The 139,298-nt window shown below is 48.4% G+C and overlaps 2 protein-coding genes and 1 long non-coding RNA gene across 4 annotated transcripts in view; 2 read left to right on the forward strand and 1 right to left on the reverse strand.

Moving 5' to 3' along the window:
- Positions 1 to 287, reverse strand: part of NDUFB8 (NADH:ubiquinone oxidoreductase subunit B8) — a 4,869-nt gene extending 4,582 nt beyond the window's left edge. Inside the window, exon 1 of the mRNA XM_005285545.4 lies at positions 127 to 287. Within this exon, the coding sequence (XP_005285602.1) occupies positions 127 to 223 (97 nt within the window). The 5' untranslated portion in view covers positions 224 to 287. The remainder of the gene's footprint in view (positions 1 to 126) is intronic.
- Positions 288 to 20,881: 20,594 nt separating this feature from the next.
- Positions 20,882 to 80,394, forward strand: HIF1AN (hypoxia inducible factor 1 subunit alpha inhibitor). 2 transcript variants are annotated; one of them, XM_042850184.2, is made up of 8 exons: positions 20,882 to 21,112; positions 24,629 to 24,879; positions 26,453 to 26,601; positions 27,627 to 27,772; positions 29,692 to 29,798; positions 30,248 to 30,311; positions 30,766 to 30,876; positions 77,223 to 80,394. In XM_042850184.2, the coding sequence occupies exons 1-8, from the start codon at positions 20,933 to 20,935 to the stop codon at positions 77,325 to 77,327; spliced, it is 1,113 nt and encodes a 370-aa protein (XP_042706118.1). In that variant the 5' UTR covers positions 20,882 to 20,932; the 3' UTR covers positions 77,328 to 80,394. The 2 variants fall into 2 exon arrangements, with proteins under 2 accessions (XP_042706118.1, XP_005285601.1); XM_005285544.4 differs by lacking the exon at positions 77,223 to 80,394 and adding an exon at positions 32,218 to 38,170 and having other exon boundaries at positions 20,883 to 21,112.
- Positions 80,395 to 82,660: 2,266 nt separating this feature from the next.
- Positions 82,661 to 121,590, forward strand: LOC122173680 (uncharacterized). The gene is made up of 3 exons (XR_010589166.1): positions 82,661 to 83,203; positions 106,202 to 106,464; positions 117,515 to 121,590. It is a non-coding gene; the product is annotated as an uncharacterized LOC122173680 (long non-coding RNA).
- The last annotated feature ends 17,708 nt before the right edge of the window (positions 121,591 to 139,298 follow it).

The following is a 139,298-nucleotide window of genomic DNA, read 5'->3' on the forward strand; positions in this document are numbered from 1 at the left end:
AGCCACCCTCGCTCCACTGAGCCCGGCGCCGCAGACTCCCAAGGACACGGTCCCCCTCAGGCCTGCCCCGCCCCGGGGCTGCGCTGCCCCGTCACCCGCGGCACAGGACGCCGCACGCTCGCTGACCTGCTCGGGCCCCCAGCGGTGCTGTCCGCCCCCCCGCCGCGCGTAGCAGGGTCGCCGCCCGCAGCCAGCGGGCACCGCGCACCCCCAACATCGCCATCAGCTCCCCTCCGCCCACACTGCGCAGGCGCTAAAAGGACGGCGGCCAGGCAGGGTCAATGGAGCGGAGGGGCGGACTTGGAGTTACGAGACAGGACGAGCCGGAGGGGAGGGGCTGGAGCGAAGTCGGGGGCGGGGAGAGTAGAGGGGTTTGGGAAGTGGGGCTTAGGGGGGCGAGAGGCATTTGGAGAGGTGGGAGGGTTAGAGGGATTGACAAGGGTTGGGGAGGTAGGGGGATCAGGGAGGTTAGGGGTTTGGGGAGGTGGGGGTTGAGGGGTTTGGAGAGGTGGGGGGCTCAGGGAGGTTAGAGGGGTTTGGGGAAGTGGGGGATAAGAGGCAGGTGACGGGTTTGGAGAGGTGGAGGAGTTAGATGGGTTTGGGAAGATGGGGGGCTCAGAGAGGTTTGGGGAGGGAAGTTGGAGGGGTTTGGAGAGGTGGGGGGTTAGCAGCGTTAGGATGGTGGGGTTTGGGCGACAGGATGGGTTAGGCATGTGGGAGGTCAGGGGCCCAATGGAAGGGATGGGTTAGGTTAGAGAGGTGATGGGGTGGGGCAGGAAACTCAGGTGATCTGAGGTGAGATTGGGATTTAGGTGAGGGGTTAAAGAGGTGGGGGCCTCCGAGAGGGGATTAAAGCGGCCTGGGTGAACTGATGGCTCTTGGGGTGCTGGCTGCACTGCAGCCCTTTCCTGCCCTGGGCTGTTCCTGGTTGGCAGGCATCTTGCAGCTCTGTCCCCCTAGCCTGGTAGTGATGCCTCTCCCTCTCCTTTTGCCCTTCTCCAGGGGCTGGAGCACTTCATTGTCCAATTGTTCTCCCAAACGGCACTCTACAAACCTAATCCTGTGTGGTATAGGGGACGGGCTATTTTATTGGCAGCTCTACAGAGCCAGAGAGAGAATCATACCAATGAAAGGTACCTGTTTCCAGGAAGGTCATATGGAAAACTAGACCAGCCCTAACCAGTGTGGTTACCTGGATTATTGCCAGTTTTGGGATAGCTCTTCCACGATGCAAACTGCAAAAACCTTCCCTGCTTTCCTGGTACAGCTCTGTCCTGCAGCATTACAGGAGCGGCCATGCTTTCTTACCTCTCTTCTGTGTTCTCATTCCCTGTCTCACATCCATGTTGCAGTATTATAAGATGCTTTCACATTCCTCTAGTTGCACCAGCTCCCCACCATAGCATTACAGGAGCTTTCCTGTTTTCCCATTTCCCCTTTGCCATGCTCTCCAGCTCATACTTATCCAGCTACTTTACAGGACTTCCCCTGCTTTCTCTTTCTTCCATCCCCTTGGCTCAGAGCTGCAACCTGTCATTACAAGAGTTCACCCACCATTATCTTGTTAGGGAAGGGAAGCCAAGTACCTAGACAAAAACATAGTAATGTTATCAGTCTGATTTGGTAGCACTCCACACTTGCTTTGCCCAGAGGTGACTATGTCAGGTACAATGCAGCCATGGATTGGGCCTGTGGTACTGATAAGAGTTTAGCCTTCAATCCACAATTAATTGTGCATTGGTCAGCACCCACTGAGTCTGCTCACATGCTGCTGCTGGTTAGACCAGGCTTCTGGTTCAGTGGAATGGTTCACATGTGTAAGTCTTTGTGGGATCAGAGCCTTAGTCTGAAATGGGTTTGGGCAACACTGTCTTTTTGTTTTGATTTGTTTATGAGCTTCTCCCAAAAGTTCATAGTTGTCTGTATCAGTGTTATCAGTTTATGCCAAAATTGCTTTCCTTTAATAGTGAATCTCACAAATAGATAGAAATGCCTTAGACCCTAGTCTACGCTACAAAGTTTTGCTGGAATATCTCATATCGATTTGGTGAGTGAAATAAGCTGCCTCAGCAAGAGTCCTTTTATGCCTGTATAAGTGCACATAACTAGGGCTTTTGCTGCATAGAAATATTACACAAAAATCACACATCTAACTGACATTGCAATGCTGGCAAAGTGACTAGTATAAACCTGGCCTTAGATTCTCATTTGACAAGTATAGCAAAGGGAAAGAAATTAGGTGTCAACCCTTTTGTTTCTCAGGGGAAACCTGCCCATTCTGTCACTCAAGGACGCAACATACACACTCTTGCAACTTGAGAGAATTTCATTTTCAGCTTGTGCCTACCCATCAAAAACCTACTCTCAAGAAGCAAAATCTCACATCTAAAAATATTATTTAATCAACTATTGTTATTATAATATTGACTTAAAAGCTAATACATGAAAAGGGCATGGATGTGATATTTCTCTCTGGATGTCATCATCTGAAATGTGTTAATGAGAATTTATTACAGATATTATCTTTCGAATAGAGGGCAGCATCTTATGAAAAAAAAGGATCAATACTAAATAAGATCAATTCTGCAGTTGGCTCCATTATGCAAATTGCCTTTTCTGTATCAATATCAATATTATTAAAGTTAATACAGGAATGTAATTGTCTTATCTTGGTAGAGCCAGGAAAATATGAACAGCTGAAACAGTATGTTAATTTACTGATGTTATTTTTCAAATGTAGGCCATATATTATTGTAGATAAGATCGATATTAACATTAACGGATTCTACAGTTTACTTCATTATGTAAACTCGGTGGTAGTTGAACTCATTTTCCTTCAGTTATTCACATCAGCCATAACGGGTAAATGTCTCTATAACGATCTACATTATAAACCTTTGCAGATCAAAACTTATCACAGATAATTTGTCATTAAACTCATTTGTTCTAATAACAACATTAATTATAAACCTACTAATTTAATGAAGACAGTGATAAACTGCGTAGATGTATCTGAAATACAGTGCAAGTGTGTGGATGGGGGTGGGGAGGTTGGAATTTGAACCTATGTACATTTTTTTCAAAATGTCTTGTCTTGTTTAGATGTTGGTAGCTGAGCCCTGCCAAGTCCTTTGTAGTTAACAAACAAACATGCAGTGAAGTTACTAAGCCCTGGTCTACACTACAGGGTTAGGTCGAATTTAGCCACGTTAGGTTGATTTTATAATGAATGTGTCTACACAAGCAACCCCGTTCCGTCGACCTAAAGGGCTCTTAAAATCGATTTCTGTACTCCTCCCTGGCTAGGGAGTAGCGCTAAAATCGACCTTGCTGGGTCGCAAGTGTGGATGCAAGTCAACATTATTGGCCTCCGGGAGCTATCCCAGAGTGCTCCAATGTGACTGCTCTGGACAGCACTTTCAACTCCGATGCACTAGCCAGGTACACAGGAAAAGCCCTGGGAACTTTTGAATTTCATTTCCTGTTTGGTCAGCGTGGCGAGCTCAGCAGCACAGGTGACCATGCAGTCCCCAGAATTGCAAATGAGCTCCAGCATGGAGCGAACGGAAGACACTGGATCTAATTGCTGTATGGGGAGAAGAATCTGTGCAGGCAGAATTCTGATCAAAAAGACGAAATGCTAATATATATGCCAAAATCGCACAGGACACGATGGACAGAGGCTACAACAGGGACACACAGGAGAGCCATGTGAAAGTCAAGGAGCTCAGGCAAACCTATCAAAAGACAAAGGAGGCAAACGGTCGCTCTGGGTCAGAGCCCCATATGTAAGCAGAGTCAGGATGAGCTCTACCCTGACATCTGGTAGTGAATTATGGCGAGTGTGGAAAAGAACTCCAGGGGCTGATCTTGTTTGCATAGGCACACCCACACCCACACCCTGGCATGAAACAACAGCAACTCAAAGTGGTTACTTTGGCTGGTGTGGGATCCCCAGTTTCTCTGTTATTGGGGCAGGAAGAATAAAGTTTTGTTACCCTGATTCTGTGAATCAAGGCCAGTGGAACTGTTGTATGACAGAAGGACTGAGGGAGTCCTTCACCATTACCTAAGTAGCACTTGCTTGACAAGGGGCATGGGTTACAAAACCCAGTGAATGGAGAGAGGCGGGGACAGGTATTTGTACCTGATGGGATGGGCCCCCTCTCTGAGGGGTTGAAACACCAATTGCACTACCTCCTCTCTCCACTGTTGAATATCAGAGCTAAATTTGATTCCATTAGAAGTCTAGTTACCGACTGCTGAGCTGAATTCACTTTGGGCCAATGGTGCACTAGCACTGGGGCTCCCCTACTACTATGAGCTGAAATTGCTAAGAGCTGAAATCACAAAAGAGCTGAGATCGCTGAGGCTGTGTTAGCTAGTGGGGGAGCCTGAAGCTATATTGCTAAGCGGCTGGTGGAGCAGTGAGCAGAGTGGAGCCTTGCGAGCGGAGCGGAGCGGAGCGGAGCGGCTGGAGGAGCAGCTAGCAGAGCGGAGCCTTGTGGGAGCGGCCCAAGGGACGGCTGAAGTGGAGCAGAGCAGAGCTGAGCGGCTCACAGGTCGGTGAGCAGAGTGGAGCAGCTGCCAGAGTAGTTCGTGGGACGGCGGGAGCAGCTCACGGGGGCAGCTGGTGGAGTGGAGCGGCTTGTGGTGAAGGCTGCGGCGGAACCCCGTCGGCCTTGGATCACGTAAGGTGCCCCTTAACACCCTGCGTGCCCCCCCCCCCCGAACTCTGGGGCTGCACTGACCAGGGACAGAGACTTTGGGGGGTTGTTGGACTTTTGGGACTTTGGTGAACCTTGGGTTGCTGGTTTCAAGAACCCAAGGGAAAGGACACAGCCCAACTTGCTGGGGTGGGTTTTTTGCTCATGGTTTGTGTTATGGATACTGTTTGTGGTGTTTTTTCCAATTTAATGCTGATGTCATTTACCTCATGTTATTAAACATTTTCTGTTACACTCAGACTCCGTGCTTGCGAGAGGGGAAGTATTGCCTTTTAGGGGCGCCCAGGGGGTGGTATGTAATTGTCCCAGGTCACTGGGTGGGGGCTCGAGCCGGTTTTGCATTGTGTTATTGAAACGGAACCCCTAGATACAGAACCTGGCCCTTGTTGCTGCCAACTTAGATGGGCAGAAGGGTTACACATACATGCCACTTCAGTGATCAGCTGCATGGCATTCTAGGGGGGGACCCTACCACTACCTCACCACTGTCTGTGGACACCTGCAAGGGGTGAGTCTCATGCAACACAGAGGAGGATTTTATGGATGAGGAAGAGGAGGAGGAGAATGCACAGCAGGCAAGCGGTGAATCCCTTCTCCCCTGCAGCCAGGACCTTTTCATCACCCTGGACCCAATATCCTCCCAAGGCGGGATCCTCGACCCTGAAGGCAGAGAAGGCCCCTCTGGTGAGTGCACATTTGTAGCTACAGTACAGGGTTTAAATAGTGTTTACTGTTTGATTTGCCCTGAAGACTTGGGATGCATTCATGGCCAGTACAGCTACTGGAAAAGTCTGTTAACGTGTCTGGGGATGGAGCGGGAATCCTCCAGGGACATCTCCATGAAGCTCTCCTGGAGGTACTCTGAAAACCTTTGCAGAAGGTTTCTTGGGAGGGCTGCCTTGTTTCGTCCTCCACGGTAGGACACTTTACCACGCCAAGCCAGTAACAAGCAGTCTGGAATCATTGCAGCACAAAGCATGGCAGCTTTGTCCTGGGTTTTGGTCGCATTCAAACAACATTCAGTCTATATCTTTCTGTGTTAGCCTCAGGAGAGTGATATCATTCATGGTCACCTGGTTGAAATAGGAGAATTTTTGTAAGGGAACAGTAAAAGGACCCCGTTCATGCTGGGCTGTTTGCACTTGGCTAAAAGGGATCATCCCTGAGAATAGCCATGCAGCAGTGGGGAGGTAACCATGCGGAGGGGCGGGAGGAGGATGTGTGCTGCACATCCACCCGAAAACCACAGCCCCTCCTTTTAAATGGCAAACCCAACCGGCATTGCTTGCTATGGGAAAGAAGGGCACTGCAGTTTGAAAACATTCCCACATGTTATCAAGGCATTAGAAGCCAAACCCGCTTACCATGGTTGCTTGGAAACGAATTCTGTTGCCCAGCTGTGTGTGATGTGTCACCATACCGGCTGGCGCTCAATATAAGAGGCAAAATGCGACCTTGTACCTAAAGCACATGTGCTGTCTGCTGTGAATTGCTTGATTCACTGTGAAAGAGTCTCCTTTTTGTTTTCAGAAATGGATCATCTTAAATTTTACTCTCCCTTTTTATCCCCCCGCAGGTGCAAATGTTTCTATGCTCCCCCTATCATCTCTGTCCCTGAGGTTATCGCCAATTAGAAGGTGAAAAAACGCACTCACGATGACATGTTTTCCGAGCTCATGCAGTCCTCCTGCACTGATAGGGCACAGTTGAATGCATGGAGGCATTCAGTGGCAGAGTCCAGGAAAGCATTAAGTGACCTCAATGAGATGAGGCAGGATGCAATGTTGAGGCTAATGGGGGAGCAAACCGACATGCTCAGGCGTCTGGTGGAGCTGCAGGAAAGCCAACAAGAGCACAGACCGCTGCTACATCCACTATACAACCGCCTGCCCTCCTCTCCAAGTATTTAGGCTCCTAGCTTCCATTTATCTCAATGAAGGTTAGGAGTCTAAATATCTTTGGATTCTGGACCTAAGTTATTTAGTACAGTTGTTAACTTAGGGCCCAATCCTGCACCACTGAAATCAGCTGAAGTTTTGCCATTGACTTCAGTGTGAGCTAGATCAAACCCTATGTCCCAGTTCTAAAAACGCTATGGCCCAGATCCTCAGAGATAGATGCCTTACTCCCACTGAAATCCTTGGGAGCTAGGCATCTAAATACCTTAAAGGATACTTTACTTTAAATATACATGAGTAGTTGCAGTGATTTAAGAGGGACTATGACAGACTGACAATATCCTGCATAAACCTTACGGAATTAAGATAAATTCTATTGAATGAAGTTAAACCTCATTGAATTAGGTTTAATACCTTTGGGGTCCATTGTATTAAAATTGCAATTGTGTATGAATAACTCCTCTAGGAGGAGGGGGATGCTAATGTAATTCTCCAGTTATCCTCTTTTGAAACTGAAGAGGTTTGCATAAACTAGTTCAAACTGTATTCTCCAGGGGCCAACACACAAAGAAATAATTTTTAGATAAGTGGCCTGGTTTTAAATGGGCTCAGGGCCTTCTTCCAGGTCCAGCAAATGGACAGGAACCCTGGGCCACAAAGGGCCCCAATCCTGAGAGATTTCAGAGTAGCAGCCGTGTTAGTCTGTATCCGCAAAAAGAAGAACAGGAGTACTTGTGGCACCTTAGAGACTAACAAATTTATTAGAGCATAAGCTTTCGTGGACTACAGCCCACTTCTTCGGATGCATATAGAATGGAACATATATTGAGGAGATATATATACACACATACAGAGAGCATAAACAGGTGGGAGTTGTCTTACCAACTCTGAGAGGCCAATTAATTAAGAGAAAAAAAACTTTTGAAGTGATAATCAAGATAGCCCAGTACAGACAGTTTGATAAGAAGTGTGAGCATACTTACAAGGGGAGATAGAATCAATGTTTGTAATGGCTCAGCCATTCCCAGTCCTTATTCAAACCGGAGTTGATTGTGTCTAGTTTGCATATCAATTCTAGCTCAGCAGTCTCTCGTTGGAGTCTGTTTTTCAAGCTTTTCTGTTGTAATATAGCCACCCGCAGGTCTGTCACTGAATGACCAGACAGGTTAAAGTGTTCTCCCACTGGTTTTTGAGTATTTTGATTCCTGATGTCAGATTTGTGTCCATTAATTCTTTTGCATAGAGACTGTCTGGTTTGGCCAATGTACATGGCAGAGGGGCATTGCTGGCACATGATGGCATATATCACATTGGTAGATGTGCAGGTGAACGAGCCCCTGATGGTATGGCTGATGTGATTAGGTCCTATGATGTTGTCACTTGAATAGATATGTGGACAGAGTTGGCATCGGGGTTTGTTACAAGGATAGGTTCCTGGGTTAGTGGTTTTGTTCAGTGATGTGTGGTTGCTGGTGAGTATTTGCTTTAGGTTGGGGGGTTGTCTGTAAGCGAGGACAGGTCTGTCTCCCAAGATCTGTGAGAGTAAAGGATCATCTTTCAGGATAGGTTGTAGATCTCTGATGATGCGCTGGAGAGGTTTTAGTTGGGGGCTGAAGGTGACAGCTAGTGGTGTTCTGTTATTTTCTTTGTTGGGCCTGTCTTGTAGGAGGTGACTTCTGGGTACTCGTCTGGCTCTGTCAATCTGTTTTTTCACTTCAGCAGGTGGGTATTGTAGTTTTAAGAATGCTTGATAGAGATCTTGTAGGTGCTTGTCTCTATCCGAGGGATTGGAGCAAATGCGGTTATATCTTAGAGCTTGGCTGTAGACAATGGATCGTGTGGTGTGTCTTGGATGGAAGCTGGAGGCATGTAGGTAAGTGTAGCGGTCAGTAGGTTTCCGGTATAGGGTGGTATTTATGTGACCATCGCTTATTAGCACAGTAGTGTCCAGGAAATGGACCGCTTGTGTGGATTGATCTAGGCTGAGGTTGATGGTGGGATGGAAATTATTGAAATCATGGTGAAATTCCTCAAGGGCTTCTTTTTCATGGGTCCAGATGATGAAGATGTCATCAATGTAGCGCAAGTAGAGTAGGGGCGTTAGGGGACGAGAGCTAAGGAAGCGTTGTTCTAAGTCAGCCATAAAAATGTTGGCATATTGTGGGGCCATGCGGGTACCCATAGCAGTGCCGCTGACTTGAAGGTATATATTGTCCCCAAATGTGAAATAGTTGTGGGTGAGGACAAAATCACAAAGTTCAGCCACCAGGTTAGCTGTGACATTATCAGGGATACTGTTCCTGATAGCTGGTAGTCCATCTTTGTGTGGAATATTGGTGTAGAGGGCTTCTACAACCATAGTGGCCAGGATGGTGTTTTCTGGAAGATCACCGATGGATTGTAGTTTCCTCAGGAAGTCAGTGGTGTCTCGAAGATAGCTGGGAGTGCTGGTAGCGTAGGGTCTGAGGAGAGAGTCTACATAACCAGACAAGCCTGATGTTAGGGTGCCAATGCCTGAGATGATGGGGCGTCCAGGATATCCAGGTTTATGGATCTTGGGTAGCAAATAGAATACCCCTGGTCGGGGTTCTAGGCATGTGTCTGTACAGATTTGTTCCTGTGCTTTGTCAGGGAGTTTTTTTAGCAGATGGTGTAGTTTCTTTAGGTAATCCTCAGTGGGATCAGAGGATAATGGCCTGTAGAATGTGGTATTAGAGAGCTGTCTAGCAGCCTCTTGGTCATATTCCAATTTATTCATGATGACGAATTATTACTCTTAGCCCAGCAGAAGAGTCTGTCCTATCTCGGGGCCTCTCCTTTTGTCCCTCCAGACCCATGAATATGATACAGTTCTGCGGTGACCTAGAATCCTACTTTCGACGTCTCCGACTCAAAGAATATTTCCAACATACCTCTGAACAGCATACTAACCCACAGAATCCTCTCTACCAGCACTACAAAAAAAAGGATTCTGCGTGGACTCCTCCGGACGGTCGAAACAACAGACTAGATTTCTACATAGATTGCTTCCGTCACCGTGCAAAGGCTGAAATTGTGGAAAAGCAACATCACTTGCCACATAACCTCAGCAATGCTGAACACAACGCCATCTACAGCCTCAGAAACAACCCTGACATCATAATCAAAAAGGCTGACAAAGGAGGTGCTGTCGTCATCATGAATAAATTGGAATATGACCAAGAGGCTGCTAGACAGCTCTCTAACACCACATTCTACAGGCCATTATCCTCTGATCCCACTGAGGATTACCTAAAGAAACTACACCATCTGCTAAAAAAACTCCCTGACAAAGCACAGGAACAAATCTGTACAGACACATGCCTAGAACCCCGACCAGGGGTATTCTATTTGCTACCCAAGATCCATAAACCTGGATATCCTGGACGCCCCATCATCTCAGGCATTGGCACCCTAACATCAGGCTTGTCTGGTTATGTAGACTCTCTCCTCAGATCCTACGCTACCAGCACTCCCAGCTATCTTCGAGACACCACTGACTTCCTGAGGAAACTACAATCCATCGGTGATCTTCCAGAAAACACCATCCTGGCCACTATGGACGTAGAAGCCCTCTACACCAATATTCCACACAAAGATGGACTACAAGCTATCAGGAACAGTATCCCTGATAATGTCACAGCTAACCTGGTGGCTGAACTTTGTGATTTTGTCCTCACCCACAACTATTTCACATTTGGGGACAATATATACCTTCAAGTCAGCGGCACTGCTATGGGTACCCGCATGGCCCCACAATATGCCAACATTTTTATGGCTGACTTAGAACAACGCTTCCTTAGCTCTCGTCCCCTAACGCCCCTACTCTACTTGCGCTACATTGATGACATCTTCATCATCTGGACCCATGAAAAAGAAGCCCTTGAGGAATTTCACCATGATTTCAATAATTTCCATCCCACCATCAACCTCAGCCTAGATCAATCCACACAAGCGGTCCATTTCCTGGACACTACTGTGCTAATAAGCGATGGTCACATAAATACCACCCTATACCGGAAACCTACTGACCGCTACACTTACCTACATGCCTCCAGCTTCCATCCAAGACACACCACACGATCCATTGTCTACAGCCAAGCTCTAAGATATAACCGCATTTGCTCCAATCCCTCGGATAGAGACAAGCACCTACAAGATCTCTATCAAGCATTCTTAAAACTACAATACCCACCTGCTGAAGTGAAAAAACAGATTGACAGAGCCAGACGAGTACCCAGAAGTCACCTCCTACAAGACAGGCCCAACAAAGAAAATAACAGAACACCACTAGCTGTCACCTTCAGCCCCCAACTAAAACCTCTCAGGCGCATCATCAAGGATCTACAACCTATCCTGAAGGATGATCCATCACTCTCACAGATCTTGGGAGACAGGCCAGTCCTTGCTTACAGACAGCCCCCAAACCTGAAGCAAATACTCACCAGCAGCCACATACCATACAACAAAACCACTAACCCAGGAACCTATCCTTGCAACAAAGCCCGTTGCCAACTCTGTCCACATATCTATGCAGGGGACACCATCATAGGACCTAACCACATCAGCCACACTATCAGAGGCTCGTTCACCTGCACATCTACCAATGTGATATATGCCATCATGTGCCAGCAATGCCCCTCTGCCATGTACATTGGCCAAACCAGACAGTCTCTATGTAAAAGAATAAATGGACACAAATCAGACGTCAAGAATTATAACATTCAAAAAACAGTTGGAGAACACTTCAATCTCCGTGGTCACTCGATTGCAGACCTAAAAGTCACAATATTACAACAAAAAAACTTCAAAAACAGATTCCAAAGAGAGACTGCTGAATTGGAATTAATTTGCAAATTGGACACCTTTAAATTAGGCTTGAATAAAGACTGGGAGTGGGCCATTACACAAAGTAAAACTATTTCCCCATGTTTATTTCCCCCCACCCTACAGTTCCTCACATCTTCTTGTCAACTGCTGGAAATGGGCCATTTTCATTACCACTATAAACAGTTCTTTTTCTCTCCTGATAATAGCTCACCTTAACTGATCACTCTTGTTATAGTGTGTATGGTAACACCCATTGTTTCATGTTCTCTGTGTATAGCTATCTATCTATCTATCTATCTTCCTACTTTATTTTCCATTGCATGCATCCGATGAAGTGGGCTGTAGCCCACGAAAGCTTATGCTCAAATAAATTTGTTAGTCTCTAAGGTGCCACAAGTATTCCTGATCTTTATTCTTGTAGAGAATGAGTAGCTAATTAATTTGCAAATTGGACACCTTTAAAGAAATTAATGACACTTTAGATTTTAGGATTGAGATATGGCCATGTACTTCTTTGTGTTTGTTTCAGGACGTGTGATTGGCAGGTTTCCCCAGAGCATTGCTGACATCAGAACTGAATAAATTCCAAAATATTTCCATTTATTAACAGAGTGTTGCCAACACTTAGAATCAACAAAGAGGAATTCAAAACTAAAAACTAGGGCTGCCAATTAATCACCGTTAACTCATGTGATTAACTCAAAAAAATTAATTGTGATTTAAAAAATTAATTGCCATTAATCACTGTTTTAATCGCACTGTTTAACAATAGAATACCAACTGAAATTTATTAAATATTTTTGGATGTTTTTCTACATTTTCAAATATATTTGTTGGGGTATGTATTGGGTTAGTAACCCCGCTCCTGCCCTGAAGGGCCTAAAACAGCCCTGGGAGCGGGCTGTGGCAGGGAACCAGTAAGAATAGGCTGACTGGGGGAAGTAGCCACAGGTGGGGCCACACTCCAATCAGGCCACAGCTGGCTCTATAAAAGGGCTGCTAGGCAGTCTCTCTTTAGCTTGTGAGAGAGAAGGGCCTGGCTTTCTGAAAGCAATAGGGTGCCTGAGAGGAGCAGGGCTGGAGAAAGGCTAGAGGGGCTGGGGAGCTCCAGCAGGGCACCTCCCCAGGCTGCAGGACTTGAGAAGGGCCTAAGGAAGGCACTGGGGCTGCAGAGGTGCAGTCCAGGGATTAGGTAAGGGCAGCAGGTCCAAACCCCTCTTGCCTATGATGAGTGGTGTTTACACTGCAGTCTGCCCCAGGGAATGGGGGCTAGTTGATGACTGGCAGTGGCCATAGACTGATGTGAGGTGGGGGTAGAGGGTTGGGGATTCCCTGGAGAGGGGAAACCCAAACATTTGTGGGGGTACTGCTGGGGCAGAGGGTGCTCCAGAGCTGGAAACAAAGCTAATTCCCAGGATAACCAGCAGGAGATGCCACCAGTGAGTCGTCGTGTTGCTACAGGGTACGTAAGGGTTAAGTAAAGACCTGGGTAACTGCTATCATGGTAATAGGGAGTAAGGCACAGGCAAGCACTATTTCTTTGCTTGATAGATTTGCTTTGCCATCCTTTCCCTTCTGCTTGTTAAGAATAGATAAGTGTTGCAGCTGCATAAGGAATATGGTTGTCTGAAGGATAACACTTCTTCACACAAAGGGTATCTTCCCTCTCTCAGCTACATAAACTAGCTCGGGGTCATGGCGCCTTTCTCCCTCCCCTATGAACTGCTGATTAAGGGAACTTGTGGCTACAATTACTGCAAAGAAATGTATCTTCAAGGTAAAAATGTCTGTATAATATGCTTAATGCTGTAAATGGGTGGGTATAATTAAATTCAGTATATAGCTATTAATATTCATTATGTGGGCATTATATTATTAAATAAAGGGTTTGGGGGTATTGTATTAAATGTGGGTCTCTACATATTAACTTAAATAAGAGTGTGATATGATTAATTTGGGGCTTACTCAACAATTGGGTCGAGGGGAACAAGTACTGCAATAAAGAAGTCCGTTTACTCAATCTGCCTCTGGGTTCTCCTGCTCCTTCTTTCCATCATTAACAATATTGATTTCAATTATAGCACAGAATGTAAAGTGTACAGTGTTCACTTTATATGGTTATTTTTAGTGCAAATATTTGCACTCTAAAAATGATTGTGACTGGCGTCCCAGTGGGGACCACCTCAGGTTACCTAGTTATGGTGAACTGTATGGAATGGGGCAGACAAACTGCAAAGCTGGTGGATAATTCAATATTTAGATTTACCAAGCCATCATAAAACAGCTTCTTTATTACGTTACTGTTTACTTAAAAGTACAAACAACACTGCTCCCTTGAAGTAACCCAGCCTCAGGCCTCCATCCAAGTACCCAAGTCAAATATGATAAAGATTTCTGGATCTTATTTCATCATACAAAAGAAAAGGTTCCAACAATCCCAAAGGATTGGACACATTACTTCCCAAATTAACGATCTTACCCGAATACACGCTACAGCCAATTCTTACTAACTAAACTAAAATTTAATAAAGAAAAGGGAGAGAGTATGGTTAAAAGATCAATATACATGCAGACATGAGTTCAATTCTTGAGGTTCAGATTCATGGCAGACATGGTGAGGTTTGTAGTTGCAGAGAGTTCTTTTAGAATTTAGTTCATACGTTGTAGTCCATGTCCAATACCCTATTCAGAGTGTACCAGCTTAACTAGGATCTCACTTTATGACTCAAATTTCCCCTGATAAAGGTTAAGCAGAGCTGAGATAAAGGATCCTTGGGTCCTGATCCTGTCTATACAATTTCAGGTCCTCTTTGACAAGCTGGAGTCCCTCGGGGAACAATAGGCCCTTATTTACTAAGCATTGTTGTTAATTATTCACACAAATTAACATAAGGCAGTCTATCACTGGTACTTAACTATACAAATTAATATAAGACAATCACCTGTTCCTCCACCATTCACTGATGATTTGCTATACATTTCAAAGAGATGAATATATAGAGAGATCCCATGTTTACAATTCATTTAAATGTTAGGATGTTAAATGTTAGGGAAATAAAAACAACCCAGGAAACTACAGACCAGTTAGTTTAACTTCTGTGCCAGGGAAGTTAATGGAGCAAGTAATTAAGGAAATCATCTGCAAACACTTGGAAGGTGGTAAGGTGATAGGGAACAGCCAGCATGGATTTGTGAAGAACAAATCATGTCAAACCAATCTGATAGCTTTCTTTGATAGGATAACGAGCCTTGTGGATAAGGGTGACCTAGACTTTAGTAAGGCATTTGATACGGTCTTGCATGATATTCTTATCGATAAACTAGGCAAATACAATTTAGATGGGGCTACTATAAGGTGGGTGCATAACTGGCTGGATAACCGTACTCAGAGAGTTGTTATTAATGGTTCCCAATCCTGCTGGAAAGGCATAACGAGTGGGGTACCGCAGGGGTCTGTTTTGGGACCGGCGCTGTTCAATATCTTCATCAACGACTTAGATATTGGCATAGAAAGTACGCTTATTAAGTTTGCGGATGATACCAAACTGGGAGGGATTGCAACTGCTTTGGAGGACAGGGTCATAATTCAAAATGATCTGGACAAATTGGAGAAATGGGCTGAGGTAAACAGGATGAAGTTTAACAAAGACAAATGCAAAGTGCTCCACTTAGGAAGGAAAAATCAGTTTCACACATACAGAATGGGAAGAGACTGTCTAGGAAGGAGTACGGCAGAAAGGGATCTAGGGGTTATAGTGGACCACAAGCTAAATATGAGTCAACAGTGTGATGCTGTTGCAAAAAAAGCAAACATGATTCTGGGATGTATTAACAGGTGTGTTGTGAGCAAGACACGAGAAGTCATCCTTCCGCTCTACTCTGCTCTGGTTAGGCCTCAGCTGGAGCATTGTGTCCAGTTCTGGGCACCGCATTTTAAAAAAGATGTGGAGAAATTGGAAAGGGTCCAGAGAAGAGCAACAAGAATGATTAAAGGTCTTGAGAACATGACCTATGAAGGAAGGCTGAAAGAATTGGGTTTGTTTAGTTTGGAAAAGAGAAGATTGAGAGGGGACATGATAGCAGTTTTCAGGTATTTAAAAGGGTGTCATAAGGAGGAGGGAGAAAACTTGTTCACCTTAGCCTCTAAGGATAGAACCAGAAGCAATGGGTTTAAACTGCAGCAAGGGAGGTCTAGGTTGGACATTAGGAAAAAGTTCCTAACTGTCAGGGTGGTTAAACACTGGAATAAATTGCCTAGGGAGGTTGTGGAATCTCCATCTCTGGAGATATTTAAGAGTAGGTTAGATACATGTCTATCAGGGATGGTCTAGATGGTATTTGGTCCTGCCATGATGGCAGGGGACTGGACTCGATGACCTCTCGAGGTCCCTTCCAGTCCTAGAATCTATGAATCTATGTTCTTTTGATCTTTGAATTATCAGAATACAGCACAGACAGGGACTGTTGATTACATTGTTGACCCTAATCATATATATGTAAATACACAAACATTATCTCCCCACATGTCTTTAAGGGTTGAATTTGAGTAATTTATTTTGCAGGATGTTTAACCCTTTCAGGCCATGCGTCACAATGATAAACAAAAGAAGCAGTATTTTTCAATTAACTTCATACAAGACAAAGCCCTGGCTGGGATGATTTAGTTGGGGTTGGTCATGCTGTGAGCAGGGGGTTGGAGTAGATGACCTCCTGAGGTCTCTTCCAACCCTAATATTCTATGATTCTATGAAGTACTGTAATGCAGTCCCTTTATCGTGAAAGTGCAACTTACATATGTAGCTCTCTTTTTTGGTTTTGTTTTTGTTACATAAATGTGCTCAAAAACAAAACAATGTAAAACTTTAGAGCCTCCAAGTCCCATTCAGTTCTACCTCTTGTTCAGCCAATTGTTAAGACAAACAAGCTTGTTTACGTTTATGGGAGATAATGCTGCTCTCTTCTTATTTACAATATCACATGAAAGTGAGTACCAAGTGTTCACATGGTACTTTTGTAGCCGACATTGCAAGATATTTATGTGCCAGATGCGCTAAACATTCATATGCCCCTTCATGCTTCGGTCACCATTCCAGAGGACATGGTTCCATGCTGATCAAGCTTGTTTAAAAAAATGTGTTAATTAAATTTTGACTGAACTCCTTGGGGGAGAATAGTATGTCTCCTGCTCTGTTTTACCCACATTCTGCCATGTATTTCATATTATAGCAGTCTCGGATGATGACCCAGCACACATTTTTCATTTTAAGAACACTTTTGTAGTAGGAAGAGGGCCTGAAACATTAGCCCAGGCCTCAGGTCTCATACCAGACCTCTGATACATGGGCTTATGTTTCAGACCCTCTTCCTACTACATCTGATGACAACTTTCACTGCAGATTTGACAAAACACAAAGAAGGTACCAACATGAGATTTCTAAAGATAGCTACAGCATTTGACCCAAGGTTTAAAAATCTGAAGTGCCTTCCAAACTCTGAGGGATGAGGTGTGGAGCATGCCTTCAGAAGTCTTAAAAGAGCAACACTCTGATGCGAAAACTAAAGACCCGAACCACCAAAAAAGAAAATCCAGCTTCTGCTGGTGGCATCTGACTCAGATGATGAAAGTGAACATGCATCGGTCTGCACTGCTTTGGATTGTTATCGAGAGAACACGTCATCAGCATGGACTTGTCCTCTGGAATGTCGATTGAAGCATGAAGGGACAAATGAATCTTTAGTGCATCTGGCACATAAATATCTTGCGATGCCGGCTACAACAGTGCTATGCGAACACCTGTTCTCACTTTATCTCAGCATTATCTCCTGCAAATGTAAACAAACTTGTTTGTCTGAGTGAATGGACTTGTAGGCTCTAAAGTTTTACTTTGTTTTATTTTTGAAAGCAGTTATTTTTTTGTACATAATTCTACATTTGTAAGTTCAGCTTTCATGATAGAGATTGCACTACAATACTTGTATGAAGTGAATTGAAAAATACTATTTCTTTTTTTTACAATAATAATTTGTAATAAAAATAAATATAAAGTGAGCACTGCACACTTTGTATTCTGTGTTTTAATTGAAATCACTATATTTGAAAATGTAGAAAACATCCAAAAATATTTAAAGAAATGGTATTCTATTATTGTTTAACAGTGCGATTAATTGTGATTAATTTTTTTAATCGCTTGACAGACCTACTAAAAACATTAACTCATATTAAATGGTTCTGAATTCCAGCTTCATTTGGGAAGAATTTCCAAACAGCAAGGATGGGATGAACTTCAATGCAGTGACTCTAGAATGCTTGTATTAGTGGCATTAAAAAAAGGGCAGGGGGGAAAAGGGCCCGTATGAAAATGTTGTTTCTATTTCTGTAGCTCCTCTGATCCTTTGAATAATAATAATAAAAAAAAATCCCAGTGCTTTTCTAGTGGGCAAGGAAGTGCCAGCCCTTATGATTTTATCAAACATCTTGTGATATTATCTGGTATTTTTCATAAAGCCTCAGCTCGTGAAGTCCTGTGATTATGTGAGAATCTTGGCTTTCATGCTTTTTAAAAAAAGCAAGTTTCTAGCATTCATAGTGGTGGAAGAAGGTTGAAAACATGACCTCTAAATTCTCAAAACACAGATGGCAAATCAAAAGAAGCTGAAAGCTAACTATGTTTAAATTCTCATGGTTTTTGAATCAACTGTGATTTTTTGGGGCTTAACTCATGATTTTTAAACACATGGGGTTGGCCAGACTGCAAGTAACATGCAACATTTTAATACTGTGAAACCTGTGCGTGGAGCCATCCTATCCAGCCCAAAGAAACCTCAGCCCTAGGTCCTGGTTCTGCTGAAGCACTCAAGTATGTGCTTAACTTGACTTCGGTGGTATTGAAGCATGCACTTTGTAGAACATGGACAGAGTTATGTCTTTGAAGGTTTTGCACCCATTTCCTGAAGGTATTCCCACCCAATTCCCGCAGAAATCAATAGGAGTTTAATGCTCGCTGGAAGGTGAATTTGGAAGAGACGGGAGACTTTGCTTCGCTCTGGACTCGTGCCCGCAATGCTATGCGACGACTGGAGAAGCGTATCAGCTGCCACTGGACATAGTGCAAGGAACGCCAGGAGCTGGGAGTCCTGGTGCCACAGATCACACTATCATCACTCCGAGGGCTAGAACCATGCTGGAGAGGACCCTGAAGGATGCTATCCGCTGCCAATACATGGGAAAACCTGAAACGGAAGCCAGACCAGGGCAAGGCGTTTGAGATGACATGCAAGTGGGATGCCAGCAGCCACTTCCTCCCTGGGGGCAGCTTCACCCGATTGCCGACTGGAGCTTCAGCCACAGAGCCCAGCTCAACTGCATACCACTGAACGGAGCCATCCGCCACGGGAATTGGGACAAGCGTTGCAGGAAGTGCAGCTACGCCACATCCTGTGTAGCTGCAAGCCCCATTTGAGAGCTTGGCAGCTGCGACACAACACCATCGAAGATCGCCTGGCCAGAGCCATCCCGCCACCCGTGGGGAAGGTTGCCGTAAACTCCACCATCCCCGGAACCGACAGCCAACTGCGACCCGACATCATCATCACCAGCGAGGACCGGAACATGATCATCATGGTGGACATCACAGTGCCGTTCTAGAACACGATCCCAGCCTTCCTCGATGCCCGTGCTTGAAAGGTAGAGTAATATGCCCTTCTGGCCAAAACCTTGAGAGCTAAGGGTTACCAGGTCCAGGCACACGCACTGATCGTCAGAGTCTTAGGCGCATGGGACCCCAGTAACGAGCGACTACTGAGAGAATGCGGAATCAGTCAGCACTACACTCGGCTGGTGCGGCAACTCATGGTGTTGGATGCCATCAAGTGGTCGAGGGACATCTACATAGAACACATCACTGGACATTGGCAATACCAGGAAGGATGAGCTGGAGTGCGGATGAAAAGCGCAGTCAGGAAAGTAACATACAATCCATGAGGTAAGTATTTTCTAAATAGACAACCAACCTAGTAGCGGATTTAGAGTTAGTGGGGCCCTGTGTGCAGCTTCATATTTGGGCCCCCTGCTCAGGACCCAGCCAAGAAAAAGAACATTCTCTCTTATCTTCCCCCCCCCCCCCACCCCATTTTTAATTCTTTTTTTTTTTCTCCATCCTCCTCCTATATGATAAGTAATAGGAAGTAAATGAATGGGGCAGGGGTTGGGGTGCAAGGGGGATGTGGGCGTCGGACCCTGAGAGGGAGTTTGGGTACTGGGTGTGAGCTCTGGGCTGGGGCAGGGGGTTGGGGTGTGGGAGGGGGTGAGGGCTCTGGGAGGAAGTTTGGGTGCAGGCTCTGGGAGGAAGTTTGGGTGCAGGCTCTGGGCTAGGGCAGGAGGTTGGGGTATGGGAAAGGTCAGGGGGGCGGTGCGGCTCCCAAAGCGACCGGCACACCCCTCTGGCAGTGGCTTCTAGGCAGAGGGGCAGTGGGGTCTCTGAGCGCCGCTGCCCGCAGGCGCTGCTCCCATTGGCCGCAGTTCCCGGCCAATGGGAGCTGCCGAGTCGGGGCAGGGGGCAATGCGCGGAGAGGCACACACACACAGAGACCCCCCGGTGGCCATAGGGACATGCTGGCTGCTTCCGGGAACGGCGTGGAGGGAAGGAGGCAACGCGGGCAGGGAGCCACCTTAGCCCTGCTGCTGGCATGTCCCTGGGTGCCCCTTGTGGGGAGGGGGACAGCGGGTCTCCTGCTGTACCACCGGCCGGGACTCAGGGGCAGGTTGTCAGATGAGATTTGTCTTGCGTTTTGGGGGGCCCCTGTCATTGTGGGCCCCATGCCACTGCACTGTTTCTTTCATGGTAAATCTGCCTCTGAACCAACCTAATTCTCAATTACTGAGGGACAATCTCTACTCATTGATTATATTTTGCTTTCCACAACCAAATCTCCATACAACTTTTCATGAGTGATGTACCAGAGTATTCAGATTCTAATATGTAAACTGTATTGTTAAATCTATTCATCTATATTTGGGTTATTGCTGATTCTGTACTCTATGTATCATCTGACTTTTAAATATTAACTTTGTGGATAATCTAAGCACTATACCCAGATGTACAGATACTCTTTTCCCAATCTATGTATTATATATTTTTTTAACATTAGCTTTAATACATTTTTTAAATATCTTTGGGGATCTGGGCCTTCCTCAATTGGCGCCTTATATTATCGAATACAATCCTGAGGTACCTAACCCTCTCCCTGCTGCCTTCTCATTTTGTACCGCTGGGGGCGCTCTAGCATCTCCCCAGGGCAATTCTCCCTCCCGTGCTGCTGCGGGCGCCGCTCCCTCTCGTTGTCCCTTCTTTGGAGCCCCTCGGGCTTCTCCTCTCTATGGCTTTTTTCTGTTTCCGGCCTCACTATGGAGCGGAAGGCGGGTGTTTCCGGTTCCGGGTTCCATCCCCGGTGTAGGCGACGATGGCGGCGGCCTCCTCCTCGTCCGCGGAGACGGGGGGCTCCGGGGCCCGGGAGGAGGCCGAGGAGACGGCGGGGCCCGGCTGGAGCGAGTCGCAGTTCCGCCGTTACACCTTCCGGACGCAGCCCATCCCCCGGCTCAGCTACAGCGACCCCCGCGCCGAGGAGCTGATCGAGAACGAGGTGCCCGGGCTGCCAGTCTGACAAGGGGCATTTAGGGGGTGAGGTGGGGAGCGCTGGGTGTGGGGAGGGTCCTGGGGGGGCAAGATGGACCGTGGGGCTGCTGAGCCTCTGTCCCACCAGCCTGGGGCATCGCTCACACTGTGATGCTGTGTCAGGCTACACACCTCTGACGGGTACTGCACGTACACAGACATCAACAGGCAGGGACACACCCAGCTGAGTTACATGAATGCTTCTCCCAGACGCTCATGACCAACAACACAGAGGCTCCAGCCAATTCCCCTCAGCTCCCCAGCCTAGGACCTCAGAGCTGTACGGTCTTGCCCTGGTCAGAAGCCTGGCTGGTATAAATTCATTACCCAGTTTGTCCCTCCTTCGATGTGGAGAGGGCACACACTAGCCTTTGTAAACTGAGCAGAGATTTACCAAGTGCTTCAACCAAAACACACTGTTTTAGGTAAAATATGACACAGATTTATTAATGATAGAAATATAGATTTTAAGTTATTATAAATAGCTAGCATAGAGATCAAAGTTGGTCACCTAAAAAATTAAATAAATTTGCAGTCTAAGTTCTATAAACTAAACAGAATTTGACTCAAGGAGTGCCTCACCCTGACATATAGTGTAGTTCCTCAGTTCACAGCCTGGGATTCTCCTCCAGCCAGAGTTGCCAACTTTGTGATTTGCTGTGTGTGTGTGAGAGTTGTAAACAAACACACACACTATGCCTCAGGCCCTGCTCCCACTCCACCCCTTACCCCAAGCTCCCACCCCACCTCTTCCTGCCCCTTCTCTACCCCATCCTGCCTCTTCTTTCCCCATTCTGCCCCCTACCCCAAGTGCACCCTCCTCCTCCTCCCTCTCCTGCATGCCGCTGAACAACTGATTGCCATGGGCAGGAGGTGCTGTGAGAGCGGGGGAGGAGTTGCTCAGTGGGGCTGTCGGTGGGTGCTGAGCTCCCACTATTTTTGTCCTGTGGGTGTTCTGGGGCTGGAGCACCCCCGGAGTCGGTGCCTATGCCTCCAGCCCAGGACCACCCTCCCCAGTTCAAAATCTTTGTCTTCTAGATGTTTTTTCCGGGTGTTGAGTTGTGGGGGGAGTGAGGCCAAATGATGATGTCACTTCCCCTCTTTTATAGTTTCTTCAAGCTTGCTGGAAAGATCTTTTGCTATGATATGGGTCAAGCAGTCTCCATTGTATATGTGGTTTCTCTGAGATGGTTGTTGGGGAAAGTGGATTCTCTTCAATGGGCCATCAACACTTCTGGCTACTCCATTGTTGTATCTAAAAAGCTGGTTGTGGGTCTTCCCAATCTCGGAGCATATTTCAGTAACACACACAGAGCAAAACTTCATAACCTCACATATGATAGTACATATAATCCAACAGAATGTTAATGTTCAGCAGATCAAGCCTTTCAAAATGATACCTCACAAGGCATGCTTTGTACAAAACATATCATTATATGACAATACTGAATATGGGGGTTAAGGGTGCTACTTTGAGGTACAGAGTGCAAGGGGGGGGTCACTAGGTAGTGCTGGGGGTGTGTGGGGACAAGGCCCTGGGGGTGATGGGTGGGAGGCTGGGGTGATTTGGGGGGTGGTGATGTGTATTTGACAAGGAGTATGTGTTTGTGTGTGGGAGATCATGTGCACTGGGGGTTCCTGGTGAGCAGGTGTGAGCACCCACTGCCTCACTCTGGATGGGTTTAGCAGCCCAGGGATCTATGTGCTGTGGTTAAAGGGGTCATGGAGGAAGTCTCCAAAGGCTGTGAGCACCTAGCAAGAGAGTGGGATTTCTGAAGGTGGTATATGTGATAGAACTAGGAGTAAAGGAGAGAAGATTAGAGAGGAAATGTAGGTTAGGTATGGGGAAAGCTTTCTGAAGGAGAGAGAATTGGGCTGTGGGATCACCTCCCAAGAGAAGCCACTTGAGTCATTGCTATGTACGAGAGCATACACTGTAAGCACTGCTTTAATTTCTTGTGTTGTAAGCAGCAACATTAATATTGAAAGTAACTAAATTATCATTTACTTCTCACATTGGCTGTTTCCCTTTTTTCTCAATTTGGACATTGAAAAATTAATGTTTGTTTTCCCGTTTTGATTATAGTCAGCCTTTCTGTCAGTTGCTGCCCTGTTTCAGTTGCGAAAGCTTCAGGGAAAGTTAGATCTTTGTTCTGGAATGTAAATAATGAAAACTTTATTTTGTAAAGTAATGTTTTTACAAACTTGGACTTTGATGCCAAATTTGGGTATTGTCACAGTACTGTAGCGACCAATCCTATACTCGTTGTCATGGTTCAAAGTAGATGGGATTTAGTAAGGCTTCCCCATCTTTAATGTCTATGAAATGAGTGACTTGTGGTTTCATGGAAGCAAATCCATAAGAAGGGAAGTGGGCATGCAAGTTTCGGGGCTCGTCTACACTTCCACTTATGTTGATATAACTTATGTCGCTCAGAGTCTGAAAAAGCTACCTCCCTCTCCCCCCGAGTGACGTATGTTATACCTATCTAAGCACCGGTGTGGACAGAGCTTTGTTGATGAAGATGTTCTCCCGCCGACATAGCTATGGCCTCTTGCAGAGGTGGCGTTATACTGATGGGAGAATGTCTTCACCAGACGCGCTACAGCGGTGCAGCTGCATCAGTGCAGCTGTGCCGATGTAGCGCTTCTAGTGTAGACTAGCCCTTAGAAACATGGCGTTTCTTAGGAAGTTTGGGAAGTATGTGTGGAAAGAAGTATGGAAAAGTCTGGGGTATCTTCAAGTAACTGTTTATGGTGTAGGGGAGATAGATGGAATTTCCCTCTAGGGAGGATTCTGACTACACCTGTGTCCATCTAGGAAATGGGATAATCTCTGCTATCTCTTTGCCTGTGCCTCAGCCTGATCTTTCTGTTGGAGGAGGATGAGACAGAGACTGGTTCCTTTCAGATTTCAGCACTGCTCCTTAACTTACCAAGAGAGCTTCTAAGGATCAATACAAATATTTCTACCTACTTTCCTGGAACAGAGCACTCTTCTTCAGCATCATTCCTAGACCCACCAGTCCAGGAATCAAACCCAAGACCACTATAAGGTGGTGTGGAGTATTCATATCCTATCTCATACTCTGTGTTATGGGGGTGTCTTATCCTTAGTACTAGCTGCTGTCCAAGTCAGAATATTGGACTAGAAAGACCATGTGGTATAACCAAATACTGTAATTTCTGTATCCTTCCCTGACATGCTTCTATGGCTTGTTTATAGAGTTGATTAGTGGCATCTGGCATTCCTTTGTGAGCGTGTCATTAGAAAGTGGTGGCTAGTTCCTAATTTTTTTTGTATTTTTGGGAGTCTGTTTATTTGGGACTTTCTTCCTCCTTCTTCCCAGACCCTGTTGCCTGATTTTTCTCCTCCTCCTTCCTACTGCTTCAGAAGAGAAACTGTATGGTTGTGATAATGAGTTATTTATCTCACAGTTTCTCCAGAAATCCTTGAACCAATGTGCTTTCTTTTGCTATCTAGGAGCCAGTGGTCCTGACAGATACAAACTTGGTGTATCCCGCCCTGAAGTGGAACCTGGACTACCTCCAGGAGAACATTGGCAGTGGTGACTTCTCAGTGTATAGCGCCAGCACATACAAGTTTTTGTACTATGATGAGAAGAAAATGGCCAATTTCAAGAACTTCAAGCCCAAGTCGAACAGGGAAGAGATGAAATTTAGTGAGTTTGTGGAGAGACTCCAGGAAATACAGCAGCAAGGGAGTGGTGAGAGGTAGGTGATACTTGGAAAGCTCTCCAGTTGTACAGGTTTAATTGGGTGATAGGTTGAGGTTTAGGCATTGAAAATGATTTGAGAGTGCATTTGGACCTGCTTTTTTTCATCTTCACAATGATTTCTCCTCCTCAGATTCAGTGTTGGAGGAGGGTGGTCTCAGGTGTGCTAGGGTTGGTCATCCACTTGTTAAATGTAGACAGACATCTTTGAAACACTTGTCACAGAATTTTTCAGTGTTTGCCTGATTGGACTTTCACATTCTTTGGCGGGAATAAAGTGCTGGTGAAAGATGCTTTGCTTGGCAGCACAGAAGGCTAAAGGCCATGATCCCTAGAAAAGTCACCCACTGGCAATCCAACTTTTCCCATGCTGCCCCACCAATGTATGCCAGCTCTGACTTGGCAGATCGGAATGGTGTTCAGTCGCTATTGTACATTGCATGGCCTCTCTTCTGAGACTGCTAACAACGATGCAAATTAGTGGCAGTTGTGCTGGCAATATTTATGCTTATCCACTAGCAACTAGACTTATCCCAGCAGCTGCTTTCAACAGGCCACCAAGCAGTCACTGGATGGTAACAACTTCTGGATGCTATTAACCTTGGCCGAGTTTGAACCAGCTATATACTGCCCAATGGCTCTGTATCCCATTACCAGTTTTCAGAGCCATTCAGTTCCCCCTCAGGTTCTGGCATACCATCTGAAAGGGAAAAACCTATCACAGAACTTAAGCAGCTTTGCTGGTGAATATGGGTATAGGGTGTCTAATGCATGTACTGCTGAGATTGCAGTGACAGAGGCTCAGATAGTGTGGTCCCCTACAACTAAAGGCACCTTGGTGTCTGACCAGCTGAGATCTGAGGTTGATGCGCTATATTCCGTCACAGACATTCTCCCACTGAAACTCTTAATCAGAGAGGTCCCTCTGGTGGTTAGTGACTGAAAGTAAGTGGAAGAGTAAATTTGAGGGATATTGATTAACTTTGCTTGATTGTACAGTCGCTTGCTTGATGATAGATTGGGATTTAAGCTTCCTTCTCCTGCTGCACTTGCTGGTTAGTGTTTCTTCTAGCCATTCCTCTGAGATCTCAGAATTTTGTTTTGGATTGCTCCAAAGTCCCACTCATACCAAAATCCTTACTCAACCGATTACTGTTTGACCTAAATTAGATTTAATTTCCTCCTATGGTGGGAAATTCTGCAGGTGAAGTTTGATCCCTCAGGTTTTTGGAACTTTTCCTTTCCACGGACACCTACATTTCTTGTAGTTTTCCTTGCCACTGTTGTTGGTGACAGAGTAGAATTTCTGAAAGAACTAGAGCTCCCTTTTCTGCACAGAGAGCTGAGTGGGACATGTAATTCTCCAGGCAGTTTCTGAGGTTAACTTGTGATATTGGTCTTCTCTTCACACGTTCCACATACATGAAATCTACCTGTCGCTGTTAGTGTGGAGAGGCTGTGTATGTGTGTGGGGGGGAAGACAGGGAAAGACATCTCTGTAAGGGTGGATGAGAAGATGCCTGTGTATCCATATGTATGCTTAACACTAATTTTTCCCCTGGGAAATACAGGTTGTATCTGCAGCAGACTCTGAATGATACGGTTGGAAGGAAGATTGTGGTGGATTTCCTGGGCTTTAACTGGAACTGGATTAACAAGCAGCAAGGGAAGCGTGGCTGGGGGCAACTGACTTCCAACTTGCTGCTTATCGGCATGGAAGGTAAGCAACCAGTGTTGATTCTGAAGGGATTGAGGGAGACTTGGCTAATTCTGGTGAATTTCAACTTTGGGGGTCACTTTCAGCTGAATTTACCACTTGTTTGCAGAGTGTCTCTGAAGCAGCACAGGTAGCTTTAAGGGGGACTCCTTGTACACACAATCTATAATTTGTCTTATGTGGAGAGTGGGTCAGGAGAGTATTCCTCTGCTTGTGGTTGCTGGAAGATAAATTTCTGTGCATCTAATTACTCCCTGAAGTGTCAACTCTGATACAGCCAAGAGTTGTGCAGTGTGTTTTGAACTAATAGTTGACGTAGCCACCCCTGTTTCTTACTTGAGCACTTTACAGAAGCAATATCTCAGAGTGGTGTCCAGGGTTTGTTTTAAGGGCTAATTGACTCTGAAGAATCAGTCTTGTTACTTTGACCAGCAGTGAGATAGTTATCAGAGAAAGGGGAGGGACAGTCATGTTATGAAGACCTGCTGTGCAGGAACTCTCATTTGGCATCTCATGGGAGTGGAAAGAAATTTGTGAGCAAAGGATGCAAATGTACCACTATCTTCCCCTCCCATAGAAACAGCCCCTCAAGGCCCTTTTTAGAGAGGGCTGTTTCTATGCCATATTTTCATCTTACTTCCTCCAGACATCAAGGTTCTTAAATTATTGGGTTTTTTTAAAACAAGTTCTTTCCCACTCTTGTACTCAAACAGCTGAACAGGTTTTCTTAAAACTTTCCATAAATGTTACCTTCAGGCTGAGACCAAATTGGAAAAAGTCATCCTGAAAAGTGAGAGTTGGGAGCAACTGAGAATGGGGGTTAAAATGGAAACCGTTCTGTAACTTTAAGTTGCTAGCCCTACTGTAATGCCTGGTTTGTAAAGTGCTTTAGGATCCTTTCCTCCATATAGTTCTATGGACATGTATGGCAGTTTGTTGTTGGTGTTGCCCCAGTGAGGCCTATAACCCGTTCCTTTGCCCGAGCCTTTAAAGTATATGTGAGAGATTATCAGTCTTTCTTTGTGCAGGGAATGTGACACCAGCTCACTATGATGAGCAGCAGAACTTCTTCGCTCAGATTAAGGGCTACAAGCGGTGTATCCTGTTCCCTCCAGATCAGTTTGAATGCCTCTACCCTTACCCTGTGCACCATCCATGTGACAGGCAGAGCCAGGTGAGAATAAGATCTATAGTAAACTGGATTTACAGTAACTCTTCACTTAAAGTCGTCCCAGTTAACGTTGTTACGTTGCTGATCAGTTAGGGAACATGCGCGTTTAAAGTTGTACAATGCTCCCTGCTTTGTCCACTGCTTGCAGGAAGAGCAGCCCGTTGCAGCTAGCTGGTGGGGGCTTGTAACCAGGGTGGACTGGCAGCCCACCTATCAGCTCCCCGCTCCCCTAAGTCCCCTGTGCTGCAGCCGCCCAGCAGGCTAGCAATCGGCAGTTCAGCTGTCCCTCCTCCCACTGCCATGTGCTGCTCCTGCCCTCTGTCTTGGAGCTGCTCCCAGAGACTCCTGCTTGCTGTGAAGGGGGAGGGGGGCGCTAATGTCAGGGTGTCCCCCTGTCCACTGTACCCAACTTACCCCTTCTCCATATAGAGCAGGGAGAGGACACAGACGGAGAGAGACAGAGAGAGCTTGGTGTCTCAACTTCCTGATCCACTTAAAAAGACAATGCACTTAAGAGTGGGTCAGCTTACTTAAAGGGGCAGTGTTCATCTCTCTCTCTCTCCCACAGTCAAGGTGTGTGTCTGTCTGCTATGCTGTCTCCCCTCCCTCCTGTTCATGCTTCCTTGATGAGAGGCTATGTTAACAACAATGTGTTATCCCCTGAGGGCTCAGCCGAGTGCTAGTTCATCATTTAGCAGCAAGGCATTCCCTGGGAAATATCCCTCCCTCTTACACCCTCTAACTTCACCACTCAACCAAGCTTCACAATCATCATAGCTGTGAACAGTATTAAATTGTTTGTTTAAAACGTATACTGTGTGTGTATCTATATAATATATAGTTTTTTGTCTGGTGAAAAAAATGTCCCTGGAACCTAACCCCCCCATTTACATTAATTCTTATGGGGAAATTGGATTCGCTTAACATAGTTTCGCTTAAAGTCGCATTTTTCAGGAACATAACTACAATGTTAAGCAAGGAGTTACTGTATTCCCTACTACGCACCAAAAAAGCACATGCATAAAAATCACTAGCTCCATGTGGGATATGCCAGTATCAGTAAAGTGTACCAGTCCCTGTCCTGGTGCTGAGCCATTAGAGTACCCACACTAGTTGTTACCTTTGGTATCAATATGTGTTGTTGGAAAATGGGCCTCTGTTGTGCATCAGAGTTATTAATTAGACTTCTTTAGTGTCACTGTGAGGCCATATGTTTTAGTGGTTGGAGCCGACAGAGCTCTAGTTCTGAGTAGGACACGTCAGTCTCAGTGCCTCAGTTTCCCCAGCTTCTGTTTAGCACACTGGTGTTACGAAGCTGAACGTTGGCGGTACCTTGAGATGCTGTAGAAATGCCAAGTGTTGTTCACTGTGCTTTGGGTGTTTGAGTGATGCATTTATCAGCCACAGAACATAACTCTTCTGGAATGGTACCAGTATTATTATTTTGTTTGCTTTGGTCCAAAGAAGTTTTTCTTTGTCATAAGCATTTCCTACTGAAGGGAAATAGCAGGGATATTGCTTCCTCTCTTGTACCTTTCCCTCCTCCCCTCTTTCTCTTAATGATTTAACAAGACACACATTCCAAGAGATCAGAGGGTAGCCGTATTAGTCTGTATCCACAAAAACAACAAGGAGTCCGATGGCACCTTAAAGACTAACAGTTATCTGTTAGTCTTCAGTTATCTGTTAGTCTTAAGGTGCCACCGGACTCCTTGTTATATTCCAGGAGAGCTACTTGATGCAGATGTGCCTTGGGCTGTGCTGCAGGAATTGGAAGTGTGTGGTACTGGTACGCTGTATAGGAATGTAGCTGCTGCATAGGACAGATCTGCAATAGAGGCTGCTGTTGGAGCAGAGTGCACTCCTGAATTTCCAGCCTTTGTCTGATCAGTGCTGCATCCTTGTCTCTCTTGATCTGCTAGGTGGACTTTGACAATCCTGACTATGAGAAGTTTCCCAATTTCCAGAACGTGGTTGGCTATGAGACAGTGGTAGGCCCGGGTGATGTGCTCTACATCCCTATGTACTGGTAAGGAGGATCCAATGAGCTGGGAGAAGTGGGGGAGGGATTTAGACAGAAAGGGTGGTCTTTTAGTTAAAGCATTGCACTGGGATTCAGGAGATCTCCACTCCTATTTCTGGCCAAGCTACAGAATTGTAGTGAGATCTTGGACAAGTCTTAACCACTCCGTGCCTCAGTTTCCCATCTGTGAAATGAGAGTAATAATATCTGCTACCTCTGAATGTTGAGGATAAATCTGTTAATGTGCATGAGGCATTTGCATACTACAGTGAGTTGTGCTCTAGCAATACACATTTAAATAACTAAGGGGAGTTGTTCAAGGGATTGTGCTGGTGTCTGAGTGACATGCCAAGGTGCCTCTCCTGCACTCTGGCCTGCATCCAACAGGTCTGTCTGTGTAGCTCATTTTTTTTTTTTTAATAGTAACCCTCCCATTTTGTATGGTTTCCATGCAGGTGGCATCACATTGAGTCTCTGCTGAATGGGGGAACCACCATCACTGTGAACTTCTGGTACAAGGTAAGCACATGTCCATCTGCACTCCTGTGGTAGCCCATTATTCAGTAGGATTCCCACTGTCTCGGTGGCACCCCAGCATGAAGACAGGATGTCAGACTTTGCCAAGCATGGATAACTTTACTGCCTGAATCATAGACATGTAGGGCTGGAGTGGACCTCAAGGGGTTATCCAGTCGTCCGTTTCCCCCCCCCCCCCCTTGCCCCCCTGTGCTGAGGCAGGATTAAGTATGCCTAGATTGGACTGTCTCTGAAGTGTATTCTTCTAACCTTTTCTTAATCTTGGATATAAGGACTTGTCACTAGCAAAAAGCTGGTTTCTTCCCCTGGGGCATGGGGGTATTGCAGTTGAATAGCCAGGGTGCTTGGGTGTGAGTTGCATTGTTTGCTAAGATTCGGGTAAGGCTGAGGCATTTCAGGAAGGACACAATGAGGTGTTCTTTCTCTTTACTTTCAGGGTGCACCCACCCCAAAGAGAATTGAGTATCCCTTAAAGGCTCATCAGAAAGTGGCGATAATGAGGAACATTGAGAAGATGCTGGGAGAGGCCCTGGGAAACCCACAAGAGGTAAAGTAAAAGCTAGAGATGCTGTCACCGCCATTGAAATGTTGAAGTGTGGACTGCAGAACTCTGGATCCCAGCAAACCATCTGAGGCTGCCTGTGATATTAATGGGGATGGGTGACACAGCACTAGTGGCAATTCTTCATCTTCCACCCTTATAGTCCTTGGGGCCACAAAAGGCTGAGATCCTCAAATTATAGTGCTTGGGCTGATGAGTACAACCCCATAGCATACTGTAAAAATTGGGAAATAGCGCAAGCTATGGGGTGCAGAGACTATTTGGTTGTGGATGCTGGCAGAAAAGCATGCTGGTCAGAGGGACTAATGACAACATTAAGTGTGATATTTCAGGAGCAGGGAGAGTGATAAATAAATGCTCCATAATCAGTTTTTTAGTGAGATACACTTTTTTTTTTTTTTCTGTAGCTCTGGCCGATTGAGAGAGAGTTGACCTCAGAACTGACTCATTTTGAATACCATCTTGCTCACCCCCCCCCTTTGAGTTCCAATATGATTTTTACCAGCTGGCATCTCATGACCCAGTGGATTAAATTGGGAATCAGAATCTGGTTTTGAAGGGCTGTTATCTCTTCGGTGGAGGTTGAAATACTGGGTGCTGAATACAAATGTTTTCATGACCACTGATTAGTGCAAGAACATTTCGGTCTCTGTATAATGTCAACAAATGTTCTTTATCCGATTTGCCTGCTATCTGGATGATTCCAAGAAAAATGCCTTTCATGAGAGATTCCTTCCCTAGCTAGTCACAGGGAATGCTGAGGAATAGGAGCAGCCTCAACTGCAGGCCAAACCTTAGGATTGAGGGACAAGTACTGTCTTGGCTTTCTATAATGCTTGTGATTTTAAGTGACCCCCAGAGTACCTTACTGGTGATACAGAGGAAATGCTCCTCCACTCCAAAATAAAGCAGTCCCTGTTCAGTGTGGCATAAGATTAGAACAGGAAGTGAAGAAAACTGTATCCAGTTGAAACTGCAGGTGGGATTTTGTGTAGGAAAGTTGCCACTACTGGCCCGGACACTGTGTTTAACTCTTGTGGAAGATGCTAGGGGATCTTTAATAACCATAAGCAATCAAGACTCATTTGACATCTCCTCTGAATCATACCAGGAGATTGGTTCACTGCTAAACGGACAGAATAACCAGCTCCACTTCTGCCCAATCTGTGTTCCTCTGAGATCCCCTTCTCTGGCCTGGCCCGGCCTGGCCCGGCTTAGCTTGTGGGAGTTGATGGGATAACAGCTTGAGGTAGTCAGACGGCAGGCTGTGCTGCCCTTGTTGCCGTGCACTTGCCATGGCTAACAATATGTTTTTGCCTTGAACAGGTGGGTCCCCTGTTGAACATGATGATTAAGGGTCGGTATGACTAGTCCCTGGCCACCTGGGTGACTGACGGTGGAGCTGCTTCGTTCACGAGTAACGGAAGATACTGAGCGCTAGTATTGCACGCAGCACTTGAGACTGATGGGTTCCTGGCCCATCTCTGTCCCGTTCCACAACAATTAAGGGGACTACTGGAACTGCAAAACCATTAGCCCACCTCCTTCCTCCTTCCCTCACTGTCATCCAACTGAATCTCCCAAGAAAGAACCTGCACTTAGTGAGCAAGAATCCAGCTTCCAATAAGTGTGTGTTTCCCCTGTCTGCCGAGACGAGGAATGTGGCGTCTGGCACTCGAATGCTTTCCTTCTTTGGATTTTAATTTAAAGTGTTGAAAGAACAGTTTGGAAGGGAGCCAGGAGTGGTCTTGTTTCCTCAGGCCCAGTGGCTGGGTTTCTGTGATGGTGCTGGCAGTGGACGCAGTACCCCTGAAATCTGGGACAGTCAATCTGGATAGCAGGAAGCCTTAGGTTCCATGATCCTGTTGTGTTAGAGGTCTTGTCCTTGCTGGGTCCTGGCACCGTTGGACAGCAGGAATGAGCGTGTGATGACTTGTTTGAGGAGAAACTGGAAAGATGGTTTGGAAACCCCCCAGCCCCCTGCCAAGATGCAGTGCTCAGGGTATTGGGAGCTTGGTACCTAGCAGGGTGATCAAGTTGAATCCATACAGTGTGTGTGTGTGCACACAACGCCACCCTTTGAGTCCTGCCTCTGTCAGATGGGTCACAGGAAACCTCCTCTCTCCCATTCACAGCAGAGCTCTTTGAGGAGCGAAGGTCTCCCTCTTTTCTCTAAAGCTGCAGCTTGGTTAGAAGTGGATGTAACATGGTGAGGGAGACAGAGATTACGAGGGCACTCCCCAAGTCTCCCACGATGAAGCCATGTCAAAATTGATCTCCTGGGGCCCTGAGACTGATGAATGCCCAGTTAAAATAAACTTCCCTTTTCTCCACCGGGGGGTGCCGGCTTCCTGTACAAAACACAGAAAGTGCCCTTTACTGATTAACTCTGTGTGTTATGTTGTGAGGCTGTTGTGTTGCTCCCTTCCTTGTATGGTCACGTGAGGAGGTGGGGAGACTCTGTTTCATACCTGTGTTCATTTTGTTTGAATCCTTTGTGTTCTAATACTTGGCACAGAAGTTTTCAGAATGAGAAGAGAGAGGCTACAGGAGCAGCAGAACTTCCTTTTAGAGTCCTGGCAATCACCCTGAAAAACCAGCATGTCTTCCTAGTCCTTTTTCCTGCAGAGCCTTCCAAACTCACATGGAGCCTTGCCTTGCCTTGCACTGTTCTGCTGTTCCTGGGTGGGAAACTTGTGTACTGAACACGATTGTAATTGATCATCAAGATTAGCAAAGCTGGCTTGGATTCCATCTAATTCACCCTGCTGACCAGTGAAGGCTGTTCTCTTCACTATGTTTCCTAGTCCTTTGTCTCCTTGCCTGTTTAGGGCTGATTGTGACGTTTGGATTTCTGTGAAGTGTGTAGCCCAGGGAGGAGATGTCGTTTGGGAAACAGAATATCCATGGCTTGCCGTGTCCCATCTTGTGCTGGGACGACTCTTGTACCGTTTACTGTGAACTTCTCTTATGCAGGAATAGAAGAAAGACTCAGCAAAACTGAGTTGTTGGACAGCATCTGGATGGAGCTTCAGTGTCTAGCTGTTGACCATCGCTATTTGTGGCTCTGGTACCAAGAGAGGTGCTATGGGACAAAGCAGGAGTCTTGTTACCAAACACCCCTGTGTCCCTGACTTAGCAGTACGTAACCAAGGTCAAAGAGAGCAGCAGGAGATAAACTTCCTCTCCGGAGCACTGTCTAGATCAGAATGAAGGTCACTCAGCTGGATGCGTGTCAACGCTCAGCCTTGGGGGAAGGACCCTCTTCTGCCTCTGGCTGAAAGTGAAGCCTTTCCAAGAGTTGTTGGTGTGTGCAGTGTCTCTGCCCTTGGTTGGAAGACACTCAGCTGGAATCTCACCTGCGTGCCAGTGTTGGGAGCACAGCAGTCTCAGCCAGTGTTCTGAGCAGCTCGTTCCAAGGGGCTCATGAAGGGAGAGGATGGTATATCTGGAACCTTGGGACCTGTTTTTCTTTATTTGCCAAAGGTCTAACTTTGAAGTGTCAGAACAGTTTTTGCTGCACTTGACTGGCATGAAAGCTCAGTTTACAATGCACTGATGGACTCTTTTTTTTTTTTTTTTTTTTTCCCCCTCTCCTTTTCCACCCTCTGCTTTCAGTGCCCATGCCATGGTCTTGGGAAGCTGTGTATGTATGTGTGTGAGAGAAACACATGGTACCTTCTGAAATGTAGTTCTTAAATACAACCAATGTTGAACAACAGAAGTGTGTGGCTTTTATTCTATATGAGTGCTGCTCTCTAAAGGAGAACGCCCCCAGGGAGGCATCTAATCAGGACTCCTGTGGGAAGCAACATGGATCTGTCCACCCAGGCCGGTTGCAGATGGAGGTTAGAACTCAGGACTCTTTCACTTCAAATTGTTTGAATGAATTCAGCGCAGGTGAAACTGCCTGATTGACAGCCCTAGCCTCTGACATCCTTTATCCCCAGAGCAGGTGTATCAGGAGTAATAGCAGTGCAAGCTGTGAACACGCCCCTCAAGCAACCTTCCCTTGATCTGAAGGAACCATGCCTCTAAAAGTGAGAAGGGAGTCTAGTATATGGCTGATTCAGTCCTTGACCTCTGAAAGCAGCGTCAAGTATAAATTGGTCCCCTTTGATTTATGGCCTTCAATATAGATTCTTGTCCTTTGGCAACAAGCATGAGAACTTTTCCCAGAGACCACCCAGTCACTGTCAGGTAGTCATGACTGTCAGTCAGCACCAGCATGTGCTGGAGATGCAGGCACTGCATAGAGATGAAAAGCTGCATATCCCATTATCAGTCCCCTGAGCCATCTCATCCCCATTGGTGCAATCAGCCAATTCCTCACTTTATTTGGTAAGCAGCAGATCTGCATCTGGAGGTCCAGGTTAGTATTTGTCTGTGGGAGCTTGCCTGCACATGCTTCAGGTGTGCATCAATGCCTATGGGTGTTGCCTCATGTCTGTTACACTTCCAGGAAATGAGTGCATACAGGCCTGGTAGCTCATTATGAACTGTTGTGTGTATTCAGCCATCAGCGAAACCTCAATGGGTGGGAATTAATTTCGGTAACTACTGTGCAGGTGTAGTAAGCTGGGGAAGGGCTGGGTGGGTAAGATCAGGGCACTTCATGAAGGTATCTTGGGAACTTCCCTAACCCAATGTTCTGATTGGATTTTTGTGTTTAACCTGTAAAACACAACTGCAGAATGGGGGTGGTGAGTGTGTGATTGCTCTCAGGTCTCTTGGTATCTCTGTTTGAATGAGTGGAAATGGCAAATATGAGGTAGTGGGAGTGGAGGAGGTGGTGGAGAGCTGGGCAGCTGGGTGACAGAGGTACTGGCAGTGGGTTACTTGGTCTGAGGAGCTCTAGCACAGTGCGGTCAGGTTATGGGTATGTGTGGGAGTGCCTGTCTTGACCCTGTCTAGTGTCTGTGCTGTGAGCATGCTTTTTATGTGAGTAACTTACTTTGGTGACAGGCCACAGTTCAGAAATGTCCACTTTCCCTTTGGTGGCCGCTTCCATCCACTGAACACAAAGCACCTTACAAACAAGCCTCGCAACAGACCCGAGAGGGAGGAATTAGTCAATTTTTTCCAGATGTGGAAACTGAGGCACAAAGGTGAAGTGACTTGTGCGGGGTGTGTGTGTGTCTCAGAGCTCTGAGGAAAAACACCCCTGATCTGACTCCTGTGTGTTTAATTTACATCCTTTTCTGGTCTCTTCTCTGGTTTGCTTTTTGTCTTCACCTCCTCCCCCGCTCTTTTGAAGGCAGATTCTCCTAGGGAAGCAGAAGGCCTCCTTTTTGCCGTAGGGTTCCAGGCTGTATGTGCTTTCATGGCTGAACAGTGTCCTGTAGAAAGGTGGCAGGTTGCTACTGTCTTCATACAGATGAACTTCCCTGTGGCTGGCTGCTTTAAGGGGCATCAAGGGAGCAGGGAAGTCAGGCAGTAGCTTTCAAGGCATGGTATGCAGTCCATGATCATGCTGCTTTCCCAGCTCCCATAGTTGCAGCTTTCTGTTTCACAGCTTAGTGTGTTGCCCTGAGCCATTTATTAAGCCTCACAACTATCATGTGAGGTAGGAAATACTGTGTTTTCCTTCCACAGGGCTTTCCTTTAGTCTTCACCTTTATATTCCTACATCTCTGCTTCCCCCTCTGACTCCTTCACCTCCTTTTTGTAAGGCGGTTTCTGGTGCATTTCAATGGCTATTGGAGCTCACCTCCCTCCAGTTGAAGAGCTTGGCTTCTACCACCATGGTGTCTTGTGAGGTTGAAAGTCAGCGGGAAGCTTCCCTCTGAGGAGGCGAGCCATCACCACCTCCATTGTGCATTGTTTTGCTCTGCTGCTGCATGGGATGGGCTCTGAGATGAGCAAGCCAAGGAAGAAGGAGGCAAAGCTCTCGCTGTGGTGAACGCATGCAAAGTAAGTTCTAATTACTGCCTTGCAAGTCAAATATTTGTTGCGAGCAGAGGATTAATTGGTGGGGGAGGGAGCGGAAGTGGAGGCTCTCGGAGTGTAAGTGGAACAGATGCCCGGACGCCTTGGGGAAACGCAGCTTTCCTCTACAAATCAGAGCTTTAAATTACAAGGCTTTTACCAACGAGAACAGTTGTGGGAAGTCGTCTGCTCTCATTTGCGTAATGGCTTCTGTCACTGGTGATTAGACACAGGATGAAGGAAAAGAAATTTGACAATTAGGAATGAGTGATCATTAATCAGAATCTTTGTTAGGAGAATGCGAGAAGGGAGGAAAAATATCCCACAAACAATGGAAGCTGCCAACTTGGCCAGGCATTCCACAGCAAGGTAGCCTTCAGGCATGCAACTGGGAGTGTCAGTGTTGCTCTACAGCACCTCCTCTGCCCAGGTGAGGAGTAGCATTGAGGGGCTGTGAAGGGGACCACAGGCCTACTTCTGGTTGGCCAAAAAACGTTCCGGGAATCACCATGCATGAAATCTTTCCCTTTGGTCAGTGCTTCCCAGCTGACTGCTCTGTAAGGAAGAGATCACATCACCAATCCATCTCCCTGCCACATTCAGCCACGTGGGCTCAGTTCTTAGGGCCCTGCTGCAAACCTCCAGCAATAGGTGTGTGGACAGCTTAGCCTTGCAGAGAATTTTTCCTGAAGCCTCACTCAGATCAGTGGCTCACAAGGCAGAGAAGGGCCAGAGAGGTCTTGACTGACACATGTAAGATTAGGATGGGCAAAGTGAATGCTGCACACACTCCCTCCCTGACAATGTTGCAGCATATGAGAACAAGGAGGCGGCTGATGGTTGCATGACAGGCAAATCAAGAAGGGAGTGGTACCCACACAGCCTGTAGCCTCTCTCTCTCATTCACTAGCACAGGACATCATCCGGTCACATAGCATCAATGGTTAATTTGACCAGTGCTCACTAAACTGCCCACTTGTCTGCATCTCCAGCAACCATCTCCTTGGATGCTGCCCCTTCTTTCATGGAATGCCCTCTCTGAACTGATACATCAGGTTGCTGCACTCTCCTTCAGATCTCTCCTCTGGACTCACTTCTTTAATGCCAAGAAGAAATTAGCCGGCAACTAATGGGTATGTGGAGTGGCATTGGGGTATAGCTAATAGGTGCATATTTTTAAAAGCATATTATATCCTCTTGTATATTGTGATTGTCTTCCTCCTCTTTGTATGCTCTTTGTCTTGGATTGTAATTTCTGCTGGGTCTTCCTCTCTGTGTGGTGTGGGTGCTACCGAAGTACAAGTAATATCTGAAGTTCTGGATGCTGAAAAATAAAGGCTTTCAAAGCTCATGCTTCAGTATGTCAGCTGACTGCTGCATGGCTCAGGAAGGAATTCTCTCTATCCTTATAGCAGTACACAATTAGCTGTGAGCTTCAGGGGTGATGGACTCTTTCCTTTGAATCACTGGTTATTGGCAGAAGCAAGATACCAGACTGACATGATAGACCCGTTCTGTGATCTGGTGTTCCAAAGAGCAAACAGTAGATAGGACCAGTATGTAGGAAAGGAATAGCTTAAACCAGAGTGTGAACAAGTTTATAGGATCACCTTTGAGTTGGAATGTTCACAAGATGCCAGGAAGCATGGATCCATAATAAAGTTAAAGGGACATCATTAACTGGTAATCTAGCCAGTTTAAAAAAAAGGAGTTTTGTGTTTTCCATCTGCCCCCAAGTTCCCCAGCCAATTTTTGTCTTTTACAGTCACATTTTCCTGTTCTTAAAACTTTTCTTTCCCTGTTGCTGTGGGACAGACATTCAAAAACTTGAGAAAAGATAAAATGTACTATGCACAAAGTACTGTCAAATACATAGGGAATAAACTGATTTTTTCCCTTTGAGCTCTAAGTTCTAACAAGCCTAGATATTACCTGCACCATCAGTAGATAAACCAATTTCATACATAAATATAGTAGTAAATATTGATGATATGGTGGCATCCAAAGATCCCAGCAGGGGTTGTGGTCCTATTTTGCTGAGTGCTGTACAAACACATGACACAATCTTTGCCCTGAAGGGCTTTGAGGGTGTTGCATTAATCTAAATGGATCCTTTGAAATGCATAAAAACAACGAGGAGTCCGGTGGCACCTTAAAGACTAACAGATTTATTTGGGCATATGCTTTTGTGGTAAAAAAACCACTTCTTCAGATGCATGAAGTGAGTTTTTTTACCCACGAAAGCTTATGCCCAAATAAATCTGTTGGTCTTTAAGGTGTCACTGGACTCCTCGTTGTTTTTGTGGATACAGACTAACATGGCTACCCCCTGATATTTGAAATGTATGTTTTCGTAATCCTACACAGTGATAAAAGTACAGTGCTTATGGCAGGGGCTGTAGCCCATCTAAACCAGTTTAATCTCCAAAAAAACAATCTTTAACCACTTGCTCCCTGTTCGGAGCCAAGCTGCCACCCAGGCTTCTCGTCTCCCTGTTCCCTGCCGGGTTTCTCGCCTCCTGGAGTGGGGAGCTGGACAGGGGCAGCATGGAGCCCTGCCAAGAGCCAATGTAAATAACACAGTGTCTACAAAGACACTAAACGTTGTCCTAACTACACCCACAAGAGGCGTAGGGCTTATGTCAAGGTGGAGTTATGATGTCTGTGTAGTAGGGCACTTACATTGGCAGGAGCAAGGCTTGTAGAGTAGACACTGACATAATTAGGTCAACGTAACTGCCTTACATCAACCTAACTGTGTAGTGTAGAGCAGGCCTGTGTGTACAGCACCTCACACAATGGAGCCCCAATCCAATTTTGATTGTGGCTCTGGATGTATAATGATATAAATAATTGCTGTGACTGTTAATACAATTCTCTCTGAAATTGCCCAAGGGCTGTAGCTGTACAGTCCCTCCTACACACTCCTCAGTCACCACCATTCATGGTAATGGCGCATCTAGTTTTCATCAGAATATAAGAATGGCCGTACTGGGTCAGATCCATGGCCCATCTAGTCCAGTGTCCTGTCTTCTGACAGTGGCCAATGTCAGATACTTCAAAGGGAACAAACAGAACAGGGCAATCATCAAGTGATCCGTTCCTGTTGTCCAGTCCCAGCATCTGGCAGTCAGAGGCCTAGGGCCACCCAGAGTATGGGGTTGCATCTCTGACCATCTTGGCTAATGGCCATTGATGAACCTATCCTCCATGAACTTATCTCATTCTTTATTGAAGCCAGTTATAGTCTTGGCCTTCACAACAGCCTGTGGGCAAAACAAAATGCAGACAGGTCTTTTTTCATGCACCAAAGTTAGCACTGTTCTAAGAAGCCTCTGCCCTTCCCTTCTGCCTTTGGAGGATCCAGGCCTAGTCCTGGGTGTGTGTGATAACTCCTACCACTTATATGGCAACCATCAGCAGAAGATCTCCAAGTTCCGGATAGCCATTTATTAAGCATCACAACCACACTGTGAGGTAGGTAATGTTATGCAAAATTGGGCCAGGTATTAAGCTTAGGGAGGACTAATGACCCACCAGAGTTTGGCAGAAAGCAGCACGTGTATTATACTGATAGCTAAGCTCAAAAGAAGGGGTGTGTGTGGGGGGGCACATTCACACTCGCATACTCACACTCTCAGGACAGGCACGGCACTGGAGATGTCAGGATCCTTCAAGGTAAGTGTCCCACAGCATAGCGATGGACAATGTGATTAAGGTAAGTCTTCCCGAGGCACGATGGAATGCAACGCAGCGAACCACTGGCCAGGCAGTCCAGGTGAAGGGCCATCATGGGAGGTACAATCTTGTGAGTGCACTCCTGAGCATATGGCCCCTTCCCCTTTTAAGGACCTGCTCCTCATGGCCTGCGACTAGAGATGACTTGGCCATGTCTGGTTGGTCATACTCCACCTCGGGCAGTGTCCATGCATTGGGCATGTGATCGCTGCCTAATCAGAGTCCCAGACACCTTGTCTACCTCGGAGCTCTTCTGATCTTCTAGCTGCTCAAGCACCCCGTTCCTCCCACAAGCATTCCAGGAGGGTGGGGGAGGGGGAGGGGGAGGGGGGAAAGCCACTTCACAGGTATTTAAAGAGGGAAAGGAGACAAAAGGGGTGGGGGGGGAAGGTGTAACAGACCTTTTGAACATACAGGTTATACAGAGCATAGTTATACAGAGCATACAGATCACTGCTGCTCCTACAACAGGTAAGTAGAACAGTGATTGCCTCTTGCCACAGGGAACTCAAGCAACTTGCCAAAGGCATCATGGCAACTCACTAGCAGAGCTGGGACTGGAACACATGCCTGTGAGGTAGGGTGACCAGATAGTAAGTGTGAAAAATTGGGACACTTTTTTGTGGGGGAAGGAGTTATAATTGCCTATAAAAGACAAAGACTCTAATGGTGGGAGGTCTAGTCATCCTAGCCTGAGGTCTCCTGTCCTTTTCCATACCATTGAAATACAAATACATTAGAAGCAAGAGGAAGACCAAGGACAGAGTAGGCCCGTTACTCAATTGTGGGGAGAGGGGGAGAGAGACAATAACAGAAAATGTGGAAATGGCAGAGTGCTTAAAGACTTCTTTGTTTCACTTTTCACCAAGAAGGTTGGTGGCAATTGGCTATCTAACATAGTGAATACCAGTGAAAATGAGGTAGGATCAGAGTATAAAATAGGGAAATAAGTCAAAAATTACTTAGACAAGTTAGATGTCTTCAAATCATCAGGGCCTGATGAAATGCATCTTAGAATATTTAAGGAGCTGACTGAGGAGCTATCTGAGCCATTAGCAATTATCTTTGAAAAGTCATGGAAGATGGGAGACATTCCAGAAGACTGGAAAAGGGGCAAATATAGTGCCCATCTAGAAAAAAGGAAATGACAACCTGGGGAATTACAGACCAGTCAGCTTAACTTCCCTGCCCAGAAAAATAATGGAGCAAATAATTAAGCAATCAATTTGCAAACACCTAGAAGATAATAAGGTGATAACAGTCTACATGGATTTGTCAAGAACAAATTATGTCAAACCAACCTGATAGCTTTCTTTGACAGGATAACAAGCCTTATGGATAGCGGGGAAGTGGTAGATGTGGTATATCTTGACTTTAGTAAGGCTTTTGATACTGTCTCGCATGACCGTCTCATAAACAAACTAGGGAAATACAACCTAGATGGAGTTATTACAAGGCGGGTGCATAACTGGTTGGAAAATCGTTCTCAGAGAGTAGTTATCAGTGGTTCACAGTCATGCTGGAAGGGCATAACGAGTGGGGTCCCCCAGGGATCAGTTCTGGGTCCAGTTCTGTTCAATATCTTCATCAATGATTTAGATAATGGCAGAGAGAATATACTTATAAAATTTTTGGACGATACCAAGCTGGGAGGGGTTGCAAGTGCTTTGGAGGATAGGATTAAAATTCAGAATGATCTGGAGAAATGGTCTGAAGTAAATAGGATGAAATTTAATAAGGACAAATGCAAAGTATTCCACTTAGGAAGGAACAATCAGTTGCACACATACAAAATGGGAAATGACTGCGTAGGGAGGAGTACTGCAGAAAGGGATCTGGGAGTCATGGTCGATCACAAGCTAAATATGAGTCAACAGTAACGCTATTGCAAAAAAAGCAAACATCATTCTGAGATGTATTAGCAGGAGTATTGTAAGCAAGAGACAAGAAGTAATTCTTCCGCTCTACTCTGTGCTGATTAGGCCTCAACTGGAATATTCTGTCCAGTTTTGGGTGCCACATTTCAGGAAAGAAGTGGATAAATTGGAGAAAGTCCAGAGAAGAGCAACAAAAATGATTAAAGGTCTAGAAAACATGACCTATGAGGGAAGATTGAAAAATTGGGTTTGTTTAGTCTGGAGAAGAGAAGACTGAGAGGGAACATAACAGTTTTCAAGTACATGAAAGGATGTTAAGAGGAGGAGGGAGAAAAATTGTTCTTAATCGCTCAGGGTAGTACAAGAAGCAATGGGCTTAAATTGCAGCAAGGACTGTTTAGGTTGGACATTAGGAAAAACTTCCTAACTGTCAGAGTGGTTAAGCACTGGAATAAATTGCCTAGGGAGGTTGTGGAATCTCCATCATTAGGGATTTTTAAGAGCAGGTTGGACAAACACCTGTCAGGGATGGTCTAGAATAATACTTAGTCCTGCCTTGAGTGCAGGGGACTGGACTAGAAGACCTCTCAAGGTCCCTTCCAGTTCTATGATTCTGTGGCCCCATAGTACAATAGAGAAGTGTCAGGGGTCCCTCCCATTTAGCCGTAAAGGAAGTGGAAAGTGGTCATGTCCCCCTATACCTGCTTGTGAGCCCCAGGTTGAAGATCAGACAACAGAAATTATTGTTGATCATCTCGATCTGAATGTGCTAAAAACTGGTCTTACTGATGCTGAGCTGCAGGATTGAAATGCAGGTCTTAATACAAAGGGGAAAAAAACAAGACAATTCTGAGTTCAACCATCCTATGTTCCATGAACTTACTTCCACCATTGTGGTGCAATGAACTGTGACACAAAACAGGATTGGGGTAGAAATCTGGATCTCCAAAGGTCGTGATGGATTCTGCACTGGTGGAAATGTTTAAATTAAGATTGGATGGGGTTTTTTTTCCCCTAAAAGAGATGCTCTAGTTCTGGCAAATTAATTCAGGGAAGACTTATGGCCTGTGGCATGCAGGAGGTCAGTCTACAAGAAGATAATGGAAATGCTAAAAGGGAAGGAAGAAGTCAGCCATTTCTCAGTTTTTCCTTTGGTTCTGGGCATTCTCTGACCTTTAGCATGTTGGCTAAGTAATGGAAAGGTTCCACAGTTTCTCTGACTTTTTAGCTTTGTGTGTGGTCTAGTTCTTTAATTAGATCAAACCAGACTTCTACTGAGACTGCGATAGTAGCAGCATCAACAACCTGTAATCTATGAAGTCCTTCTGAAACCACGTGCAATTGTTTTTGTAAACTTAATTTCTTTACAGCGAGTCCCTTGTTGTAGGAAGCATATGTCATGTTCATGTTCACTGGAAACTTAATGTATGGTAGCTGGATAAAAATTTAGAGACAAACTTCAGAGATTGTAGTGTGGTGGTCACCCCGCTCATGCCCTGAAGGGCTTAAAACAGCCCTGGGAGAGGGCTGGGGAAAAGCTAGGCTGATTGGGGGAAGCAGCCACAGGTGGGGCCACACCCCAATCAGGCCACGGCTGGCCCTATAAGAGGGCTGTGGGCCAGATACTGGGGGACACTCTCTAGCTTCAGAGGGAGAAGGACCTGGCTGCCTGGGAGCTGAGAAGGGTACCTAGGGTGGAGCAGTGCTAGGGAAGGGCAGAGAGAGCTGGGGAGCTCCAGCCTAGCAAAACCCCAGGCTGCAGGCCTAGTTAAAGGCCTACAAATAGGCACTAGGGCTGCAGAGAGGCAGCCCAGAGATAGGCAAAGGCAGCAGGTCCTAACCCCCTTGCCAATGATGAGTGGTTTACAGACTGCAGTCTGCCCCAGGAGCGGGGGCTAGATGATGACTGGCAGTAGCTACTGAGGCAAGGTAGGGATAGAGGGTTGGGGGTTCCCCTGAGAGGGGAGACCCAGAGACAGTGGGTTGCTGCTGGGGGCAGAACCCTGAAGTAGAAGGGCCAGGAGGGACACGGGGGACAGCAGCAGGTGAGCCAGTGACCTGCAGAGGGCACTCTGGGCTGAAAAGAGCTAATTCCAGAGACAACCAGCAGGAGGCGCTGCACCAGTGAGTTGTCGCCCCACCACAGAGATATATAAATTTTAAGGCTCACTCTGATTGTTTTCTGACCTCCTGCATAATATAGAATTTCACCCATGATTCCTGCAGCCAGCCCATATCTTGAGGTTGAGCTGGAGAGTATGTGTTAGAGATCCCATCTTGATTTAAAGAGGGAGAATTTATCACATCCCTAGGTGAGTTATTCTGGTAGTTAATTACCCTTGAAGTTAGAAACTTCACCTTATTTGAAGTGTTGTGGAAAAAGTCACCCGCTGTCTTTGATTTTAGTTCACAGACTCAAGCCTGAGGCCCATTTATTGAATACATATCAATGCGTTGGGGGTAGCAGTTTGAGAACTACTCCCCTGATCCGGAGTACAATTTGCCTTTTAAAAGCCGAAAACCGCAAACATATTACACGGGCTTCTTGGTGGTTTCCGATACTGTCATTACTTGGCATCATTCGGGGTGTATTCTCGGCAGGGTGCATATTACACAATGGGGGTTTATGACAGTACACGAGGGGGGAGCATGATCAGTTATTTTAGCTACTTATTACATTGCTTATTGCTTCATACAAGCGGTTATTATATTTCACCAGCCATGAACATATTTCATTAGTGCTGCTGCTGGGGCTTTTCATTTTTTCCCTCCTTAGCCCCCCTCCCTCCTCTGGTCATGATCCTTGACCGACACTGGCAGAGAACGTGACACTTAGTCTGGTTCAGGCTTGCGGCCTGTAAGGCGAGTCTATGCCTGTGACCTGATCAGTGCAAGGGGTACCAGCCAGGCCTATTTTCCTACAGAAGTCTCAAACTATTATTTCTAGTCTTCCGGAGTGTTCCACCAAGTGTCAGTGGGAAGCTGGACCATTGGTCCTCTTTCAAATTGATTCAACCAATTACGAGGCCCCCACCCCTTTTCTAAGCCCTGTGAGCTCCGGGAAGGAAGAAGCCAATACCCAGAAATTCAGTCAGCAGAAGCAGAGAAGAGAGAGTGCAGAGTGTAAGGGCTGCTGATGTTATCGGTGGCAAACTAGTTTTTTTCAGTCTGGACATTTCTCCCCATCTCCTGACTGGCTGGGTGTTTGTTCCAATTCCCTCCCCACTCCTTCTGCCCTCCATGCTTCCATTCTCCCCCTTTCTCCCTGTAGTCCCCTCCTTTCGTTGGCATCTGTTTTAGCTAACTTCCTCCCAACAAAATTCTGCCCTGCTCCCCAATTTAAAAAAGCTGCCAAAAAATCATGCATTATTGTGACACTTGCAAATCATCCCACTGATCACTATACTCACACGACATCCCTTACCCCACCTTTTGTCTGGTCTGTTTAGACTGTAAACTCTCCAGGGCAGGGGCTGTCTCTGATTTTGTTTCTACCCAGCACCTAGCACAATGGGGCCCTGGTCTCCATTAGGGTTGGCATGATCATAATTCAAATAATAAATAATGAAGTTGGTAGCAGCTGTGAAACAGTTTTGATCTTCTTGTGTTTTAGTTTACATCTTTCTCAACCAGGGTTCAGTAGTGTGGCAAGCTCAGATGTCAGCCTGGTTGGGTATCTGCACCTGAGAAGTTTGCTAAGAGAGTGAAAATAAGAAGTTGAGAGAGTGGCTAAAACTTCTTTGCCATATATATTTTTTTTCTGCATTCTTTGATGGGTATCTGCAGCAGCTTGGATACAATACTCTGCTCTTCCACTTCAACAAGCAAAGTTTCATTCAGTGGCTCAATTGATCTTGAAGAGGCTGGAGACACCGATTTTCTGCTCACTTTGAGGTAAGCAGGAATCTGTTCTGTCTTGCTACTTAACAACTCTTGACAATGTTTACTCCTTACTTCAGAAGAATTATCTGTTTCCATTACCATGTTCCTTCACTTGCTCATTTCCTATCACTTCCTTCAACTCTAGACTCCAGAGAAATTCATGCACGGATGTTTAGTAATCACTAAGCCCTAATTACCCTTTTGCACTATCCATCAGCAGTTTTCACACTTACTGCGGATTTAGAATGAGAAATAATCATTTACAAAATTCCCAAACCCTAAGAACTCTCCCTCCCCTTACCCTCCCCCCCCTCACCCAAAAAGAAAAAACGTTTTGGAAGGGATATAAACAGGAAATGATCAGAATCCGAGGGAATGATGAAAGAACTCAAATTTTATCCCATTTTTTCACGGAAATTATAAAATCCAAAACATTGGCCAGCTTTCATATAAACCCGCCTGCTTCAGTGCAGAAGCCAATTCGGGGTCAGGACACTTTTCTTGGAGGGAGGCTATTCCCATAACAACTTACCGCAGAGTTTCTTGTACCTTCCTCTGAAGCATCTGGTTGGTAGCTATTGTCAGACACAAAAGGAATTCTCTTGCGGAAGTTCTCTGGCCTGTGTTACGCAGGAGGTCAGACTAGATGATCACAATGGTTCCGTCTGGCCTTTGAATCTCCGACCATTCTGGCAGCTTCTGTGTTCCTAAAATGCTAGACTCAAGCTGGCTGCTTATGCTTTTTTAGCATGAATAGCACAAGAAGCATTGCCACAGCTACATCCTCGTGGAGACTCTTGGAAGACACCCTCCTAGCACTTCCAGCTATCACAAAGGCCTCTAGTAAAATCAGTGCCCAACAGCTGGAATCAATTGTATCGTTTCTCATGGTGGCCAGGAATCCCCATGCCCACCAGCACCAGAATCTAAACTCGGCTCTAGAGAGGGCTCCCTGTGAGTAGAGCTTCCTCACTGAGCCCGACTCTAGACAGGGCTTGCATGAGTCATAATCCTGGTCTTTTGGCTTTGGTTTTGTTGTTTCACTGTTTTTTTAGCATCTCAGTTTATTACCAAGTAGCCTTTAGAATAAGTGCATGAGTGCTGAACAACCAAACCAAGTTGGAGCTGCTCTAGCCAGTTCTCAATCCAATGACTCGCTCTCTTCCAGAATCCCAAAGTTGGCTGCTCCCCCAGCTGCCTCAAACAAGTCCTTTCTGCTTGAAACTTCTTGTGCATCAGGCAATGTTTGCATGTGGAAAGCTTGAGGTTAATGGGACGAGCCATTCTGGAGCGTTCAGAAAGTAGAGAAAAGGATGATTTTTTTTTTCTTTCAAAGTCTGTTCTTTGGACAAGACACTACCCAAAAAGTCAGAACAGTTTGGTCTGGAACCACCACAGTTGTTGGGTTCATTTGCCTCAATGAAGGCTAGAGTTTTTGTTTTTGTTTTGAAAGGTTGGATGGCTCAATAGGAGATATTTGTGTAATGACCATTATCTTGTTTGACAGAGGATTGAACCAGGAACCTCCAGAACTAAAAGCATCAGCCTGTGTACATTGAGCCCAAGTGACAAACCTGCATTAAATGCAGACCACACAAGTTGCATTTCCTGAGGTTTGGCTGTATTCCCTAAAGGAATTCAAAATGAAACAGAAAATCAACCCCAAATCTACTCCCCGAGCTTGGCTGCTCCCAGGATTCCTCCTTGAAAACTGCTCAGCCCGCATACTTGTTCCTCTATCTAAGAGCTGCTTTCACCTCCTTTAAATTCCCATGGGGGCAAGAAGCCGCTTGCAACTGTGTGTTAGCAAAACACACAAACACTTTCCAGCAGGATTGTCAGCTGCTCAGAGTGAGAATGTTGGGCAAATGCTAGCACCCCTGTTCCAGGGAGTGGAGCTGGGGGGCCTGGAATTTGTCAGCCTGGAGTTTGGCGGCCTCTGCTTGTGAAGCTATGCTTGTAGGCCAGCATTCACAGGGCTGTTCATGTGGATCTGGCACTGTGTGGGGCTCCCCTATGAGCCTGCCACTCCCAAGACAGCGTTCACAGAGTTTTGGGGGCCTGGCACTGGTGAACCTGCATTCAGTTGATGCTGTACGTGGAACTGGTGGTCCTAGGGTAGCGGTCTGAGCTTGTGATGGCTCCATAGGCTTGGACCCAGGCCTGGATCTTGTGGTTCTGATTCTGGTGTCAGAGGGTCGCACTTCCTGCCCAGTCATCTTCTGGCTTTCTCCTCTCCCCCTGTATCTCTGGGCATGCGACTATGAGCCTCTTGAGTTGCTTGTTCCCATCTCCTCTCCAAGCACAAAGGTAATATTGTATTTATTTAAATCCCCTGCTCTTCCCATGTATTTATAGATCTCCCCCGTCCCATCTGTCTTCCTCTCCTTCCTCCCATTCTCTTTCCCTCCCTCCCCCCTCAATACTCTGTAAGCTATTAATCATTTTGACAGGCTCAGCAATGGCCTTTATTTCCTTGAGGCAGCCAAGAAATGTCTGCGAGCACCTTTCTGACACCCTCATGTTCTCTCACCAATCAGCCCAGCCGTTTCTGCTGGAGTGACACCGCTGCAAACTGGGGACCCTTGTCTCTGCCAGCTGGGAAATGGGCAGCGGGATGCCAGCCAGGCCGGGCGCCATGTGGGCTACTGTTAGCCGTGATGGATCTGTCGTTTCCCTTCAACTTGAACATGTCATTTCTTGAATCTTGGTTTTGCTGCAAAGTTGGATGGGAAGAAATCGGGGGGAAATAACAGCGTCCTCCCAAGTGGCTGGAGGGAAGAGATGTGGGAGGAGAGGGGTGGGGAGGGGAAAGTAGCAAAGGGAAAGGATAGACGTGTCTGGGGAGGTTAGGATAGATGGTCATAACTGTCCCTTCTGGCTTTAAAATCTATTAATCTTTTATGGCTCCCCTCTGGCACCCAGCTCTGTGGAATCTCACCCGATCTAGCTATAAACTATCTAACCTGATCTGCCTATGGACTATCGAGGGCACCTGTGATCACAGTATCTGGCTGGAGGCCAGCCTGAATCACTACCCCCAGAATTCCTTTTGTCCTGTACGGGAAGAAGGCTGTCTCTGTATGTCTGTTTCATTTCCCATGGGCACACTGTATCATAGCCTGGATGTGCTACATGCTTCCACAGCCAGTAGAGTCTTGGGGAGCGTGTGCGGTAGGGGCGCCCTTCAGAGCCTGAGCCAGCCTAGGGCCAGAGAGCTGTGCTGCGGGAAGTGTGGTCCATCCATTCTCAGCTGGCTATGCAGCATCTCTCCACCTCAGCCAGGAGTCAAAGGGTGCTGTGCTGCTGGAGGGGCTCTCTCCTCTATGTAACAGGAATGAACTCCAAATCCCAGTGCTTCAGCATGGGACTGGGGTAGCTCTGCTCCTAGAGGAGCTTCTTAACCTGGCCACTCTCCCTAGACCAGTAGCTCCACAGGCTTTTAGAGGGACTTGCTCTTCACAGGGTGGACAAACTCCACCTCTCAGCATCACTTGACTTACCCCCCTCTCAGAGTGGAGTCTGGGGAGGTCAGAAGGCCCAGCATACAGAGAGAGGTTGAAATGAAAAATCCCAGAAGAGGGAAAGTTGGAGAAAGAGAAAAGGGAGTCCAAAATGCTGAAAGGTGGCTGACCTGAGCAGAGGGGCCTCACGCTGAGCCTAGACGACAGCAAAAGAGTCCTAGACGAGAGGCTACAGTATGGAAATGAAAGTGTGAGCCAGGCATGAGCATGTAGGAGACCAGATGAAGGTAGGGATTACTTTCCCCAACACTGAACTGCAGCCACCGCCGTGGTGGAATGTGGCAGTTACACAGCACAGCTGCACTAAACGTCTGGATACAGTGGAAAAGAAACCTCTAGTCTGATAAAACTCTAGGAAGAGTTTAGGCAGGAAGGGTGTAATTACCCAGTTCCACATAGAGGCTGACATGCCTTGTCTTGTGAAACACACAAGATCACTACTGACTACATGGGTTCAGGAACACATCCCAGCTGAAAGATGGTATCTCTAGTGGGTTCAGGGCTCCTTGGCAGTGTGCTGAGGTGTAGATAAGTTCCCAACAGACTCAGAGTGGAGAGCATTGCCTACTCTCTGCAGACTGGTGAAATCCCAGGGTGACGTGAGCTGATACAGTCACAATCCAAAGTGGTGTGGCCACCAGCTACAAGGAAAGGCGAACGGGGACTCCCTAACCATGTCTTTCCTTGCCTGTTGGTGCTGAAGACAAATTGCATCTCCAGAGGATGAAGCGACACAAAGCCGGGGGGTGCTAGCTCTTCAGTGACGTGTCTAAAGGCAGAGCTCCTCTTGGGCACCCTTGTTGAAAGACGGCTGCACGTACCTCCCAGCCAGCCCGCAGCATGCCCCTGACCTCCAACGGCAGCAGTAGAGAAGGACCTTGGTAAGGAGGTCACCATCTCATTGTTTCACACTAATGTTTTCTTAAAGGGGGTATTGATTTTATGCCTGAGCCTCTGCACAGCAGAGTTTAAAGAGAGGATTGCATGTGCTTGGCAGAGCTGTGGTGGTTCCCCATTGGGCCTAGGGGAGGTGATCTCACGTCACCCAAGCAGGGCCCTTTGTGCAGGAGCACATCATGAACAACCATGCCCATACTGCACATCTTGATGGGGAAGGCGGCTGGCTTTGTCGTTACGGTGTAGGACTAGCAGTCAGGAGACCCAGCTCTGAATCTGACTCACTTTGGGTAAGACCTGTAGCTGCTCGGAGGTGGTCCATTGGGACCACAGACCATTGTCTAGTGGGTCTGTATTTTCCAGAGGGATCCAGAGATTGAGCGACACGCTGGTGGTTGAATTGTCAGAGCCAAGAAAATGGAGTAAGTAACCTTTCCTAAATATAAAAATGTAGAAAGAGGTGAAATTGTCCAGTGTCCTTGACAGTGTTTATCCAGTGCTGGTCACCTGCAGAAAGGATCTACGCGAATAATGAGACAAGCCAGCTTACAAAATGTTATCAGTGCCTGGACCTTGGTCAGCTTGGCTGGCTAAAAAGTGTGGTAAGAAGTCCTAGACAGCTATGGATTTTATGGTGGTCTCTAAACTGCCCACCTTCACCATTTAGAATGTCATGGCTTTTGGGGGTGGGTGGGTAAATCTTACTCCCTTCTTCAAAGCCACTGCTAAAGGATGATCCCCACGGACTGTTTGCAGTATAGGGCCTGTGATGCACCTAGTAGTGGCCAGTTCTGATCACACCTAGTAGTGGCCAGTGGTGACACATATGCGTTAACCAGTTCACTGCAGTATTTCTTCTCTCCCTCCAAGCTCAAAGGAGTTTGTTAACATGGGAAGGGGTAGCTCTGAGGACTCCAACAGTTCATTTGGATTCTATTGTTACTTTTGTTTGCAAAGTCAGTTTTACCGTTGTTTTTAAAAGAGGGAATTGCTCTTTTTCTCATCATCTCATATAAATGACAACTGACCACTATGGAAAACATTGATGTGAAATAGTAACACGAGCTACCGAGCCATCCTATGGCTGAGATGTTCAAAAGTCGCTAGTGACTTTGAGAGCCCAACTTGAGACCCCTTGAAAAGGCTGGATTTTTCAGAGGGTGGATGTGTGGTACTGTCTGAGAGCTGGGTAACCAAAAAGTGAGATGCCCGAAATCACTAGTCACCTTTGAAAACTCTCCCTCATGCTGGGGGAAGGAATGTCTGAATGTTGCTAAAACCACAGTGCCTTTAGCCTGACTGTGTTCTGACTTTATGCTGGTTTGACACCATGCACCTCCAGTGACATTAGTGGAGTTATTCCTGGTTTACACCAACATGAGAGCAGAGCCAGGCCTAGCACATGCCAGTCCGATGCCACATCATGTTACGTCAGGTGATCCCTGCAGGACCAGGTGGCCGGGGCAAAATCCCTAAAGATCTGCGATGAGATGAGCTAGATCCAAAACCCATCTGAAAACCTATTCAGGTAATAGAATAATGAACCTTGGGCATGCAGCCTCCTCTTCCTGGCTATCTCATGCACAGATCTGTGCTACAGGGAGAGTAACAAACCCTGCAGCCTGTGTATACAACTCTATCGTACTGCTTGAAGCTGCGGTCCCCACTTGCAAACTGTCTCCCATCCAGTTCTGATGTAGTGATAGAAGTGTAGAAGGAGCTCCTCCAGGAAGCTGCTCTGATGTAAACTCTCCTGAGCTGGATTTGAGAGCTCTTGTTTTTTTCTCTAGCTAAGAACATAGAGTCCATGTAACCTAGAATATATGGAGGGGAAGTACCTAGGTAGATTATTTGATATGTCTAGTAGAGCTGGGAGAATAACTGATTTTTAATTCATTGGCAGCTCTAAAAAGAAAAAAAATGGTTTGGGTTGAATCGAATGTGAACTCTTTCAGGATTTTAGGCGAATCAAAAAGTCCATTTCAGGTCAAACAAAACACTGTGTTCGACTCAAAATGTTTTTTGTGTCCAGGTATTTTTAAAGAGCTAGATTCATGGAGAAGGTGTTGGTGATGTTAGGGCACTCACCTAGGATGGGGGAGATCTGGGTTCAAACCCCTGTTCCAGAGTGAGGTTTGACCTGCCGTCTCCCCCATTCCAAGTGAGTGCTGTAACTACTTGGCGAAGGATTATAAGGCTGGCACTGGTACCACCACCTACTCCTCTGGTTGGGTTGTGAATGATGCGGAAGTCCCCTTGTGAATGTAGCCTGAAATAATTTTTTGGGCCAAACTTGTGTCAAATTTGCAAATGGTTTCAGATCAACTGAAGCTGCATATTTTGGTGAATAAACTATTCATTGAAAAAAATGTCCCCCAGCTGTAGTCTGTGCAGATGTCCCTAGTAGCTGGAAATCCTCTGCTACATCCTCTGTTCTCCAGGGGCAATGGATGCAAAGAAGGGAAGAGACTTCACACTGCATTTCTCTAAAGGGGGCCCTGATTGTGGAGTTTTGTTAGTCTGGATGTTCCTACATCCAGTACCTCTACTTAGCTGATGACATAGATTGTTTCAGAGCAGGACAGACTTGTGGGCCTAAACAGTCACAGTGGGCCTGCTCCAAAGCCCATGGCAGTTAATAGGAGTTTTTCCCATGCAAGTAATTGTAGTTGCTGCCAGGATGTTGTATGGTTGTGAATGGGAGAGAAGATGGCCCACCCGATTGCAATGGGAAGAACATGTGCTCCATGAGAGAACCCGTGAGATGTGAGCCATGCTTTAGAAAAGCTTGACAACCTCTGCCCTGAGTGAAAGGTACCACTCAGCCAGATTGCCTAGAGGCCATGCTAGAGCCTAGCCATGCAGAACCCACTGACAGAGGTGATCTGGGACCCAGGGACAGAGAGAGGAACAAAATACTCTTGGCATGTGGTGCCGTTACCTTCTCACAGAATAGCTATGTGCTCAGCTCCAGGTGCCCAGGAGCGCCAAGGAGAGTCTGTCTCAGGGATAGCCCGAGTTGTGTCAGGTGTCCCCACCTGTTACAGGTGTTCTGCTGCCTCTCAGACAGCCAGATGTTCCCGGTGCAAGCTAGGGACGGCAGGGTAACTCTGTATGCTCCTCTAGAGGTCCGGGAGGCTCGAGACATCCTGGGTTATGATGTTGGAGGTGTCTGGATGTCAGTTCATTCGGCTGTTTGGGCTGCTCTGGACACTGGCTGTGCCACTGTCTGAGCTCTGTCGGTCTGGGCTGGTGGCGCTCTTCGGGCTGCTCTGAACCTTATGGATGTGTTGCTGTTGTCTTTGCAGAGTGGATGAAACTGTTTGTGGTAAAATGTAATCAAGTGGAAAATTGCAGTGCATATAAACACATATGGCACTCAATGACTGGGCATTAGGCACAGTGACTGCAGGCAAAAAAAAATTATCTGTAAATGTTTCCCAGCAAGTTTCAAAATCTTAAAGAACAATAAGATATTAGCAATGTAATGGGGTGATACAGAGAGGCAGCGAGCCTTGCGTTGGGAGAACGAGGATTCATGCAGCTGTGATGACAGGAGCGGCTGGGATCACTCAGCCATGCTCAACAAGCCTTGTCCTCCAGTGCAAGGCAGCTGCCAGGAGTTTCAGTCCCTTGGCCAGGTATCTGTGCCTAGAGAGGAGGGAGCCAGGAGGGGGCCAGCAAGCCCACCCCTCTGCTCCTCAAAGAGCCTGGCCATTCACTGGTACGTTTCAAAGAGGATGTGTAGTCACTGAGACAGAACCATCCTGCCTGGGGTAATAGTCATGGGATCAAGTGGATTAGTGGCTAATCCCCAGGGGTGAAAGTAATATTAAACACTTACTGGTATGGGGGCCTGGCTCCAGGCCTTGGGCGGAAGGGGCGGGGCCTTGGGTGGAAGGGGTAGGGCTGGGGGTCAGCCTCCCCCAGCCAGCCCATCCGCGCTGCCTGGCCTGCGCTGTCTGGGGCTCCAGCGGTGATTTAAAAGAGTAGTGGCAGCAGCGGCCGGGAGCCCTGGGCCCTTTTCAATCGCTGGCCCCGGGCAGGGCCCTTTTGCCCCCCCGTCAGAGGTCTGGGGGTGGGGGAAAAGGCAACGCCGTTAAAGTGCTGCTGTGGCAGTGCCTTAAGGAGGGTCCTTTGCTGCGACAGCGCTTTAACGTTGGCTTCACCGTACCGGCCTGTACCGACCCACTTTCACTCCTGCTAATCCCTCAAAGCATCATTCCCACCAGCACTCATTGGCTGGGGAAGCTCATCCCAAACATCAGAGGTCCAGCGATTCAGATCCCCATGTAAGCCACCACCTGGGTGGGTCATCTATGGGGCTCGAATCTCGGTCTTCTGGATCTAAAATCATGGGCCCATAGATGTGGTGCAGCCATGAGGGGGACGAAGATACGCTTGGCTAGTTTGTGACAGTAGGCTCAGCTGAGCGGCCAAGGAGCCAATCCGCCACAGAGGTTGATCTCCTCCCTTCTCTCTTGTAGTGGCTTCTCTGGGTCTGCGCTGAGGCACTCTGACAGGGCAGTATGAGGGCAGAGCACCCTATGACCGCCTGGACTGTCCATCTTCTGTGGACAAGGAGAGGCAGGTTTAAGAATAGGGGAAATACGTCCTGGAGGTTCAAGCCCTAAATCCCTTGCTGCCCAGCCCTTGTCCCAGGGAGGAGCCTGTTCTTTATCAACTGCAAAATCTCCCACCAGAAGGGAACGTGCACACCAATGAAGAGTTCCAGTGACTGGATCTGGAAATCTGCTAGGTCAGTCTAGCTTGATCCAAGGCTGGTTGGTTTTGATCCTTGCTGGGGACTACACTCCTCACGCGGCCCTCACCAGAACCGTCCCTGCAGCAGAATTCTGCACACAGTCCGAACGAAGCCTGCAATACACAGTGCCTGGGCTTTGTGACACTGACGGACATGTTGGTTGCTTACCAGAAGCCTACAGGCCACACTTAGGGGCCTGATCCTGATGCACATGGGAGTTGCAGGTGTTCAGCACTTTTCAGCGTCAGACCCTGAATCTGTGGGCAAGTTTATGCACCACTGTAAAATGAGCCTCCTCTCCAGTGTGCACTGAATACAGATTTAGGCCCCAATCCTGGAATCCCAGGGCTCCATGTGGACGGACCATTAAACCCATTTGATTTCAGTGGGACTCTGTGCGGGCTGCATCAGTCTCATTGCAGGATCAAGACTTTAGACCGTGGGGCAGAGACTGTATCATATTCTGTTTGCGCCGTGTCATGCACCCACTTTCACCTCTGTGTATAATAAATGGGCAACAATGGTGGGAGTGTTGAATAAATGGCTCTGTTTATATTTTCATCCACTTCAGTTTAGTTACAAAACAATCCTTGTAATTTTAATTATTAATCCAATTAGAGTGCAGGAGCCCCTTGTGCTGGGGGCCTTGCAAACCGTGAAGAGACAGGCCCAGCCAGGAAGAGATTGCAGTTTAAATAGACAAAAAGTAGCAGGGGGAGATGAAGTGAGTTGTTGAAGGTAAGGCTCTGAGTTGGGAATATAACCCAGGGCTCCTGAGTCCTAATCATGTGCCTTCCCCACTAGACCATAGTTAGGGTGACCAGATATCCCGATTTTATAGGGACGGTCCTGATATTTGGGGCTTTTTTTTATATAGGCTCCTATTACCCCCCCCCCCCCACCCCGTCCCGATTTTTCACACTTGCTGTCTGGTCACCCTAACCATAGTGCTTCCCTTCCACCCATCTCTTACCTTTATTGTGCAGTGCCCCGTCAGCCGCTTTGAGATGAAGTGCAGCCAGATTCTCACTTCGCAGTCTCTGATTCAAAAGGATCAACGCTGAAACTGACACACATGCATCAGTTGCATACAATACCCACCCCACCATAATACTGGCTAATGAATCCCTGTGGATGTCCATACATGGTCACTACAGACATACACACTTGGCTTCAAACTCAGGGCTTTGAACACCTGTCTGCCGATGTGCCAGGTACGGACCCAGCCTCTGTCCTAATGGCTGGCTGTATTTAGGAATGATGATGAGGCCAGCCCCAAAGTACTGCCCGTAACCCCCCCCCCACACACACACACACACACTCACCTCGGCTAAGTTAAATGCAACACGCTGTTCTTTACAGGGCATATATATCCCTTGAACGGGGCTGTGGCCCCCTGAATTGGATCCAAACTCAGCTGCATTCACACTTCCCTACTTTTGATCGGCGCTCCCCACCAATCCGCTGGCTGCTCAGGACATTCAAGCTCCTGCAGAAGGTTCAGCAGTGGTGAACAGGTGCAGTGATGCAGGCTCCCCCCAATAGGGGAGAGCTTGTGGCTAAGGTACTCAGCAGGGAATCAGGATTCCTGTATGACCTTGGGCAAATCACTGAATCTCTCTGGGCCTCCATTCCCCACCTGCAAAATGGGGAGAACACATCCTTTGTCTTGTCCATTCAGACTGAAAACAGAACGAGGAGCAGGGACTGTCTCGTACTCTGTGCATGCCCAGCGCCTAGTGCAATGGGGCCCTGAGTTTGGCTGGGTGGTGAGATTGCCGGCAAGGAAGGCAGTTAGTGCTACTTGGGGTTGGGACAGCCAGCACATTTCATACAGGCAACAGAGCCATCAGATGGTAACAGGTTCTCTTTTTTTTAAGGCTGTTATAACATTAACCCCCACCTAGTATTAATCCCCTTTCCTCGTACATCGTGTGTATCACCTCTGTGTAGGCCCATTGTCTGTAAAGCACGTTTGCACACGTGTGATGCTGTAGAAATACTGTATCATTGGGATTTTCTGAAAGCACTCAGGGTTGGCCTAACTCTGCTCCAGCTACATGCAGTGGGAAAACTCCCATGGACTTCAGCGGAAGTAGAGTGAAATCAGGGCTGACTGCTTCTGAAAATCACATCCCACAGCCTGATTGTGTCTGCAGTAGTGCACGACCTAGCCAGGGTCTGATGGGATTCACTCCCAATCAACAGTACGGACCTGATTTTTCCCAAGTGCTGGCCTCCCACAACTCCAGCCACTTTGATAGGACCTGGGACTGCTCTAACAGTGCGGAGAACCCAACCCTGTGCTGTTCATAGCTTTGGGGGCCACGTGACAACTTGTTATGCCCTGGACCTAGAAAGCCCCCGCTCCCCCAGCTTCACTCTTTTGAGAGTGACTGTAGCTTTTTCCAAGGTATCAGTGGGTTAGCATTGCCTGCTGTCTGTTTATGTGGGTGTGGGGGGGGACGGACGACACAATTTTTCCAGGATCCTGGGGAGCAGCAGTAGAGGGGAGTGTTCTCCCGCATCCTGTTTAGAGCTGGGTGAATAATCTGTGATGGATTGTTTACTGGATGCACTTAGCCAATTTGTGGATTCTCAGGGTCCTTCTGTATTCAAAGCAGCTGGTGGATCTCTTCAGCGAGAATTCATTTGTGAATATTCAGAATCTGAGTTGTGCTGGTGATGAGTTCCATACGTCATGTGATATAATGTTTGCTCCCTGATTGGATGGCTTACGTTAACAACCAAGAGCAGAGTAAATTTTTAGTAGTGCCTTCAAGTGTGAAATCGACGACTGGAGCTCAAACTTTCCCACAGTTGGTGCGAGGGAGGCTGAATGACTGGAGGACTAGGGGAGAATGAAGGCCAAATGACAAGGACAGTGAAAAAACAGGCCAATTCCATTATGAAGGTGAGCAAACATTGAGGGGAAGGTTGACTTTGAGGCATCTGTCTATCGTGTGTGAGATCTATGTGCACCGGCATGGGCTATCCCCGAGCTGTCCCCATGGCTCGTGTGTGGAGTGGTAAGTGGGGTGGTTCCCAGCTGTGTTCTCCAGCCACATGGTTCCCGCAGGGCCAGGTCCCTCTGAGCAGCTTGTGTAGGGCAAGGTGGAGAGCGCTAATGGCGAGCCCTGCAGGTGACTTGGGAACAGTTTCCCAGGCACACCTGAGTATGTGTGGGGAGGAGGCAGGTTTGTAGGGAAGCAGCTGTTGGGAGATTTCCCCTAGATTGCATGCTCCTGTACAGCAACCCTATCCTCACCTGCCAGTCTCCATGGCCCATCCCCCCACGACCTCTCTTCAGAGGCTGCTGGCTGGTGCTTGTGTTTCTCCCGAGGCATGGGAGAATGGGACCAAGCCACAGCCATGTTTCCCCTGGACCTCCAGTGATCATCACAGGGCAGCTCCTCTCAGTCCTGCTGCTGTGGGCTGGAGGTGAGAAGCTCTGATTCCTGCTGCCAACAACCAGCCTCCATGACCCTGTTCTGTTCCCTGTCAGGGAAGGGTTCAGCTGCTGGAGTGGGCAGGTGACTCTGTAGCCCACAGACAGGCTTAAGGAGCACTAGCTGGCATGTGGGCCATGCCCCGGCAGCTTAGGAACCGCACCGACAGCTGACACGAGCACTGCTCTCTGCCTTGCAGCATTGCTGTGGCTCCAGGGGGTGGGCGAACTGGGAAAGGAGAGGCCCACCATGGGGCTTAGAGAGAACCTCTCATTCAGACACCCCTTCAGCTTTGTGGCTTGGGCTCATCTGGAGAGAAAGCGCCTGAGATCTGAGTGGGAAGGAACAGGGCCCGTCCATGGAGCAGGTGATGCTTTCTGACATCCTTTCCCCTGAGCCGTCTCCCGGAATTCCACAGCATTTGGGCACCTTGCTTGGCACGAGGCTTTGCTGCTGCTGCTGCTGGTCTGGAGGTGCCCCGGGCCTGCCTGTGAGGGGCTGAGCACTTAGAGCTCCCATTGGCTTCAGTCGCGGTTGTGGGTATTGAGCAGCTCTGAAGACGAGGCCCTTACTGTCTGGCTATTGCCTGTAGCAGCCATGTTGCCACACGGTAAGTGCCTGCAGTGGACGTGTAATGCAGCTGTTTGGCTATGGCCTCTTACACCAGATCAGCAATACCACTCTAAGGTCACTCTGGATGACTCTGGCCTGTTACCCTTGGGGCTACTGTCTGCCCATCTCAGAGGGGCTGTACAGCTGTTCAATCATTGCTTGGGTTCTGCGTATTCCATAGGCAGCTCCGACGGGTTCTGCAGCAAGACACCTGGATTCTGCATTGCTCCCACTTTGCATAAATTACTAAATGGAGGAATGTTCTGAATTAAATCGGGAACTGATTGAACAGGGTTGGGGGGGTTGATGGTCAGTTCAACTCGTTTGTGGGGACAGGGTAATTTCCAGTTTTCAGGATGCCAAAAACGTTGATCTTGACAATGCCTGATGGCACTGCCAAAGTTGTCCGGTGACAAGCTGGAGGTTTGGACAGCTTGTAAGGGGCAGTTGAAGTTGTTAGAACTGGAGAAGTTATTCAGTGCAGTTTGGGGCTGTGGAATAAGCACGTTAGCTGGAAGTTTCTGCTAAAATCAGCAGCATTGAAATCATTGTTGTTGTCATTTTAAATAACTATCTTCGGGTTCCAGAGCCAACATCCTATTGTGGTGGATGGGGGCAGTTTACACCTTTCTGAGATCTTAGTTCAGGCTGTCTGCAGACGTCATTGGGTTGATGCACACTCAGGTCAGTTTGGCAAGATTTTCTTCACAACCCCTGGAAAAAAACATTGAGATTGTTCTGCAATAGGGTGACCAGATAGCAAGTGTGAAAAATCGGGACAAAGGGTGGGGGGTAATTGGCACCTATATAAGAAAAAGCCCCAAATATCAGGACTGTCCCTATAAAATCGGGACATCTGGTCACCCTAGTTCTGCAAGGAGTGGAGATTGCAACTGCAGAATCACTGTGTACACTGACCCTGCTGTGCCTGTCACCCTGAAAAGGCTGTCAGCAATCGGAGTCTTGTAGGTGGTGGTGCTGCACTAAGTGAGTGCCCTGCCAGCCTCTTACCTCTGGGCATGTTACAGGCTGTTGTGATCCCACTAGGCGAAATAGGCCTGTCATTCTTGGAGTGACTGTACAGCTGTCAGATTGTTGTTGGTCACCTTTCCAGCTACCATTTTTGCCTTGCACACAAGGGGCAGCTGTAAAGCTGTTGCCTCCGTGCCTGTCACTTCTGCAGTGGCGGTGTACTTGTACTGTGATGATTACCTGTCCCTCCTGGAGTGGCTGCACAGCTCTACAATTATTACCTGTCACCTCTAGAGTAGCTGTACAGCTGTCAGATTGTTGCCTGCCACCTCGGGAGTGGCTGTGCAGTGATTGCCTGACACCTCTGGAGTGCTGGTGTGTTTGTACAGTGATGATTACCTGTCCCTCCCGGAGTGGCTGCACAGCGAGGCAGTTATTGCCTGTCACCTCTGACAGGAGTTGTTCAGCTGTCAGGGCATTTCTTACTGCTCCTGGAGCAGCGGCATGGTTACTGCATAGCTGTATGGCTAGGCGGCTATTGTCTGTTGCTTCCAGGCAGCCTTTCACCCCTAGAGCACGTGCCAGGTTACCGTGTCACCCTTGGAGCAGTTGTGCAGCTGTCAGGTTATGGCCTACCATCTCTGCAACAATGGCACAGTTAGTGCCTGTCATCTTCCAGGTACTGTATTGAAGATGTGCCTGGCTCCTCCCTGAGCATCTGTAAAGTCTGTGCACGCTAACTAACTTCTTCTTGGGAGGGGCAGCAGGGAAGGTATTGGAGGTGGATGTCTGGTGGAGCTGTTGGTGGTGCAGTACAGCCCGGCATTGGGATGGCTTGTTTAATAGGCTGCTAGCTACATCCTGGTTCTACGGTTAAAGGGGCAGTTGGCAGTGGAAATTCTGGCCCAGCGTTGGGCAGCAATGGTAAGTACAGCCCAGTCCTGGGGTTGCTTTAAGGGGCTCATTTGAGAATGGCAGAGTGAGCCCAGTAATGGGGTTACAGTTCAGCCCATGGGTGAGGGAGCTCTGGGCCCCATGCTGCCTTTTGTACTCAGGGCTAAGGGGAAACAAGTAAAGCAATTGGGGTGGCTTTAAGGTGTCTGGGCTTGGGTACAAGTGGCTTAAGGAGGAATCACTAAAGCTCTAGTTAGCCAGGATAAAGGGAGAATATCAGGACTTCTAACTCACTGGGCGGTCGGCACATGGGAGAGTCCTGCACTGAACGAGCAGCAGCTGCTAACTTGGCTGAATGTGCGACCAGCAGGAATGTGCATTGGTGGGCACAGCGGCTGCACTGCAGGATATCCTCGTGGAGGTGGGGCACATGGTCACCGACCTTCCAGCCACTGTGATCAGTTTGTGAAAGTGAAATTCTTCCATCTCGCCACAGAGTGGCGCCCTTGTTCTATATGGGCTCAACAGGGCAGTATTTGTTTAGGGCAGGTGAGTAACTATTTTAAAGGAACCTGCTTCAGTGTTGGGCAGTTTCTTGGTCTATTTTGGAGGGTGCTGACCCCTGATCTGCAATAGTTCTGTGCCTAGTGAGTTGCAGAAGGCTGAGAAAGGGCAATGGAGTTACCTGTCATGCTTGGAGAGGGTATTTCAGGCTTGGCCTGTCTTCATGCACCATTGAGCAGGCCAGTGTTCACATGTTCAGAAGCACAAACAGAGATGGGCCAAACCCAGGACTCTGACTCTCAGCTCCTTTGAATTTTGGGGAGGGGACAGTCTGAAATCCAGCTGGCTCTGAACCACCCTGTGGTTCCAACTTTGAGTCTGATCAAGAAACCAGAGAGAGCCTGTTGTTTCTGGTGCCAACTTGGATGCCTCTGCAATCTCACAAGAGCAGCTGTTCTCATGAGATTTTCATTGTGTGGTGCAGAGCTGTAGGGAGCACAGCTTGAGATTTCAGTGCCCTTGACTCAGGGGCCAAATGCTATCCGTGGTTCAACTTCATAGGCCAAACACTAGCCCGGAGTTAATCCTGAGCCAGAGCTGAGCACTGGCTCCACCTCTGTCTAGGCAGAGACACACAGCTGTGAACACACAGGGAAACAGGATCATACACACACATTACTTATTTATTTGCAGTAGTGTCTAGGAGCCCCAATCCTGGTCCATGATCCCATTATGCGAGGTGCTATACAAACAGTGCATGCTCACGTACACCCTCCTATACCAACACATCCATATGTGTACACACACAATCACACACTAACTCACATGCATGTGCATGCAGAGACCCCCAGACATGCACATACAGAAACAGGCATGTGAAACCAGGATCCAGACACTATGCACCAACTCATGCAAACATGCAGGTACCCACATATGGATGCAGCCACTGGCCTGCAGACACACACGCTTTCCTAGCCGACCACTTCTCTTCTCGAGTGTGCTGTGTCCATGCTTTTGCTGAAGGTTCCCATGATCTGCTTGTCTTCCTCCTTTTGGGCTCTTGCTGTAGATGCAGCTGGAGAGAAAAGCTGAAGGAAAAGTTCTGCCTTTCTTGCTTGGCTTCTCCGTACAGTAACTCAGCATCAGGACTGCTCTGCCTGGGGCGGATTGCAACACCTCTTCTGCATCACCAGCTGCTTTCTCAGCTGTGGAGAAGTTGGAGTAGACTGAACTCTTCCCCATGGTATGAAGGAAGTTGTGGTGGATTTCAGAGGCTGCTGGAAGGTTGCAGATCATTGTCAGTAACCCTGGGACTGGGCCCCATTCCGCAGGGCACTGTACATACACACACAGCTGGTACCTGCCCCAAAGAGCTTACATGTCAGTTTTTTCTCTGCTGGCCCTGGAGCCAGGAGGTCTCTGTGCATCCAGCGGAAGGAATGGAGCACAGTCTGCTACAGGGCACCTTCCTCCCATGCCGCCTATACCCTTACCAAGGGGTCTCACTCTCTGACTCATTCCATTCTTGGCCCTTTGCTGAGACTGCCAAAGAGGGCCCGTGGGTGCCAGCTGTGTGAGTGGGTTTGTCATGTGTGGACATCTGTCCCTAGGAACTGGACTGAGGTCCACCAAACTCACTCCACGCAGGATCCCAAGCAACAACCACAACTGATCTGTCACTCAACCAGGGCTGCCCGCTTGGTTCTGCTCCCCTTTACATAGCTCTTCCCCTAGCCCAGTAATCTGCCCCCGGCGTCTGGGGTGCGAATGAATGACTGTTGCTTAGATGTACTTTTGTGGAGTCACTTTTCCTTGCAACTCAGGTAGGGTGCAATACCCCCACTGGCCCCAAAGGGGCAGCAAAACACTATGGGAAAAGTTGCTCCTTTACCCCTGTTAATACACAGGGTCTGGGGTCTCCTTCCAGATGGACCAGAGGGCTGGTGACAATGGGGCTTTCTCTACCTTAGGGCTGTGCATTGAGGGAGAAGCTGGCTCCATTGTCCTATCCAAGAATTATCCCCAGAGCTGATGAACCATTGCAGAGTTTAACAGGAAGGGGACATATAGCCCGTCTCCCACTTAAAAAGCCCCACACTCAAGGGAGGTTCCTGGGGTGATGGATGTGCCCCATCCCAAGTGGAGTGAGAAGTGGAGTGGGCAAACAAGACAGGAACTTGGGAGCATCATGCCAATCTGCACAGGGCTCAGGAGCATGAGTGAAGATGCTGGTGCAGGTCATGGCGTGCCATATGCCAAGCAGTTAGCCTGGTGCAGTGAGAAGTCCTTCAGTTTGTGTGCCCTGGCACAAGGCCCAGCTGCAGGAAATGATAGAATAAAGAGAAACCTTTGCAGGAATCTGTGCCCTCTTCTGCCAGCCTTTCAGCTACAGCTCTGAAAGGGCTTTGCAACCATTAACTGAGACACCCAACAGCACTGCGAGGGAGGGAAATGGAATTATCCCCATTTCATCCATGGGGAAACCGAGGCACGAAGAGATGACATGACATGCCAAAGTCCCAGAGTAAGTCAGTGGCAGAGGCATTAAAGGAACCCAGGAGAAATCCATGTCACACACAAGCTGGCACCAGAATCCATTCCTTGCTCTTGTGTAGCCCTGGATCTCTTCTCCCAGGAGTTCCTGTGGCTTAGAAAGGAGGTGACTGGACTCTAAACCGGGCATCAATTTAGAGAGCGAATACACGATGCTGCAGAAGGCCTCCCTGAGTGACCGTGCTAAAGGAAGCTGGGATGAACGTACTCCTCAGAGTGCTCTCCAGAGCCAGGTGGATGAGGCCTTAGTTGCGTTGGCCAGTCACATCTGCACATTTCCCCCACATTTCCCCAAGTCTGGATTGCATGTCAGCCAGCTCACCTCCTCCCTGACACAGGTTGGAATCCCCATGTCCAGTCCAGTCCATTCCCTGCCAGGGCAGGATTGCTCACCCCCGCCCCTGATACTGGCTGGCTTTGGGGCCAGGGTTTCCAAACAGCTGCGTCCCCAAATGCCTCACAGCATTAAACAACACAAGCAGTGGGAGGGGCTGATGGAGAAAAGAGATGTGTGCTGAGGAGATTGGAAAGGAGGTAGCATGGGGTTAGGTATGGGTGGTCTAGTAGTGCAGGTTTTGACCCGGGCGTCAGGAGACCCAGGTTCAATGCCCAGCTCTGCAGCAGTGTTGCTGTGTGACGGGCAGGTTGCTTAGTCTGCCCTCTGCCTCAGTTTCCCATCTGTAAAATGGGGACGGTACTCCCTTGCTTTATGGGGTGTGAGGCTCAATCCACTCCCGAGGGGGAGATGCTCTGTGGGTGAGACAGGAAGGCTGGGTCGAATGCAGATGAGAAGGCTCTTGCACCAGCAGTGCTGGGGGACCCAGCAATGAAGGAATGCAGTGAGAGTAACATAGATTTAAAACAAAGGACGGGGGAGAGGGGTGTTAATCTCTTCTATTTCCTTGTGCAGCCCCCTGCTCCCAGCACCCCAGTCTCTCATTCGCTTGGGGAGTAGCCTTTCTCCAGCCCTGCTGAGCCCTCCCCCTCCCTTTCTGCCAGTTTCCAAGCCCCTCGTGTCACAGCCCCGGCACCTTGTGCGTCCTATTGATAGCCGGTAATTTATGTAAATCCCCTAATAGATGGATTCTGGGATGAGGATGGAGGGGTCGTGTGTGAGATGAGATTAATATGTGTGCATATTTCTCCTCCGAAGGGAGAGACAGGCAGGGCCAGCAGGTTGGCTCTAGGTCTCTGCCCAGTCCCAGGAGTGCCTGAATAACACCAGGTGTTGGTACACAGCTGGGACTGAATTGTGCCTCCAGGTGCTAGGAGGGGCAGAGACACCAGGAAGCTCCCCACCTGAGTTGGCTCATGCCCCAGAATTTGGGGCACTCGCTAGCAGCTCTCGGGGCGTGGAGGTGCTATTTGGGCAGGGTCCGGCTGTGATACCACCTCCCAATGTATGGAGGGAAGCTAGCTAAGATTTCGTCCCCCCTCTACCTCAAGCACAAACCCCAAATGACCTGGAGTTCTGCAAGGTGCTTTTGTTGCTGTCTCTCTTTCTCTGTGAATTTTGGCATCTCCAGGAGCTGGCTGCGCCCAGCAGCGTCGAAGGCCATGACAAAGGCTGCTGCATTCCTGCTCTCTTCGGGTCCAGCTAGACACAAGGAAGCGAACGTCCCTTCTCCTGATGAGAGTACCAGCCTGGCTTTGCAGGGACAAGATAGACCAGATCAGCTTCCCAGCCCCAGGGTGCTTACCATGGGAACGGGCCCAGGTCAGAGCTGGGGGCATTCCTCTGGCCTGAATCAGGGTCAGTGAAAGGCAGTGTAAGCTGTGCGGCGGGCGGGAGAGGCGCTTAGTGTTTGGTGAGTGAGCCATGCTGAGACAGGAGTGGAGCTTGTAGCGGGGGAAGCCGGTTGCAGGAGGCCATAGGTGGGAGTAAGATAGTGAGTCTGGTTTGGATCTTGGTATAAATCCAGAGTGACTCTGCTGAAGCCAGTGGAGTGACACAGGAGTGAGTGAGATGAGAGAGCTCAGTGTAGGGGACAAGACATAGGTACAGGAGGCTGCTGTATCTGACACTTCCCCATTAGTCACTTTCTCTCTTGTACCCTCAGCACGTAAATGATACCTTTCCGCACCTGCTTTCCGGCCAGTGACTCCTGCGTGCTGCCCACACTGCTCTCTGGGATGCCTGACCAGTAGTGCTCAGTGCTGATGTAGCCCCAAAGTACTGTGTAACTAGCCCAGCCCAGCTCCCACGCCCACCTGTCAGGAGATCTCAAGGGGAAAGAGCAATTCTTTAGGCTCTTCCTCCTCCTGAGCAGAGCCCCTCTGCCCTCCCGGTCCATCTGCCCTCATCTCTCCAGTGGATCCACCCGAGCAGTGCCAGGGATTCAGACTCCATTCTCTCTCTATACTGACACATAGGCGTTGCCGTTCCAGATCAGCCCATTGGTCCATCAAGGCCAGAATCCTCCAGCTGTGTCCTCTGGGTGCAAATTTCTTTCCATACAGCTACATCCCGTGTGGGTTGCAAGCAGCTCTATGCAGATGTACTGCTGTGTTGGGCCAACAGTCAGCAGTGGCCCAGACAAGAACCGATGGGGGCACGTTGGCTCCGAAGGGGAGCCAGGGAGCCCCCTGTTCCAAGCAGGGGAGTGTGCTGGAGGGAGGGGCGCTGTGGCCTGATTCAGATGTTCCCAAGGAGTTCATATTCCACACATGACATTTAGAAACCAGGAATCTTGCTGATTTATAGGATTTGATGCGGTGGAGTATATTTCACGCTGTGTCATTTATCCTGGCTCTGCCAAATGGATACGTTGTGTGAAATGTCAAATGTACGGGAGCTTTGCTGATCGCTCTTTGAAGCATTGGTTTCTGATAAACTAGTCGGGAGGGACTTTCCTGGCAGGGACTGGGAAGTGGCAGCTTTCCTCCCATCCAGCACAGGGCCTAAGAATAACCCCCTGATGGGGGACTTCCAGGGACAGAAACCCATGGCAGTGCAGAGGCCAATCCCACAGCAATACACAGTTTGGGTGGTGGGGCAAGTGACACCATGATATCTGTCAAACCTGCTGTACACCCCCAACCAGCCTTCTGCTGCTACCCAATGGCCGTGTATCACTCCTTCTGTGGTTAGATGTTGATAGATGTTTGGCTGCGTGTGTGTTCCCTCTGTGTGCCACCCCAGCCCTGTGCAGACAGCTGGCACAGCAGACCTCGAGCGAACTGCCTAATGACCACAAGATCCTTTAAGGGACGAAGGCACCCAGCCAGGTTTATTGTTGATGAAGCAGGGTACTAGTATCCTGCAGACTCTATTGGACCACTAATACACGTATGCCCGTAACAATGGACCAGCTCAGTGAATGGTGGGACTTTCCGTTCCTCCCTAGACCAGACAAAGAGACTCCCTCTGAGATACACCTTTATACCCTAATACAAACAAGTTAGTACGACCCCTCTGATATAGTTAGTTACTGCCCTCTGACGTGGCTAGTGATAACATCACATTGTACATGTTGGTTTGATTAAAACATTTGTATTACATACGGTCATCCTGACCTTATCTTTTAGGAGGGGTTAGTGTGTTTCTGTTATTCTTAGGGAATATTTTTGTACCATTTTTGATATTGGGATGTTTTGGTACCACTTGATACTGGGATGTGTTTGTGTGAGTACTCTGTGCCTAGCACGTCTTAGGAATGTCTGTGAACTTGCAAGAAGGCAGAGCCTGACGTTTGCTCACAGCCTGACTTTGCTCAGTTTGCTTTATATTAGTAAAGCTTGCCCTCTACTTTAGCTTAGGCCTCATCAGGGCCGGCTCCAGCTTTTTTGCTGCCCCAAGCGGTGAAGCAAAAAAAAAAAAAAAAAAAAAAGAGAGAAAGCCCCGAGCGGCGGCACTTTGGCAGCTGCTCTACCGCGCTGCTTAATTCTTCGGTGGCGGGTCCTTCACTCCAAGAGGGACTGAGGGACACGCCGCCGAATTGCTGCCAAAGACCTGGACGTGCCCCTTTCCATTGTCCGCCCCAAGCACCTGCTTCCTTTGCTGGTACCTGGAGCTGGCCCCGGGCCTCATACCAGGCATCTGATACAAAGGCTTATGTTTTAGGCTTTCTTTCTACTACACCTTCCACTCCCAGTGTCTCTTCCGCTACCCCATGACCACACACCTTACCCTTATCCTCCAGTCTTCTTTGCATTCTGTTATCACCACGTCCAACCTCCTCCCCCCCACTTACCACTCAGATCTCCCTGCCCTGTACTTCCGCCTGCTGCTGCATCACCTCCGAAATTCCTTCTGGTCTCCCACGGCCCTCTGCTTGCGCTGTGTCTGCTCCGACGTCCTGCTTCACAGTGTGGCTATTTTTAACTCTTCTGTGTTATTTGGTGGTGGGGTTTTTTTTATTTTTTATTTTTCCACTGGAAACCTATTGTGTTCTATGTGCCTAGGAAATGAATTTTGGTGTCAGAAGAGGAGAGGGGTTATCACAGGCGAGAGTGATCGAATTGGCGCTGTAAAAAGAAAATAATGTTTTCTCCTCCAACCCTTCACAAATCCTAATGACGGGCCTCACTGGAAGGCATGAGGTAACCCTGGGAGTGCACTGTCTAAATGACACCAGTTCTTCCCAGCCAGTGCATGTCCCTGCTCAAAACCAGCAGAGAACATGAGCGTGGAAAGTTGCTCTGCTGGAAATCCACAGGATTCACCAGGGAGTTTTGAGCAGCTCGTTCTGTGCTCTGGGGGGTGGGTGCAACTTAACTGGCAGCGAGTGACCAGGGAGCCCCTCTCTAGAGTCACAGCCCTCTGAGTCTAGAACCTGCTGCCCATTTCAGAGAGCTGCTAGACATTTTTAATCCAATTTTTCCCCCTGATAAAAATGGCTTTAAAAATAGGTTTTGTTCCCTAGCTTTTCTATTGTTTTGATTGGGGGGACCCCAATATTTTTTTGTTTCCAGGGATCTCTGTTTTTTCCCTTCATACATTTTAAGGGCACATTAGATTCTCTAGTCTTAGCTCCTGTATATCACAGAGCAGAGAATTTCACCTACTTACCTTTGTGATGAGCCCTTTAATTTGTGTTTGACTAAAGTGTCTCTCCTGGAAAGGCTCCAGTCTGAGTTTGAAGACATCAGGAGAGAGCATTTACCACTTTCCTTGGTAATTTGTTTTCAATGGTTAATCACCCTCATTGTTGAAAATGTGTGCCTCATTTCTGACTTGAATTTGTCTGGCTTCAGCTTCCAGCTGTTCTTGTTAGGCCCTTTTCTACTAGGTTAAAGAATATCTGGTATTTTCTCCCTGTGAAGGTACATAAACACTGTCATCAAGTCACCTCTTGATCTTTTTGATAAGCTCCTTCAGCCTTGCATGGAAAGGCATTCTCCCCCCCCCCCCCCCCTTGCTTTTGAATAACTTTTTGTGGCTCTTCTACCTTGCCAGCAGGGGGATGGGGGATAAAGAGGGTAAACCTCCAAACCTCCCAAAAATTTGGTTTATTTGTTTTTAAACACACATGTCAACAGAAAAAAATGCAAATTATTTTGCAAAATATAGTTATCATTTCTGGAGGTTTTTGGAGCTAGAGATTGGAGCAGGCTTTCACTATTTGAATGAAGGAGCTAAAATGACAAAGGATCGGCACTTATGATACTAATTTCAAGGATCTACGTGAGAATGGGAGTTGTTCTTCACAAACCTCCATGGAATTGCACTTTATAGCAAGTGAAGGCACCTCCCCCTCACTGCCTGCCTGCTCTCCTAGCCCCCTCCCCAATGTATAACCTGACTGGATGGTAACCTAATGTGGATGAGTTGAGGTTTTTTGTATGTGCAACTTGAAAATGATGCGAACTCCGAAGCTGAAATGTAGATGAGTGAACAGCATAGGGTGTGATCTCACAAGGTAGTCAGAGAGATAATGGCACCTACAGTTCAGACTGTCTCAGGACTTTTTGGTGTAGGACTCCTGGGTTCTCTTAATGGCTCTCACTCCATGTAACCTTTAGCAAGTCACAGCATCCCTGCTCTGCCCCAATTTCCTCCTCTGTGAAAGGGGAAGAAGAAGAAGATCAGTGTTGGATCAAGTGATCAGGCCTCTAGTATTTCCTGTATTGTTTCTGGTTTCTATGATAAATGCATCCAAACATTCTGTTGGATTTCATTTTAAGCTGCGGTTTGGACATTGTGGTGGCATCTTCATTTTGTTAGCCAAGGGGACTCCTACACCATTCTTCCTCTGAGAACTGCACAGGTTTAGAGTCAATCTCTATAGAAATAGCTTAGATTCTTTTTGCCAAAATGTACCTTGCCTTACTCCATCCACGATGATTTTCATCTGCCGCCTTGTTGCCTGGTGCATTAGGATTAATTACTAAATCAAACAATTTTGTGGCATTGGTAAATTTCACCAGCTCGCCGTCTGTCCTTTCCAAGTGATTCAGCAAAGCACTTAAACATGGTTTTAACTTTAAGCCCTTGCTTTAGTCCCACTGAAATGAAGCAGACTTAAGCAAGTAGGTTAAAATTAAATTCTTGCTTAAATATTTTCCTGACAACATGAATAAATACCAAAAATATCACAGGTCACAATTCTTATTAATTTATTAGCAATGCTTCCTCCAGGCCACTATTAAAAGGACAGTAGAAAGGAATTTAGAGCTAAAATTTAGGTCTTTGCTTTAAAGAAGTAAAATGCTTCTATATATTTTTAGAAAACAAATTCTGGTGAGAAATTGGTTTTCATGATGTTTCTTTAAAAATTTCAGTGAAAACTATTTTGCGTCTAATCCACCCCTCTCCCCCTTCCTAGTATGGCCAACCCCAAACATTCACAAATCATGGATCTGGCGCTAAAAATAATAATTTAAAAGTTAATTTTATTTGTCTTCTAATATTAGAGCCTTTAGGGCAGGGGCAGCCAACCTGAGCCTGAGAAGGAGCCAGAATTTACCAATGTACATTGCCAAAGAGCCACAGTAATACGTCAGCAGCCCCCCATCCGCTCCCCAGCACCTCCCGCCTGCCAGCAGCCCCCACCAATCAGCCCCCACTCTCCCCTCCCCCCACAATCAGCTGTTTCTCGTGTGCAGGAGGCTCTGGGGGGAATAAATGAAACCACCCCTAAATCAATAAGGAAAAACCCTATTTTCCTCACCTGTTTATCAGCACTGCTCTATACTGGTGTAAGATCTGTGAGCAAGCTGAAGTCTACAGTTAAAACAATAAGAAAAAAATAACACTTATCCTTACAAATTGCACAGTAGTTCTGCATCTGTGAATAAAACTCTCCCCCCCCCCCCCCCCCGCAGAATCTGCCAGCATAGACTGACAGCCATGGTCAATGTTTCATCTGCTTTTGCAACAATTCAAATGTTTAAAGGGACGATGTCACCTTGATCTATTTTTTAAGTGACAAATGGAAAGGAATTCCTGTTTATCTCAGAGATCCCTTTTAAACCTTATCTCTCAACGTACTGTGTCAAAAAATCCTTTAAAAAAAGTTTTAAGGTTTTTTCCTGTACCCTTTTTGATGTTTCTAAGGACTTTTGCAATGTACAGGTAACTGACTGTACATGAGAGACCGTGAAATAAAGGTTTCAGAGTAGCATAAAGAAACTCAGGGCTTGATCTAAAGCCCATTGAAGTCAATTGGAGGGCTCCCTGGGGTGGAAGGGTTGGCCACTGGGTAGGACATTGGATGTGGATTCAAGAAACATGGGTTTATTGCTACTGTGCAGCTGGGGAACCTTAGGTACCTCACTTAATCTATTGTAGGACCCCGAGCTGTAAAATGGGGATAATACTTCCCTACCTTACAGCTTGGACCCCGAGCTGTACAGATAATACAGCTTGGACCCCGAGCTGTAAAATGGGGATAATACTTCCCTACCTTGTGTGTGTACACCCAGGATACAACCTGTTAATGATTGTGAGGCCCTCAGATGGTGTGGTGATGAGGGCCAGATAAGTACTTGGATAGATAGGCAGATAGATACACTCAACTTCTTTCATTTAGAGTGATCTTGGGTGTTACTTGTAGCTATAATAGGTACAAAATGATCGGGCAAATGTGATTTTCCAAGTTGATGGGGTCTATTTAAAATGACTAAGGCCTAGATCCTCCCAGGTGTTTTGGTGCTGACTTCCAGGGATTTCAGTGGAAGTTAGAAGCCGAAGTTCCCCTGTGGATCTGGTCGGAAGCCCTTTTTTCTGAGGTAGCAAAGCTGTGCGTTCTGCTTGCTGTCTCGCTCCATGCGTTAGTGTACTGCAAACTCATAAAGCAACCACTTTGTGGGGTCTCCCATTTACCCGATGCAGTAAATTGAGCCAGGCATCGAAACAGCAATCAAATCATTTGCGAAGCCAGCAAAATTCTCAACAGCAGCTCTCAAGCTGCTCTTCCCCCAAGCTCGCACTCCAAATTAATTGGACACAGGTGCATGCTGGAACATTAGTTGCAACAGTGGCAATGTTTACTACAGGCACATGGCATTCTAATTAACCCATATGCCTATACTCAGATAATTAACTTTTTGCTGGATTTACACACTGCAAAAGGTATATATCTGATAACTCATTGCTCAGACTTCACCTGTGGGCCTGAGACTAAGAATCTGAAGTTCAAATTCAAGAAGAATTGGTGAGAAATTGGAAAAAAGCTTTCATTGTAGTTTTCATAAAAGGGCATTTATCTAGTATATGCATGTGCACCAGCATTTGGGTGTGTGTTTCTATTTGTGTTTTCACTTCCTGTCTCAAGCCGTTACACAGTATTTCTGCAGCTGCTTCCTTCCACCCCAGAGGTAGCTGCATTTCAGTGTTGTGTGAAGTGATTCATTCATTCATTCATATATAGGGCTACATCATGCCTGCACTTGCATGAATGCACTAGAAAGAGGGTGCAGGAAACTCTTTCCTTGACTATCAAGTGCACAGGGCTCAAAGAGGATGGTAAATCTGTTGGCAGCTGCACTAGCCCAAGAGGCATGTTTCTGGATGGGGTGAGGGTAGTTCTGGTACAACACTTGTACAGCTGTGGCAAGGGTGCCTCCTGCTGGGCCTATCTGGTTTGCTTTGAGCAGGGCTCACCTGGTATCTGGCTACTTCGGTGCGTGGCTCCATGAGCCTGTAAATAGATACACGCTCTCATTGGCTGCTTTGATGTTTAAATCAGGGCCGTTTTCCTAGTGGGTGTCTAACCTTCTTGGGCAGACCACCCCCCTGTTGCTCTCACCCATGTGCGGTTTCATTACCATCACATTCTTCCTCTGAAATTGACCCATCAGTTTTAATTAGTGAGGCTTTTTCCCCCTCCCACCTTCAAAGTCCAGCTTTCAAATATTAACTCTGCTAAATGCCCCCTTCCTGCCCTGTAAATTACATCCAATCTTTACCTCCAGCAGGCAGGTACGTGGCATGATCAATTCAGGTTAGTGTCTCTCCCCCCTCCCCATACCTGTGTAAAGAACGAAGAAAATAAAATTGGATCAAGCAATAAATGATCGCTCAGTCTCCCAACGTCATAAATTGCCCAAGGAAGGCTCCAATTTTTACTTTTCTTTCAACGGAACGAGATAATTAATGGAGGGAAAGGGGTGGGGGGCAAGGGGAGAAGCAGCCTTTGCCTTGATGTTTTGCAGGGAAAGTTCAAGGCTGCAGCAGGAGAGAGGGCCCTGCGCCTCGCGCCGAGGGTAACAGCAAAGGGATGAGTGTTTTCATTTCGGCTGGGAGGTGGGAGGGACCTGAATGTGGGCTGTGACCCTATTTAATAAAATGCTGAGAGAGCGGGAGGGAGGTCCGGGAGCGGTGGGGTGAAGGGAGGTGGTGTTGGGAAGGTAGGGGGGGAGGATGAGGAGACAGCGGTGACCTGGGGCCGGGAGGAGGCTATCACAAGATGAAAGTGGCCCTTCTTCCATTCCTTTCCCCCTCGCTGCTGTCAGCACTTTTTAATGTCAAACTTTGTGAATGATCGTCGGGTGAGTTTCTGTCTAAACTTTCCCAGGCCTCCAGCCTGATGAATTCATTGCTTGGAAATGAGCGTGGAGGCCAGCGCGGGTGGGCTCGGCGACTCTTGTCTCACCGGGGACCTTGGGCTGAACTGAAGGTGGCTGCCTTTCAAATCCTTCCCGTTTGGATCAGACTTGTAGCATATCCCGCCCTCTTCCTGGCATCCTGGGCAACCCTGTGTCAAGACCTACTCTGGCCCCATCTCACTCAAACCTCTGCCAGGAACAAGCTGAGTAGCACACAGAGATCTGCATTCTCACAGCAAAGGTCTGGACACTTGACTCCTAATAGCCTAGGGCATGGAGCACTGGACTGGCATTCAGTAGACCAAGGTTCTATTTCTAGCTGTTCCCATAATCTTGGGCAAATCACGTTCCAGCTCTCTGCCTCAGTTTCCCCATTGATGATACTGACATCCCCACAATGAAGCTGACTCCCTTCGTACTTCTGCTAATGAAAAGTGGTATGTAGGAGTTAGGCATTATCATCATAAATCCAGAGAGCTATTTAATTTCTATTTAGAGGACCTGGGGTAGCAAGGTACTGGGTGCAGTGGTTAACAAAAGGTGTGGGAAGCCAGCTTAAGGTATTATTATTTGTATTGTGGTAGCAGCTAAGAGCCCCAGCCCTGAAGCAGGGCCCCATGGTGCTAGGTGCTGTACAAACACAGAGCAAAGAGATGGTCCCTGCCCCAAAGAGCTGACAATCTGAATTCATCTAAGGGTACTGCATTTGCCTTCTAGCTGAAAGAGTCTGACTTGCTGAAGAATCAGAGCCCTTAAAGGAGCTGGCCGGAGGGTGCATGGCCGTATAAATGTCCCCCAGGCACATGGGCATGATGCGTGCTGCCCTGGGGTCCCCATGTGTGCAGATTTGCCTGCAGCATCAGTGTTCTGGGCTCCAGTGTGCAGGGGCCTGTTTGGTGTATGTGCGTGTTCAGTGGTGGTGTGGCTGTGTTGGTCCCAGGAGATCAGACAGACAAGGTGGGGGAAGGAATAGCTTTTATTGGACCAACTCCTGCTGGTGAGAGAGAAAAGCTCTCATGCTTCAGGGTCTGAAGGGGAGCTCTGTGTAGCTTGAAAGCTGGTCTCTCTCACAACAGAAGATAGTGCGGTAAAAGATATTACCTCTCCCAACTTGTCTCTGTGTGTGTGATCACTTGTATGTGTGTGTGGTCTCAGGTGTACATGTGTGTGCAGCATCTTGACTGGTGTGTGTGTGTGTTAGTTGTATGTGCTCTGTGTATGTGTGTGCACCCAGCGGTGGGTGTACATGCTGTGGGTGTATGGGTACACCCAGCGATGGGTGTACATGCTGTGGGTGTGTCCGTACACCCAGCGATGGGTGTACATGCTGTGTACATGTGGGTGTGCCCAGTGATGGGTGTACATGCTGTGGGTGTGTGGGTATGCCCAGCAGTTGGTTGTACATGCACCCAGTAGTGAGTTTATATGCTGTTAGTTTGTGCGTGTGCCCAGCAGTGGGTATATGTGTTGTGGGTGTGCGTGCGCTCAGCAGTGGGCGTTCGTGCTCTGGATGTATGGGTGTGCCCAGTTGTGGGTCTACGTGTTCTGGGCATGTGCATGCACCCAGCGGTGGGTGTACGTGGTGTGTGTTTGTATGTGTGCACCTATTGGTGCGTGTATGTGCTGTTCATGTGTGTGCGCCCAGCAGTGGGTGGGTGTGTGTCCAGTGGTGGGTGTATGTGCTTTGGATGTGTGTGTGCGCTCAGCGATGGGTGTATGTGCTTTGGGTGTGTGTGTGTGCTCAGTGGTGGGCGTATGTGCTGTGGATGTGAGTTTGTGCACTCTGCGGAGGATGTGGGTGTGTACGTGCTCCCAGTGGTGGGTGTACATGATCTAGTGTGTGCGTGCGCTCAGCAGTGTGTGTATGTGCTGTGTGTGTGTGTGTGCTCAGCAGTGGTGTACATGCTGTGGGTGTGTGCATGTGCCCAACAATGGATGTAAGTGCTGTGTGGATGTGTGCATGTGCCCAGTGGTGGGTGTACATGCTGTTGTGTGTGTGTGCTCAGCAGTTGGTGTGCATGGTCTGGTGTGTGTGTGTGTGTGTATGCCCAGCTGTGGGTGTACGTGCTGTGGGTGTGTGCGTGCACACAGCAGGAGGTGTACAACATCTCAGCTGGTGTAGTGTGTGCAGTGTGGGGTGGAAATGTTCTCTGTGTTCTAGTTGGTATATATGTGTGTACTCTCTGGTGCACGTTATGTGTGTGCGTGCAGGAACATGGCATTGGTGTACCATGTTGCAGTTGGTGTATCTGTGTGTTGTGTCAGGTGTAGAACTGTCTGTGGCAGGCATAGTGAGTGTGAAGGGGTTCACAGGAGGAAGGATGATGCAATGGGGAGGCGCTGGGGCTATATTGTGCGGAAGGGTAGGGCTGTGTTTTGAAAATACAGTGGGTCTCTGTGTCTGGTCACTGTGTGGTACGTGTGTACTGTGGATGCAGGTACTGACTCCGAGTGGGCGGGTGCTGTGTGTGCTGTATGTAGAGAGGTCTATACGCTGTCTTGTGTCTTTGCTGGGTGTGGGATTTGGGCTGAGGGAGTGTTATTTGCAGTGTGTGTGTGCGTGCCTGTGTGTGTGTGTTCAGTTGTTCCTTGGCTGCATGCATTTGCTGTGTGGCTGTGTTGTTTCTTTGCTGGGTGTGTTTGGTGAGTCGCTGTGCCTAGCTTAAGCACCTTTCGAATACATTGGGCACAGCTCATTGAATCCTTTAACAATCTGATGCCTGTCTTCCTCTTTTTTCTTCCATAGTCAGTTTCTCTTCTAAGAAGCAGAGAACAAGCAGACCCCCATTCCTGGTGGTTGCCCCAGATCCCGCCCTTCCCAGGACCCCAGCACAATTATCAGCCCCTCTAAGAAACAGGAATATGTTGTTTATTAGTGTGCTTTGATTGTGATGATTTCCCAGCACTCAGCAACTCCTGGACACCTTTCCCCTCGCATGGAGAGAACTAGTTAATGGACCATTAACCAGAAGGAGGGGAGCAAAGCAGCAGCTGCATACAAAAAGAACACACCAAACAACAGGAGAACTTGCAGGGGGAATAGCCCTAGAAATGCGGCTGTAAAGACTTGGTTAGAGGCGGGGAAAGGAGTGAATCCATCAATTAAAGGGAAAATGTATCTAGGTGTGAGTCTCTCAACTGCCTGGGCTGTGGTCCTTCCTGGCCTCCAGCCGGGTCCCTGCACACAAAAGCACTCCCTTTTCAGCCTGCAAAGCACTTAGCACAGGTGAGCCAATGGGCTGACTCATGTGCTTAAGTGCCTTGGTGGATCAAGGCCCTATTTTGTAGCATGGGATGTTGTAAGTTCTTTGAGGTACGGGCTGTGAATTCTCCTATGTTTGGAAAGCACCCAGGCACGTCTGAGTGTCCCCACCATGTATCATTATAATAGTCTGCAGCAGGACGTCAACATTCCAGAGAGTGAGAACCCTGCCGTGCTGGGGCCGTACGTACACATGCAAACACATCCACCTCCACTAGCTCTGACACGCTAAGTACTATTCAGACTAGGGAGGGTCACAAATCTTACATCCAGACTGTTCTGGACAGTGAACTGGGGCTTTGACTGGATGACAGTGCTTGTGGAAGTGGCTACTTTCCTCTGAAATTTAACATATTTGTCAGAAACCCCAAACCCGTTTTTTTTTTTATCAAAAGTCAGTATTTTCAGCTGAAGGTTATGACAAAAATTGTTTGTTTTTCTCAAAAGTTTGCTGGGGGGGGGGAGCACCATGTGCTGTCCATTGTAATTAATAATTGTGTAAATAATACTAATAAAGTTTCCTACCAAAATCCATAGGAATTACAGATGCTTGGAGGGAGGGGTGGAAGAGGGTGTACGTGACTTAACGTAGTGACTGGAGATAAGACACAGGTGGGTCAGGGTCCTCTAATGAGACTAATTAAGGACAGCAGCTGAGAGCCTGTCATGCAGATCTCTTACTGATTCCAACAATAAACTGGAGAAAGGACTGCTGTGTTTTAAGGCACAGATCTGAGACTAGGGGGACTGGGTCCTATTCCTGGGTCCCAGACTCCCTGGATAAGTCATTTAACCTCAGTTTCCTCATCTTTAGAATGGGGGACATGATATTGGTCTACCTCACAGCGGGGAGGGGGTGTGGGGCTAAATTCATCAATGCTTGTAAAATGCTTTGAGATCCTTGGACGGAAAGCATTGTAAAAGTACAGGACAGTTACCAACACTTTATGTATAAGGCACTTGTAGCTGTCACCTTAGAAAAATAATGAAATGAAAAAGCAACAATATTGAGAAAATCTTAGTGATGCACTGAAAACTCAGGAGATGCCCAAGTTAAAGTTGCATGCCTAACCTTAACTCTGCCCCTTTGTAGGTATTCATTATTACAATACAGTCTTAAATGACATGAGCACATACTGTTTCTCAAAGAATACAATATAATAACATGACATTTTTTGTAAACTTATCTATTACATATGTAGCATTCTATTGTATTGTGCACAGCTCTTTGTGTGCCACACAGTCCATGAGCTCCATTTGTGGGGGAAGTATACACTAAACCAGCGCACCACATACTATAAATGAAGAGTGATAAAGTAATAGCTAAAAGATGCTGAAATTAACTGGGTTAAATTACAATGTTGGCTGTCACTTGATCTTTCTGTGCCTTAGTTCCCCATCTATAAAATGGAGATAATCCCTTCTGTCCCCTACCCTTGGTCTGTCTTGTCTGTAAGCTCTCCAGGGCTGGAACTGTCTCTCACCATGTGTGTATAGACAGTGTCCAGCACAATGAATTTTCATAACATTGCATTACTGTAATACAAATAGTAATAATAATAGCTCCTTCAGTGACTACATGTAACATGTCTTATTGCAAATTCACCTATGACATCATACCATGAAATATTTTGCACCTGGAATCACACACTTGCAGCTCTGCATTAAAGCTGGGATTACAATCAAATCATATTAATGCTTCAGGCCTTCAACCAATCAGCAGCAGGGGGTCAGGAAGGAATATTCTTCCTCAATGAACAACTGGTGATGTATTCTGGGTTTCTTTCTGGTGGTTCTCCCCTCCCCCTGCACCCTCAACCTTGGCCACAGCTGGAGACAGGACTCAGGACACAGTGCACCAGTGCTTTGAAGTGGTACAGAGAATCCTTTTTCTCTGATGCTTGGTTGGCATGTCCCACTCATATGCTCGGGGTTATACTGGTCACCAGATTTGGGGTCAGGAAGGAATTTCCCTCTTGGCCAGATTGTGGAAGGGTTTTCTTGATTGTCCCCCTTTCCCCCGCCCGCCCCCCCCAGCCTTTCTTGGCAGTATCTGCTCATGTCTCACCTAATCAATTCCCTGCCATGGCACAGGCCTCGGGCATTGGTGGCACCATGATCCCGCCTGTTCTCTGCCTGTGGCACTCAACACTTAATCTCCTGGAGACTAAAATGCTTTAGTCTAACTAAAGTCATTGGCTCAACATAAAATGTTGAGTAAAATGTAATGTCCTGTGATATATAGGAGATCAGACGAAATGATCTAGTGGCCTCTTCTGGCCTTAAATTCTATGAAACTATAAAAGTTTCTGGGGGGAAGAATCAGTTTGAATGTACTTGTAATTGGGTTGTGTAGAAATCTATTTATAACTTTCAGATAAGTTACAAATAAATAGAACTTTTCTCTACAGAAATTTTCATTCAGTATATAATCCAGGCAGTAATATTTGAAAGGAAGTACAACCAATACCTGGAGAAAATAATATTTGAAATTTAAGACAGTTTGACTTGAGATCATGTGAAAAATATAAATTATTTACATGTCTACATGAAAGTATCAAATAATAAATCATTAAAACATATTCTGTTAACTCTCTATATGTATTTCTCTGCGATATCGTTTGTGTGATACAATAATAAATTACTTTTCTGAGGTGTATCAGTATGTGGAATTCAAAATAATCTGGTCAAAAGTCTATAGTATGTAGGTTCAGAGAAAATTATTAAAACATATCCTGTAGAGAGAAGAGAATTTAGAATATAGAGTCTGTCAGTAAAGATACACTATATCTTTATGATGTTGGAATTAAATAGACCTCAGAGAAATATACAAAATCAGTTTGATGAAAAATTTTGAAATGTCAAAGTTGGTTTCAAAGGGTATGAACTTGAACCATTTTTTGTTTATTTTTTAAATGGTGATACTTTACTCAATACTTTATTTTCAATTTTTTAATTAAGGAAGTTTTAAGGAAAATTTTCATTGACTGAATATGGGATTTTTTTCAGTAAACCAACACTTTCAGTATATTTCTGATAAATACATGTGTGAGAGGGTGGAAATGTACAGAAAAGACATGGCATTTTTCATGAAAAATGAAATGTTTTGGCAATTTGTCATGAAAAATTTCATTTCCAAAGAAAGGTCATTTTTCAGTGGAAAAAAAATGATGTTTTTTACCAGCTCTAGAATTAAGCAGACAAGAATGAAAAACCGGAAGATTCTTACACACGTGTATTTGATGTTGTGAAAGAAATAGTATATTTATTGTATTTGATGCATGGTATGTGACTATGCAACTAAAGATGTAATGTGTAAACTCAAAGAGGCAGAGTTAAGGTTAAACATTCAACTTTAGCTTTGGCATTTCCTGACTTTTGGGAGGCGAAATGTTTGGTCGACAGCCTCCACTGTGGCTGATACACCAGACACTGAACTGAGAAACCTCTTGAGCTAAAAGCATGAGCTACTACAGCCTTAGGCCTTGTCTACACTACGTGGAAAATTCGATCTAAGCTACACAATTTGAGTTACGTGAATAGTGTAACTCAAATTGACATAGCTTAGACTTACTTACTGCGGGGTCCATGCTACGCAATGTCAATGGGAGACACTCTCCCGTCGACTCCCCATACTCTTCTCAATCTGGTGGAGTACAGGAGTGGATGGGAGAGCGATCTGCGGTCAATTTAGCAGGTCTTCACTAGACCCGCTAAATCGACCACCGATGCATCCATCGCCACTCGTAAAACCTTAGCTAAAGAGCCATGGTTAGGGATTATTACAACTCCTATCCTTTAAAAAGAAAGGAAAACAAGGACAAACTCAAAAGAAGGAGCTATGGGGTAGTGATGTCTGGTTGGAAAAAATGCAAATAAGGGCTAGATTTTTGACATTTAGGTGCAGCCTAAGATTCAGATCCAGTAAGGTATTAAGCATATGTATAACTTTAACTTACATAAGAGGTGAAGTACCTTCCTGAATAGGGGCTTATAAAAGGAGGTGGGGAAGGGCTGGCAGACATTCTGCATGCTTTCTATGATTACTTTGAGACGAGGATATTAATACATCTCTCTGTCATGTGTGTCTGGTCATTAGACTAGCCTCTCCTGCAGGTGTGATTCATTGTTTAGTTGATACATATGATCTTTGCTGAATACACTGTACAAAGCCAACTCTGGGATTTAGCTACACACTCAACTCCCATGCATTTCAATGAGAGTTGTGTGGCTACTTGGCTTTGGAAGTCTGCGCCTGTAGGTATAGATTACTTTGAATGATTGTGTTACAGAAATATACATGTGTGCTGCATGCTGGGTTTGCATTCTGTTAATGTGCACAGGTGCTATAGGTTTGTCACCCCCTCTCCTAGGTTACATAGCGTATCCGTGTTTTGGTTGTGTTATAAGGTGTATAGATCCAGTGTGGTTGCATGCTCATTCTGTTTGTGCAGCTGTGTTATTGCGCATACAGCTATGGCGTGCGAGTTGCACACTTGGTGGATTTCACAGACCTTGCCAGGCAGCTTATGCATGCAGTTGTGTTACAGTGTGTGCAGGTACGGTAGGTTTGTTGCCCAATCAGTGGGTTTTATAGACTCTGTGTGTGCGCCTTCCTGAGCACAGCTCTGAGACTACAGCCAGCCGCTGAACTCCAGTGGTAACAAACAGCCCCATTAATGCAGTGTCACAGATTTCATTAGGGCGTCAGACCCAACCAACATGGCCATAAATCAGGGAGATTGTACAAGGGCTTGCGGGCCCTGGTTTCAAGGGCCACGTAGCCAGAGACTCATAATGCTCAGGAGGAAATGATCATGAATATTATTTAAAAAATCAGAAATGTATATTAGAAAACCTCTGAGCTTATCAGATGGAGTGAGGTTGGGTAATAGCTGTTATTTATACTGCTTGTGCAGAGTGATAAAGTGGTGGTTTATGACCTGTGGTTTATCACTTAGAATAAGAGTCATGTGACTCCATTAAAGGTTCCTTCTGTAGAAATGAAAAAGGGTAAATTAATGTGGTTTTTTTATTGTTAAATATTTGCACTCTCCTAAACCCAGCTTTTATTTTCCCTGCTTAAGAAGTATCAGATAAGCACAAATAAGTTTAAACGTTGATTGATGTGGAGGTGGGGAGAGAACTCCCTTTATGTTAAAGGCTTCAGAATGTTTCAGCCTCCCACAAACTAATGTCTGTCAGCCGGGCTAGGCCCAGAGAGTAGGAAACCCACTCAGCAGAGTTACACCAGCAAGTCAGACTCCTCCTTGTCCCCAGCTGATCATCTACTTGACAGACTATTTGTATCTGCCAGCAGCATCAAGTCTCTTGGCTGTTGTGGAGAAAGGGATTCAAAGAGAACGGCCTTGGAAGGAACTTTGCAAGATCTGGTCCAGCTTAGGAGATACAAAGCTCTGACTGGCACCAAAGGCAGTCCAGCAGGAGATGCTGCTCTGGGCAAGGTTTGCATAATAGCCGTAAGGGGATGTGCGGATTGAGAGACAGAAAAGAGATGCACAGTGAGTGTTCTGGGAACCCACACAGAGATAGCTCCATGGGGCAGAGGGGTCGTGGCAAGGCTGCTCTTGGGAACTTGGGCACTTGCAGAGATGGTTCACTGGGGATGAGAAGCATGGCAGTGTGGTGGGATTATGGATGTGCACTGAGGCATCTCCCAGTGCAAGAGGAGCCAGAGAGTCTGCGATCACCTGCAGGGGGAAGGAATCGTAAAGTGCTGGTGGCTATTACTACCATTACGCTGTTAAGCAATGACCATGTGTCTGGCACTGAACCAGACACAGTCCCTATCCCAGTCTGGGGAAGGAGTAATGCAGAGGAGAGGAGGGCTTGTTTGAATGTTGGGTTTAGCTCAGGTCTCCAGAGCCTCCTGGGTAGAGCTGGTCGGGGTTTTTTGACTGGATAGATAGTGAACAGGCTGGTTCTGCCCACTCTTGTGACTTGAAAAAACACAGGGAAACCACATTTTGAAACATTTTGACATTTTTGAAACACAAAATGCTGGTTTTCCATTCACGATGACTAGTGCTGCAGGTTTGTCACGGTGCAGAAAATGTCCCAGATTTCAGGATTTTCTGTTTGTTCAGGACTTATCTCTCCGTCCGTGATTTTAATAAGCTCCTGTCCTGGGGGGCTGGGCCTGGTCCCCCGCTCCAAGCGTTGTCCAACTGGGACATCACCTGGCACAGGGAGTTGCAGTGCTATTCACTCAAATTTGGCCCGGCCATCCCCCTGTCTTAAAGGGGTGGCCGGGCCAAATCTGAGCAGCCCCGCAACCCTCTGTGCCAGGTGGTTGCAATGCCTGGAGTGGGGAGACGGGCCCAGCCCCACAGGACAGTCGCTGCTGGGTGAGTGTGAGCTGAGCTTGTCTCTTCTCCCCTCCTCTCTCTGAGATGATGATGACTCACTTGCTCAGTATTTTTTATCCAAAATCACAAAACCGGTGCCTTTTACTAAATTTACCATGACTGCTCTGTGATTTCTGGTAAAAATGCTACAAGAAATTCACAGCCCTCACCAGGTCTTTTCATTTAGGAATTGAAGCTAATTCTAGTTTTAAAAAAATGGTGCAAATCAACTTGAACATCTTGAAATGATCTAAACAAAATGTTTCGACTGGCCCAAACCAAAGTTGGCTGGGGGCATGATTTTTGATTTGCAAAAATTTTTGAGAGTTGGACTTTTTGTCCCGATTTGCGACTGGAGAATTGTTTAATATCTTGAAATGTTTTGCTGGCCAGAAGCCCATGTCCTGCCCAGCCCGAGTCATAGTCAAAGCCTAGGGAGGAAAGTGGGTTGGGGATTCTCGGGACACGGAGAGCCTATGGGCGGTTACAGGAGGGGGCATCACAGGGTGACAGAGTGGACACCCCCTTTCCTCACCCCTGGGTGACTCACTTGTGGTTGGGTAGCTCTGCTCCCCTACAGGGCATGCACGGTGCTTCAGGGTTGCTGCCTTGCCCTGGAGGGCACATCACAACTGGGGGGACAGGGAGGCTGACCACTGGTCTAGGAGGCTCAATGGAGTTGGTGAACTGGCAGCTCCTGGAGGCACCATCATAGCCCAACCCTGCAGAGAGATCAGAGCACACACTCCACAACTGATCACCAGGTTCCTGCCCTCTTACACCTGACGCTTGCCAGGACCCACCCTCCCCACAGGGTAGCCGCGGTGAGAGCAAGTGAAGGGGGCCCATTGTCCGAGGGAGTTGTGAGAGCTAATAATGCTTAGGCTCTAGTCCCTGCTCTTCAGCCAGATGTCACTTCCCCTCTCTGTAAAATGGGAATAACAATACTGAGCTCCTTTGTAAAGCGCTTGGAGATGTATGGCTGAGAGGTGAGAGCTGATTAGCCAGAGAACACCGCGGCCTAAAGTGCTAGCGGAAAGCTGGGGATTATTAACTAGAGAACACCCTGGGCTAAAGAAAAGGGAAGAAAAATTGCCATTCCCAGTTTCCCCCCCAAGATTTGAAGTGTCTCGATTTTGAAATGCAAAATGTTGTTGAAAGCTCTAAATTGGAAACAAATATGCTCTAGAGTCAGTTTGAAAAATGGGGACAGCAGCCTTCGGTATTAACAGCACCCGGAGGTCCCCGTTGAGAGCAGGGTTCCATTGGGTGAGGTGCTGCACAGACAGTGAGAGAAGTCCCTGCCCCCAAGAGCTCACAGTTTTAACAGGGGAAGGGACTGTCCCAGGTCACCCAGCAGGCCAGTAGCAGAGCAGGGAGTATCCTTACCTCTCCTGAGCCTAGGCCAGTGCTTGAGCCCAGGCTCCCTGGGTTGCCACCCAAAACCAGAATGTATCAAAGGGTAACGCGGGAGGCCCAGGGGTGGGGACAGGGACCAGGTCCTGCGCTCAGGTGGGTGGGAGGCACAGGAGGGGAGGTTGCAGAACCCACCCCCCAGTGGCAGCTCCTGCAGCTCTGATTCTGCTGGGCTCAGCTCCCCATCCCGCATTCACCCCAGAAGTCACGAGGCCTGGAGCAGGGAGCTGAACCCAGCCAGCCTCGCAGGACAGGAGCTGTGCTATGGTATGCACAGTGTGCTTGTTACGGTAATGTGTATATTGTATATAGTGGGTAAGAAATACAGAGCAAGCCAGATGTTTTTTTGCACTAAAGCTATTGACTGGGTTGTGACAGGCCCTCAAGGTTTACAGATGGGTCCTGAGCCCCAAACGGTTAAGAACAGCTGCTCCAGCCATCCTGCCTCCCGCCTCTTTCTCTTGCACTAGTGAGGACATTGCATTCTTAACCCCCTGGCCCATGTGCCAGGTTTGCACCGTGGGCCGCTCCCTGGGAGAGATCTGGCTGTGAGTCATTGCCGTTTGTGCTCTGTTCTCAGCCCCCACGCGTGTGACGCCCTATCCTTAGTGCCAGTTTTTAAGCGGTGGTGTCAGCAGGCTGGATTTATTCTGACGTCTGGCTCTCGCCGCGTAGCACTTACTTGGCGTCTCACTGTCGGTCCCCATCACAGGGACATGATAATTGTCTCTAGAGGAAGTGAGGAGAACGCTTATTAATCTGTGCACTCAGGAAGGGTTGTAAATCACTAAGTGTTTCCAGCGACAAAATTGGCTAAATAAATTAAAAGAAGCACTAATGACCCAAACCGAGCTTTGAAATAGCTTGGGTGGGGTGGGTCTCATTGCTGCGCTGAACCTGGGGGCACCCCAGAGCTGTGTGTGTCTCCTCCCATCCGTGGGGATGACCTTGTGTGTCCCCAGCACCAGCCCTGGTGTCTCCTCTCCCCCCATGTGGGGGTCTCAGCACCACCCCAAATCACAGTGGCCCTACCCCTTCACGTTCTCTTCTTGTTGCTGTTTGTACATTTCCATTGATTTTATTAATTAATTCTCCCTATTTCTATGGCACTCAGCCACATACTGGGCCAAATTCTCTGCTGGTGTAGATGGGCGATACACCATTGAAACCAATGGAGCTGCACTCATTTCCCCCAGCAGAGGATCTGAGCACTCCCAGTATTAAAGAAAATCAGATGCAAAACATTTCACGTTTGTTGGTTTAAAAGGCAAGTTAAGCCCCAGCCCCATATGTGAGGACACGCCACCATTCACATTCCTACAGCATCTTTCATCCTGAACCGTTCCCAAAGCCCTTCCCCAGCTCTATCTCCAGTACCACTGACATGCAGCCACTGCTGGAGTAGCAGGCGACCCCCACCTACTGCACAGCAAGCTGCACCGCCATGGAGATGGAACAGGTTGGTCAAGCCCCTATTCTTACACAGAAAGCGAGACTTTCAATAGTCGCCCAGAGCCATTCTAGACTTGGGTTTTATGGCCTCGCTCATGTCAATGGACAACTGAAGCAAGACACAAGTAGGGCTAAGCTGGTCCACCACCCCTGGGTTCATAGCCCGACACTTGGTGCTCCCAAGTGAGGAGAGGAGCAATGAGTAGCTTTACAAACCTTTGGAGGGATGGGAGACCACAGTGGCCCTACCTGGCTCCTGTAGCTTGGCCTTTCCAACATCCCAGACAGTTGTATGTTTTCTACCTAATAGTGTCCCCTAGTGAGAGATTCCAGGGTGTGCAGAAATCCTCCAATGCTGTTTCTAGGATGATTGAAGACATTCAATATTGCCTCATGACCCAGCTTCAGCCTGGACCAGTTCCACACCCACTGGGTAGGGGTTGCCAATGGCTCCTCCTTCATGAGCCGGCAGAAGTCTGCTGCTTCTAAGGGGTGATTTGTCCCTTTGTGGAGGTCCACTGCTGCCCGTCTTGGGGGCTCTGCCAAGCATGGTTGGGCATGCTGTAGAAACTGCCTTGGTGGAGTCTGCAGCAAGGACTTCGGATCTGCATATTGCTCAGCTGCCCTAAGCCCACCACCTCCCTCCCCGCTCTTACCACTCCTCCTGGCAGGCCCTGGGTACCTGGCATTGCCCCTCTAATAGCTGCCTTGCTCTGCAACCGCCCTCAGGGACTTTCCAGTGCTAGGAGCTCTGAGGTGGAATCTGTGCTTGAGGAAGCCACTAGAGATCCAGGTGTGGCCAGGCCGTACCGTGTCTCATCACCCGCGAGTTCCAGCCACGCCACGTGCAGTCAGTGCGTGCCCCATCTGACAGCGTATTGTAGAACTGCAGCATGATTTGTTTCCCAGTGGCCTGCGCTCACTAGAATGGCCCCCATCGTTCACGTTCAGGACCTCCTCAGCCAAACGTCCCAGGTTGAGGTTTCAATTCAAGTGCTTCGCCAGGGATCACAGGTGCTAAAGTGAATGTAGTGCTGCTGGAAGGTGCCAGATTGATAGCCCTGGAGCCAGAAAGCTTCAGTGGATCCACGGGACAGAGACACTTCAGGCAGTGGCATTGTAACTTCCCCTGGGCTTCACCCCAGCCTTAGAGTAGAGCCCAGGGGGATAACTGGGTTTCATTCTGTCCCTGGCATCTCTGCTAAGATGGCCAGCAAGGGGCTCATTGGCATATGGACATCTCTGTGCACTAAGAACTGGCCTGAGAGGGCACCGGCTTGTTTCACAGACATGAGCTAGTAACAGCACTCAGTTTCTAAAAACCTCAGTCTGCATTGGAACCAGGGCCCTAGAGGTGAAATAGGCCCCAGATTGCCCTCAGCCCCAGCTAGCATTTTAAATAACAGCCCAGAACCAGGACACTTAGTCCAAGCTGCTCAAAACTATCAAGCTGCCAATCCCATAACCACACCAGCTCAGCTGAGCCCTCAGGACCAGGCAGCCTCTTCTTCCCTCTCTGTTTCACACATCAGGTCTGAGTGAAAGATCAACCACTGGCCCCTGAATAGAGCTGGCTGAAACTTTTCAAGCAAAAAAGGATTTGTGTTGGAAAATGGCTTTTTAAAAACAATTGAATACGTTAGCAAAAAAAAATTCTGTTGAATTTTTCATGAATTTTTCTCAACATTTCCCTGCATTTTGGATTTATCGTGTTTAATCTTCCCTTCTTTTCTTTTTTCTTATTTGCTCTTTTTTCGTTCCCCCAGCTATTTTCAAAAGTTGAAAGATATATTTTCAAAAATAACCGAGGGAGAGGGGGTAGGGGAAGGAAAGCGCTAAAGAGGAAAAGGAAGATAGAACCAGAAATTAAAAAGAAAACGGATCGATGAAAAGTATTGGAAGGAGAGAAAGAAACCTAGTGAAAAACGTTGAAAAAACAAATAAAACCCAGCTCCAGCCCTTTGGAAGCCTGTGAAATGAAAACATCTGGGACAGTTTGAAATTCTTGGTAACATGTCATTTCATTTTCCAACCTTCTCTGGTCCTGAGGGTTGGGTCTTGTAGCCATGATCCACAGGGTGGGACGGGCTGTACCTGAATAGCTAAAAGCAGCCAGAGGAAATCCTTGTTCTCCGGAGTGACGGCTGAGGCAGGTGTCAATTTGAGAAAGGACTTGGCTGAGGCAGAGGAACACTGAACCTATGTGCATGTGTTGGAGCTTCTTGTAGCAGTGGGCAGGGGGTGTCCTGCCATCTACAAGGGTCGGGAATAGTGCATGCATTGGAGAGTACCCATTATATTATTTTCTTCCACCTTAATGAACTCCTCTCATGTCCACCTCTGATCAGTGAGGTGTGACGGAGGGTGATTGAAGGCCGGTCTCCCAGGAAATGAAGTTTGTTCACACACTCCAAGTATGCTGGCCCGACCGCTCCCCATCTCTGATTTATAGGACCAAAAATTCCTTCCTCCGGTAACAATAACGCTCTTAAACTCCAGACCCCTCTCCCTCACAGAGCCTCCAGACAGGGCAGGCTGAGCTCCCAGGGCCCAGAGGAGAAGGGAGGCATCCAGCAAGTATATCCATCAACACGGCTCAGGTTTCAAAGGAATACAGAATGTGCAGGGCTAGGCTCGCTCCCGATACTGGCGTGGAGGGGCTTGGAAATCGCCTTATGGTGCCGCCCGTTGTGAGCTCTCTCCATAGACAATGGGCCTAGCCTGCTCTCCAGGGTGCCTCCTGCAGGGAAAAGGCTGCAAGTGGAAAAGTCCTGAGCTTTCTTCACAGCCAGGGCTTCGCCCCGCTCCCCACAGCAAAGGGGGGCTGACAGCCATTGAACCAAACGGTAAACCCTGGAGATAATGGAAACCACTTCAAGCCAGGGGGTGCTGCAGCACCCCCAGCACCCCTAGTTCCAGCACCTATGGATGTCACCCTTGTGCTAGGAAAACCTTCTGCAGAGGAGCGGGTTAAATTGGCACCAAGTTTAGGCCCTGCATTGAGGTTGTATTTAAAAACAAATGACAAAACCTGTAATTTTTTCATGAAATGCAGACATGTGTTTAAGGAACGGGCTCGACTCTGCCAGATGCTGGGCATTGGGTCTCTGATCTAGTGCATGCTTAGCTCTGTAAGCCGCTCATGTGCTTAAGTGCTTTGCTGGATCGGGCCCAGAGTGCTCTGCAACTTGCAGGATTGAGCCCAGATTGATGTGACACATTGGAAATGGTTGAAAACTGCTGAACATTTTCCATGACTATTCCTTGCAATCAAAAAATAGTATCAATTTCTTTGGGCCAGGCAGGCGGGACACCAGGCCGGGGGCTGGAGAGGCCATGCCCAACGGGTGGGACACCGGGCCAGGGCCCGGGCTGGAGCGGCCCCGGCCTCGGCAGGACCCCCGCCCTGCCACCTTGTGCCTGCCGGCCCGCCGGAGAGACATCGGTTAACAGTTAAACGATATAATTGCAATCTTTTAACTGGTTAACCTTTTTAACCAATATTTCCATCCCTAGTTTGGGTAAGAGATCTGAGCAGGAGCAGCCCAGAAGGACAGTGTTTTCTGTCTTGGCGTTGAATAGGTAAAAAGTCAGATAGTGTGATAGGAGAGGGATTGAAGAAGGCCGAGATGAAAAAGGCCAGTTAGATTACAGAATCGTAGGAGGACAGAAATGAGGGACCTTGAGAAGTCACCAAGTTCAGCCCCCTGTGCTGAGGCGGGGCCAAGTAAACCTAGACCAGCCCTGACCAGCCCAGCCTGCTCTTAAAAACCTCCAGTGACGGGGGTTCTATGACCTCCCTTGGAAGCCCGTTCCAGAGCTCAACTATCCTTATCGCTGGGAAGTTTTTCCTAATATTCAACCTAAATCTCCCGTGCTGCAGATTCAGCCCATTACTTCTTGTCCTGCCTTCAGTGGACATGGAGAACAATTGATCATCATCCTTGTTAAAACAGCCCTGGACATATTTGAAGACAGTTACCAGCTCTCCCCTCAGGCTTCTTTTCTCAAAACTAAACACATCAAGTTTTTTAACCTTTCATCACAGGTCAGGTTTTCTAAACTTTTGATCATTTTTGTTCCTCTCCTCTGGACTCTCCAGTTTGTTCACATCTTTCCTGAAGTGTGGCAGCCCGACTTGGACACAGGACTCCATCTGAGGCCTCACCAGGGCTGGGTAGAGTGGGACAGTTATCGCCTTTGATTTACAGACCACACCTCTGTTAATACACCCGAGAATGATATTAGCCTTTTTTGCAACTGCATCACATGGTTGACTCCTACTCAATTTGTGATCCAGTGTAACTAGTATCCAGTTCAGCCCCCCAGGATCTTGCAAGGGAGTGTGAGTAGAGCTGCTTGGAAAATGCTTCATTTTGCTATGGAAAAATGTCAACTTTCATGTCAACTTTTTTGACAACCGAAAACCACCCCCCCCTCCCATTTTGGTTTTCTGCTGAAAATGTTTAGGTTTTTGATGAAAATTCAAATATTTTCTAGGGATCGCAGACACTGCCCAGGAAAACTGTTGTTACTCAAAATTCTTATTTTCCATTTGAGAAAGAAATTTCAATGGAAAATTTCCAACCAGCCCCAACTGTGATTATCGATATTACAGTGACCCCTGAGAGCTGCATCAGATTCGGGGCTCCATCATGCTAGGGCGGTAGAAATCCCCTGTGCCAGAGGTCACACAGCAGGGGTGTGTCTGCCCGGCTGAGCTAACATGGGTGATGGGCACCCGGGTATGAGCTCCTAGGTTGCCCAGGTGTGAGCAGACGCACTGCAAAGCTTGCCCAGCTCACTGTGTCCTCATTGATGCCGCGTTCACCAGTGTGTGTGGTCGTCACTACGACGTCTGGGGTTATATCCCATGGTTCCCTTAACGCTGCTCTGTGAGCCTGTCCCAGGTATGGGAGAGCTTCTCTCTCCTGCTGGGCGAGTGGGGGGAATTGTGGGAAGGTGTCGGAGGACGGTCAGCGCTGAAGTTGTTTAGCCGCTGTCCAGGGCCGGCCTTAGGGAAAATGGTGCCCTGGCCAAACTTGTATTTTGGCGCCCCTAACCCCTGTGGGCACAGTGCCCCTGCCATAACTCTGGCCCCCGTGGGTGCCTCCCCACTCCCTCTTCAACCCTTACCCCTGTGCCCTTTCCTGCACCCCAACCCCTGTGCCCTCCTCCTGTACCCCAACCCCTGTGCTTCCCTCTTGAACCCCTAACTCTGTCCCCCTCCATCCCTAACCCCTGCGCTCCCCTCTTGCAACTCTAACCCCTGTACTCCCCCTTCACTGCAACCCTGCACCCCCTCCTGCACCCCAACCCCTGTGTCCCCCTCCAGTGACCCTAACTCCTATGCCCCCTACTGCACCCCAACCCCTGCACTCCCCCCTCCTGCACCCTAACCAATGCACTCCCCCTTCATCCCTAACTCCTGTGCCCCTCCTACACACCTAACCCCTGTGCCCCCCTCCTGCACCCAAACCCCTGTGCCCCCTCCTGCACCCCTAAGCCCTGCACCCCCTTCAATCCTAACCCATGTGCTCCCCCCTTCACCCCAACCCCTGTGCCCTCTCCTGCACCCATAACCCCTGCACTCCTCCTGCACCCCTAACCAATGCACCCCATTCAGCCTTAACCTGTGTGTCCCCTCCTATACACCTTACCCCTGTGCCCCTCCTGCACCCCTAACCCTGCACCCCTTCAATCCTAACCCATGTGCTCCCCCTTCACCCCAACCCCTGTGCCCCCTGCACCCATAACCCCTGCACCCCTCCTGCATCCCTAACCAATGCACCCCCCTTCATCCCTAACCCCTGTGCCCCTCCTACACAGCCTTTGTGCCACCCTCCTGCATCTCTAATACCTGCAGTCCCCACTTCACCCCATCCCCTGTGCCCCGCTCCTGCACCCTTAACCCCTGCGCCCACTCCTGCGACCCTAACCTCACAGTATCTGTGCATCACTGCTCGCCCTCCCCCCATGTTTCTCTGCTGGGAGGAAGCAGGGAGAAATCAAGGCGATCCCCATGCGGCGCTCAGTTTCTGACACTACCTCTGCACCTCTGCACTCCCACACTGCTTCCCCTTGACCACTGGGCACCCTGGGTGGCCACCTGGGGTGGCCCACCCCTAAGGTCGGCCCTGCGGGTGAAAGCCTCACTCGGGCTTTAGCAGATAGCCCCATGACCGGTCAGTCAGCACCACTAGACTCCGGTGAGAGGCTTGTGTCAGTGGAGGGATGGGGCTAGGGACGACTCACCCCAATGAGCGGGCCCCCTTGGTATGTATATGGCGGCTAGCCCCAGCCAGTCCCCAGGCTGACCCCTGGCTACGCAGGGCTAGTGTCTGTCTGGGCTGGGAAGCACGCTCCCAGCTGCAGGGGCCAGGTACCTGTGTGTGTAGAACTGCTCAGGCACTTCCTGTGCTCACCCCCAAATACGATGGTGGAAGGGGCTATGGAGGGCCAGCTACAGCTGCTGTGGCTGGGTCCATTCCCCCAGGAGCTGCCTTCATTAGTGGTGAGGCACCCACCCACCCTACTTCCTCCTGCTTTAATGACAGATGGGCCCTTAAAGAGGCTGCAGACCGGGCGGCTGCCTGGGGCATTCCTTCCCTCAAGCAGAGTCGCTCTAGCTGAGCCCCTGCTGAGATCCTCCAGCGGGAGGAGGGTTGCCTTGGGGCAAAAAATGCAGCTTTGTGCCATGTTTAGGGATCTATTTCACAAGCTTGTCAAATCCTCTTCCCTGTCCCAACCAGGGGGCTAAGCCTCCTGCCCCCACCCTTGTGGGCTCTGCCTGTGGCTGCTGCTCAGTTCACACCTCTCCCGCTGTGGGTGCCCAGGAGAGGAAGAGAACCAGGAGCGCCCGAAAGTGCTGCAGAGGGGTTGAGTTGTTACAGCCCCCTGCTCTAAGCTTCTGGCTCCTTGGCTGAAGCTGTAACAGCTCATGCTGTTAGCTCTGGAGGGCCCTGGTTCAATCCCTGGCATGGCCACCACCACACAAGCTACTAACCTGCCCTGGCTCTGTGTCCCCAGGGGTTCTATGTTCTGCCTCCAATGCTTACAGCTGGGAGGTCTGTACTGCTCCGGGCATGATGCTGGAAATTACCATGTGAACTAATCTGCACGGAGCTGTACATTTGAGAAGCAAGCAGTGTGGATTTAGTGCTGGTGAAAGGTGTCGGCCTCAGAGGGAGAGGTGGGCTGGGTGTTGGAAGGAGACCCTGCCACAGAGAGCAGCAGCCCTGTAGTTAGAGTGCAGGGCTCTATTTGACCTCCTGCTGGTCAGGAGAGGGCAGAGGCCAAAAGGAACCAGTGCCTAATTAAGAGGGATGGGCATGGGACACAGATCAGAGCACCCTGGACAGGGCTCACTACTGGGAGGAGACAGCAGGGGAGTGATGCCTGTCAGTGAAACTTGGCTGGTTTGGCTGAATGAACAACAGCAGAACACACAGCCATCCGCCCCGGATTGATACGTGGCCAGCTAGGCCAGTGCTGGGAGGTGCTGACTCAGAGGTTCTGGATAAGGCCAGGCCTTGGCTGGGGTGGCCAGAAAAACAAAGGTGTGGGGACCTGGAGGGGCAGTAGCCTGGCACAGTGAGGTGGCTGGTGTCAGGGGCTCACTCTGACCCAGACCACACTGGTGAGTGTGAGGACCCCTTGTCACTCGTGGGACTCCATGAATAGTGCCAGGTGACCCCCCCCAAAGCTCATGGCACATAGTGCAACACCTAGTTTTGTTTGTTGACTGATGCCTTTGCACTCCCACAGCAGAGAAATAGTCCACGCTATCTCAGACTTGGATTTGGCATTCAGGGAACAATCATGATATCGATCCACCTTTGGAAAGGGCTTTGAGATCACAGGAAGGAAATCACTAGAATCATAGAAGAATCTATATCAATGGGTTAATATCATGACTGTTCCCTGAATGCCAAATCCGAGTCTGACATAGTATGGACTATTTCTCTGCTGTGGGAGCGCAAAGGCATCAGTCAACAAACAAAACGGAAGGTCTGCAAAGCCATTGTGATGCCAGCTCTGATGTATGCAAACCTGGACGGTGTCCAGATGCCAGGATGTGAAGCTGAATCACTTTCCCACGATCTGTCTGAGGGAACTGATGAGGATCAGATGGCAAGACAAGGTGCCAGATACTGAGGTTCTCCTACGGGCAGGCATTCCAAGCATCCATACTCTGTCGATGAAATCACAGATGAGATGGGCAGGCCATGTCACCAGAATGCCAGGTGAGTGACTGCCAAAGAAGATCTTTTACGATGAGCTAAAGGTGGGAAAGCGCTCTCAGGGCATCCAGAAGAAATGTTTCAAGGACTCCCTCAAGTTATCCTTGGGGCATTAGGAAGATCTCACTCGTTCTACCTGGTGAAGTGTCAGCCATACTGGAGCTAGTCTATGAGCAGAGGAGAACTGCTGAGGCAGAACAGAAGCATCAGCAGTACAAAGCTCGCCACAGCAGCACATCCGCTGTTAATCAAGTAACCCACAGTGGCATTTCTTGTTCAGTGTGCCACAGACAGCTCAAAGCTCAGATTGGCCCGATCAGCCACTCACGTGTTCACAGAAGCCATACCAGCCAGTGATGTCATGGTCATCTTCGAACCCATCCTCGATGACCAGCAACAAGATATCACGGATGCCGCTTTGGAGATGGGCAAGCAGAGAAGGGAAGTGACTTACTCAAGGTGACCCAGCAGGGCTTGGTTGAACCAGGAATAGGTTTCCTAACCCCCAGTCTCTTGCCCTATCTGCTGGAGCATGCACCAACCCAATAGCGATAGTGGGTCTGTAGCAGGGGGTGGCCATCTGGAAGGTTGTCAGTGCAGGCTTGGGCTCTCTGTGTTGGACCGTTCTGGACCCCTGACCTGGGTGGAGGCCTGCAGCGACTCTTAACTGAAGTCCCTATTGGAGTTTCCCCAATGTCATTGGCTGACTGTGCCATGATGCCTAGTGACCGAGGATCCAGGCGTGGGTCACCCTGCTGGGGAGATCAGTACAAATGTGTTTGGAAAAGGGACCAGCCTTTCCAATGGGGACAGGGCCGGATGAACCTTTTGTGGGCCCAGTGCCAAACATATTTGTTGGCCCCCATGGAGGCAATGAAGAACGGGGTGGAGAGGTCAGGTCCCTGGATCTAGAGGCCAGCCAAGGGCAATGGGGCATGGTATGGCAGGGGCGGCCCCGCCCCACCCTGCCCAGCCCAGTGTGAGGGCACTATTTGCACACCAGCAGTTGCCAGACATACAGTGGCTCACCCGTCTGTGTGCTGCCAGCATGCCCCTTCCCTCTGGGTTGGGCCCATGCGACGCCACACAGCTCTCCTGCCCAACACCCCATAGGTGCCGACTCCATGGGTGCTTTGGGGCTGGAGCACCCACAGAAAAAAATAGTGTGTGCTGAGCATCCACTGGCGGCCCCGCCGATCAACTCTTCCCCTCGCCCCCAGTGCCTCCCATGCACTGCTGATCAGCTGTTCAGCAGTGGGCAGGAGGTGCTGGGGGGGAGAGGGTGGAGCAGGGGCAGGAAGAGGTGGAGTGAGGGTGGGGGAGCACTCGGGGGAGGGTGTGGAATAGGGCGGGAAGAGGTGGGGTGAGGCTTTGGGGGAAAGGATGGCGTCAAGCACTCCAGGGAAATCAGAAAGTCGGCACCTCTGCAAGACCCTCCCCGACTCCCTATGGCCAGAGTCCCCCAGACCCGCTATGCCCAGCCCCCCCCAAATGCACAGCACCTTGCACAACACCAGCCCTGCCTAGTGCCCCCCTGCCCACAGCCCCACCACAACTGCCCAGAACCCCCACTCCATAGTGCCCCAATACGCAGAGATCTTCCCCGCCCCTTCACAGCCCAGCACACCCCCTCCCAGATACCCCAGAAACCCACACCCTGCCTCCAGGCTGCACTCACTGGCCCTGCTGGGAGGCGACTGTGTCTGCTGGGCTGAGCCAGCAGCACAGCCAGGGCTGGTCCCAGGGCCGGGAATTGCTCTGGCCCCTCAGGAGTGGCTCGATCAGCCAGGCCACGGCCTGCCCCGGCTGGGCTCCCTCAGGATCCACTTGTCTGGAGGGGCCCAGCCAAGCCCCTCCCACTGTCCCCCCTCAACTGGCTGAGACTGGCCAGGCTTCTGCACCAGTCCCAGGTGGCTCAGCTCTGGGGAGACAGGTGGGGCCCCACAGGTGGTGGGAAGCAGAGATTGCCCGGAGCCAGAGATGCACTGGGGTCCGGCCAGAGGGCAGAGAGGAGCCCCACATGGTGGGCGGGGGAGAGCCAGTGGGCTGGCGGGTTCTCAGGGTGCAGTGCAAGTAGAGCAGGCTGGGGCCCTTCTGAGCATGGGTTCGGCTCCATGGCGCCACTGTAAACCTGGTATTGACTGGGCAGGGAGCAGGGGTGGGGAGATTTCATACTCTGTGGAACTCCGCTGAAGTCCAGGGCATCAGACCAGGGCTGAATCTGGCCTGATGTTTGCTGTAGCTGTGTGTAGGTAAAAGGTGACCCGATCGGCTGTATGGAGCAGCAGATGCAAGGGGATCTGCCAGGTTCCCAGTGGAAGTCACACTTGCCATCCCTGGCTGTGCTGAGCAGGAATTTCAGCAGGGAAGTGGAGGGAGTGCAGGGAGGGGGAGAGGGCTACAGGGAAAATAAATGAGACTCTCTTGATATTAATTGGTTGAAGGGAGTGCCCTGTTCAGCTGTGAATCCTGAAATGATTATTGGATATGTGGGCAGCCGGGGAGCAGGCTGGGTCGGGCGTGCGATTAATATCTTATTGATAGCGGATCGGGAGAGTGAAATCAGATCTTTAACAGAGTGAAGATGCACTTTATCAATGTGTCACAAAAATGTAACAGTCAGGGTCAGCCAGCAGATCAATTTGCGTCAGCACCTTGCAGCGCAGCTCCATGGCGAGGCAGGGTGCCCCAAAGCACCTACCAGGGCAGGGGGAATGGACACAGGGCCAGGGATACAGAAAACTCTGGGACGCAGTGAGGGGCAGGTTCGTGGCGTCAGGGATGCAGAGAACTCTGGGATGTGATGAAGGGCAGGGTCATAGTATCAGGGATGCAGAGTACTCTGGGATGTGGTAAGTGTGACATTCCCCTGGTGTTATCTGGACCAGTGATCTGCTAGGTCCCCCCAATCCTTGGCTCTGGGAGCCAGCCTTACCCTGCTCTGCTGTGAGAACTCCCACTCCTGGGCTGTTCACGCAGAGCCTCTGGCATGTAAGCTGCTCTTTGGATTGTGCAACCGAATGACACTAGCCAATATCTCCGGTCCCAGACACAACCCTAGGAACCTCCATCTTGCAGAGTCCAGTTATGCCCGCCGGACGCTGCAAGCTTATATGAATTTGTCAATTTAACAAAGAAATTGATATATACCAGGCTTGTTATCCCCAGGGGAGTCTCTGACACACTTCAAACCAAATGCACTGCTTCAGGTAGAATAAACAAACAGATTTATTAACTACAAAGATAAATTTTAAGTGATTATAAGTCAAAGCATAACAAGTCAGATTTGGACAAATGAAATAAAAATAAAATGCATTGTAAGCTGATCTTAACACTTTCAATGCCCTTACAAACTTAGTTGCTGCTCACCACAGGCTGGCTGGTCGGTCTTGAGCCAGGCTCTCCCTTGCCTTCAGTTGCTTGGTGTGGTGTCTGTAGATGTAGGTGGAAGAGAGAGAAAGCATGACAAATGTCTTTCCCTTTTATCATGTTCTTTCTTCCTTCTTGGATTTGCCCCCCCTTCTGAGTCAGGTGAGCATTACCTCATCGCAGTCCCAAACTGGCCAAAGGAAGTGGGGTGACTTATTCAAGCATCCAAGAGATCCTTTTGTTGCTGCCTAGGCCAGCATCCTTTGTTCCTGTGAAGCTGGGCTGGTTTTGTCCAATACCTGCCCTGAAGAAGTGTGAACTGCCCCTCTGCTCTTGGAGAGTTTTTTGCCTGGGCTTATTTTAAGCCCTGAGGATACATTTTTAGCTTCATAACTACATACATGAAATTATAACCTATAACATTACTATAATATTACTGTAACAACAATGCTTAGTGCATCATGAGCCTTCTGAAGACACCCAACTTGACAAACTTTGCATTAGATACCACACACTCATTTTACAAGGATGAACATGGGGGTATAGGGTGTTCCTCGAGGTACAGAGCATCACACCTCCCCTCTAAGTTTACTGCAAGAGAGTTAGTCACTGACTAGCTCGAAGGCAGTTTGTGTTATAGTTCTCTTGGCAGCCAGCGATTAAGGCCACGAGGCAGCGTGCCTCAGTTTCCCCATTCACACACAGCAAACCAGGTTTTTTATGGTTTCTCTGCTGTGACAAGCTTTAAACCTGTTTACAGATATTAATTGAAAAGTAGCATTATCATAAGGTTTAATCCTTGTCAAAATTCTTATTCCCAAAATTTAACATTAATACCAAAATTTTTATCACAGATGTGCGTTTACAAGTATCTTTATGATACCACAGCCTTTGTTCAGATAGTGTCGTTTGAGGTTAGTTTGTTCATTACCCATGGTGTCCTTTGACTCTCTCCCATGTAATCAATCACTGGCTTTTCTTTCCCTCCAGTGTTCCCCTCTGTGTGGGTTCTTAATTTAATCATGTTTCTGGAATTTTGATGCCTCAGGTTCTGGCAAGATAAGTGTTCCGGGGGATCCTGCACCTTGGCTGGCCCTTTGGGGACCGGTCTACCAACCCCAGGACTGTACATATGTAGAAAATCCAGCTCCCCTTTTGGGGTTACCCGGCGTTTCCCCCTCCCAGCACTGAGTCCTTCCCTGCCCCCTAGAGGGCTGTGATCTATGCTCTCTGAGCTAGGTGTGTTTACCCTTTGATCAGATTCACCTTTTCACAGCAGCTTTCCCATTACTGCTCTCTATGTCTCACCAGCCTGGGGGATAACACCCCTTCTCTTTTAGTTGGGTCATTTGTATTCTGGCAAACTAACACCTGGTAATTTCCTGGTCCCAACTCCTCTGTTATCACAGACATTGGAGTTGCATCTTGATCTAAAGAGACACAGTTACTTTCCAAAAATTTATCAGAAATAGCATCCTGACAAACTGGGATTTGGATTGGGGTACCCTCCACCACCCCTCTCTCTGTCTCTGAGAAGTCAGCTGTGTGACTGCTCCCCTCCAGAAGGTCAGTTACACCATTCCTTCTCAAAACCTGGGTCACAGGCTGAGTGCCTGGGTGCACAGCTGTTGACCCAGCCATCCTCTTAGTGTCCTGGACATCCTGCCCCCAGTGACTAGTGAGGAGACATTCCTGTACCCCACTATTCCTTCCCCAATTTCCTCCTCTGTGCCCCCTCCTAAGTCATATTTCTCTGTGCTCACTGGGAAGGGTTCTGTTTCTTGTTCACCTGCAGAACTCTGCCAGCTAACAACTGGGACAGTTTCCTTAATCACTGACAACACCTCTCCTGCCCCTGCGCCTGAGGGCATGTTGCCTTCTGCTGGAAAGGAGCTAGTCTCAGCCCCTGCCATACTTGGAACCACACTGCTTCCCCGTGTTACAGAGTCACAGGAATCCTCACCTAGGGTTACCACATTTTAAGTGTCCAAAAAGAGGACACTCCACGGGGCCCCGGCCCCGCCACAACTCCGTCCCTTCCCCAAAGTCCCCGCCCCAACTCCGCCCCCTCCCCTGAACGCTTCGCCCCCCCCGTTCCTTCCCCTCCCCTGCTTCCCGCGAACATTTGATTCGCGGGAAGCCTGAAGCAGGCAGGCAGCAGGTAAGCTGGGGCTGGGGTTGGGGGGGGAGGGGTGTGAGGAGGCGCGGCCCAGTCCGGCCCCCTCAGCTGAGTGGCTCCCTCCGGCGGCCGGCCCCGGCCAAGAGGCTCTGGCCCCAGCGTCTCCGGCCCGGCTCGGCTCGGGCTTTGGGGTGCCAGCCCCGGTTCCGGCCAAGCGCACCGGCCCCGGCCCGGCCCTGGGCGAGCGGTGCCAGCCGGCGGCCAAGCAGCCCTGGTCCCAGCAGCTCCGGCCTGCTCGGCTCAGCTCGGGCCCCGGTTATGGCCGAGCGGCTCCGGCCAGCTCGGCTTGGGCCCCGGTTCTGGCTAAGCAGCTTCGGCCCGGCCCCGGCCCTGGGCGAGCAGCGCCGGCTGGTGGCCGAGCAGCCCTGGTCCCAGTGGCTCCGGCTCCGGCCCCAGCCCGGACCCAAGCCCCACAACCCCTCCCTCCCTATTTTCCCAGACATGTCTGACTTTTGGGCAATTCTCCCCGGACGGGGATTTGAGGACCAAAAAGCCAGACATTTCCGGGAAAATCTGGACGTATGGTAACCCTACCTCACCCACTTCAGTGGTTTCTGAGCTCCCCTGCCCCTTCTCTGGACTCTCCTCTGGGACACATTGCTCTATGCTCCCTAGAGATGGTTTTGCCTCTGGTTCAGCTGCGACCTGCTGGCAGCTAACAACCTGGACAGTTCTCTCCCTGGCAGGCATTATACCCCCATCCCTTCCTGATGTGGTGTTGCCTCCAGCTGCAGTGCAGGAGTTGGTCTCAAACACCCTCCCACCTGGAAGCATGTGGCTTCTCCCTGCTGCAGAAGAATCAAGGAGACTCTCTCCCATTCTCTCAGCAGTTCCTGAGACCTTACCCTTTCCCTCAGGGGTCCCAGCATAAAACTCCCTCCTGCTGCAGGCAAATACTTTAACCTGAGCTACACGGAAAAATTATTATTAAGAAGCAGGTCGATTAGGAGGTGTTCTATTATCCCCACAGTCAAAACACTTTCCAAACCTTCCCCCACCACATGGATTTTAGCTAGTGGTATGAGGAATCTACTTTCGCCCACCCCCACAATCTCTGCCATTTGGCCAGGTAGCATACTGGCCTTTGGGACCACACTCTGCTTAACCAGAGGGATCTGGGCCCCTGTATCCCTCTGCCCCAAGTACCTCCTGCCATTCATTTGGACAACTTCAACATGCTCCATATCTGGTTCTGCAGAGGCTAACCTCACAAAACCAATATGATAGGTTTCAATTGCTTGGGGGGTTTCTGTGTTGAGGACAACAGAACTAACATGAGCTATCGGTTGCCTGCTTCCTCCTAGCACAGGGCATTTATTCCTCAGGTGATCAGTGGAATTACACTGATTGCACCTTTTGGGCTCTTCTGCTTTTACAGGAGATTTGGGACGAGGGTTAGAGGAATGTTTTGGGGTAAGAGAATGTTTAGGCTCCCAACCCCCTTCTCTCTTCCCAGGGGCAAAATGGGATCCTCCTTTCCCTCAATTGATGCCTGATTCTGTTCAACGGCATCAGCTAAAAAAGCCATCTCATCCACAGACTTTATATCTTTGTCCCATAGACATTGCTTTACATCAGCCTTACATATGCTTAGGAAATGCTCTTGAGCAACAAGCTCCAACATTCCCTCAAAACTTGCTACCTCTTTACCCCTCTTTACCCCTCACCCATTTTCCCAACAAGCCTTCCATTTTGTTTACATATTCCCCATTACTCATACCAATATCCCTCTTAAGATTTCTAAATTTAACTCTATATGTTTCAGGGGTAATCTGAAAACTTCACAAAACAGTATCTTTAAATTTACAGTAGTCTAAAGCATCTTCAAGAGGCATTTCAATACATTTCAAGTTTTACCAGTTAATTTTGCAATCAGGGTAGGAGCTCTCTTATCATCAGGGATTTCATGTATTACACACAGCCTTTCAAAGGTAGTCAGATACACCGAACTCTGGGATGTGACAAGGGCAACTTCACAGTGCCAGGGATACAGAGAACTCTGGGATACGGTGATGGGGAAGTAAGTTCGCGGTGCCAGGGATACAGAGAACTCTGAGATGCGGCAAGGGGCGGGTTCGCGGTACCAGGGATACGGAGAACATTGGGATGTGGCATGGGGCAGGTTCTGAGTACCAAGGATGCAGAGAATTCTGGGATGTGGTGATGGGCAAGGTTGCAGTACCAGGGATACAGAGAACTCTGGGATACAGCGAGTGGCAGGGTCATGGTGCCGGGGATACAGAGAACTCTGGGCTGGGGCGAGGGGCAGATTCACGGTGCCAGGTATGCAAAGAAATCTGGGATACAGTGAGTGGCAGGGTCGTGGTGCTAGGGATACAGAGAACTCTGGGATGTGGTGAGGGGCAGGATGGCGGTGCCAGGGATAAGTAGAACACTGGGATGTGGCGAGGGGCAGGTTCGCAGTGCCATGGATACAAAGAAGTCTAGGATACGGTGAATGGGAAGTTTGCAGTGCCAGGGATACAGAGAACTCTGGGATGCAGCGATGGGGAGATTCGTGATACAAGGTATACAGAGAACTCTGGGATGGGGCACGGGCCATGGTCCCACTGCTAGGGATACAGAGAAATCTGGGATGTGGTGAGGGGCAGGATCGCGTTTACAGGGATACAGAGAACTCTGGGATGTGGTGAGGGGCAGGGTCACGATGCCAGGGATACAGAGAACTCTGGGATGGGGGGAGGGGTACGTTTGCGGTGTCCGGGATATGCTGGGAGATATGGGGCAAGTTTTCAGTGCTGGGTATAGGGGGTTGGTGAGAGCCATGATTCCAGGGGGACACAGAATTCTGGAATATGGTGATAGATAGGCTCCAGTCCCAGGAGTCACCTGACTCCTTGGCCTGGGGATGAGCAGGCCCTTAAAGTCAAGTTGGTAGGATGCTGATGGGCATGGCACAATGGCTTTGAGTCTGAAGCCCAATTATTTTTGTGCATGATCGAGGAGGTGAGGGAGGATGGGGCTGGGGGATGTGAACTCATTGTGTGACTGCAGACCAGTCAGTTAGGCCAAGATTTTCAGAAGTGCCCCAGATTTTCATTTACTTCAGTTTGTGGGAAGCCAACTTGCTGGCTAGCGTCTCTCTGTGCCTCAGTTTCCCCATCTTAGACATTGGGAACATTTGTGTGTACCCACCGCACATAGGGTAACATTCATTAACTTTTGAAAGTGGTTTGAGGCTCTGGTATGGCAGGTGCTATAGAATGGGTAAAGTGGAATTAAAGCCCAACCACTTACAAGTTCCAAAAAACGAGAATGGACGATTCGATTTCCAAATGCAAAGGTTATTTTGTAATGCAGCAATGGCGTTGTCAACTGTCACCGTTTTATTGCAACTCCCATGCTAGTTGATGTTATTTTTAAAGCTCCATCTCCTGGAGGCATGTGATTAGTGAGAATCTCAGCTTCCTTTTGCTTTTAAAAGTACGTTTCAGGCTCTCAGATTGCAGAGAAAACACGATCCCGTGTGTTAAATAACAAGAAGGCAAATAAGAAAGATCCCAAAATTTTAATATTTTAAGCCAAACCCATGATTTTGGGGGGCCTGACTCACGATTATTGAGTGCTTGGGGTTGGCAGGTATGTGACAAATAGCAATCACAAAAAGCTAAGGCAAATTTGAATAAGCATCCGTCCTTGAGCCTGTAGCCAGCTGTGATGTCTGAATGGCAGCAGTTCCCTGCAGACTCCAGTCGCCAATTTGAATCCAACCATTCTTAAATGTTGCAAGCATAAGACGAACTGCTATTCCAGACGTGGAAAGCCAGCTGCTTCTGTGGTGGGGGCCATGAGTCTTGCCATAGCTATTTGGCTCCTCTGATGGCCTCAGAGGGACATTTTGCTCCCTCAAACACCTGTCAGAGACACTGCGGACCTGGGAGCTGCTTGTGGTCCTGCCACTGCCAAGACTGTCCAACTCAAGTTTGGTCCTTTCATTCATCATTCATTCGTTCTCCTGCTCGCCGAGCGTAGAATGCACCCTTTGGATTGCCCGATTCCAGAGAGACTGGCCTCCTGCCGATGTTGCAGCCTGCTCTATGTTACGGCTGAGGCTTGCAAGGTTCAAAGACACCTTGTCCCCTCCTGTGTGGGCAAGGCTGTCTGCGAGATCTTCTCCATCCAGCTTTTCTTGGATCACACACCTAAGGCTGGTGACTGGCATGGGCTTTGGCATTGCTTGCACGCTCGTAAAGGCACTTTGAGCACTGTAGTGCGCCAGTTGGGGCCCAACTGCCATCAGGGCGGTGTCATGCTAGGTGCTGTACAAACACCTAGTGAGAAACAATCCCTGCCCCAAAGAGCACACACAATCGAAATAGCTAGACAGACAAAGGGTAGGGGAAGGACACTAGAGGTAAGGTGACTTGCCCAAGGTCACACAAATGGTCAGGGGGAAAGCCAGGAACAGAAGAACCCAGGTCTCCTGACTCCTCCTTCAGTGCCCTGTCCACTAGATCTCACTGTTAGGGGGGAAGGTCTGCGAGGTGTGTTGTAGTGCTAGGAGAATGTACAAAAGAGCTGTGTTCCTGTGAGGCTCTGTCTCTCTCTCATTTCCAACACAAGCAGCTAATTCAAGCGAACGCTCTTACCCTGCATCTACACTAGGACAAAGGTCTAGGCGAGGTCAGGTTTAACAGGCAGGTATTTGCTGAGCCCTGACCTAAACTTGACCAAAGCTGCGATGCTGTCAGGCCCCTGACCTCTTGTAGTCTGCCGATACAGAGGATGGGGACAGGGTGGTGTCTCACACACACACACACACACACACACACACACACAGAGGCATTTGGGTACAAAACACCACGCATACCGTGGAACTGAACAGCGAAGGGTGATGTTAAGGTACGCCCCCCCCAGCACATCCCCTAGGCCCCCAAGCTGCATATACCCCCCAGGTTACCCCACGCCACAGCCTGGCACTGAACCATTGCCTGAGGCACCCCCCACTCTCCAAACCGCAGGGAATGTGGACAGAGCTGCTGTTGGGCCTGTGACCGAATCCACCGGGCATTGCAAGGTGTGGGTTGGCTGTTGCCTACCTGAAGGGGGTGCTGTCTGGGTTGGGATCTATTGCTCAGCAGAGGCAATCTGGGAAAAGCGATTAGCTGTGTTTCGATTATTTACAGTACACACGGTGTCCGTGACTGGAAGGGGAGCGCAGACAGCTGGGCCACGGCTTTGCCGAGGCTCTGGCATGTGTCTCCATTAACGCTGAGGACTGATTGTGGTAGGAAGGCTTGGTCTGGACATCTACCAGGCCTTCGCTGGGACTCCTGGCAGCCACAAACCTCCTCTCTCGCTCGCCCCTTTACTCCTCTCATTTGCGTTGTTCCTTGCTGTCTCTTTCACTGATCACGCTGCCATGCCTCTCCCCAGGGCTCTGCCTTTAGCTCTTTCTGTCCCTTTCCTGCACAGGTTTTAGCAATCCAAGGCTGGCCTGGGAGCTGTTCCACGGCCATCATCTCCTACAGCACCTCCAGGTGGGACAGAGGAACTGTGACCTCAGAGTTTACACACATCTAGTCTGGCCTCCTGCGTGACATGGGCTAGGGAATTTCACCCAGCGATTCCTCGATCAAGCTGAATAACTCCTGGTTGATCAGCAGCACGGGACCCTCGTGGCAGTAAGAATTTTCGCCCAGTTGTCTACAGACCCTCCTGCTGATGGGAGAAGTCGGGTGAGCTCCTCTCTAGTAGGGTTTTTCACTCCGTGAGCTGCAACTCAGAGCTGGGTCACCAGAATGTGTCAAAGGGTCATGCGGAGAGCTGGGTGAGGGGAGGTCCTGAGGGAGTTTGCAGAGCCCACCTGAGCTCCCTGGGAGCTGCTGTAGTGCCCGTCCCATGGGGCTGGCTGGGCTCCTCATGCAGGGTGTTGCGACCTAGTGCATGGGTCACAGCCCTGCTCAGGTTTGGCCCAGCCGCTCCCCATCATCATAACAGGCAGCTGGGCCAAATTTGAGAGAGTGTGTGCCAGGTTTCATGGCTACTCACAGAAATTTGGCCCAGCAGGCTCCTGTCCGGGGGTTGGGGGCCTGGCCAATCATAGTGGTGCTTTGACCCAGGCGTTGCTGGGAGCCGAGCCAAGCCCCGCAGGCCAGGAGCTGCCAGTATGGTCCGCACAGTGTGCTTATTGTGCATGTTACATATCGTGGGTCAGAAACATCTAGCAAGCCAGCTGTTTTTTGCACTAACGCTATTCACTGGGTTGTAACAGGTCAGTGAGATTTACAAATGGCCCCTGAGCCCAGAAAGGTTGAGAATCACTGCTCTAAAGCATATGTGCGCCTGCAGTGCAGGGACCCAGGGCTATAGCAGCTGTGAGCTCTGCGCAGCATCTCCTGGTGCGAGACGGTGGGACTGGAGTAATAGTGACCTCCCACCACAGGCAGAGCTACTACAGTAACCCTTGCTGAGAGAAGCTAGTACTGCAGGGACTGCTCTCAATGTCCAGCCATGCCACACCGTTCCCGACAGCAAGATTGACTGGGAGGTGTGCACTCCCCAGGCCCAGTGCTACTACACCATTCCCTGCAGCGCCTCCTGCTGGGAGAGATTGGGACTGGAGTAGCTGTGAGCACCTCTCGGTTAATCCTATAGTCTCCAAAAAGCAAAGAAAAGTGGGAAGAAGGAGAGGAATTCTGCTTCAAGCAGACAGAAGGGGCAGAGGAATCTGGCTGAAAGGAAGAAGGAGCAAAGGAGGAAGGGGCAGGAGGAGGAGAGAGGCGTGCTGAGTGAGTGGGAAAGGGTGGAAGCAAGGCGAGGAGGCCAGAGGCAGGGGGAGGGGAGCCCTCAAGATGACACTTTGATGCTCTTTCTATGCACTATTGTGTAAACATATTGAAAGCCATAGAGGGCCTTTGTTTTGGGAAGAGCCCCAAATTAATTCTTATGTAGTAGGCTGCCCTTCAACAAGTTCTGGGCCTCTTGTTCTTCTCTAGGGGCCTTTTATAGTTTCCACTCCCAGAAAGAACAGGACTCAGCAGACACCCCCTGCCCCTCCTGTCCTCCAACCCTAGATCAAAGGTAACATCTCCCAGCAATCCAGGGCCGGAGGAGCCCCCAAGCCAGTGAGGCCCTCCCCTCCAGAGAGAGGCAACAGCCACGCTCAACCCGTCCCCACCCCCATCCCGCCAACTAAAGCCACTGTTGGAAGAATGTGGCGCTTCCCCCCCTACACCTTTGTGAGCCATGGCAGAGGCCAAGCCGCTCATGGCTGTCATATGACTCATGCGGCGCTTGGTGGCTAATTAACACATTCAGGAGCACTGCTGGAGTGGAAAGGCCAGGCACCCCGGGGCCTGTCTGGCCACACGGATTGGGGAGGTGACCCAAGAGGGCTTGGTATTCTGCCCCTCCCCCCCACGCCACTTGTCAGCCATCCTGGTAGTTCTTCAGTACAGCCAATGACCCCCCAAGCCCTGCATCCCCCCCGCCCCGGGCAGCTTTTATTCACCTGACCTCAGGCACCTCGCCAGGGGCAAATGGAGTTTAACTAGTGGGGAAAAAATAGAGAGGGGGAGAGAATAGAAATTGCTTAGCCAGTCGCCTGCTGCGTTGTGATCTCCCCGTCCCTGCGCACGTCCCCTGCCCCCAAAGCGGGGTGTGTGCCTTGCTCAGGGGCTGAGCGCAGGTCAGCTAGGCCTCTCCCATTCCGCTGCCCGCGCTCCTTTCATTCCCTCCTGGTTCTGCTCCACAGACCGTCCCATTGTCATCCCTCTGAATGGGAGATTTTGCTGCTGTCTGCCTGTCTTTTAATTAGGGCTTCCGCTCCCCGCGAGGCCGTCGCTGCTTTTTTCTCTCTCGCCCTCTCTTTTCAATTCTTTTCCACAATTTAACACTCTCTCTCTCCCCCTGGCTCCGGCAGGGACAGGGGAAGGGCTAAAGGAAGCCCCCCAAACAGAGGCCCACAGCATCCGGATCTCAGTCTGGGGAGGCTGCCAGCAGGACAAAGCGGAGAAGTTCAGATCCAGGATCTCAGTGTTGCCAAAGCTCCAGGGTGCTGAGAACTGAGTTGGGGTTAAAGATATTCAGCAAGCAAGCTATGAACTTCTCCAGAGCTCAGGGCTGCTCAGATCTGGGGTTTGGCCCATGCAGTGTCGCCCACTTTTGTGCTTTTATCACACATCTCATGGTACTTGGTGCATTCCTTAAAGCGCCAGCTTCTGGAGTCATTTGGTTATGTGATTATTTCAACTTTCACTTAAAAGACAAAGAACATTTCTGGTCCTCCTGGTTACATGGAAAAGCTAGCAAATGCGATGCCTTCAAGGCTCGAAATCTAGAAGACCAATAATAAGAATCCAATATTTATTATTATTTTTATTTAATCTCATGATTTTGGGGGCCTGACTCATGATTTCTGAGTGCTTAGGATTGGTTCCAGTTGGGAAATTCAGAGATGAATCTATAAATGGCTCCAGAAGTCAGGGATGTTTGGATTCAGGGCTTTTGTTTGTGTCTCCTCTCATATACACACACTTCAGTACCCCTTTCCTGCTGCAGAGGCATGTTCTAGAGCACTAAAGGGACCCTATATGATAGTTCCCTTTACCTCCTCATTCTCTCCACCTGCGGTCCTGCCCTTTCCATGTCTAGTATCTAGCCCCACATTTCTTTGCATTCATTGTTGTGGGAGTTGCGATGATACAGTTCCAGCTGGCCTGGTAGTCTCTCTCCGACAGTGGTGAATGCTGCATACTTAATTTTAGAGGAAGGTGTATCCCTAATGCAGCTAACTCTCTGATATTTTACTATGGGGGAGATGTCTTCCTGACCCCAGCTACTGATCAGCTTGCAGTGTGCCCTGAAGCATGAGGATTGTTAGTCTTTCTAAGATCAGTACCAAGGTGAGGTGTGCCTTAGACATTCCTGAAAAAGATAAGATAATTGTTGGGCCAAATTCAGCTTGACATAAGGGTAAATTTCAGTGGGACTGCTCTTCAATGCTCTTCTACCAGAAATTAACTTTTGCTGTGCTAATTCCAATCCTCGTTTGAATTTCACCAAATTTATTAGCCTTGATAGGGCAAAGAGAGCAGCCATTCCTGATATGGGGAAGCAGTTTTTGAGCGCAGACAGCTCTTTAATCCAGCAGGGAAATAAAATCCAATGGTTGGAAGCTGAAGCTAGACAAATTCAGGCCAGAAATAAAAGACTTATTTTTAGCAGTGCATGAACTTAACCACTGGAGAAACGTACTGAGGGATGTGGTGAATTCTCCATCACTTGAGGACTTTAAGACTATATGTCTTTCTAAAAGATATGTTCTAGTCTAGTCTAGGCTTCTTGAATTGTGGGCATCAGAATTGGACACGGTATTCCAGCAGCAGTTGCACCAGTGCGAAACATAGAAGTAAAACAAACCTCTCTACTCCTACTAGAGATTCCCCTCTTCATGTAGCCCAGGATCACATTAGCTCTTTTGGCCACAGCGTCGCACTGGGAGCTCATGTTCAGCTGATTCTCCAATCTCCACCATGACCCCAACTCCTTTTCCGTCATTACTAACCTGTAAATATGGCCTAAATTCTTTGTTCCTGGCTGTGTGCATTTACATTTAACTGTATTAAAATACACATTGTTTGCTTGGACTCTGCTTACCAAGCAATCCAGATCCCTCTGAATCAGTGACCCGTCCTCTTCATTATTTACCACTCCCCCAATTTTTGGGTCATCTGCAAACTTTATCAGAGATGATTTTATGGTTTCTTGATGCAAAGGTGAGTGGATGAGGACCTCTGGCCTGCGTTATGAGGGAGGTCAGACTAGATGATCATAATTGTCCCTTTTGGCCTTAAAATCTATGAATCAGTAATCCCGCAGCGTGTGAGTTCCTCAGCTTAATTATCTGTTGCCTATTTGTTTCCCTTTAATTAAGGCTCTTCCTAACCTTTGGCACGGCCTCTCTCTGGGCACTCAGGACACTGAATTTACTCTTCTCTTTGGGCTTTTCAAATGTTATTGGCGCACTCACCCCAGCCCGTGGCCTTTGCCTACATTTTTCAGTACCTAGGGGACTGCTGGGTACTTTAGTGGGGCATTTCATTTCCTGGGGCACTGGCACAAGCAGGGCTTGTCTACACTATGGTTTATGTTGGTATAATGTACGTCGCTTAGGGGTGTGAATAAGTCTCTCCCCCCCCAAGTGACGTAAGTTACACCGACCTCAGCACTGGTGTGGATAGCACTATGCTGGCAGGAGAGCATCTCCTGCTGACACACTCACAGAGGTGGTTTTATTATGCTGACAGGAGAGCTCTCTCCCATTGGCATAGAGTGGCTTCACCAGAGGCGAGTACTTCTAATGTAGACTAGCCCTTAATCTTTCTTCTTAGAGAAAAACATTATCCTTATCACCGTTTTCTTTCTGAACTGACCATAGTCATCTCAGCTGTGGGGGAGGCTCTCGTTCCTCGTTCTTTTGGGCCAACCTTGGAAAACATATTGGCCCCTCCGGAGATCAGGGCCCCATTGTGCTGGGCTCTGTTCACACATAGAGTGAGAGGCCGTCCCTGCCCTGGAGAGCTTGCAATCTAAATAGGTGAGACACTGAGCTGAAGACCCAGATTTGGAAAAGTAGCTAAGTGTTGCTGCACTCAGCACTGCAATGCCTAATTGCTTTAGGAGCCTGCATCTCATTTTCAAAAGGGATTTAGGAATCAAAATCCCATTGACAGCTGATGGTATTTCGTCTCCTAAGAGCCTTGTGTAGAGGAGAGTTAGGCTTGGCTTTGCAATGCTGAGCTCGGCAGTGTTAAATAACTTTTAAGAATCTGGTCCAAGGTCACATATCGGTTCCCCGAGTGGCAGGCTAATGTCCTAGACACTGGACCATGCTACTACACCTATATTAAGGGCTTTACATGGCACATAGGTCTTGCATTGAGCCTCTGCACAAGTGAATTCCACCCTGAGAGCTCCCATCTGCATTTCACTGGCTCCACCAATGGGGTCAGCCTGGATTAAGCTGAAGGTGGGATCTTCAGAAGCCCTCCATGCGTTGGCCTAGCTCTGCAGCAGAGATAGCCAGTGCGGAGGGCTATTCGACATCTCACATTCATCCCCCAGCAGCCTGCGGGGCCGGTTTGTGTTCCACAAGCCCGCCTCTCCTGCCCTAAGGAGTCACTGCGGTCCCTGAAGTCAGAGGTCAGAGCTGGAAGTAGGTCACCTGCAGCTCAGCAGCCTCCCACGGCCTGTGAGTAGAAGCACAAAGGTCTCTCCTAACTAACACGGCTTCTGGGCTAGCAGGACCCCTCCGATGTGTGCCAATTCCCCTCTGTCTCCTCCTCCCACCCTCTACCAGCCGTGCTTGTGCTACACAGCCAGCCCCTTAGGAGCCCAGTAGTTGTCAAACTTTTGTACTGGTGACCCCTTTCACATAGCAAGCCTCTGAGTGCAACCCCCCTTACAAAGTAAAAACACTTGTTTTTATATTTAACACCATTATAAATGCTTGAGGCAAAGTGGGGTTTAGGTTGCAAGCTGACAGCTTGCGCCCCCCCATGTAATAACCTCATGAACCCCTGAGGGGTCCCGACCCCCAGTTTTAGAACCCCTGAGCTAAAGCCTCATCTGCAAACAGAGCTGAGCAGAGGTGAGGCAGTGGCGTGAAGCTACCTTTCCTCCCTCTCCAATCCTGGGCCTGGACAGACACCAAACTGGCCCCTAGCTCAAGAAAGAGCAGCCGAAGGGTGCTGGCCTGTCACAGCACCAAGGGCCCTTTATGCTGGTGTGATTTCTGGAGTGCAATGCACTCTGCGCCTGTCCTGAACACAGCCTCTCTGCCAGAGATCCAGGAAGGAGCCTCCAAGCCAGCTGGGACATGCCAGTTGCCATGTGGTCTAGGTGGTCGCCAACAGCCCTGAGATGAGCAGGTCCTGGGATGCAGCACGGGGTAGGTGGCACGGTTTGGATGTTTCCACCTCATCTGATACAATCTATACTACTGAGCACACGAGAGGAGTGCTGTTCAATAGGAATGACCCGTGATGCCAGGTTAATTCTGTTTACAAAAGAATAAATATTATAGCAGTGTCTTATAAGAGAGAATCAATAGCTTCCTTTTGCTGGGTTATCCCTTCATGTCTTTGAAAATTGATTTGCCGCCCCCTCCACCCCCCACTGCACAGCTATCTGGTTTTCGGGGTGACGGGGGGGTCAGGCGGTTATCGAAGTATATCTGAATTTACAATATTAACGACTCACTACGACGTGGCCGCAGGTTCACGGTGAATTAATTATCTGTTTAAGAAGCCATGAAGAAATCAATCAATGAAAATTTCTCACTCTTTTAAGAGCAAGGGAGCTTGTCAGTTGTTGTTGTTTTTTTTAATGTGCTGTACTTAAAGGGACAGGAACTGTCTCTGAGGGCGTGCTGGAGACATCTGCAGGTGTGAGAGGTGTAAAGCAAGCCAGTGGTTGGCAAGGGGCTCTTTCCCACTCACTGATCTCTCCACAGGACACGGGTCCGGGCTTCATTTCAATGGGAGCAGAGTTAGGCCAACACTGGCCTTGTCTAGACCAGGATTTAAAGACGTGATGATCATGTGCTAACACGTTTTAAGTCTAGTGTGCGCAAGTCACATGGGTGTGGTGTCTTCGCTGCAGAGTTGACTCGTGTTAGAACCCAAGCCCTGTCCACACCTAAAACTCCTGAACTCGAGTGTGATGGGGCTTAGAATTCTAGGTAGCCGGCCCATTATGGGGTGTAGGCCACAGCTTGAGTTGTCACCCTCCGCTGCTGCCGCTGTCACTCTGGGGGGTGGGAAATCCAGTCACTCTGCTCCAGGGTGATTTCATAGTGTGGCACTCTCGCTCTCACTGGACTCACTTGTGTGTCCATGACGGCAGTTAACGCCGCCGAGAGGACATAGCCAGTGCCATTAGCAGGTGCTAAGATACTCCAGATGCGGCCCAGCGCAGACCCTCGGATTCAGCCAACCCAGCCTAGCCCATGCACAGTACATGCTGCCTTAGCTGGACTCCATGTCTAGAACATGTTAGCTAGCAGCAGCCCTTTTATCCTGGTCTAGACAAGGCCACTAGGTACTTTTAAACACCCCCACGCCCCAGCGATGAGGTTGTGTAAGTGCCTATGTAGGTTTAGGGCAAGATCCTGTAGGAGCCCCTTCGTTATAGGGGAGCCTGTATGCAGTGAAAGATGCCCATGTTACAGGCTGCACATCTCTATGTAGCTAAGCTTGTGGGGCCCTTTGCTCAGCCCAATGGCATTTCTCTGTTTGTCTGTAAGGCGACGAATGCTGCATCTGATCAATTCCACAAGCCCAGGGAACGGTCTCAGCACCAGTGGACGGAACCCTAGTGACCTGGGGAACCAAAGGGAACTACACTTCGTGCTAGTGTAGATGCATATGCCCCTCTTCCCGTGCACCTGCCCCACACTGCACGTGCCCCTCATCCTGTGCCCCTACCCCACATTGCACCTGCCCCACATTGCATGTGCCCCTCACCCTGTGCATCTGCTCCACATTGCATGTGCCCATTTCCCGTGCATCTGCCCCACATTGCATCTGCCCCTACCCCACATTGCACATGCCCCACATTGCACATGCCCCTCACCCTGTGCAGCTGCCCTACATTGCACGGGCCCATCTCCTGTGCACCTGCCCCACATTGCACGTGCCCCTCACGCTGACCACCTGCCCCACGTTGCCCCTCACCCTCCCAGCAGGCCCCTGCCCCATGTCGCACATGAACACGGACTAAGCAGTAAGGCCAAGCAAGCATGGGACATTGAAGCCCTGACAGATCTGGATGAGGAGAGCCCAGCTGCAAGCCCTGACTGCGCTAGAGAGAAGAGTAGAGAAGCCACGGGGTGAGGCGGAAAGCTGTAATCCCCTAGCAATCCCATCCAAAAATGGCCTCCTCCCAACCCCATAATTCTACTGGAACAAGCCGCGCGGCGTCCGCGCCAGGCACACCCATCGCTGTACCAGAGCGGAGAGCAGAGCCCATATTGACACAGGAGCATCTGTGGCAGTAATTGTCATGCAGCCTGGCAAATTGCTGAAATGTGTGAACCTCTCCAGCCACCCAGCGCGGCAGCAGCCACACAGCCAGCCCAGGCCAGGCCTGCCCAGTGACTACGTGGCTTGGAGACTGATGTGTGCCGCAGGGGGATGCTGGAGGCAGGGTGTCCAGGGCCAACTGGGGTGTCTGTATGTCTGAGTGCTCTCACCGCTCAGCATGACCTGGCAAAGGGACATGGCACAATGAGATTCATGCCAGTATTGGAGAACAGCTGGGATTTCTATACTGTACCCAGCCACCCTCCATACTGGACCCCTGGCTGTAACCCACCCGCTCTCAGCCTAGGATCCATACTGTATCCCTGGGTCTAACCCACCTGCTTCTACTCTGGGGTCCATACTGCACCCCTGGGTCTAGCCCACCCACTCCCAGCCTGGGATCCATACTGCACTCCTGGGTATAACCTACCCACTCCCAGCCTGGGATCCATACTGTACCCCTGGCTGTAACCCACCTGCTCCCAACCTGGGATCCATAGTGTACCCCTGGCTAACCCACCTGCTCCCAGCCTGGGATCCATACTGTATCCCTGGGTATAGCCTATCCGGTTCCGGCCTGGAACCCATACTGTACCCCTGGCTGTAACCCACCCGCTCCCAGCCTGGGATCCATACTGCACCCCTAATTTCCTGAGGTTTAGCTCCACTGTTATCAATGGAGTACTCTTGATTTATACCGGTATGAGTGTGTGTGTGTGGGAATTCCCACTGTCACCCTGTCACTTGTGCGGCCGTTCCCACCAGTGCCGAGCCGGTGGGAGGTGATTGCAGTTCAGAATAGGCGTGTTATGCCCCCACTTTGCCCTGGGCTCTAGTGGGAGGGGCTGTGCCAGGTGCAGGGCCATGGGCGTAGTGTACAGCTCCCGGAGTCCCAGTTTTTCTCAGAGAGCTTGTTCTTGAGGCAGCTCATGTTCTCCAGGGAAAGTGCGCCCCAAGTTTTATGCCCCATCACTATGCCTGGCATGATGTGACTAGACCGCTCCATCTGCAGAGAAGGTGCGTGGCTAGCAGCAGTAACCCTGTGATGGGCTATATATCCCATCCTGGCTCTGAAAGGGTTAAAGTGGGCCTGAGAGACCAATTAACCTCCTGGCTGCCCCTGGAGGATGGGCCAGGCTCAATTAAAGATGAATTCCAGCTGGGGAGGAGCAGGGTGGGTGGTACAAAGAGAGGAAGTGTGCCGCAGAAGTGGATTAGAGGGAAAGAGTCTTGCAGCCCCTCTCTGGGAGTAAGGGAGGAGTGAGTGTGTGGGCTGGCTCTGGGCTCCTCTCCTGGGTAGAGAAGTTTGGCAGGAGACCAGGAGAGACCAGGAGCAGCCGCTGGGAGTGGGGCAGGCTCTGGTGGTAAGGAGCCCTGATGAAAGGACAAGGCATGGACTTCCATGGAAAGAGCTGTGACCCTAACGGCATCCCAATGCCAGAGGGCCAGGGGCTCACTGGTAGCTGGCCGTGCGTTTCAGCTGGCCTGACTATTTCAGTGGGCCCCAGTTCATTAGTGTCATCAGCTCCATATCGCCTTCCTCACAGCTCGGATGAACTTTGCTTTGGGGGGCCCCCTCCAGCAGAATCAATTGCAGAAGGTCCCTGACTATAAAAGAGAGGGGCAGAGAACCCCAAGTGATCCATCCCCTAAGAAGACCAAGGAACTGAGCTCTTTGGACTTGGTGGTAGATCCTGACAGGGGGTACGCACCCATCATGATGGAAGGTGGGAAACTCTCTGGAACAAAGGCTGGGTCTTCTTGCGTTAAGTCTGAGCTTCTGGAAAGCATTTTTCATGCCATGTCTAACTCTCCTCTTCATACCTGAACTCACTTAAAATCCTCTCTCCTTTTGTTACTAAGCTTGCTTTGCTTTTAATCGAAACCAGCCCAGTGCTGCAGCTGAATCCAAGTGATTGTTGACTCCAGTTAAGGGGACATTCTGTGCATTTGGTCTCCTTAGAGGAGCAAACACCTTATTATTCCTCTGAATGGCCCAGCAAAGAGCTGGACATGGTAGTGCCAGGGCTGGATTAACCCATAGGCTAATAAGGCTATAGCCTTAGGCCCTCTTATTTTTAGGCCCTACTGTAGGCCCTCCATTCCATATTGAAGTAACAGCTGAACGACGGTAACGGGGCCATCGGAAATGTTTTGTTTAATTAGATATTGCTTTGTACAAATTACTCCATCAAGACTGTAAATTCAATTTATAGGGTTGTGATTTTGTCTTTGTGGGCTAAGTAAGTGTTTGTCGGCCCAAGCAATATTGAACTTTGTACACAGTAGGGGTGGCCAACCTGTGGCTCCGGAGCCACATGCGGCTCTTCAGAAGTTAATATGCGGCTCCTTGTATAGGCACCGACTCCGGGGCTGGAGCTACAGGCGCCAAATTTCCAATGTGCCAGGGGGTGCTCACTGCTCAACCCCTGGCTCTGCCAAAGGCCCTGCCCCCACTCCACCCCTTCCCACCCCCTCCCCTGAGCCTGCCATGCCCTCGCTCCTCCCCCTTTCCCCCTTCCCCCACAGAGCCTCCTGCATGCCAAGAAACAGCTGATCAGGAGGGACGGGGAGGGAGGGGGAGGTGCTGATCAGCGGGGCTGCCGGTGGGTGGGAGGCACTGGGAGCCGGCTGGGAGCACGATGACATATTACTGTGGCTCTTTGTCAATATAAATTGGTAAATTCTGGCTCCTTCTCAGGCTCAGGTTGGCCACCCCTGCAGTAGGCCTACACTGGACAACAGAAACAATGTCGAAGAAAGGAGGATGACAGAAATTGAAGGAGGCCAAAGAAAGATGGCAAAGACAAGATGTAGTGCTGAAAGGTTCTCCTTCTCTCCTAATGTTTTTTCCTCCTACTAAGCCTGGTGGTGAGGAAGTCCAGGCGAATACCAGCCCAAGTGAACCTGCTGCATCAACACCTGATGAAAAGGACCAGCCTCCTGTGTGACTTCTCTAGCTGCAGTTTCACCCCACTTCTCTGAAGAGTTTCCCAGTGATAGTAATACAAAAATATCCTTCTCCAACCATCCAGGCGAGTGGGACATGACTTCTCAAGATCTCATTGCATATTGGACTGAGAAGCGTCCACAGAAATATCAGAATCTAGATGCTGACTTTTTATTGACAAAGCGAGAGTACACCAATCAGAATCGTTATCTGACCAAATCAGTGTCTGAATATGTGAAGCCTAACAAACAGATTGGCAGGTGAGAATGGCTCATCTATTCTCCTTCTAAGAAGAAAGTGTACTGTTTTTATTGCTGCCTGTTTTCTGATACCAAAAAGTGGGGAATGTTCTGCAAAGGCTTCAGTGATTTGAAGAGTACTGCATACATTATCAATCATGCAATGAGTGAGCAGCATACATTGTCAGTTAGCAGCTACCATGCCCAAAAGAAAGTTAATGACAGAATTAATATCCAAATGGAAAACCAGTTTTTCGAAGTGCGTGCTTATTGGAAGAACGTTCTCACATGTGTAGTTGAAGCCATAGTGTTTCTTGCTGAGCATGGTCTTCCATTCCGTGGCTCAGATGAGACTGTTGGATCGAAACACAATGGCAATTATCTTGGCATTCTAGAGCTAATTGCTAAGTATGATCCTTTCTTAGCTCAGCACATCAATGAACACGCAAATCATGGAAAAGGCCATACATCATATCTATCAAAGACTATTTGTAATGAATTAATTGCACTGCTGGCAAAAAACACACTATCACCATTGTAGATGAAATCAAAGATGTGGGATATTTTTCCATTGATTCAACACTGGATATGTCACATGTAGATCAGCTGACTGTCATCTTGCGTTATGTGCTACCCAGCAGACCAGTTGAGCATTTCATGACCTTCTTAGACACCACCAGCCACACGGGGAGAAACTTGCCTTGTACCTACTCGATTTCCTGACCAAAAATGAGATTGACATCAGCCTTTGTTGTGGCCAAAGCTATGACCATGCAAGTAATATGAGTGGCAGATATTCAGGGATGCAGACAAAGATAGAGGAGCGCAATGCTTTGGTTGATTGCATACCATGTGCTGCACACTCACTCAACCTTGTTGGCCAGTCTGCTGTGGATTATTGTGTTGAAGCAGTTTCTTTTTTTGGATTTGTCCAAGAATTGTACATTTTTTTCTCTGCATCAACCAGTCATTGGATGATTCTTAGAGATTCATTACCAAAGGGATGCCTAGTGCAAAACTGCTCTCAGGGACACAGTGAAGTGCCAACGCTGAAGCTGTGAATACAGTTGTTCTGGGATACCCCAACATCCTTGAAGTGCTAGAGAGCATCAAGGAAGATGAATCTCAAAAATCAGCCACAAGAAAAGATGTGAAGTTCCTGAGTGATGCAATATGCACTTTGGAAACTAGTATTTTGTGTGAGGTCTGGAATGATACACTTCAGCCATTCAGCAGGTGCAGTCTAAGCTTGCCAAGTGCTCAAATTGACCTTTCCACTGCTGTAAACCTAATGAGAAGTCTTGAAAATGTTCTTCAAGAAATGCGGGATAGTTTTGATGAGTATAAAATTCCGGGGGCTGCAAGGACTGCTAACCATGAATCTAAGTCAGCCAAATGCCGCAAAAGACAGAAGACATGTGATGATGTAACTGCCCACTCATTCAGTGACAAGGAGGCCTTCAGAGTTAATACCTTTATCACAATCATTGACAAAAAGAAGAGTTCATTAGAACATCAAGGCTTACGAAAATATTGACAAAACCTTTAGAGTACTGACAAATTTTTCACCTAACATTTTAAGTTCCGAAGTCAGTGAAGGTATCAAACGTCTGTGTCAGAAGTACCCAAACGATCTCCCAGTAGATTTAACTAACGAATTTCTTCAATGTGTTGAATTCACATCACTCTCAGATATAGAGAGAAAAGATGACGAAAGCAAATGTATTTGGATATACCGAGTTATCACTGAATCCGATGTGATAGAATGTTCCCAAATGTTGAAACTGCATTACGGCTGTATTTGTCACTAATGATCACTAGCTGTAGTGGAGAACATTCCTTCTCTCTTCTAACAAGGGTCAAAAATGTCCTCCGATCCACCATGACTCAACAAAAGCAACAAGGCATCCTTGTGGCACCTTAGAGACTAACCAATTTATTTGGGCATAAGCTTTCGTGGGCTAAACCCCACTTCATCACGAAAGCTTATGCCCAAATAAATTGGTTAGTCTCTAAGGTGCCGCAAGGACTCCTCGTTGCTTTTGCTGATACAGATTAACATGGCTACCGCTCTGAAACCTGTCATGACTCAAAAGCATCTCAGTGCTTTGTCCCTCTTGAGCCTTAAGAATGAAATTGTCAGGACTTTGAATTACGATGACACCATTCAAGACTTTGCCACAGCTAAAGCTAGAGGGGGAAATGGTTTCTTTGAAGAACTGAGTGTAGTGAGAGTAGAATAAACTTGTTAATTTTACATAAATAAATAATATGTAAATATGTATGTAGATAAATGTTTGGACTTCCTAATTTTTGTGCATTATGTAATTCATACTTCGGCCCTTCCCTCCTATTAGCCTTAGGTCCCTCATAACCTTAATCGGTCCTGGGTAGTGCACATGGTTTGGGGGAAATTTGGGCCTGGGCTGGGGTCGTTTTGCCAGGTGTAACCAGAGCATGAATGGGGCGTAACTAGCAGGCTGCTGGAGTCAGAGGTGGTGCATCAGGGCTGCTTATCACAGACACTCAGTCCATGCTTGTCTGCAGGCTGTTGTGTCCCGGCTGTGAGCCAGAGCAGCAGAGCATTTAAGGCACCCAGAGATGCAGGGGAGGTGATGACACAACCCTTTGTTGGTCTGCCAAGAGTCCAAGAGGTGTCCTGGCCCTGAAAGAAGGGAGACCTTAGAGAGGCCTGCTGACAGGCAGCAGTAGGAAGGGGTACAGGGAGGCAGCAGCAAGGCATCTGATGGAGCAGATCTTGGCTGCTGGTTATAGGGCCCTGGACTGGAACCCGGTGTAGTGGGAGGGCCCAGGGCCGCACGGGGGGGGGGGGGGGGGCAAGTGGGGCAATTGGCCCTGGGCCCCTCAGGGGCCCCCACAAGAATGTTGGAGGCTCCCTCCCACCTCTGCCTTCGCCTTCCCCCATCCCCCGGTGCCTCAGCGCGCCGCGTCCAGGAGCAGCCCTGGACAGTGCTGCAGCGGTGTGGCTCGGGCGGGGCCTGAGGTCCTCCCACTCGGAGCCGCGTGGTAAGGGGGCGGGGCTGTGAGCTCCGGCGGGCCGAGCGGCAGGAGCTCCTGGACGTGGCTCGCTGAGACTCTGGGGGAGGGGGGAGGCGGGGGTAAGCGGCATGGTAAGCCCCTCTGAGCCGGGCACCCCCCGACCCCCAGCTCCGAGCCCAGCCCCTCTGAGCCGGGCACTCCCCGACCCCATTCCCCCACAGCCCTGACCCCCAGCTCCGAGTCCAGCCCCTCTGAGCCGGACCACCCCCGACCCCATCGCCCCACAGCCCTGACCCCTAGCTCTGAGCCCAGCCCCTCTGAGCCGGATACCCCCCGACCCCAGCCTCCCCCCAGCCCTGACCCCCAACTCCAAACCCAGCCCCTCTGAGCCAGACACTCCCCTGACCCCATCCCCTCCCCATCCCTGACCCCCAGCTCTGAGCCCAGCCCCTCTGAGCCGGGCACCCCCCGACCCAGAGCCCAGCTCCCTACCCAGCCCTGGGCAACAGTAGCACCACCCCCAGGCAGTGACAGCCCATTGGTACCAACCATCACCATCACCCAGCAACAGCCCATTATGTAATTGCAAATGTATACATACCATTAAAGCATTTAATGTTTTAAAATAATGTATTTCATGTATTTTCAAATTATTAAAAATTAATTTTTGAATGTATTTCACTGGTTATTTTTTAAATGTCCAAATACATGTTACTATAGTATTGAAACTTTTTTTTATGGAAGGAGCCCCCAAAATTGCTTTGCCCCAGGCCCCCTGAATCCTCTGGGCGGCCCTGGGAGTGCCTGGGTCCCCCCACCAGCCACAGGGGAAAGTGATATGAGGCCCTGGAGAAAGGGCTAAGAACAGCTGAAATCCCTGGCAGAAGGGTGAGGACCATGGACCCAGAGTCAGGGCAGGAGACTTTTTATAAGGACAGTGAACTGTTATTTCTTGTTACCCTGGAAGGGGTGGGACTAAAATGTTACCTGGCTGGAGCAGGTGGGAATATTTCCACCCTGTATAATCCAATTTGCCCCTAGCCATACATCCACTCAGCACTGGTCCAAGTCCCTGGACCTAATCCTCAAATCCTGGTTCTTACCTCAAAACCTTCAGACTTTAGTGGCACTTTCGAGGCGCAAGGCCTCCAGAATCTGCCTAACATGGGAAGAAGTAAACTCTCTAGTATATTATAATAGTTATTTATATTATTGCTGTTCCTAGCAATCACAATTCAGATCAGGGTTGCCTTGTCCTGGGCACTCTATGTCCACATAGCAAAAGACAATTCCTGTGCTGAAGATGTTATAATCCATTCGACAATGGGTGGGAGGGGAAACAGAGGCACTGAGAGATGAAGTGACTTGCCCAAGACCATACAGTAGGTCATTGTTGGAGCAGGGGATAGAATTTGGAGCTCCTGAGTCCTGATCCAGTTTTGGATTTGAACTGCCTCTCTGCTGAGTGCCTGCTGGGGCATATTGAAATTTCACTGGGAGTTTTGTCTGTGGCAGGCTAGTCTTTGCTCAAGTTTGAATGTCCATTTTCATGTTGCTATGTCTTTAAGTGGAGTTTGGTTTCAGTGCTTATGTATCTCTACTAATCAACACTCACTCATCCAGCAGTGTTTCCTACTAGTCCTAATCAGCTGGGCAGGGTAATTACTTTCCAAGGATCAGATTGGAAGCAATTCTTTTGGGGACACATTTTCAGAAGTGCCTAAGGAGCATGCCTCTCGTTGACTCGGTGCTCCTAAATTCCTTAGGCTCTTATGAAAATCTCCCCCTTGATTCTTTCTATCCTGTTGAAAGCTTTCTAAGCATTTCAATCACCCTCCAGTGCAGTGCATCAGGCAGAGTGGATTATATTTAAGACCCTTCTGACAGCCAGTGCTGGTCCCAGTGTACTAATTATGATCACTCTTTTGAGTTAAGCTTTCGTGGGTAAGAACCTCATTTCTTCAGATGCAAGTATCTACTTGCATCTGAAGAAGTGAGGTTCTTACCCACGAAAGCTTATGCTCCCAATACTTCTGTTAGTCTTAAAGGTGCCACAGGACCCTCTGTTGCTTTTTACAGATTCAGACTAAGACGGCTACCCCTGTGATACTTGACTCTTTTGAGATGTCTATCTATCTAGGATTTGGCCAAGAACTAATAGAAGAAATCAGCTGTGGATTCTGCATAGTTCTTGGTCTTTCCCTTTGTTAACGTATGACTGACACAACTGCATTTGATACGACCACAGGTTACTGTCTTCTCCTGGCAATAACATGGTCTGACCAGACTTAGAATCTACATTGTACAAACATGGTAGTGACTTGCCAACTCCTGCTATTGCTAATTAGATCGTTACCAAGGAATGGTGAACCAGCCAACGTCTGTACCCTTGAGGGTACCCGGATCATGCCGTGAAAACCTGCCAAAAGTGAAATACAGGGCCAGGTACTTTACTGGCATAATTGGCATAATTCCCCAGACTTCACTGGAGCTATCTTTATCTACTCCAGCTGAGGATCTGGTCCCTATAGTGAAGTATGTATTTAGATGAGTGAAAGAGCTCGTGTTCCTTCTGCCAGTGAAGAAGTTTTTAGGGATTTAGTGTTTAAATCAGTGTTTAAGGATCATTATCTCAGATCATCTATAAGGAAGCATGATATTGTCATGAAATCTAATGGGCCAATTGGCCCAACCATCTTATTGACTCTCTCCAGCTCAGTGAAAGATAACCAGTATAGAAGAGATGCTTTGGGAAGTGTATTTTACCTACCCTATTAAATACCAAGGCAATAGAGGGTTTTAGTTCTGAATCAGCTGCACAGCATTCACTGTGCTGACGAGTGTCTGCAGTAAATCTGGGAACAGGAATTCACCTTCTGAGGGATGCAGGTGATTGTAAAGCAACCGAAATAGTCAAGCGCTCGTCACAAGCTGAGTATCGCTGTGAAGGAATGCAGCACTCACATCTGGAGATAAGGCAGCAGCTGCTCTTCCCTGTGAGGCAGCCCCATGCTTTAGTTTGGTGTTAGAAGGTGCCATTCTGCTGCTGATTAAACTTCAACTAGACACTGGAGTTCATTAATGAACCCATGGTGCTTTTATCCTGGGGCTCTTGTGAAGATCAGCTTGGTTCATTCTGTCTACCTAATATTCCTCTGTGCTTTCAGGTGAAGAATTTGCACCAGATCCCGAGCTGGTATAAATCCATCTGTTGACTTCTGCCCACCTGATGATCTGGCCTCATATTCTTTGCTTCTCTGCAGAACTTTGGAGGAGTACTTCTGTGTGCTGTTAGACAGCGGCGACATTCTGGCCCAGAGGCGACTGCATTACAATGATAGATGAAGTGATCCCTTATATACTGGGAAATCCAGATTTGCCAGCCCTGAATATCCAAATTTTGGTGACATCCCAAATTCAGACAGAAAATGAAACAGGATTTTGTATAAATCTAGATCATGGAACTCTTTCAGCTGGTCTCTACAACCTTCATATACACCTCTACCCCGATATAACGCTGTCCGCAGGAGCCAAAAAATCTTACTGTGTTATAGGTGAAACTGCGTTATATCGAACTTGCTTTGATCCGCCGGAGTGCGCAGCCCCCCTCCCCCCAGAGTACTGCTTTACCGCGTTATATCCGAATCCGTGTTATATTGGGTCATGTTATATTGGGGTAGAGATGTAAGCAGAATTTGCTTGTAAAGTGCCTTGGGATTGTGCCTGCTGAAAGGTTCCCCGATAATATATCGGCATTACACACTCAAAGGACAGCTGCTTATGGTGGGCACTGAATGATTGAAAACCATGTTGGTATCTTGAAGTACTAGAGGAAGCATCCCTTTGAGCTATCGCTCACGTTTGCCAAAGCTGGCTGTCTTGTCCCTATGACTGATGGTAACGAAAGCTCCATGGACCCTTTAACCACACCCTTATCTTAGGGCCAGCTGATGGGAGAGCTGAGCTCCAGGGCTGGAGAATCAATTCAGAAGCCATGAGCCAAAATGAAAGGAAGGCTGGCATTAAAAAAAAATGGACCCACCTGTTTGATTTGAATGGGAGGAAGAAGGAAAGAGAATTAGACACTATTTCACTCCTAGGAAACAGAGAAAGTGGCTGTTTTGGAATGTGCTTAATGTCCTCAGACTGCAGGTCATGCTGGGAGGACAAGCCACCAAATTGGGCAAAGGGTTCAGAAACCTGGTTGCATGCATAAGCCTCTGGCAAACGATTTGTGAATTCTGATTACTTGAGCTGGGTCTGAGCTGCATAGATTAGATGTCAATCCAAACTTTCCGAAGGTTAAGGGTGTTCTGAATTGGGTCTCTCTCTGTTCAAGACATCCACGATCTCCCCACCTTCCCTGCTGGACAATTTAAAACTCCACAGTGGAGACAGATTGGACCTCAAGGGATCAAGTGTGACCCAAGGAGTCGTCTAGGTGTGTGTGAACCAGTTTTGATCAAATATTATTGGTTATATTCCAGTAACCCCAACACAGCCTCAGTCCACTGGACACTCTATAAACACATAGTGACAGTCCCTGCTTACACTCTACAAAGGGAGCAAGAAGGAAAGAGCAAAAGAGAGGTGACATGACTTGTCCAAGATCAGCCTTCAGCTCAGTGACAGAGCTGGGAATATGAGCCATGGCTCTTGATTCCCAGTCAGTGTCCTGTCCACTAGCCCACAATGGCATCCAATCTTTTGCTCAAAACCTGAAGCAAAATATTTTGAGATTTAAAAAAAGTTGTGTTAAATTTTTCGTTGTTGTTATTATTGTCATAGTCGTGTGGAGCCAGGGCTCCTAAGGGCTGAGTTCTACCCAGGGCTGGAGGCAGAAACCCTGTAGTACTTCAATGAAGACTGTTCTGATGGTATTTTTGGCCTGCCTGGAAACTGACAGAACTGGAAATTTGTGTGAGAGAGCCAGCCCCATTCATGAGGTTTGGTCATTTAGAAAAACTCCAATCAGCATTTGTCCAGCTGCTTCCCCCACGGGAACCAAACCTCTGAACTTCTGGAGAACCTCCCACCACTAATGTGTCTCTTCAGACCATGCTCAGTGACTGGACACACAATGATGCACGCATTCAAGCTGACACTTTCAAAGCTGTCTGTGGGGTTGGATGCTTAGTTCCCATGCAGATTAATGGGAATTGGCCTCCAGGTCCCCTAGGTGGCTTTGTAAATCTCAGACCACAAGGCTTCTGGCTTGGGGAGCTCCTGGGAGTAGTGGCTCAATGCCCATGCACTTCTAGCTGCTGGGCGTTGGCTGTTCTCATTCCTATCATGTTACTTCCCTTCTCTTAACTCTCTTAATTCTGAAAAGAGGCTGGATGGCTCTCAAATCAGTGACTCTCCCCTCAGGTTGCTGCTGCTTTTCAATGGGTCTGATGGCTGCTCAGGGCCATATAAAACCATTGGGAGATAGGATGAGAAAACATGGACTCCAATGTCAGCAAGGTACCCAGCTCATTGGCTCATCTCCGCCAATGCAGCTAACACCTCTGGCCAGGCGTCTCAGTGTCTGGGTGAAGAGGAGCTGACTGACATGCAAGCCAGGGATGATGGAGCCATGTTGCTGGGAAGAAGGAAAATATTCTGAGGAACTGGCCAGCACCATGACATCTCCTGCTATTGGGGGCATCTGCCGGCTGATGGCGTTCATCTGGGGAACGTCCTGGATTCCTTAATGCTGTTTGACACCCAGTTAGCCACGGCTTCTAAAAATGCCTCATTCCACTTTCAGCTGGGCAGGAGGCACCCTGAAAAACGAGGATCTGACCACAGCGATCTATATATTGTTCTCCTCCGGCCTTGCTTACAATGGCGCGCCATCTCTGGGAATTTAGGTCTCTACCTACTGTTTGCTCCATTAGTGGCTCCCCGTCAAGTCCCGAATCCATTTCCTAGTCAAGAATGAAACCTTCAGTGGACAGGGCCTCGGCTACCTCAAAGACCCCCCAAGCACTCCAAGATATGGTGCTGCCCTGTCAACTATGGTCACTGGGGACAACAAAAGTATCAGCAAGTAGGGCAAAGCTTGTGAGAGCTGAGAACAAAGTGTTCTCAGAAGCCAACGCTCCCGTGTAGAACCCCCTTGTGCCAGAGTGGAGGCTTACCCATCGTCTCACCACATTCAGGACTTGAACAGTAAGGCCCCGTCTTTCCAGCTCTGCTTTCCTAAAATAACGATGCCAAAGAACAAAATAGCCCCAGAGCTGAGGAGGCATGTCCCATGTCTGAGCAGAGAGGAGAGCTTGTTTGCTGCTGATAACCCCACTCAGGTACTAAGGGTGATCACGAGGCGCACTGGGAGGGAGAAAGGAGTTGGTGGGGCTGGGCCCAGTTCCTAGTGGGTGGATTCCTCTGTCTCCAACCCCCGTGGCCTCAGCTTACAAGCCATCGCAGCCTGATGGGACCAGGGCTCAGACCCGAAGTCACAAGACCATCCAGATGAGCACAGCTCTCCAGTCCATGCTGAAGTGCTTCTTTGAAGTTAATGGGACTCAATCATGTGCATAACATTGGGCACGTGCTTAAGTGCTCTCCTGGATTGGGCCCAAAATGAGCCCCATACCCGAACCCCTTTCCACCCCCCATGCAGAGCTGGGACCCATTGAGGGGGCAGGGTGGGCAAGCATTGGCTTGCTTCTGCTGTGCGTAGGCTGCCATCTTGACTGACACAGCGGGAGGTGAACTGAGGACCTCCACAGCTTGGCCTGAAGAGCCAGGCTGTCTTGCTGGGGCTGTGACACACTGTGGCTTGGGCACAGCAGGGCACCCAGAACACACACTGACTGGTGGGTCACCTAAGTAGCTCCCTTCCTCTGCCACTAGGCAACCCTAGCTCTCGCCTTTGCCGTTCCCTTTGCCCCAGCTCACACGACTATTTGCATGCTGCATGACTTAAATACTCAGATTCAAATTCCATTGCCGACAAAGGATTCCAGACTCCACACCAGTGGGACAGAGATCAGGATCTAGCCCTTGGGCTAAATGTGCTGCTAGCCACCTGCATCCATCTTCCCAGAACAGCTACTCTGTGGACCTGCTGCATCTTGATGTGGTGATCCTTTACGGCCCTGCCATCCAGGGCTGGAAAAGCTCTGTGTTAAAAGTCGTCGCTTTCATTTCCTTCTGGCCTTGGAGAAATGGTGGCTGTGCCTGTGTGGAGGAGGGGGAAGAGCACATGGGTGCGGGGTCACTAGCTACACACTTGCCTTTTCACAATGGCTTAGCTCAAATCTTACCCACCCCCCTAAGAATCCCTGACACTCTAGGTGGAAATTTGAAAGACAGGCTCAGGTCTTTGGTGTGAGAGCTGTTTTGTACAGCGCTAACTGGTTTCAGGGCTGTAATTATCTCTCTGAGAGAAGCTGTAAATTGGATTAAGGCACTGAGTTGCAGCTGAGTGAGCGCCCTCCATTGCCCCACCTGGTGGGCTGCTGTGCGATAACAAAAAGTGCCGAGGAATCGGATTTGGATTCCACTTCGCACTCATGGCTTCCTCCTGGAAAAAATGAAATTTTTCCGGCAGAAAGGGCTGGCAGGGGCTTGCTGGCAGTATCAGTCCCGGGCTCGTATCATCTGCTGGCACTCTTCCGGAAATGCGATCCCCTCCGTTATCAGCGAGAAATAAATAAATAAACAGCAGGAGGTGTTTTGGCAAGGAAGCAGGAATCGTACAGAGTGGCGCGCGTACACATCAACACAGTGTGTCTGCAGCCCGCACTGTCTGGCGCAGGCGGAGGTGGTGGTGGAAACAGACACAGGGAGATCAAGAAATGTATTTTTAATTCCCATCCCCGTAGCCAAAAGAAAACCCTGGTTTTAGCACCATGCCGAGACCAAGATACAGATGAATCCATGCAGAAAACTGGGCCTCTGTTTGCTAATGCCATAAATGCACAGTCCTCCATTGCTGATACATAAACCCAAAAGATCCCCCTCTCCCTCTGCAAACCCTATGGGAAACCACGTCTCCCATTCCTATAGCCTCTTTCATCCCAAAGCGCTTTATAAACTGTGGGCCGGTATAAATCCCTTGCTTGAGTTCAGTGGGAGTTTTGCTGGAGCAAGGACAAAGTGACATCTGAACAAGGATTTCAGAATTTGGCCTGCACGTTGGGATGAAAGATGCTCAAGAAATATGAGATGGATTTCTCTCTCTCTCTTTCTCTCTCTCATACACCATATGAATATAAGCTGAATTGCAGCTGCATCTGGGAGGAGGGCAACAGGTAGCCCAGGAGGAAAGAGGAATATTGATCCAAACCTCTTGCTGTTACACACAGTAACATGAGATCTTTGGTGTCATCTGCAAAACTCACCCATATTCAATGGATTGGAAATGCTCATGTCTGTCTTAGGAGACGGTTCATCACTGTGGCTCGAGAGAGCCAGGGTATTTCAAACCTTAGAAGGTCAACTCAGCCAGGCCTATTTCTATGATCCTATTCAGAGTGGAAGCTGTGTTTGTATAGCCCCTAGCAGCAGCAGGTCCTGGGCCATGATTGGGCCCCTAGGCACTAGGTAATACAAATAAATAATAATCAATTTTGCCCTCCCTGGCTGATTCTACTCCAGATAAAATCACTGGCTAAGATCACACCTGTACTGCGCCTGGCAGGAATGCTGCCTCTCCTGCACCCCAGGACGTAGCACCCACTCCTGCATCCCAAAGTGCTGCCCTGTTCTCAGGCAAGAATGAAGAGCTTAGGGGATGGATTCAGAGCTGGGGCAATGCAGCTGCATTGCAGTCACTGGAGAGATGCCATCGACACCAGGCCAGGATCCAGCCCTACAGATTGCAAGCAGAGATTGCATTTGTCTGTTGAACTTTGCTCCTTGCTGCTCTCAGAGTCAGTTGTGGTGGCCTGGAAGCGGTAACCCATTGAGCCTGTCCCTTTCTCACAGCAACAGCTCCTCAACTATCCTGGCTGATGCACGCTGGAAACTGCATCCTCTCTGTTTGCGGAGGTGTCACATTTAGCCGTTCCATCTCAGGAACGAGGCAGTCACCTCTGCCCATCCTGCCCCTGCCAGCTGGCGAGGAAAAAGCCATTGGCACGGGCTGTGACGGCAGCCCCTGGCCTGCTCTGCCGACAGAGAGGAGTGGTGTGTCTGAAGGGAGACACACACACACACACACACACACAAACACACACAAGCTCCTTGCTGTTTGGGAGAGCAAACTCGCGATCAGCCAGCATCTCCTTCAGGCTCCTGGTTCGACGCCTCCATCGACCATTCTGACTCGCCTGCCAGGCACTTTGGAGACATTTTCACATCACAGAAACTGCCTCCTATGACAATCTCCTCTCCTCGCACCTTCCATCTCCGTTCGGTCCTAGGAATTCCTTTCCTCCACCATCAGCCCCGAGCATCTGCCACAAGCTAGCCAAGTGGAGGTCCCCTGCTCTCAGCAGCAGGACGATGGAGCTGAGGTGCTCCTTGGGCAAAACCAAACCAAACCAACTCAGACCAGAGGAGGGGCTGTGTCTGTGCCAGTGATGGGAGAGCATCCTTCACAGGGCCTCCTGACACAGCCACGTTGCTCCCATCCTCTGAAAGCTCCACCAACTCCCTTTCCATCTCAGGATCTGGCCCAGGCAGGCCCCTCACCTTGGCCAAATGCTCCAGGACCTTGCTTCAGCCCCCTCCCCCGCCCCGCTGCCTCTACCATGCCTCACATCAGCCTCTTCCGTGTTCCATCACAGAGTCTGAGCTGCAGGTGCCAGAGCCTTCTCTGCCACAGCTCCTGCCATCTAGAACGGCTTCTCTGTAGCCCTCCACTTCATCCACTCTCTGCCTCGCTTCAAATACCACCTGGAAACCTGGTTTCTCCTTTGCCTAGAGCTCACAGGGCCAGTTCTTCCAAGGAGGCTTCTGAGTGTCTGCAGCACCCAGCAGCTCCCATTGGGATGCCTCTGGCCTGCTCTCCAAAAGGGCTGAGTGGCCAGTGTGCACCCACGCTTTTGGCTGTGGGTCCTGAGCGCCTCTGAAGACTCTACCTTTGTTTAGGTGCCTAAATGAGTGCTGAGCTGGTTTAAAAATTCTGGGCATAGTGACTCTCTCACCATAGCTTATTACTGTTATTTATTTGTTTTATGGCAGTGCCAAGGAGCCCAGCTCTGGACCAGGACCCCATTGTGCTAGTTGCTGCATAAACATAGAACCAAAAAATGGTCATAATGCCACTGCTGCACCCACACTTGGAGTACTGTGTCCAGTTCTGGAGATAATGGAACTGGAAAAGGTTGGGAGAAGGGATCCAGGGTCTGGAACAGCTTCCAAATAAGGAAAGACTAAAAAGATTAGGGCTGTTCAGCTTAGAAAAGAGTTGACTAAGGGGGATATGAATGAGGTCTAGAAAATTATGACTGGTGTGAAACAAGGGAACAGAGAAGTTTTATTTATCCTTTCCCACAATACAAAAACCAGGGGTCACCTGATGAAATTAATAGGCAGCAGGTTTAATACAGGCAAGAGGAAGCATTTTTCACACAACGCACAATTAGCCTGTGCAACTCATTGCTAGGAAATGCTGTGATGGCCAAAAGTAGAACTGGCTTTAAAAAAAGAATTAGGTACGTTCATGGAGGATAGGCCAATCAACGGCTATTAGCCAAGGCAGTCAGGGATGTAACCCCATGCTCAGGGACAGGGCCGGATCCAGCTTTTCTGATGCCCCAAGTGGCAAAAAAAAAAAAAAGAAGACGAGCAGCAGCACTTCAGCAGCAGCTAAATCGCGCCGCTTCTTCGGCGGCAGTTCGGCGGCGGGTCCTCCCTCTCTTCCTCTTCGGTGGCAGTTCGGCGGCAGGTCCTCCCTCTCTTCCTCTTTGGCGGCAATTCGGTGGCAGCTCAAAGAGGAAGAGAGGGAATGAGGGATCCGCTGCCGAATTGCTGCCGAAGACCCGGACGTGCCACCCCTATACCGGACGGAGTGCCTCCCCTTTGAATTGTCCGCCCCAAGCACCTGCTTCCTGCTGGTGCCTGGAGCCGGCCCTGCTCAGGGAGACCGTAAAGCTTTGACTGCCAGAAGCTGGGAGGGGAAGGCTGGGGTGGAGCACTCCAAAATTGCCCTGTTCTGTACAATGCTCCTGAAGCTCTGGCACTGGCCACTGTTGGAGAGAATTGAGAGCTAAATGGACCATTGGTCAGACCAGTATGGCCATTCTTATGCTCCCTACCACAAAGAACTAACAATCAAAGTATAAGACAAGAGACAACAGATGGAGCCAGCCAGACGGGAGTCCAAGGAAACAATGAGACAGTTTGGTCAGCATGATAGGCGATGTCTCAGGCTGTCATCAACTTGACAATGCATTTTTATATGCAGAACATTTTGTATTAAAGATGCTATATATAAATCCATGTTTTGTATTATCGATCAGTTTAGGCCCCAAATTTCACTCTCTAAGGATTTTTGCCAAACATACCTTGACTAGAATAATAATAGCAATAATAATCTTTCATTGATACCTGGGTTTCGGTTTCTTTTGAATTTAAGTATTCTCCACCAGCAACAAACTCAACAGCGTTATCTCAGTGCTCAGGATTGTGGAGATGAAACTGATGAGGAACAGAAAGTGCAATGAACCAGGTTAGTTTCTCCTGCCAGCTGAGCGAAATGCAAAAAACCCAAACAAACATGGCAAGACGTTAAGAGTAAATTGGGTTTTAGCATCTCCTCCAGTTAATTATTTGAGGTGCTGGTAGTAACACAGGTAAGGAATATAAACAATGATCTGTCTAGTGTCCCTTTAACACATATCTACCCTGCTTCTTCTGACCAGAGGTGGGCCGGAGCCAAACTCTTTCAATATTTAGAAGGGGAATCATATATTTGCAAATGGCTTATATTTTTATTATGGGCTGAACCTAAAACCTGGTTCACATGCTTAAGTGCTTTGCCAAATAGAGATGGATGTAAACAGGAGCTTAACATGTAGCATATGCTCCAGTGCTTTGCTGTGTCAGGCCATATGCTGTTGCTGTGCACCATTTAAAAGATGCTGAGTTGCCCTCAGAAGTAGCGGCATTTCAGTGGTGCATAGGTGGTTGCAGTTTGGATAGAAGTTTGTTACCCCCTAGCGTAGTCACCTTTGCTCAAGCAGTAGCCGTTGTGCTGTAATACTGAAGATCTCAGTCCCTGCTGATGACCCTTGCAAGTGGGTTGTTACATTCCCCCACTATTTGGGTTTTTAAATTTTGTATTTTATTTTGTTCCCGTGACATGGTCTCTGAAAACATTTTTCCGCTGTCTGTCCCCTTTTACTGTGTGTTTAATTAACCTGCCTGTTTTAAAAGCAGGGACATGATTTATATATGAAATTAATGAGCAAGTCACCTGATGCTCAAACTGATCCTGGATGTCACACTGCTTATGTCCTTTTGCTGGTGCTAAACAGAACTAGGACAGCTGGGAAATTCTGGGTCTGAAACCCTCAAACCGAATAGTATTGGGATCAACACAACACTGGCTCCTGCTCCTGCTTCTTTTCATTACACCTGATTGAGCCGGGCATGATTGTAATAAATTCCTGTTCCTGGTGTAACACACCTGAACTCAGTGGAGTTAATCCAGGGATGCATTTGACCTCATCTATCCCGTTCAGGCTATAACTGCTATAGTATACTATATACAAACCTAGATCCAAACAAATCTTCCTCAGCCTTATATGTATGTTATAAGGATGAAATTCCCCCCTGTGCCGTGAGCCAACCCATGTCCTAGATACTACTTAAATGTCACATAAGCCCACTTGGGGCAAGTCGCTTAACCTCTCCTTACCAGCCTGTACCCATCTGCAGCATGGGTACTGCAACACCCATCTGTCTCACAGGAGTGTTATAACTCTGACTGAATTAATGGCTGTAAATCACTTTGAAATCTGAGGATGACCATCCTGTCAGAACACCAGTGCAGAGACCAAACACCAGTCCAGAACACCAGTGCAGGTTTAAAATTCAAAATGACCTTGACAAATTGGAGAATTGGTCTGAATTCAACAAGATGAAATTCAATAAAGACAAATGTAAAGTACTTCACGTTGGAAGGAAAAATCAAATGGACAATTACAAAATGGGGAATAACTAGCTAGGTGGTCGTACTGCTGAAAAGGATCTGGACCTGGTAGTACATCACAAATTGAATATGAGTCATCAATGTGGCACAAATGCAAGAAAGGCTAAATTGATTCTGGGATGTATTATCAGGAATGATGAATGTAAGACATGGGAGGTAATTATCCCACTCTATTCGGCACTGATGTGGCCCCAGTTCCAATTCTGGGCACCACACTTTAGGAAGGATGTGGACAATTTGGAAAGAGTCCAGCAGAGAGCAACAAAAATGACAAAAGGTTTAGAAAACCTGACCTGTGAGGAAAGGTTGAAAAAACTGGGCATGAGAAAAGAAGACTGAAGAGCAGACATGATAACAGGCTTCCAATATGCTAAAGGCTGTTATAAAGAGGACCGTGATCAATTGTTCTCCGTGTCCACTGAAGATAGGACAAGAAATAATGGGTTTCATCTGCAGCAAGGGAGATTTAGGCCAGATACTAGGGAAAGCTTTCTAATGATAAAGGTAGTTAAGCTCTGGAATAGGCTTCCAAGAGAGGTCATGGAATCCCTGTCACTGGAGGGTTTTCTTTTCTTTTCTTTTCTTTTCTTTTCTTTTCTTTTCACTGAGTGAAATAAAACGATTAATGTCAAGTATTTTTTGTGCGTGAGGTAATATCTTTTATTGGACCCACTTTTGTTGGTGAGAAGGACAAGCTTTCAAGCTTACACAGAGCCCTGGTTACAACAACATTGCATACACATTTTTTTGAGTTTTTAGTTTTTACTTTTGAGTTTTTAAATATTTTTCCTTCCACTACTATGCAACTTTTCAGAACTTTTCCAACTTCTGAAAAGTTCAAAGCGGCAAAAGGAAAAATGAAACCCTGTGACTCTGCCACTTTTCTACACTTTCTTGACTTTGGGCAAGTTACAGAGTGGCAAAAGGGAAAAAGTGAACAAACAAACAGATATCATTCCTCCTATTGACTGAGTAAATGAAAAGGGGTAGTGGTAAGGGAACCCCAACCATCCAAATTAGATATTTTGTAATTTGCAAATTTGCAAAATTTAAGATTTTGGCAAAACTTCAGAACATTAAAAAAAAAAGCTTTAAGGTAAATTTTTATTATTTTTTAAAAAGCCATTTTTCATCTAAAAAGTTTCAAGTTAATTTTGTTAACACTTCTAGGAACAATTAGTTGGAAACAATAGATGTGAAAATTAGAATATTTGGTTTTGATTTTCCACCAGGAAATCAACAAAATCCCAAAAAATGTCATTGGAAAATTTTTGATTTTGTGGAAACTGTATTTTCTGTCAAAAAACTATTTAGATGGAAAATGTTTGATGGCTTTAACAGAAATGTTGGATCACTGTAGGTCTTCGTTTCACGTATAGTGTCCTCCATAGGCAGTTGCACTGAACAGATGTAGGGTTCTGTAGCTTTGAACAGCAGCTGACATACCTGCCCATGTTCAACTATTAAAAGTGGCCTTTAAATGATTCATATGGCTCAAAGAGTTGTGAAGCAGCGGCACCTATTAACCCTGCAGTGACCTCTGAAGGCATCACTGCTCTTCTTAGGGTTCTTGTTTCAGTCTTGGCCTGTGCGTGTTGGGGAGGGGTGGACAAGAGAACACACCAGCTGGGAAGAAAGCGAGGGAAGAAAAAGAGTAGTTGAAAAGTGAGAGAGAAGAAGAAAGTAAATATGGAGCGAGATAGAGAGAGAAGCTGAAAAGAAAGAATAAAAAAAGGATGAGTGTGAAAATCTGAGAGCGAGAATAGAAAAAGGAAGGAAAGAGAGAGAGGATGAGTAAAGAGACTAGGAAGCAAGAGGACTTTTTGCAGAGAGCTGCCCAAGCGGTATTTTGACAAAGTCCTTTCCCCAGCACAAGTGGCTACAGTTGAATGTTTTGGCCAGTTAGGTCAGAAAGCAAGACACCCTGCTCCCGATAAGGAAAGATCAGTGCATCTCTAGCCAGGTTACATGGGGCAAAATTCACCCAAGGCTTTTAGCCAAGATGGACGTGGGATGCATGTGTTGGCTCATTCTCACCTGGAGTTCATGTCTGTTGTTTGGCAAAGCCTCTGATAAAGCCAGTAATCGTTGGCTGTTTTAATCCCATATACAAGCAACTTCATGGGCCACATCCTCAGCTGGGAAAAATCAGCTCCATCAGTCAATGGAACTATGCTGATTTTCACCAGGTGGGGACCTACCCCATGATCTGAACCTGCTGGAAGCAACCGTGAAGTGTTTTTCTAGCCAATTAATTCAGAGGAGCATTTTCTGATTGATGAGCACTGGAGTTTATTCAATGCTTTTATTATCATTGTTCTTATTAAGCCTAGTGACCCGCACTGAGATCAGAGCCCCATTATACTGCTGATCATATATTGAAACTTCTTATAAATGAAAATTTGCTTTTTTCCTAAATGGAAATTTTCATGAAAAACATTCCATTTTGATGAAAAATAGTCAGGGTTTCACTGAAAAACGGAAAAGCCGATTGACTGATGAACTGACTGAGCGGTGGATGGGCAGATGGATGGACAGACCAATTTTTGAATGGATATTCAGATGGATAGGCAGGTGGATAAACAGATATGGGTATATCTGGAGTGAGTGCATGAATGGATGGCTAGCTAGGTAGGTAGGTGGATGGGTGGGTGGGGTATATGAATAGATGGACACACAGGTTGGGTAAATGGAATGATCGATGGATGGATAGATGGATGGATGGTGCAATGGCCCTGTGAATGCATCCTAACTGCAAAGGTAATGGACCCTAGGTATTTTTCTAAAAATAAGGGGCATCGAATCAAAGATAGCGAATAAACTTCCCAAATGAAGAAAAGTGTCTCTGGGACCAGAAGGTCAATTACACATCCTGTGCTGCTGCATCACTTCTCCTAAGCCCAGGTGACATCACACAACTTCAGCCTGGTGGCAGTGAGCCAGATTTCAACCCAACTCTGACAGTGCATGCTTGACTATCCCCAGGATATCTCGGCACAGGCCCTTTCATCTCCTTCCTTGCATCTGTGTGGGAGGGCGGTGCAAACCACCATAACATGCTTAGAGGGGGCGTAGTACAGCTGGAGGAGTGGCTGATTCTCACTAAAAAAGAGGAGGCCTTGAGCAGACCTGAAGGAGGTTTTGAAATTGCACCATGACTGGGTCAATAGAAACGTTCCCTGTACCAGCGCAGGGACTGAAGTATCTACACAGGGAACCAGAGCTAGGAATATCAAACCACCTGCACTACTCTAGCTCAAAGGAACCTGCATTTGTTAATGGTCCGAATGATGTTAGGAGAATGCAGCACGTTTTTTCGCAAACAAAGATTTATAGATGTCTTAAATGTAAATTGAAATGCAAAAACTGCAGATTTATCTGTCTCTTTCATGGCGTCGGGACTAGGAGCAAAGTCGTAATAATGGTGCATTTCAAGGGTCTGGCAGGAATGCTTCAAAGGAGCTCCCAAGCGTTTCTCAAGAGGCCCCAGTCCCAGTTGGCGTGGATTATTACTGGTAAACTCTTGGCTAATGTTAAATGCTGCTTTGGCTGGGGAGCGGTATTAATTCTGAGATGAGGTAGCAAAGAGGCACCTGGGTATTACGGAGATTGGTGTATCATAAATGCCACTGAGATTAGATTAGCCTAATTGTAGATCAGCTCTGGGACTGATCCAATGTCCATTGAACTCAATGGGAGTCTTTCCATTGATTTCAATGGGGTTTTTTTGGATTGGGCTCTATGGCACCATTGGGTGGAACTGGCCATGCCAAGCTATCAGCATCCATGGAGCTTTGTAGGGTAGTCTGGAAGTCCAGGCATCCAGAGACAGAAGGCCTGAGACTTCCTGATGGACACTGGGGTGCAATTCAAGTCGACACTGGATGTCCCAATCCTGCATTTACGTGCTAGCCCCAGGCACTCAGAATGGCTAGTTCCAGGCTGGACCACATGCCCACTGCATAGGAAGCTACTTAGTTTCAGGCCCTGTCTGAATGTGTGTGGAAGGCTTCTTGGATCTTACATTTCCCACCTGGATTTGGATCGCCTACCCTCTCTGATCTCAGTGGGTCAGACCCCACTTCCTCCCTAGCTCAGTGTCCAAAGCATAATGGTTTGATGCAGCTTGTAAAATTCTATTATCTCTGTATTCAAAACTCAACAACTGGGAAATGGCTGTAATAAGCGTGTTATTAAGCGTGTAAATACACTTTTCCTCCAGCCCTCCAAAGAAAGCTGTTTGCCATCTCAGAATCTGTTTTCTCCTCCACGTTTTGCCATGCGTTGGGGTTTCACATATTTATTTTTGTCTCCCCTTCTTGTGGCTGGCGTGCCGTCCCACGTGACCATGTTCTTCCCTCCACTGGGCTGCCCGCGGAGTCCCAAAGAACTCGGAGTCTTTGAGAGAAGGAGGGCTGGCAGTGGGATGTGAGGGGGGGCGACGGGGGAGGAAAACATTTTAAAAAAACCAAGTGCATTCTTTCTGCAACACTCAGGAAAAAGAATGTTTCACAGGGGATTGGAAAGGCGAAATTTTTTCACATCCAAATGGATTGCAATTTCCCTCCATTTAGCACCTGAAGGTAATTAGCTCGAAGAGACTGTCGGCTGAGAAACACGTTCATGGAACATTAACTCTCATACATTCTCCAGTTGCAGGGAATTAATAGGAAAGATTAAAGTTTAAAGAGAGCAAAATGCCATTACCTCGCAAGCCACCTCTCTCAGCGGCAGTAACTAGCCCTCACTAACCTAAAAGCACCACTGGAGTCCCTGGCTTCTGCTTCAGGCATCGACAGATTAGGCTGGGCTCATGTGCCCCCCCAGTTGGCTCCCTCCCCCCCCCAGCTGCCCATCTCTGGGCTTCGGGTGACCCGCCTGCAAGGAAGGATGTGGTTTTTATGTGCAGTTCATGAGCAGATGTGCACGCCCGCCTAAATAGAAGTCCATGCATTCATGCCCCCGCAACAGGGCAAACACACATGTGCAAACATGTAGCCATGTGCAAAGCCATGGCTGGATCATGCCCTTTTGCAAAAAGCATGGTGGTGGATGTCTCAGAGGTCACTAGTAGAGCACGCAACATGGCTGCCTGCCAAACCCCCGTGAATGGGCAAATAGGATGGATCCCTGCTATGTATACACGTCCTCTTTAGATTAACCCGATGTCCTCTTCCGCTCACCCCCACTTGACATGCCA

The sequence above is a fragment of the Chrysemys picta genome, chromosome 7, assembly GCF_011386835.1.
Source record: "Chrysemys picta bellii isolate R12L10 chromosome 7, ASM1138683v2, whole genome shotgun sequence".
Classification (NCBI taxonomy): Eukaryota; Metazoa; Chordata; order Testudines; family Emydidae; genus Chrysemys; species Chrysemys picta.

Excerpts from the sequence above, each read along its gene's own strand:
- HIF1AN (XM_042850184.2), top strand. The coding sequence starts at position 20,933 with ATGGCGGCGGCCTCCTCCTCGTCCGCGGAGACGGGGGGCTCCGGGGCC. Across the intron at positions 24,880-26,452 it reads CAGCAAGGGAGTGGTGAGAG|GTTGTATCTGCAGCAGACTC; the intron begins GTAGGTGATACT and ends TGGGAAATACAG. Across the intron at positions 29,799-30,247 it reads CTCTACATCCCTATGTACTG|GTGGCATCACATTGAGTCTC; the intron begins GTAAGGAGGATC and ends GTTTCCATGCAG.